We start from the raw sequence: 144,179 nt of genomic DNA on the forward strand, positions 1-144,179 counted from the left end.
TCACATAATTCTACGATTTAATTACCTAAATGAACATTATCTTAAAGTAATACAATTAATAATTTAATGCGTATGAAGTCTCCAATTTACTGATATCATCTACAACAAACACAGTGACTCATTATGTAAAAGAACGTTACATACAACATTTTGGATTCCCTTACGGTCACTTAATGGAGATACTGCATTATTCTCATTACCAGTCTTTGATCCAGCTGTGCCTCGAGTTGGACACAAAAAATATCACCAAGAACTCCTGAAACCTCGACTAAACTGTTAGAACTGAAGAAAACAATGTAATTATGATATGAGATTGTGGAGAAATTGAAGGAGAAGAGCAGGTAGACGAAGATTACGATGAATAATATGATGATGATGATGTAGAAGATGAAGAAGTGGCTGAATACAGTGAGAAAGATATTGCTGGTCATGAAGAAAAAGAATGGGATTATTACTATGCGCAAGATGATGTTCATGATTGGAAGATACTCTGCAATGAATCGCTGGCTGATTGTGACTTCATCCACTGGCATTATTCTTACGAATTAGTACAATGATAAATTTTCTTGGTTGCTTTAAAAGTGGTAGACAATAATTCACATGATAGTAACGTAACGCATATTGAAGAGGATATCTAAGAGGCATCAGTTACTTAGTGAAATATACAATGGCTACAGAAAATAAAGTGAAATACTAAATTTCAGAGGGTGGCAACCATTTATGAAGATTAAGTCTTTCCTAGAGAAATGTTGCGTTTAGATGATTCAATTGTACCAAATCCTTGCTAAGTTACCAACTGAACCAAGACTCTTTCAGCAGTCTCACCTTTCCAGATGTTTCTGTTAGATCAGGGCTTCCCAACCTTTTCAACTGGCGGACCAATTCTTCAGTCGAAAATCCATGGTGGACCCCTACTCAGTCAAGAGCACAGTAACTTTAAATTTCAGAGCGAAACCCATGGGAACTGAAAGCTTCTTAATGCAACTGCCATGTTCCCAATGACCCCCCCCCTCCCCCCACCCTGCACCTAAGTATCAATAGTCTTTGGTTTAGAGATGTATGAAAACAACTTCAAATTAACGATCGAAATTTAATTCCCACTGTATCAGACACTTGCTAGTGGATTTACTCCCTTTGTTCAACACACTGTAGCCTGATTAAAATTACTTGGTAATTGAAATTTCACACGATGGAGCTGTCTTCTTCCAAGAGCAATCAACGTCACATCCAAAGTGTTCGCTATTGACAAGCTGCCCCTTATGGTTTGTTCACTTCCAATGTTTGGCTACTGTTGTGTAAGGAGCATGCATATTTCGTAACAGTCGTGTGTGTGTGTGTGTGTGTGTGTGTGTGTGTGTGTGGTTTTTCGTGAAATCCGAAGAATAATGTTCAAATGTATGTAAAGTCTTCCTTTGTTCGTCCTCCCTCCTCATTCATTTCAACTAGAAACTTCCCTTGTTGTGAAGGCGATGGGGAAACTGCACTCTTCTTTAATGATCCTGGCTTCAGCCACCGATCCATGTTAGAAGTAATAAACTGGTCAAAAATCGACTTATGAAATATGTAGTGCACTGAAAAAGTAAGTTTAACATTTAATGATGCCTGGGGCCGCATACGTACCAGCGAGCGTTGTGATTGGTCGACAAAGCTCGCTCCGCACATGCGTAAAACGTTTCAGCGCATCTAGCGCCGTGAGCCGGCGCGCAAACGAACCCCGTATTGTTGCGAAACAGGCGATCAGAGAAGCCGCATTCTCCGGCACTAAACTGTGTATGCGTTCTCACTTAGGCTGCTTGGGGATACGACCTGAAGTAAAAGTACACGTTTTTCACACGAAAAAAAATTGTAATGAATTTGATTTTCACATTTTCATTCAATAATTTTACTCATTATTTTACACGATTTGGTGAAAGGTGGCCGCGGAACCCCTACAAAGAGCCGGCGGACCCCTAAGGGGTCCGCAGACCACACGTTGGGAAGCCCTGTGTTAGATAATCGAAATTTGATACGTCATCAAAAGGATTTGCTTCTAGTAGGTATTCTCTTCATATTGCAATGGTAAATGCATTCCAAGCATGGAAGATGTGTGTATGTTTGCTGAACTTACTGAAATTGCTTCATGCAAGCATAAGATTTTGGCAATGCCAACATTTTGGCAATAACATTGTTTTCTTTGCTAAATGTGCCCAACACGTGGTTTTTAACATGTAAGTTAGATCAACAGTAGTGTCCATGTCTGTTTTTCAATATTGTAAAACAAATTTATGTCTTCAGTTGAATTTAATGCATGGTGTAGAAATTTAACAACACTCATCTACTAACCTACCATTTATTTAGGTAGTGCTAATAAGCGTGCTTTGTGGGTTTTAATATGTAGTATAGACAGTCTAAATGTGGAAATATTTATTTTGAATGTCCATTGTGCTTGAAAAGTCTGGTACAACAATCGAACATTGATTTTGAAGTAGTGTTGCTTAACCTACAAATTTTATCTGTAGTACAAATGGGCAAGCCATGTGTATTTTTATTAATGCTATAGAATAATTAAATTACAACAATAACAGCACATATGTTTCGTGCTGGAACTCTTCCATGAATTTTGCTACAAAGTTTGAATTACTGTTTACGATCAGAGGTGCAAATGTTTAATTTGCAGGTGCACTGTATCTTTCACGAAGTGTAGGCATAAGTCATAGATTTAATTACCTTCTTTCAGTAGCTGACAGTAATTCAGACTGCGTATTGCTTGTTGCACACAGTGTAGTATTATAACCAATACGTGTTTAGTGGAGTCAGAAGCTCAAGCTTGTTTCATCACCTGATTAAGCTCCAACTTGAAATGTCAGCTATCTGTTTAGTGTGTTATTTTAGTCACATGTGTATACGCATGAAAAAAGCATTGAGGTGCTTAATTTGACAGTCCACAAAGATGTTTCTACATCAATTAAACTGATAGGTATGTGTGTGCATGTACATGTGCGTGTGCTTTTGTGTGTGTGTGTGTGTGTGTGTGTGTGTGTGTGTCTGTGTGTGTGTGTGTGTGCGCGCGCGTGCGTGTGTGTGTTTGTGTGTATGAGTGTTGGTGACCAATATTAGATGTGGAAATACTGAAAAATACATCAAAAATACATGGTGTAAAAATTCGGATCGTTCAAATACTTTTGAGAGGAGCCGAGAGTCCTGCTCAGGGTCTACGTTTATATTTCATTTTGACGCACGCAAGAATTCTGTGATGTGATTGACTGTTTCACTTTTAAACTACACTGATTTTGGCTGAGTGTGGAGGGGGATCGGGAAGCAGAGAGGTGAGGGGATAGAATACTAAAAAGTCAGCTCGACTACGGAGAAGAGCGCCTTCTACTGATGTACCTCGTGCCGCATCGTGTGCTTCTAGCTAGTCTACATTAGTCCATCTTCAATGAACATTCTAGTGGGACGAGAACTGTTTGCTATACAGCTTTAGCTTCTGGAATAGTAGTTGAACTTCAGGAAGTGTTGCCTGAGCTGATTCTTACCATGTTGAGTATTCATCAATACACGTGTGCGTTCTTGTCACTAATTATTATCAGTGTTTCAGTGTTATCCTCGTTCTCCTGTCATAGTGTTTCCCTCAGTGTACTATAAAAAGTAGAGTGTGGTAACGAGCAAAATCTCCTTCTGCGGTTGTATCAAAAGTGCGAGACAACAGCTGGCGCCGAGGAGTGGAAGGGTCTTCGCAAAGCACAGGATTAATTTTTGTTTGGCCCATCCACACACACTTGTTACTTGTTATTTATTTCTTGCTATTTCTTTTTATATGTCTAGTACTTTATTGTGTGGACTTTTGACTCGGGACAGACATACTACTAAGAGAAGTGTACTATTTTGTGTGCGGCACCCAACCCAAACTCCTTACAGGCATGGCTTCTGCATCACGTGACGTTTCTCTAATGTTTGTTATTCAGCTACAGAGCATGCAGATCCAGCAGTTACTGCAAAGCCATGACTCAGCTAACACAACAACAACAGCAGAATCTACAATGAGCACAGCAGCCGCAGGCGGAGCCTCTATCAGTAATTCCACCGTTCCTCAGTTTCAAAAAACAGCGTGAGGACCGGGCGGAATACTTAGCTCAGTTGATGAATCTTACGGAGGTACACCAATTGCAAGTTACGAAGACCAAAGCATTTTTTCTCCACTGTAGGTACGGAAGTTTACAGGCTCGTAGTGAAATTGTTTCCTGACAAACAACCAGAACGGTTATACTTTGAGACCTTAGTTAGCAATTTATCCATTTACTTTAATAAACAAAGACTGGCGGCTGCTTTAAGGTTCACATTTTCCATGAGGGCAGCAGGTGGGACTTACAAACAGTGGATCACTGAATTACAGGGTTTAACTAGGCACTGCACATTTTTGTGTCGTTGTGGACAATCGTACAGTGATGTCATGCTGCGTGACGCTATTACTCGAATTATTTGTTACGATAGAGTACGTGCTGCTATTTCTTTCTTTAGATACAATGTTACAGGGAGTGACGGACAGGACACTTACGATTTATCTAAATGTGAGTTGCAAATGCCAGATATCAACGAACTGTTTAGTGAAAGTGTTAGTAGTGCTGTAGAACGTAAACAGTCCCGTGCCGACCCGGCCCTTACCGCACAGAATATGCCATGCCGCACTGGCAGAACGCTGGTAGACAGAAAAACATAGCAAATTCTTTCTCAAAGTACTTCAGTCGCTATAAACGTACTCAGTCCCCCAGTCGCGACGCTATTCTTCATTTTGCAGCACAAAAGGTCAGGTTCAATTAGTGTGCATGAAAAAGCTGCGAGGACAGCATATTCCCAAGCAATATGCCACTAGACCAGTTCAAATAATTAATATTGTCACCGCACAGCCAGCCGCGGAACAGTGCTACCCGGTGGCTATAGTAAATGTTGCGAAAGTTAGCCCAAGTACAAAACTTAGCAAACACCAGTCAGGTGATTTTCATGTGCCAAACAAGTCACGCCGACGCAAATGCAGGTCCACTCCTAAATCTTTGCTCATTTCACCTGTCATGCATTGCAGTAGCTCATAGCAACAAACCAGAAGTGACAGTTTTATTTTAGATGTGGAACGTAGTTGATCAGGGTGTTTGTTACTTTGACAGTAGCTAAGAAAAGTGCAAATGGACACAGGTGCTTTAGTTATATTTTTGAACAAACTTCCTTGCTGAGTCCAGCTAAGCAAGTGTTGTCAAATTATAACAGACACGAAATTCCAATGCTTGGAACTTTCAGAATGCCAGCCACTCTTCAGAGTGTAACGAAGACCGTTGTATTCGCAGTGCTTTCTTCAAGTTTCCTCAGAATATTTTTCGCTTAAATTCCAATGATATTTCCGGATTGTCTGTTCACAAGTAAGTGTTGCAAATTTCAACAGATGTGCCCACAGACAAGGTTAAAGCTCTGTGTGACAAAATTAGTGAACTTTTTTGCTGACAGTCGCGGTTGTGCGAATGATATTTTAGTCGCGTGTTACTTAAAGATAATGCACAAGCAAAGTTTTGTCGAACCAGGCGAGCGCCCATTGCCATTACGGAACAGGTCACTGAACAATTACGGCAAGGGCAAGCTGATGGGGTCATTAAGCAGATCAGTGCAAGTCAGTGATCTTCCCCATCAGTCAGCCATCGCAAACCCTCAAGACGTCTTCGACCGTGAGTTAAAAGTCGACTGTGAACTGTGGCGTGAATGGTTTGATTGCGTGTTGTACAATTTCAGCAAGATTACAATAAATCTAGTTACTTATTATTAATGTAACATGAGAGTTTATTTAATCACCTCTTTGTCCGGATAATGATCGTTATTTTGTTAAAGAAATCTCCACCTGGGAACGTGTAGCAATGTTGTCTGTCAAGTAGTGTAAATGTCACTAAGTTCATTCACAAAAGTAGTCGTATATAACCCGCAAACAAGCTGAAACTATGATAGATAATCTGAACTAAACAAGAGTAACAATTTTTAGTAATTTTCAGTCCTGTTCTATAATAGTCTCTTTACTAGTTGCAAATAGTTCATCGAATTTGACGCTACTGTTATTCGAGATGGTAACACATTTCTTTAAACAAAATGAACAGTTTTGTCACACAATAACATACACACACAAAACTAAAGTATTTTTCCCTGTCAAAATATTTCATAAAAGTTGTAATGAAATAACCAGGCTTCATAACCAGCAGATAAGAATTTACATCATGTAAGATGCTGTTTGCACTCATACAAGTTCACTATATTCACAGTCTAAGTGGAATTTATGAACACAGAATGGGATCTGGGCCACCAATACACAATTATTATCGCAATTATGATCGACAACATTTATGTCTGTATAGAAAAACAGTTTAAAATTGTCGCTGCAATATTTCACTAAGATGGCGGCTGACATAAGAGAATCACTTATCGATTCTGCTTCAGGCCCTGTTTTACTACCAACAAATAATATATATTAAATCTTTTGGCACATTCACTACATGCATTAATATTTGAAAATATTTCTCAATGTTAATCGCTTATTATTCAACATTTACGAATAAACCGCATTGTAGATCAATAGTGTTAAAGGCTGCCCTCTTTTGTAGCTGAGCAGAAAACTTAACATTTATTAGGACGAGAATTAGAATGAAATAAATCTCCAAAGAAAGAAGATTCATTTCAATGACACATAACTCTATTCTTCAAATATTAAATTAGCAACATAATACAGTTTTTTTACAGTCATCTGTATTACGAAACACCTATCACATCCTATCAGTACAACAGTTCGAACGACAGAAAGAAATTTTCTAGAAGAATCATAGATAACAAAAGACTGAGACTTTCATGGGTATTGTCTGAGATATAATTTTTTACAAAATGCTAAATTATGTCATTGACATTAACTATTTATTATTTTATTATCGGTGAAGTCCTTACATTCCACACACAACGCTGTCGTGAATATTATTCTGAATAAAATATTGGCGTAGGTATTACAGACTCTCAGACAGTGATAAACATGTACTCCTTGCCCCTCCCAGAGGAACTGATGGCTAGATTAGATGAGACTCGTTATTTGTGCAAGAAAGACATGGCGGATGCTTGCCTGCAATTGCCTCTTGATGACTACTCAAAGAAATTTTTTGTTATTAACAATCATCTCGGGTTACTGGAATTCCAACGCCTGCCTTTCGATAGTTCTATTTAGTGCAAGTTATTGCCAATGTGCCCTCTTTCCCAAATTACCTGGATGACACTGTCGTGTCTGGACGTTCCGCAGAAGAACGTTTAGCCAATCTCGACTGCCTTTTTCAAGTACTGTTGTCGTCATGCCTCAAGTGTCTCAAAGACGAATGCTCTTTTTTCCACACGAAAACAGAATATCTGGTACACGCTATTAATGTGCAGGGTATTGATCCCAACCAGACTCATTTGCGAGCCATCATAGATTTGCCGACTACGAAAATTCTAAAGGAACTGCAAGCAATATTACGCAGGCTGAATTACTACTTCAAATTCTTTCCTCACACCTCTCAGATTGCAGCTCCGCTTCACAAGTTATAGTGTAAGGAAGTTCCGTTTGCATGGACCAAGGAATTTCATTTGGTTTTTGATCAGTTGAAATGGGAGCTACTTAGCAATACGTGCCTCATACACTTCGATCTGCTAAACCAGTGGTGCTAGCGGTTGATGTATCTTCTATTAGCCTGTTCTGTTGCATCGTGTCGGATAAACGGTTCGTTCAGTGGAATTTGCCTCCAAACGTCTGACTAGGACTCAGGCAAGTTACAGTCACATTAAAATGAAGCATTGACGATCATTTATGGTGTAACCAAATTTCATCACTAGCTCTATGGAAGGAAGTTGAACTTGGTCACGGATCATAAGTCACTCATTTCACTCTCGCACCCGACCAAGCCTGTTCGTCACATACGGAACAGAAATTGCAACGATGGGATTTACTGCTGTCGGACTACAACTCTGAAATCTTGTACCACCCTAAGGCTCAACATTCCAACACCGATGTGTTGTCAAAGAAGATCAGTTCAAAACTCCTCTGAAGCATCGTGTTGTCAGATCGATGCTCTGGACGCTTCTGCATCTCAGCCTTCCCACAGATTTTCGTCGCACAGCACAGGAGACTGTTATGGATGCAAATTCATGTATTGTGCTGAATTACATGTGCACCGTATGCCGAAGGAGATGAAAGACATTGTTCGGCTGTAACTACGTCTATACTCCGCTCACTGTCAAGACATGTCGGTACAGAGTGAATTTTGCTCTCACACAGCGAGAATGATAACACCCAGGTCATCATTCTACGTACTCTTCAGCGGGATATTTAAGGTTGTTTCACCATGCACACTGGAGTATTGTGAGGACAAAGCGACTTGGCCAGGGAAGGACGCCCAAATTGAAGACAAGACGTGAAGCTGCGCCGCTTGCGTGGAGCAACAGGAAGCTCAACCTCAACGATTTTCTGACTGACCATACACGACTACTCCGTGAAAACTTATCCACCTTGATTTGGCTAAGCTTATTGTAGTGAATGGCCGGCCAGTGTGGCCGTGCGATTCTAGACGCTTGAGTCTGTAACCGCGTGACCGCTACAGTCGCAGGTTCGAATCCTGCCTCGGGCATGGATGTGTGTGATGTCCTTAGGTTCGTTAGGTTTAAGTAGTTCTAAGTTCTATGGGACTGATGACCACAGATATTAAGTTCCATAGTGCTCAGAGCCATTTGAACCATTTTTGTAGTGAATGTGTTCACTCGTTCTCCATTTGTGGTTCCAGTGAACTCTACGACGTCAGCCAATACTATCAGAACACTTACCTCAGTTTTATGTATTAAGGACTTGCGGGAAGTGTTATGGTCTGATAGTGGACTGCAGTTCACCTCACAGGAATTTGAACAATGTTGCATGGGCAACGGTACTGAACATGTGACCACAGAACTGTTTCACCCGCAATCAGCTGGTGAAGCTGAACCTTTGGTGAGAACACTTAATGTACAGACGAGTAAATTCCGTGGAACTCACACATGGGAACAGGCTTTGCAACTGTTCCTGTCCACCTACCACGCGATGCGCCGAAATGGATCTTTCCTGGCCAAACTCCAGCACGGCGCTGTCATCGCACACTGTTTCATCTGTTACACGTACCAATGAGAAGTAATGGACAATACAAATATTCTTTTTTTGAGATCCAGGACGCAGAATTCTTCAGTAACTTCCAGCCCAGACAGCGATGACAACAGGAAAGCGTTTCACATATTATGGGACACAATGTGTTCTTTATTCCTTCCCCTACAGGGTCGCTGCTCAGCGACACAGAACCAGCTTCGCCCTCTGAGACTCCATGATATTGCCTCTGCGTTTGAAAAAAATTGATCTAAGTACTATGGCACTTAACATCTGAGGTCATCAGTCAGCTAGACTTAGAACTACTTAAACCTAACTAACCTAAGGACTTCATACACATCCATGCCCGAGGCAGGATTCGAACCTGCGACAGTAGTAGCAGCACGGTTGCGGACTGAAGCGCCTAGAACCTCTCGGTCACAATGGGCGGCCACCGCGTTTCGTTTTACAGATTCAGTACACAGCTAGGAGCCAGGTTCGCGGTAGTGTACCGGTGACCAGATGGCATCTCAGCCCTAGGCGCTTGCCATGGAGGTGGACGCGTCCTCATCCCTGATGCCAGCATCACAACAGCCCATAGCGCCGTGTGCGACCCCTTGCGCCCTGCCACCTTCCTCTCCGAGGTGAGTCTTCCAGCGTTCGAGACTCCAGCCGTGGATGTAGGCCTGCGCCCTCCCTGCAGTTTGCCAGGCGTTCCCGTGGCGGCTGAGGGTGAATGGCGGGACGCAGATGGAAGCCGTTCGTGGGCTTCAGTGCCGGTTCCCGTGCCATCTGTTGCGCCAGCACCCTGATCTCCCCCTCGTTGTCGGCTTCCATCGCAACCACATGCGACCACGGCCAGGAGATTTGTGGGGAGGAGTGTGGTGTAAGCACAGCACGCACCACCAGGCAGCACCACAGGCCGACAACCCACTCCAGAGACGGCGTATAGCCCAGCGATTGCTGCACCATCAAGTCGCGGCGGTGGCACTGCGGTCTCTTCCTAGTCAGCTCCACTGGTATACTTCGCGCCACAGCATCTGCTTCTAGCGAGTCCACACCACCCCGTCTCCCGCTAACAAGAACTGTTTACTATCCAGCCTTAGCTTCTAGAATAGTAGTTGAACTCCAGAATCTGCTGCCTCAACCGATTAGCACCAAGCTGGGTATTTGTCAATAAATGTGAGTTCTTGTCGCTAATCATTAACAGTGTATCAGTGTTGTTCTAGTTCTCCTCTCATAGTGATTGCCTCAGCGTACTACAAATAGGTGAGGATGGTGACGAGTAAAGTTTTCTTCTGTGGTTGTATCAAAAGTACCATACCAGTAACATTCAGTACACTCTCAACCCGTGAAGTTTCATTTCGCTTACTCCTTGTTTAATGGGCTTTCACTTTTTTATCAAGAAGTATAAGTGATGAATTTTGTTACTTGAGAATCAAGGAGCGGAAAGGAGAGGTGATGTAGTTACATTTAAATATTAGAAAGTCGCTTCTGAAGTTATTAGGCTATAGTGTAGCCTTGAACAGAAGGGAAACACCAACGATAGGGATGTCAGCTAAGACGAGAACAAAAGCTTTCGAAGTGTAGTACAATACAAGTGTTGAACATTATGTGGGTATTTCGACTAATTGATACTGAAGTACTGAATCGAACTGGGGAAAAAAGAAATTTTCAGTGTAGAGAGCTGTATCAAATCAGTCTCGGACTCAAGACAAACACATTGAACCCCCTAAAGTGTAACGTATGCCTTTATGAACATTGTCCACTCGGAATGTAGGCTCCCTAACATTCCAGTCTATTGGAACCCTTATCAACCGACACTAATCTACAAGTGAACTCAACCTGCTACATTAACAGACCTTTTGCGGTTTATGTATATCTAGACGTGAGAGACTCATACTACCACCGATGGAAAGTAACACTGTTTCCATTCCTTTGCTCCATATAAGCATAAGGCAGCCTGCCTAGTTTTGATAGATGTGTATTTTGTGTCCCTTTTATTGTATTTCAAATGTTTGTTTCAGCGCTATGGTTCGTTGGCCTTTTGATACGTTATAGGAAACAATTACTGGTGATTTTAGTAACTTAAACTATGAGACTGGATTTTAATGGCACCAGTAAACATGTTCCCAATGAGTTTTTTAAAATAATTCATTTTGGCTTCCCTCACGTCCCTATGTTATTCAAAAATCAATGAAAAATCGGGAGACAGTAATAAAACATTGAAATATTAGTCTTCGTCGGTAGGCCAATTATCTCCTCTCTGAATAGTTTAGACCTGAGAAGGTCCGCCTCATTAGCTGAGCGATCAATGCGTCTGACTGCCATGCGAGGGGCCTAGGTTCGATTCCCGGCCAGGCTGGAGATTCTCTCCAATCAGGTAATGCGTATCGTATTGCCATCATAATTTCAGCATCGTCGACACACAAGTCGCCCAATTTGTAGTCACCTGAAAAGACTTGCAACTTCGCGGTCGCGCTTCTGCAGACGGGAACGCCCGGCCATCAATACCGTACAATCATTTCATTTCATATGAGACCTGAAAAATCTGCTTTACCTATGAATGAAGATAATGACCTTTCTTATTCAAATTTAATACGAATATCGTAATCGCATCGTTATGCAGTGTAACAGAATAATGTTTACATAAGAGTGATGGTTCAGAATTATTAACACTTTTGTTAACTATGAAGAGGCACCAGACAGTACAGAGAACCACCTTTAATGTTAGTATATTTTGTGTGATTTGCGTTCCTGTCTCATAATTTCTATTAAACTCCTTGTCTGTTATCGGATGGCATCGTCAACTAGCATACATAGTAATTATAGTGATGTGTAAACAACGCCATACTCTAACAGTATCATGTTTCTGACTAATTAAATTGTTTTCATTTACTCAGTGATTTTTCACGTTTGTTTTGTCACAAAGTAAAGATATCTTGTATCATTCCAAAACTTTATTGTGATACCATCATTCTGTACCTCCAGTTGGATCGCGACACAGTTCAAAGTCACCGAAAGTTATGACTATAAATTATACGAGTTTGATAGAGTGAATTCATAGCGGTCCCCTAATTTCTGTATTTCCGTTTCCCCTAGTCTAGCATCGGAAACTATCTAAAAGGCTCTGCCTGTAAGTAAATTCTCAGTCAATGCCAAGTCACAAAATTTTCAGTAGAAACACTGTTTCATAGATGAGCAGTAGTGTAAATCTCTACAAACATCTTTATAAAAACTAAAAATAAAGTTTTATGCCATATCTTCATTGAAAGACTTGCAATTTTATTGAGTACTAAGCAGGAGGTTTTAATATACAAAACATTGACTTTAGAAATACAGATTTGCGAGACTCTTCCGAAACTGTCACAAAACTAAAAATGATGTTCATTATTTTCAATAACAACTCCACTGCGTCATTAAGCTGCTTCCTGGATATGCACAACGTCAGCAACGTACTGTCCCCAACATAGTTCACTGTTACATTTTTGTTCAAACTCAGTGTGTTCCATTGCGGGTTGCAAATACCGTCATGAAGCACCAATCTTAACGCAATGAACAGGTTAGAAACACTAGTGAGAAATAATTTAGATAATCACTATTCGTTCCTTCAGTTATCATTTTTCGGCTTCACCGTTAAAAAACAAAACGTGTCGAAGCTCAGCAACCAAAAACACAAATCTTGTCCTTCGACGGCACAGCCTAGGAATTAGCGGATTGCGACCTCCACAAGCTGCTTTCGTTTCAATAATCTGGCCCTGGATTTCTATCCTCCATTACTTCCAGTATGTATTTTTCTTTTCTTAGCGCTGGCCTTCTTCTGCGCGGGTCACAGTATCAAATCTTCCTTTACCATCGATGATTGGGCATTGTCTGTGCTTGCAAGTGTAATTGAAGCATTCTGTTCTCCAAAGTTTTCGTTGTAGAGCATATTATCACTATTCACCTCCATACCTCCTCCAACGTTTTCGTTATGGAGTAATTTATCACCATTCACCTCCATACCTCTTCCAAAGTTTTTGTTGTGGAGCGCATTATCAATATTCACCTCCATACCTCCTCCAAAGTTTTCGTTATGGAGCACGTTTTCAGCATTCACCTCCATCCCACCTCCAAAGTTTTCTTTATGGAGCATATTATCACCATTGACCTCCACACCTCCTCCAAAGTTTTTACTATGGAGTACATCACCATTCACCTCCATACCTTCTCCAAAGTTTTCGTTATGGAGCACGTTATCATCATTCACCTCCAAACCTCCTCCAAAGTTCTTGTTATGGAGCACTTTATCACCATTCACCTCCATACCTCCTCCAAAGTATTCTTTATGGAGTACTTTATCACCATTCACCTCAAGACGTCCTCTACAGCTTTCAATTATGGAGCACGTTACCAGCATTCACCTCCATCCCTCCTCCAAAGTTTTCGTTATGGAGCACATTATCACCATTGACCTCCATACCTCCTCCAAAGTTTTTGCTATGGAGTACATCACCATTCACGTCCATACCTTCTGCAAAGTTTTCGTTATGGAGCATGTTATTATCATTCACCTCCAAACCTCCTCCAAAGTTCTTGTTATGGAGCACTTTATCACCATTCACCTCCATACCTCCTCCAAAGTATTCTTTATGGAGTACTTTATCACCATTCACCTCAAGACATCCTCTACAGTTTTCGTTATGGAGCACGTTATCAGCATTCACCTCCATCCCTCCTCCAAAGTTTTCGTTATGGAGCACATTATCACCATTCACCTCCATACCTCCTCAAAACTTTTCGTTATGGAGCACATTATCACCATTCACCTCCATACCACCTCCAAAGTTTTCGTTATGGAGTACATCACCATTCACGTCCATACCTTCTCCAAAGTTTTCGTTATGGAGCACGTTATCATCATTCACCTCTAAATCTCCTCCAAAGTTCTTGTTATGGAGCACTTTATTACCATTCACCTCCATACCTCCTCCAAAGTATTCTTTATGGAGTACTTTATCACCATTCCCCTTCAGACGTCCTTCAATGTTTTCGTTATGGAGAACATTATCACCATTCACCTCCATACCTCCTCCGAAGTTTTCGTTATGGAGGACGTTATCACCATTCACCTCTATACCTCGTTATTTCACATCTTGACTCGTTAGCCGCAGACGTCTTCCCATATACTTGATTCCACTGTTTAATTTTTCTCCCTACGTTTTCTTATTTGAGGTCACATCTCAACTCCGAAAAGAATTATGTTCTCCAGCACACCGTGAAATTTTCTTTGCTTTGTGTCCTGCCGAGTATTATTGTTTCGTATTGTCCCTGGGAAAGCTTCAGCAGCTCTCTTTCCAGTGCTAGTCTGGTAATGTATTCTCGTGAATGCAACAATTTTTTCTATTACTGCTCCCAGGTATTTGTATCTTCTGCAAGAATTTTATTTCCTCTTCCTCACTAGAAAGTTTCACTCCCTACTGAGGCGGTAGCCCCGCCGACCACGGGGCCTCAGTATCACTTTGTCGGCCAGCCGCTCAGACCAGCAACGGCGGCAGCGGCGTCTGCGGCGAGCTGTGGGCGGCGCCTCGTCCTCACTGGAAACGCCAACGTCTGCGGCGGCGACCGTCGAGGTAACAGTCGCGCCATCCATCTGCACAGACAACAAGAAGTGCACACATTAAAACGCCTGCAGCTTCACTGTCCCTGGACATGATTTTTTATTGAAGTGTAACTTAGAAAGTAGTCTGGACAAAGGGAATGTTTTATCGATACTGCCTGAATATCTGGGCACTTTGGAAAGTCTACATCAGGTAAGCAGTGAGCATATCTGCAAGGGCGGGACCGTTTGATCGATACATCTTACAAAAATGGGTATATGTGAATGTAAGACTGTTCCATATCTCCTCCTAAACAACTGGATCGATTTCAGGCTTCGTACACACATCGCTTACCGTCCGGAAGCAATCACAATGGGGTAAAAGCAGCCTAACTATCATAGGAAATCAGTCTCTGTATAATTGTATCACTACTGAAGAAAAATCTCTAGGGCAGTGCATACATTTGAGTACATTGTTAAATAAGTGTAAGTGGAAATATTTCCTTTGTGGATCCTTGAAGGAATCACTCACGTAGTTAATTACTCCGTGTCATTGACTAGAAAATTTGGCGTGGGAGTAGATGCGCAGGAATGATATAGTTAACATTCAGAGACGCTTGAACAACCGCGTGAACGAAGTTATGAACTGCCGGCATAGATCGTTTTGATTGCCCTTTAACTACAAGAAACTACAGGAAGGAAAAATACGTATTAGCGTCAATGGCAGACTAGGCTACTGCACATATCAAAAGCTTGGTCGCAGTACAGTTTCCAACAAAAGATATGGGTATCAGTAATGTTTGGCTCGGTATCATGCACGAAAGATGGGCGCCTCTAATCACTATCGAGACAAATATTTTGGTTCAAATGGCTCTGAGCACTATGGGACTCAACTGCTGTGGTCATAAGTCCCCTAGAACTTAGAACTACTTAAACCTAACTAACCTAAAGACAGCACACAACACCCAGCCATCACGAGGCAGAGAAAATCCCTGACCCCGCCGGGAATCGAACCCGGGAACCCGGGCGCGGGAAGCGAGAACGCTACCGCACGACCACGAGATGCGGGCACAAATATTTTGGCAGTGCACTATCGGGAGGGGATCCTGAAACGTATTGTCGAGTTTGACAGTCCAGTAAATTGGCCACGAATTACTCTTTCAAGACTGTAGCGTGTAACTGACTAATTTCATGGCCGAGAGAAGGCAAACCTACATTTACATCATTAGTAAAGTTAGACGCACCCTTTGATCTTTTTCGCTGGAACACAATCTTTCACACTCTTAAGGTACCAGCAATAAAACACATGGGGTGGTAACATATTTATAGCTTGCACAACAAGAATGAGCAAGCAGTAGTAGACACGAATAGGAAATCTGGAGAGTGACTGAAGGGAGGAAAAATGCAAACTTTGAGATTTAGAAATGACGTTGCGATTCTGCCATAGAAAGCCAAGGAGTTTCAGAATTAGTCGAATGTAATGTACAGTCCTTTCAAAGAAACTGCAACATAAACATAAAAAAAACAAGACATAGTACATAATGTAATTTTTCAGGTGATGCCGAGAGAATTACGTTAAGAATTAGTAGAAGAGGAGTAAATTAACTGACTATGGCTAGTGTAGTAAAAATATAAATCCAAATTTGCGTAAGTAAGAAAAGTATTTCTTAAAAAGAGAAACAGTGTCACAGGAGGTAGGGGTTTGGGTGGGAAAGGGGGTGAGGACCAAAAAGGTGAGTTATGTTTCAAGCTCCAATGACATACGTGCGTCAGACGCCTGTCATAGCAACTGAGGCTAATTTGAGGACAATGTTTTATCTGGACAGGAAATTTCAACCTATTGTCTAGCCACACAGTGAAAAATTTGGTGATATGCTCGAGACGTTAATGCAGAAACATACGCCGCCCACACCATGAGCACCTTACCACAAGAGGCAGGGGTCAGTCTGATGGAACAGGCTCCAGATAAACGCGACTTCTAGAAAAAATACCTTCCACTCTATTCCGAAGATAGCAAAGACAGGTAAGTGAACGAAGTATCGCACAATCGGCTTAACAACTCATGTATCCAAGCTGCTGACAAAACTAATATAAGGAAAAATGGGAAAGAAAACTGAGAATTTATTTGATGACCATTATTTTGGCTTTAGGAAAGGTAAAGGTACCAGAGAAACAATTTGTCGAGGGGCTTGATAACGGAAGCAAGGACGAAGAAAAATTAAGACACGCTCATTGGATTTGTCGACCAAGATAAACTGTTCGAGAATGTAAAATGGTGCAAGATGTTAGAGATTCTGAGCAAAAAAAGGGGTAGCTGCAGGGACAGACGAATAATATGCAATAAGATTGGAAGACCGCGAGCTAAGCGCTCAGATTAACAAAGGTCGTAAGGCAGGGACGAAGTACTTCGGCACAACTGTCCATACTATATATATCGAGGAAGCATTAAAGGAAATTAAAAAAAGTTTCAAGAACGGACTTAAATATTATGGTGAAAGGGGATCCATATTGAGATTCACTGATGATATTGCTATCCTCATTGAAGATGAAGTATAATTACAGGATCTGTTGAATGGAATGAGGAGACTAATGAATAAATAATATCTGTTGAGAGTAAACCGGAAACAGACGAAAGTACTGATAAGTAGCACAAATGAAAATAGCGAGAAACTTAACATGCAATCGGTGATCACGGAGTACACGATGTTAGGGAATTCTGCTTCCTTAAACCAAGGTAACCCGTGACCGAAGAAGCACAGAGGACGTAAAAAGCAGACTTATAACAGGCAAAGAGGGCATTTGTGGCCGAGAGAAATCTACTGGTATCAAACATAGGTTTCATTTTCAGGAGGAAATTTCTGAGAACGTACATTTGGATCAAAGTAATGTAGTGAATCATGGATTGTTGAAAACCAGAAGAGAAGAGAGTAGAAGCGTTTGAGATGTGGTGTTACTGAAGAATGTTAAAAATTACAAGAACTGATAAGAAATGAGGATCTATACAGTATCGGCAAAGAAAGGAACATATTGAAAACGTTGATAAGATGAAGGGACAAGATGCTACAACATGTTTTAAGACATCAGAAAATAACCTTCAGCGAGCTGAAGGGAACTGCCGATCGTAAATGTGTAGAGAAAGACTTGCTGCAAAAAAACTGAGGACATAGGATCCAAGTTCTACTCTAAGATGAAGAGGTTGTCGCAAGAGAGGAATTCCTGGCGGGCTGCAATAAACCACTCAGGAGACTCAAAATAAAAATAATAATGAACGTGACTGAACACTCTTTGGATGTGTTGACAATTGCAGCCACCTGTTGTAGGTACAATACACGCACACTGTTATGATCCTTGGACGCCTACTGTCGAAGATCGGCGCAGGTTTGAGCAACCACATCACGACCACTTTCTCGATGGCATACCCAGGAGGCTCCTAGTAAATTACAGTACACAAGGCGGAGCTACACAATGGTCCCAAGTGAGAGGCGCTCCCAGTAAATACCAGACAGAAGAAAGGTTGAGTCCACAATGTGCACCATCTTAGAACTGGACTTTGGCTGCTCTAACTATTCATGTAATTTCGTCCTTCTTGCCGTCCCTGGTTATCATAACGTGGCCTTACCTTCCCAATGATGGCCTCGTCCCGCTGCGAGTCCTGTGGCCAAGGACGCTCCTCAAGAGTGACGTCCGCAGCATCAGCTGACATCAGCGTCTTCTGCGGCTCGGCGGCCCCCGAAGCAACACCTCCCTCTTGACCTGGGCCCGAACGGAACTGCAGTCGCACCACGTTGAGATCCTGTGGGAGTTTGTTCTCATCGTCAGCTTTTCAGTTATGCTTCTTATTTAATTTCTTTCCTAATATTTACCAATAATCTAATAAATTCAAATTTTAGAATAATAGCTCCTCTGAGTTTATAATTACCATATTACCATGACTATCAAGAAGTCATGTATAGGCAGTATATTACCGTGTGCGTTGAGCTAAGCTACAATTGAAATTGTTATAATGAGCAAAGTGTTTCAAGTGAGCCCGTGTGTAAGTTATATACCACATCAATACGCCGGGATGGCAGCTTTTATGGCAATGCGGGCTAGAGTACCCGCTTATTGAATCCGTGAAGTGGCTAAAGGACACCCTAGCCAACACGAAGGTGTAAATGCCGTGTCCATTGACCTGCAAATATTAAGTATGGACTCAGTGTTGGTGTCACTCCGTAGTTAGTCTCATTCATGTCCATTTACATCTCGTTGCATAGCGAGGAACCAAAAACACCAAGCGACCGGTTGATGATTTTAATTGTAGGTCGGATATGAATGCCAACGGTATGACGACGTCATGTGTCTGGTGTCCAAAAGCCAGTAATAACCCAAAGGCCGATGCAGTCACTTGTCCATGAAACAACGGAAACCGAGTCCCAGCCTATTGTCTTTATCGCCTTGTTCAGTGTTTTCTACACATGATTGATATGTATTCCTTCCACAAAGCAAAATTATTACAAAAATTGTAATTTGTGTTAGTCAGTCTAACGTGTTCGAATCCCCAACTCGAGCAGAACAGTGTAGGTTGTCCGTTTATCCAACAGAAAATTCTGACCACGCTTCAGGAAGTGGGGTATAATTACTACCTGATGCATCAGAATTAAGACGAAACTGTAACAGAGAATTAACAGTCACCGTGAAATAGATTGCGGTTAAGTGCCTAAAAGCAAGGTCACCATACCATAGTCCATCTGTATTTAATGACATCAGACAGAAATATGGCTGAAGCGTGACAGTATGTGAGAACGGTAAAATCGAAGACAGTAGAGCAGTATTGATGCCAGAATTGAAATATGATTTTATGAAGGAAAAAAATATAGTGGTCGAACATGTTCGTAGGGTGACGAAAGGCACCTACATCACGTCAGACAGCCGTCCGAGCCGAAGAAGTGGCAAGACAGTAACTAAATAAAAATTCGCTCTATCCTGGTAGAGTACAGATGCCTACAGCTGTCAGTCAGTCATGGCTTCCTTATATCTACCAGTAACTGTGAGAACTACAAAAACTACAGCAGTTCTCAAGGTATTCTGCAATCTGACATGATAGTTAGCGAGTACTACACGCAGAATCTGGCTGCACCAAAGCGTGAATGCTATGTTCCCTATACTCCTCGACGTGGCTCACCTGTGGGCTGAAAAATACAGGGTCAGCGTCTTCATCGCAGACCGCGATGACACGAAGATCTTCGCTATCTGTCTCCCGGCGACAAGGGAGACAGAAAAAGGCGAGGGCTCTGCGGAACATCTGCGAAGATAAAAAAATAACATCAGGTGTTGTTCTCAACTCTAGCGTTAGTCTACCAGAATGGCAGAGGCACCGATCTGCACTGCCAGGCAATCGAAAAGTTTGGAATGGGTACTGGAACTGTACCCCATCAACACGCCAAATAAAGCTCTGGGGACCAAAATTTCTGGTATTGCAGGATTTTCGCGAACTTAAAGTATTAGTACACAAAAACCACGTTGTGAGCTTATACCAAAGCCACAGCGTTTGTTTACTAGCAAAATTATACATGTTTACTGTAAACAATTTAAGACTGAAATCAATACTACAGGCAGAAGGGCAAAACAAACGATTTTCAGCTGATTGTTTTAATAACTTGCATAAAGATATTTTGGTTCCATTGTTAGTTTAGAAATGCTGAACAAATGATATATATAACGTGAAACACAGTGGAGCGTAGAAGGCTATCTCTATGCTATTGTCTTCACATAGTATGTATTCTTCACGCTAACCATAAAGCGGCTGGGACACGCACGTTTTATTAAGTCGGTGTTACACTATGTGATCAAAAGTATCCGGACAACTGGCTGAGAATGACTTACAAGTTCATGGCGCCCTCCATCGGTAATGCTGGAATTCAGTATGGTTTCAGCACACCCTTAGCCTTGATGACAGCTTCCACTCTCGCATGCATACGTTCAATCAGGTGTTGGAAGGTTTCTTGGGCAATGGCAGTCCATTCTTCACGAAGTGCTGCACTGAGAAGAAGTATCGATGTCGGTAGGTGAGGCCTGGCACGAAGTCGGCGTTCCAAAACATCCCAGAGGTGTTCCATAGGATTCAGCTCATATCTCTGTGCACGCCACTCCATTACAGGGATGTTATTGTCGTGTAACCACTCCACCACAGGCCGTGCATTATGAACAGGTGCTCGATCGTATTGAAAGATGCAATCGCCATCCCCGAATTGCTCTTCACCAGTGGGAAGCACGAAGGTGTTTAAAGCATCAATGTAGGCCTGTGTTGTGATAGCGCCACGTAAAACAAAACCACACCATAACACAATCGCCTCCGAATTTTACTGTTGGCGCTACACACGCTGGCAGACGACGTTCACCGGGCATTCACCATACCTACACCCTGCCACCGAATACTGCACTTTTATATTTGTACATTTTGCATAATTTTTGTACGACTATTTCATAATTTCAAAGGTGTTTTCATGAATATACGGAAATAAATTTTTTTCCATATTCATAACACAATTTAATTTTTTTATTCGATTGTAACAGAAAATTGATGAAACGAATACCCGGGATATGGTGGGTTCGTCAGCTAGTTTAGAATAAAATATTAAAATCTCATATTATTACTCTCAGTTGATAACATACTACTACTGTTTCCAGGTGTTTACAACTGTCACGTAGTTTCCGCAGGTAGTGTGCATTGCCATGTACATAATTTCCCTCAAAGAGTACTGCCGTTTAGTTCCTCTCATGAAATAGTGGCGAAATCTTTCTGTATTTCCGTGCAACCATTCAGAGAGACTGCTTCGCAGTGAAGAACAGTCTCCCTACCGGACATATGCTGCCGACACTGTTTGATTGATCAGTTATGCATATCGAGATTGTTAACGGTCTGTCACACTTTTTTGTTACGGTCTTTATGTTACTTTCAATTTTATTGAACTTTCTCCTCAATCTAGTATTTAGGAAATCAGTCTCTGTATGATTGTATAGCTAATGAAAAAAATCTTTAGGTCAGAGAATACATTTCTGTACATTGTTAAATAAGTCTAAGTGGAAATATTTCCTTTGTTGTTCGCTGAGTGAATCACTCATTTAGTGAGTTACTCCGTGTTATTAACTACAAATTTGGTGCATAAGATATGCAAGACTGATATAGTTAGCATTCAGAGAAGCTTGAACAACCGCCTGCACGAAGTTATGAACTGCCCTTTCCTGAGCTAAAATGTTCTCTATAAACTGATTCAGTTTATCAAATTAGAGACTATAACTACATGAAATTACACGAAGAATATACACTTTTTAGTGTCAAAGGCAGTGTAGGCCATCGCTCATATCTATGACTTTTTATCGATATCTTGATCTCAGTACTGTTTCGAGCAAAAGACTGTGTAGCAGTCGTGTTTTGGGCCGGTATCACGTACGAAAGATGGCCACGCCTCATCACAGGCTTATCTGTCGGCGTTGCACTATCGGGATAGGATCTCGCAACGTATTGTCAAGTTGAACAGTCCAGTATAATTGGCAATGAGTTACCCTTCAAGGCTATAACGTGTAAGTGACTAATGACACTGCCGCGAAAGGGCAAGCCTACCTTCACATAGTTTACATCGTTTGTGTACCTTGATTCGTCACTTCACACAACGTTTTTCCACTGTTCAATCGTCCAACATTTACGCTCATTACACCAAGCGAGGCGTCGTTTGGCATTTACCGTTGTGATGTGTGGCAGATGAGCAGCCGCTCGACCATGAAGTCCACGTTTTCTCACCTCCCGCCTCCAATTCAATAATGAATTTTATTTACAAGAAGATGGATTACCAAAGGGGTCCCCAGTTCCAGGAGCCTTAGCAAATATTCTTGTAAGCCTCACTGAAAAGATCATTTTCACAAAAAAGTAACAAAAGAATACAACATATTATATTAGTTCAGGTATATGGATGACATCCATTGTCTAATAGAAGAACCACAAAAATATTGAAAAACTACATACTGTCATCAACAAGATACATAAGAATATAAAATTCACAAATGAAAGATAACAGAATAACCAAATTAACTTTCTGGATATAACAATCAAAAAACAAAACAATAAGCATATGTTTGAAATTTACCATAAACCCACAGCAATGGACATTATCGTTCCCCAACCTTTGAACCATGCACAATAACAAAAGCAAACAGCACTTCGACGCGTGCTCCATAGACTCAACACAGTACCACTCACCAAAGAAAACTACTAAAAAGAACTGGACATAGCAATGCAGAATGTACACAATAATGTTTACAATAGTAATATAGTCACAAAGCTAAACAACAAAATTAAAAGTAAAATAAAAGCAGAACGCAGCAAACACAAGAACACAGTAGAACCAAACACAAACTCCCATAAGAACTACACAGGATAATCAGAAAAAGGTAAAAGAAAACACAAGATGGTTCACAATGACATACAAACACCAACTCACCCGTAAAATCACCAACATTTTCAAAAGACAGGCAAAAAACATAGCATACACAAAGACAGTTCTATACAAAAATATACCCAAAAACTGACAAAAAACAGAGACATATACCAGAAATCAGGTATGTATCAACTACAGTGTAACACTTGTCAAGGCAGATACATAGGACAAACAGGCAGATCATTTGATGTCAGATACAAAGAACACATGAGAGCCTGGAAATACGGGACAAACCATTCCACATTTGCAGAGCACCTAAGACAACATGAGTTCAAACGAACCACTAGAGAAGAAAACATGAAAATAATTAGAATCAATAATAAAAAACACCTAAACCTCCAAGAAAATTACCACATACAGAAAACCATAGGAGAAAGGAAAACCCTGTTGAACGATCAAGTACACATGCAAAGCAATTCATTGTTTACACTAATAGATAAAGTAATGGAATAATGCTCCTGGACAGTATTAATATAATAATACCATCCAATATAATAATAATACCACTCAACATCTTTACACTCACTTATCCATAACATGTCCGCAGAACATTGAAATGAAAAGTCAAATCAGCTGTCACAAAGCTTTCAACCACTCGCTAACAGCTAGTACATTCACATTCAACACCATATAGTTCACACCACCAACTCCCCCCCAAACACACACACACACACGCACACACAAAGAAGGACTCTCTTCAGCTCTCTCTCTCTCTCTCTTTCTCATACACAAACAGGATATAAATATCACGAACAGAAGTTGGTTTTGAACATATACTTCGTTAGGTTTGCAACAAGTAGGTAAACAACCCAAACACGTAATGGAGTTGCGATATTCACGTTGTTAAAGGCAGTGTCCGAAGAAATAGTTATACCGAGTGGCAAAAGAACAATAGAGCGCCACAAAAAAGAAGAAGAAACATGGTGAGCAGTGTGAAAAAGGTCAGAACTCAAAGCTGCGCTTGTGTGGCGGTAATAAAGTGGTAGTGCTACCTCCAGGCCACATGAGAGGAAACGTAGATCAGCAAATCGTAAGTAATTACTTTTTTACATAAAAAACTGAACTGTTTGATAATCTAAAAATAACAAAACTGTATCGTTGTAGATCCCACTGATGATGCCTCAGAACAAGAAAAAGGCGAAACCCGTCTGGGAAAAATAAATTAAGTAGCAGTAGGAAAAGGCGGTTTTCTTTACAAAACAAATATTTTTATGCTTGCTGCATAGGATAGCCTCGCAAACAAACTTGTTCTGCAAGTATATTTCATCGGAAATGTAGACACGGAAATTGATCAACGGTGCATAAATATCAGAGGATTGAGACGAGCAGTAGTCCGAGATATACAGAGGATCTCAGCTGAACAAATGAGAGACTTATTGGCCATAATTCTAACAACATGTAACCCATCGAAGCCAAAACAGCTACGTTGTTCCTTCAAGGAGAGTATGAGTGATGAAATACCATACCAGATCCAACAAAACTCATCCGGAACTGACCATCGAATTCAGCGGCTACATCGTCAAAGAAACACATTCGAATTGAAGATAAATGTTCAGCAACAAACAACCAGAACTTAGTACAACTTGGGATGCAAGCACCATGCTATCGGTGTGCTAAACTTCGAAATTACAAAGGGAAAAAGATACAGCACCAACGAACGACTTCAGTACATTGCTCACAACAAACCACTCCTCAATGACAATGAAAAGAAAATTTACAACGCTATCATGGACCGGATCGACAACAACACTGGCGGAATTATTTTCTTGGAGACACCAGGTAGTACCGGGAAAACGTTTCTAATAAATATTTTGCTGGCAAAAGCACGTGCTAAACAACACATCGCACTTGCACTAGCATCATTCAGTATATGGTATTGTAGTCACACTTATGGAAGAAGGACAAACTACCCATTCCGCCCTACATCTACCGTTGAATATAGCTGAAGAACAATTCCCAGTATGTAAATTATTAAGAGCATCTGGAATGGGGTGAACTTCTAAAGCAAGCTAAAAGTATCGTCTGGGGTGAATGCACGATGACACATAAAAAAATCACTCTAAACCATTGACAGAACACTACAAGAGTGATCTCTACTGAAGTGCCATTCTAATTTAAAACGACTGTAATTTTCAGTCACATCAGTCTACTATTTTACAATTAACAAAGCGCAAGGACAAACTTTAAAGAATTGCGATATCAACCTCAAAGACTCCTGCTTCTCTCACGATCAACTGTACGTAGCTTCTCTAGAGTAGGAAATTCGAAAAAATTGTCCATATATGCCCCGAATAACAAAACGAAAATTGTTGTTTACAAACAAGTATAGTGAATAGTTGGAATATGTTTTCGGTAAACATTTTTTACCTCTTATACTTTTACAAGTAGTTATATATGTTTCTAATAAAATTATTTTACCTTTTATACTTTAAAGTTTATCCTTTTATTCAAACTACCACACGATCTCATATCAACTCTATGAGTGAAACCGGGTACCCCAGCTAGTATATTTATATGTATTACATGTGACCCTCTAGTAGGTATATAAAGACACGCGTGCATTCCAATGCAAGGTTGTGCCAAAATTTCAAAGCAATCGGTGAAGAACTTTCGGAGATTTGCGACGTTGAACAAACGAATATTTACATTTTTATTTACGTAGGAGTAAATATTCGTTTGCTCAGAAAGTAAAATCTTCGAAAGCTCTTCGCCCATTCCTTTGCAATTTTCAAATAACGTTACATTCGAGTGGGTGCGTGTTATCGTATTCCTACGGGAGCGCCCTATGATATTTACAGGGTGTTTCAAAAATGACCGGTATATTTGAAACGGCAATAAAAACTAAACGAGCAGCGATAGAAATACAGCGTTTGTTGCAATATGCTTGGGACAACAGTACATTTTCAGGCGGACAATCTTTAGAAATTACAGTAGTTACAATTTTCAACAACAGATGGCGCTGCAAGTGATGTGAAAGATATAGAAGACAACGCAGTCTGTGGGTGCGCCATTCTGTACGTCGTCTTTCTGCTGTAAGCGTGTGCTGTTCACAACGTGCAAGTGTGCTGTGGACAACATGGTTTATTCCTTAGAACAGAGGATTTTTCTGGTGTCGTAATTCCACCACCTAGAACACAGTGTTGTTGCAACAAGACGAAGTTTTCAACGGAGGTTTAATGTAACCAAAGGACCGAAAAGCGATACAATAAAGGATCTGTTTGAAAAATTTCAACGGACTGGGGACGTGACGGATGAACGTGCTGGAAAGGTAGGGCGACCGCGTACGGCAACCACAGAGGGCAACGCGCAGCTAGTGCAGCAGGTGATCCAACAGCGGCCTTGGGTTTCCGTTCGCCGTGTTGCAGCTGTGGTCCAAATGACGCCAACTTCCACGTATCGTCTCATGCGCCAGAGTTTACACCTCTATCCATACAAAATTCAAACGTGGCAACCCCTCAGCGCTGCTACCATTGCTGCACGAGAGACATTCGCTAACGATATAGTGCACAGGATTGATGACGGCGATATGCATGTGGGCAGCATTTGGTTTACTGACGAAGCTTATTTTTACCTGGACGGCTTCGTCAATAAACAGAACTGGCGCATATGGGGAACCGAAAAGCCCCATGTTGCAGTCCCATCGTCCCTGCATCCTCAAAAAGTACTGGTCTGGGCCGCCATTTCTTCCAAAGGAATCATTGGCCCATTTTTCAGATCCGAAACGATTACTGCATCACGCTATCTGGACATTCTTCGTGAATTTGTGGCGGTACAAACTACCTTAGACGACACTGCGAACACCTCGTGGTTTATGCAAGATGGTGCCCGGTCACATCGCACGGCCGACGTCTTTAATTTCCTGAATGAATATTTCGATGATCGTGTGATTGCTTTGGGCTATCCGAAACATACAGGAGGCGGCGTGGATTGGCCTCCCTATTCGCCAGACATGAACCCCCGTGACTTCTTTCTGTGGGGACACTTGAAAGACCAGGTGTACCGCCAGAATCCAGAAACAATTGAACAGCTGAAGCAGTACATCTCATCTGCATGTGAAGCCATTCCGCTAGACACGTTGTCAAAGATTTCGGGTAATTTCATTCAGAGACTACGCCATATTATTGCTACGCATGGTGGATATGTGGAAAATATCGTACTATAGAGTTTCCCAGACCGCCATCTGTTGTTGACAATTGTAACTACTGTAATTTCGAAAGTTTGTCTGCCTGAAAATGTACTGTTGTCCCAAGCATATTGCAACATACGGTGTATTTCTATCGCTGCTCGTTTAGTTTGTATTGCCGTTTCAAATATACCGGTCATTTTTGAAACACCCTGTAAATACAATGACGGAAAAAATTGCAACACCAAAAAGTAATTAATGTAGATTAATGAAATTTAGGAAATACGTTTGTCTAGGTGACATATTTAAGTGAATAATAGTGCAAGACCACAGGTTAATGTAAGCGCAAGATAAGGTATTGCAAATGTGAAATTCCGGTAAATTAATAACCGGTGTAACCGCTAGAATGTTGAATGCAGGCTTGCTAATGTGCATGCACTACGTTGTACAGGTGCGGGATGTTATTTTTTAGAATGTAGTTTCAGGCCTGTTGCACTTGGTACGTTAATACAGGGACGGTTAATGTAGTTTGTGGATTGCACTGGAGTTTTCGTCCGATAATGTCATATACTGTATATGTTCGACTGGAGACAGATCTGGTGATATGGCCCTCCAAATCAACATGTCGACACTCTACAGATCAAGCTGTGTTACAACAGTGGCATCTTGGCGAACGTTTTGCTGTTGTAACACCCCCTCCTCCCCCGTCCTCCCCACGCCTTGCGACGTTATTCATGAATGGCAGCACAAGAGGTAAAATCACCAGACTGACGTACAGTTTTTGCAGTCAGGGTGCGCGGAATAGCCACGATAATGCTCCTGAAGTCATACGAAACGGCACCCCAGACCATAACTCCAGGTGTAGGTCCAGTGTGTCTAGCACCCAGACAGGTTGGTTGCAACCCCTCAATTGCTGGACTCATCCTAATCAACACTCGGCCAAAACTGGCACCGAGGCAGAATAAGCTTTCATCACAAAACGCAACAAACCTCCACCCTATCCTCCAATGAGAACTCGCTTCACATCACTGAAGTCGCAACTGGTGGTGGTGTGGGCTCAGTGGAATAACCGATTTGAAACAGTTCGTTGTGTCACTGTGGAGCAAAGTGCTTCTCATATTGTTGACTCGTGTAGGACGCGCCAGAGCCATATGCTGAATATGATGGTCTTTCCTTTCGGTAGTGTCACGTGGCCGTCGGGAGCCCTGTCTTCCAGCGACCGTACATTCTCATTACCACCGCTGCCTGCGACCATGTGCAGTAGTACACCTCTGCCGAGTCTTTCTGCAGTATCGTAGAAGGAACATCCAAGTTTTCGTAGCCCTTTTACACGACCTGGTTCAAACCCATTGACGTGCTGATAATGGCGGCTTTGTCGTCTTACAGGCATTCTCGACTAACGTCATCTCACCACATCCAGTCTCAAAGGTAAGAAAGGCTCACGACCGTTACAGCGTGTATTTAAAGCAAACCAGATTTGCATACTCACAGTGGTACTACTAGCGCCATTCTTTTGCGACTGGCTCAAAATTTGATCAAATATCATCTTTCAGATGTGAAACAACTCTTCCAACTTTCGTTTATGACGCACCACTCCATGGTGTTCCGATTTTTTTTTCATCAGCTTGTACAAAAGGATATGTTATTAGCAAAAGTCTCGTATTCTTTTGCTCAATATCTCAAATATCCCAAAACTCTTTACTGATTCTTTTAAAATTTTGACACAACGTTGTATTCCACTACACTCGTGTTTTTATTTATTTATGATGTATTCGAGGGTGCTTTGAAAAGTTCTCGGAACGGAACAGAAAGAAGTACTTACATCACTGAAACTTTGTTTTATTTTTCAATGTAGTGTCCCTGTAGATTAATGCACTTGGTCCAACTATGTTCCAGTGACTTGATCCCATCTCGAAAATAAATTTCCTCCAGGCCTGCAAAATAGTTGTCAAGCCCGGCTATCAGTTCTTCGTTTGAAGTGAATCTTCGGCCACCAAGAAAAATTTTCACTTTTGGGAAGAGATGGAAGTCTGACGGAGCCATATCAGGTGAATAAGATGGGAGTGGCAACAATTCAAACCTTAGTTCGTGTAATTTTGCCACGGCGACGGCACATGTGTGCGAGTGGGTATTGTCTTGATGGAAGATGATTTTATTCCCTGTTAAACCTGGCTTTTTTTCGCGTATCTTTTGTGGCAATTTGTCCAGGAGGTTAGCATAGTATTCTCCAATAACTGTTTGCCCAGTGGGGAGATAATCTACAAACAAAATCCCCTTCGCATCCCAGATCTCTGATGCTATGACCTTTCCCGCCGAAGGAATTGTCTTTGCTTTCTTGGTGATTCACGTGTTCAGTTAAGTGACGCCCATGTACAAAAGAAAGCAACACATACTATTATTGTCTGGCGTATGAAAACTGTATATGCGATATTCCAAACCATATCTTTGCCTTTTGTTTACGACGGCGAGTAAAAATCTTCTTGGTAAAAAGCAGGGAACTAAAAATTTAATTTTCTTTCTGAGTCAAATTGTTGGAGCGAGGAAGAGTTAAACTGAAGTATTTAGTTCAGCCAGGAGGCATACTCGGACACCTCAACTGGAAACGGCGTCGCAAGCGGAAGAAACAGCTCTGGTTTCGGGTCAATGCTTTGCACACGGTTTCGGCTTCACTACGAAATGTATTAAAGAAAAAAACATTGCTGCAAGGTGATAAATTAATTCTTGTAAGAGAATCGGGAGATTACGAACTGTTGACAGTCTGTAGCACGAAGTACCCTAATTTCTGCTTATAGCACATGCAACGATGTGTTAAATTATAGTTACACAGACAATTACCATTTATTCAAATTATGCACATATTACTACAACCGGTAAATCAAGTAGCACAAAATGAAAACTTACATTTCTATAGAACGAGTGATAATCGTTATACTATACGGGCAGTGGCGGATTTAAATATAGGCCCACTAGGCACGGGCCTAGGGGCAGCAACGTAAGGGGGGCTTCATTTTTTGCTCTGTACTATTTTAACCTTTTACGTTTTAAAATAAATGCCCTTACAAACGACATAAAAATTTAATATTGTTAAATAACTTGCTAGTTTAAATAAGCCTTAAGAACGTCTTCGGCAATACAAGCTTGGAAATATACGAGTACATAGTTTACTTGGTGACTGAATGGAAATTTAACATTGATACGAAGACAGTAACTAGTTCTCGAAAGAACAGTTACTGTTGATGACCGTGCAGCTTTTCCCTGGAATAAATGATGACTAACTGACAACCTCAGCTGCCGATAGGTGTTGTTGTTATACCTCGATGTGGACAGCTGAAAATGTGTGCCCCGACCGGGACTCGAACCCGCGATCTCCTGCTTACATGGCAGACGCTCTATCCATCTGAGCCACCGAGGACACAGATGAATAGCGCGACTGCAGGGACTTATCCCTTACACGCTTCCCGTGAGACTCAAATTCCCAACTGTCTACAATTCTACATATGCATTGTACCTTATAGACATTTGCCCACCCACTCGTTACTCGCGCACGCTTTGGCGATTCCCGTAAGAATGCGCAAAGGTTGCCCAAACTCTTACGGGAATGGCCAAAGCGTGCGCGAGTAACGAGTGGGTGGGCAAATGTCTATAAGCTACAATGTATATGTAGAATTGTGGACAGTTTGTAATGTGAGTCTCACGGGAAGCGTGCAACGGATAAGTCCCTGCAGTCGCGCTATTAATCTGTGTCCTCGGTTGCTCAGATGGATAGAGCGTCTGCCATATAAGCAGGAGATCCCGGGTTCGAGTCCCGGTCGGGGCACACATTTTCAGCTGTCCACATCGAGGTATAACAACAACACCTGTCGGCAGCTGAGGTTGTCAGTCAGTCATCATTTAACATTGACTTTCTGTCTGGTATCATCTTCATGATTGTTCAAAATATCTAGAAGTAACCTGTCAGGACGACAGTCTACAATACTAAGTTTGAAACCTTATTATTCCGAGTATGATGTCGGCTTCTACTTAACCCTACCATATTTTCCCCGTGAAAATTCCGGGACCCCTGAAAAGGTGTGATAAACTAATCAGCAGTTTCTAAAATACTGTAACCTGTGTGGGCCTCAGTATGTAAAACCTGCCCTACTTAAATTTCTTGTAGAAATTACGGGGAAGTATCAAGCAAACCTTCCGTTACTGTAATTAATGTGAAAGCTTTGTGGTCCTCAATATCTGAGCTTTGATTTAATGACACCCGTTTAACAAAGCATGTTGATACTGGAAATGTTTTACTTTTTAAACACATGTTTATACGAAACGAACATGAGAAGAATATCTAATAATGTGTGAGAAACAATCTAAAATTTTATATTTATTTAATTAGTTACTTTTTTTGGCGAAAATAGAAGAAGAAACCAACTTTCGTTTGTCTCATTTGTGCTGAAGCCTGCACGATATCAAAGCTCCCACTCTGTGCTATCGTATAGTATGTGGCATTGCAAATTTTATATTAAACTTCTTAACTGAGTTTTTTTCTTCGAAAAAAGGTTAGTTTTATTTTATGTGGGAACAAAAGGTGCATTTGCGGGTAGACATAACAGCAGTGTTCACACAAATGACAACTCACCACACCACATCAACTGCCAACAAGACTACTTAAACTACAAAGTTTGTCTTCTCTGCCCACAGAAACCACTAAAATGTTATAAGAATAAGTGGGATAAGAATCGATCCAGCACACCTCACTGAAAGAAACTGCAAAAATTATTTGCTTTTTAAATTAGAAACACAGTGCCAAGAATATTTAGAAGATATTTCGGTCCCAGCTAAGATTCCGGCGACGCGGGAAACAGAAGCCAAGAAAGGGACTGTCCCGTTTTCTTTACGAGAGGAATTCCGGCCGGCAGGTGTGCATCTACTGTTCACTGACAGCAGAGAAACAGGCGACAATGAAATTAAATTATTCTGCCTTATCGTTCTTTCATAAGACAGTTATGTCGAGTAGTCCGAGTTGGTCAGTTCATCGCTTCATGTTCAAAGGAAAAATCTTTGTGCTCTTTTGCCGTGTTCAAAGTAGAAAGCTTTGTGCTCATGTGCGGTGTAGTACGATTGGATCTTTCTTTCTTTCCTTTTACAAATCCTTTTCTTTTGTTTTGACAATTGGTTAACAATTTTTAAGTGCCTTAACATGAATACCAGTGAAAAATGCGAACGTGAAAAATTAAGTGAGGCGCATTTCGGAAATTATCTAAGGAAAGGCGAGAACGAGAAGCCAATGTTCTAAAAACGCTTGGCAGAGTAGATAAATTTTTTGCATAAAATATTGCTGGTTCGACTTCAAGTAATACGTATGATACGTCTGGCGGTGCAGCTGTTGCAAAAGAAGTAAATACCGACGAAACAAAAGTTAGAAATGTAGAAAAGCAAAAATGTTCATGATTTCGAGTTTCACGAAAAACTCAATGTCGAGTCAGACAATACAAAAAGAAATAACATCGTTAGTGATGATCCTGCGGAATGGTGTGTCACTGAATCAGCAATCGACATTCTCTTACAACGTAGCATTAATCAAAGTTGCAACGGTGATTTTTCTAATGCAAGATGATAAATAGGCGATGAAATCAGATATTTGACCACAAATATATTTTACCGTAAACTTTTAAATCTTGAATCAATTGTGCATGATTTTTTAGTATACTTCTGTAGCACCGGTGCTGTTTTTTGTGCACCATGTAAATTGCTCGGAGGAAGACCGGGTTTGCTGCTAATGGTATTGCAGACTGGGAAAAAATTTCTAATATTTTATCTCATCATGAGAACACACTTGAACACAAAAATTCTGAGTTATCACTCTTAACAATAAAAAGGTCATCTGGAACAATAGATAACCATTTCGAGTCATTTGCTGAGAGCAAAAAAAATGCACTGGCGCATTGTGCTGAAAAGGGTGTTTCCAGTAGTGAAGAAGAAAACAAGTCATGTACTTCCCCTACGTGGACACGTTGAAAGATTCCATTCATTACATAATGGTCAATTTATGATGTCTCTTGAACTTATAGCCGAGTTTGATCCTTTTCTCGCAGAGCACATTGAGCGATGTGGAAATCCAGGGCAGGGAGGGAAATACAAGTTATCTTTCTTCATCAATCTGTGATGAAATAATAGAGCTTCTTTCTGAACGAATAAAAAGAATTATCATAAGTGAAAAAAACAGGCGAGATATTTCTCTATAATATTAGAGTCTGTTGTGGACACTTCACATATTGATCACGTATCTTTCACATTAAGATATGTGAACGAGAATGGTGAACCTTTTGAACATTTCCTTCTGTTTTTACCAAACCCGGGACACAAGTCCGAAAATGGAGCTGCGGCCGTACTAAATGTCCTATCTACAAATTCCATTAATATTACTGACCGTAGACGCCGATCATATGATATCGCAAGCAATATGCGAGGAACCTACACTGGTTTGCAGGCACGCATCAAAGAACGAAATCCGAAAGCGCATTATGTGCCTTGTGCAGCACATTCTTTGAATTTAGTCGGCACTAGTGCTGCAAGCTGTTGTCAGGGAGCATGTTCATTTTTCAATGGGGTGCAAAACGTTTATAATTTTTCTCTACTGCTACACAGTGCTGGAATAAACTTGTTTCTTTCATGAAACCAGGAAGCAAAACGGAAAAAAGATTATCAAAAACACGTTGATCAGCAAGAGAGAAAGCGTGTGCAAGTCTGTATAAAAACTGGTAGGACGTTATCAATGCCCTCACACATATTGCCAATAAAACGTTTGAAAACCACTTGTACAATGTGAGGCTTCAGCTTTATTGTACCAACTCAGCAGACTAGAAACAATAACCATGATGAGAGTTTGGAGCGACATACTCCAGAGATCTAATAGTGTAAATCTGATGTTGCTAAGTGTAGATATTGATACTAAAATAGTGCATGAATTATATGAATCACTTGTAGGATTTATTACATATATTCGTTGCATGTTCGACTATTGTGAAAATAAACCCATGGAGATTTTGACTGATATAGACTATCAGTACACCTATAAAAGACGCGTGGTGTAGCCACGAGGTCTGTGGCGCCTTGCCACGGTTCGCGCGGCTCTCACCGTCGGAGGTTCGTGTCCTCCCTCGGGAATGGGTGTGTGTTGTCCTTAGCGCAAGTTAGTTTAAATAGTAAATAAGCCTAGGGACCGATGACCTCAGTAGTTTGGTCCCATAGGAACTTACCACAAATTTCCAGATTTACTCCTACAAAAGATCACAAAAACGTAAACTTAATGATGACGAAGAAGTGGACTCTAAAGAAGTTTTTCTGACTGGAAGGGAAAAATCTGGAGTCGAAACGTTTATCTCAGTACTCGACAACTTGTACGCCTAATTAGTGATGAGGAAAGAAAGCTATAGAACACTATTAGACTCCTTCACAGTTTTCAGTAACCTTAAGACCAGTTCAGCTGACGATACTGCTGAACGTGCAGCAAAACTGCAAGCGTCATATGACACAGATCTAGAGCGTTCGTTCCCTAGTGAACGTGTACATTTCGCGGACATTTTGAAATCTTCTGAGATTAGTGATATACCAGCTGAAATCTATGGTCATCAGTCCCCTAGGACTTAGAACTACTTAAACCTAACTAACCTAAGGACAGCACACAACACCCAGCCGTCACGAGGCAGAGAAAATCCCTGACCCCGCCGGGAATCGAACCCGGGAACCCGGGCGTGGGAAGCGAGAACGCTACCGCACGACCACGAGATGCGGGCTTGCTCTTAGAATATTTCTATGTATGGCACGTACAAATTGTTTAGTAGAACGCTCGTTTTCGGCTCTTAAAAGACTGAAATCATACCTACGTTCTACATTGTCTGAGGAGGGATTGTCTATTCTTCACATCGAAGCCGACTTGCTAACAGCTAACTGATAACCGTCCGAACTATGAAGATATGATCAACGAGTTTTGCTGCCGTCAAACCAGACGCAAACTTTGCAAACTGGTGAGTGTGTTTATTTATTCATATTAGTTTTAAAAATTTAAGATTATAATGTGATTTTTATTATAACTTATAGCACATTCATTGGATTTACAAACAACGTATTACCTGTTTACTTTACAATTGCCGATGGCAGAATGCGGAACTAAACATCGTTTACGTGCACACGTAACTGAAGGCGCCCGAAAATATTAAACAGTTCCTGAATGACCCAGGCCGCTCGGTGCTGTACAGTCAAGTCATACTGATACTGTAGTACATTACAACTGATGCGTATTCTTGTTGTCTGCTGAAATGTATAGTTGTAGTGGGAATATGCGCTATCGAAGTGTACTCTCAGATGAAAAAGCGTTAATAAACAACGTAGTTCAGTTCTGTCGATAAATACGTAAATGCTTTGCTAATACCGTTAGAAAGAGCTATGGTGGGAGCAGTAGCTACAGTACAAAATTGTTCAGTCCCTTAGATGGCTTAAAGGTATTGTGTAAACTTATTATGCAGTTACCAGCTACACAGACTCTAATGCTACACACCTTAACTATTGGAATATAAAACAAATTTGATTTTTCCACACAGGTCTGTAAAATTATGTAATAGCAAATCTGTTCATCTGTAATTAGTTATTAGATCGTGCACCGAAATCTCTATTTCATTTTCATTTCTTATGCTTTCCTATAGATTAACGTATTAATACCGAACATGTCTTTTTTTTTTAATCTGCTACACATTCAAGTTATTAGATCGTAAAGTGACAGTTTAATTTTAATTTCGAACGCATCTCTGTAAAAGTGTATTTTAATTTCTAATGTATGACACTTTCGCTTCAATTTCTAGGTCGTAACACGACTTTTTAATTTTCATTTTCAACGGTTTACAGTAAATGAAGATATTAAAAGTGAATGTATAAAAATATTTGTATTCTCCTACCCGCTCTGCTAAATATTTAGGCCATAAAAGAAGTTATTTTCCTTGTGTTCGTTTCCGTTATCTTTCAACAGAAGAATGTGTCGACACAATGCAGTTTTAAGTTTATTTTATCCGCTGCATGCGAAGTCTGTAAAAGATGATAATTGCTCACTTACTTGTTCCTCAGCAGAATGCCTTCTGATACTGGCTTTCTTTCTTCTTCTTAGCTCTTGAGAAAGTTCAGAAGCAAGTATCTCTGTAAGGTGTTAGTTAAATAGGGCGCAACACTTAATACAGCACAACTAGCCACTCAGAACGAGTTCGCTCGTCGCGAATAAGTATCGCAATGTTGCCAAGCAACTGCTCGTGACGTATCGCGCGTTATTTTATTGTTGAGAGCGTCATCCAGGGCCTATTATAAGAACAACAATGACTTTGACTACACCACTGCTTTTTATCGATCATATGCAGTAAGTTACCAGTTTACAATGATCGTGAGTCTTTAGAATATTAATAATAAACGATCATCAAGCCACTGACATACAAATTTATCACTTCAAGGTCTGAACAACCCACTACTGAACATAAACTTTTCTCTAAATTCTGTTACATTCTTTCCCATAGCAATTAAACTTTTCAGTTTGCAAGTTTATTGATTTATGTAACATTCAGCCATAAGAAGCTACGTATGTCAGGAATTAAAGGCGGATGCCTGCAGAACTGAATAACAACAGCGCTCTCTTTCTGGGGGACGCTGGTGGGAGGCGTACTCCTATGCTTTTCTGTCCATAAAGAAACTTCTCTGCGATCTTGGAGCCGTCAAAAGTTTGCCAACGATTTATTTCACGGGTGTAAATCGGATTTATTTCATTTTCTCGTGTTGGTAATCGCAACACAAACAATGCCAGTGTAGTCTGTTTGTGGGAAAGGCGATACATTAAACTGTTTCAAAGTCTTACATCTGCATCTACATCTACATCTGCATCTACATGGATACTCTGCAAATCGCTTTTAAGTGCCTGGAAGAGGGTTCATCGAACCATCTTCACAATACTCTATTATTCCAATCTCGTATAGGGCGATGAAAGAGTGAACATCTGTATCTTTCCGTACGAGCTCTGATTTCCCTTATTTTATCGTGGTGATCGTTCCTCCCTAAGTAGGTCGGTGTCGAGAAAATATTTTCGCATTCGGAGGAGACAGTTGGTGATTAGAATTTCGTGAGAATACTCCTTCGCAACGAAAAACGCCTTCTTTTAATGATGTCCAGCCCAAATCCTCTATCATTTCTGTGAAACTCTGTCCCATATTTCGCGATAATACAAAAAGTGCTGTCTTTCTTTGAACATTTTCGATGTACTTCGTCAGTCCTATCTGGAAAGGATCCCACACCGTGCAGCACTATTCTAAAAGAGGACGGACAAGAGTAGCGTAGGCAGTCTCCTTACTAGGTCTGTTACATTTTATAAGTTCCCTGCCAATAAAACGCAGTTTTCTATGTGTCCCTTCCAATTTAAGTTGTTCGTAATTATAATACCTAGGTATTTAGTTGAATTTACGTCTTTTAGATTAGACTGATTTATCGCGTAACTGAAGTTAGAGTTACTTTTAGCACTTATGTGGATGACCCCACAATTTTCGTTGTTTAGGGTCAACTGCCACTTTTCTCACCATTCAGATATCTTTTCTAAATCGTTATGCAATTTGTTTTGATATTCTGATGACTTTATTAGTCGATAAACGACAGCGTCATTTGCATACAACCTAAGACGGCTGCTCAGATTGTCTTCCAAATCATTTATATAAATAAGGAACAGTAAAGGGGCTATAACACTACCTTGGGGAACGCCAGAAGTTACTTCTGTTTTACTCGATGACTTTCAGTCAATTACTACGAACTGTGACCTCTCTGACAGCAAATCACAAATCCAGTCACATAACTGATACGATATTCCATAAGCACGCTATTTCACTACAAGCCGCTTGTGTGGTACTGTGTCTTAAGCCTTCCGGATATCCAGAAATACGGAATCGATCTGAAATCCCTTGGCAATAGCACACAACAGTTTGTGTGGATAAAGAGATACTTGTGTTTCACAGGAACGATGTTTTCTACACCCATGTTGACTGTGTGTCAATAGACAGTTTTCTTCAAGGTAATTCATAGTGTTCGAACACAATATATGTTCTAAAATCCTGCAACATATCGACGTTAACGATATGGGCCTGTAGTTTAGTGGATTACTCCTGCTACCTTTCTTGAGTATTGGTGTGACCTGTGCAACTTTCCGGTCTTTGGGTACGGATCTTTCGTCGAGCGAACGGTTGTATATGATTTTTGAGTATGGAGCTAATGCATCAACACACTCCAGAAAGGAGCCTAATTGGTGTACAGTCTGGACCAGAAGACTTGCATTTATCAAGTGATTTAAGCTTCTTCACTACTCCGAGGATATTTACTTCTACGTTACTCATGTTGGCAGCTGTTTTCGATTCGAATTCCGGAATATTTACTTCATCTTCTTTTGTGAAGGCATTTCGGAAGGCTGTGTTTAGCAACTCTTCTTTGGAAGCACTGTCTTCGATAGTATCGCGCAGAGAAGACATTGATTGTTTCTTGGCGCTAACATACTTCACATACGACCAGAATCTCTTTGGATTTTCTGCCAAGTTTCGCTGGGGAAACTGTTATAAGCATAGCGCATTGAAGTCCGCACTAAATTTCAAGCTTGTGTAAAAGATCGCACATTTTGGGGATTTTGCGTCTGTTTAAATTTTGGCATGTTTGTTTCTTTGTTTCTGCAACAGTGTTCTACCCGTTTTGTGTACCAAGGACGAGCAGCTCCGTCGTTAGTTAATTTATTTGGTATAAATCTCTCAATTGCTGCAAATATTACTTCTTTGAATTTAAGCCACAGTTGGTCTACACTTATATTATTAATTTGGAATGAGTGGAGATCGTCTCTCAGGAAGGCGTCAAGTGAATTTTTATCTGCTTTTTTGAATAGGTATATTTTTCTAGTATTTGAGCATTACAGTACTCAGTCTCGCTACGACAACCCTGTGTTCAGTAATCCCTTACACAACCTATCTCGACAGCTGAATGAATAGCTGGCAGACAGTGAGACAGGCGCCTAGAGCCAGCAGCAGGCAGAAGTTATGGGCGCACTGGACTACCGAAGGCACCGATAGATGTCTCCGTTGTCAAGGCACCGTGGTTCTAAGCTGTAGTATCCATTTCAGCACACGAATTAAAGCAACAGCCACTATACTTCCAGCTGGTACGAAGTGATAGCCTGCCAAATTCGTATTCTTTATTTATCTATATATTACAAAACTCACAATAAGTTCACACAATGCCTGTAAATCAGTGTCTCTTGATGTATACATGCATGCTGTGTCCTGGCATCGTGTTTCAGTTGGTAAAAGCCATTCGCAAGCGAACGCCTATGCCTGTGCTTCTACACCCACATCCTGCATAACCAGTCTGAAATACATAGTAGGGGTATTTATCACTTTACCACGTAGGTGATTCTTCCCACTTCATTTACTTATGGAGTGCGGGAAGAATGATGGCATAACCCCTCATGTTCTCTGAATTAGTCTTATCTTGTCTTTTCATTTTCTACAAAGCTACACGTAGGCAGTTGAAGAATATTTCGAAATCCTTCACTTAATGTTGGTTGTCAGGGATTTTCTCTGCCTCGAGATGACTGGGTGTTGTGTGGCTTTCATCATCATTGACTCTCAAGTCGCCGAAGTGGCGTCTGCTAAAAAGGACTTGCAATTTCGGCTACCGAACACCCCGCATGGGGTCTCCCGGCCAATAATGCCTTACGATCATTTCATTTCATGACCAAAAATAAGACGAAACTGCATAAACGTAATTATGTTGCATTAAACTCAAACAACACTTAGCAAAACATGAAATGATTTCTGTGCACTTAAATAACAATCTTGTTACGATCACATAGCACAATGATTTTGTACCCAACACGTTGTCGATACAACGCAAAACAGCTGTTGACATTCGCCACTTCTCGTTAACCTCACAATGTCAAATTATTGCTGTTGTTATGCCTTTGTATCTGGGTGTTTCCACAAATGATACTTTTATTTTGGTGCCAAAGGTTATATTTTCGAGTTATCGACCTGCTATCTCTGCCTTTTGTACCACCACCTTTGGCTACGTTTCATCTCTTTGTTGATCCACTTACGTCTTTGATAGTGTACGTTGAATGTAACATAGGAGCAGTTCTCCTTGCTTACACTGAAGTGACAAAAGTCGTGAGATACTTCCTGATAACGTGTGGCAGCAAATCGACGTGGCATGGGTCAAGCTGTCTCTACAGCTGTCCGTAATGGCGGAAGTGCCGCCAATACAGTATTTTGTAAGCGAACTGACTTCTTCATTATATCCCATAAATGTTCGATAGGATTCATGTCGTGCTATCTGAGTGGCTATACTGTTCGCTCAAACTGTCCACAATGTTCTTGAAACAAATCCTGAACAATTGCGGCCTAGTGACATAGCGCAATGTCATCCACAAAAATTTCATTGTTTTTTGGGAAGATGACGTCCATGAATGGCTGCAAATAGTCTCGAAGCTGCCAAACATCCAGAGGACCCAGTCCATTCCATGTAAACACAGCCCACAGCATTAGCGCACTACCATCAGCTTGAACAGTGCCTTTTTGGCAACTTGAGGCCATGGCTTTGTTGTGTCTGCATCACACTCGAAACCTGGTATCAGCTCTTACCAACTGACATCGGTACTCATCTGACCAGACCACTTTTTTCAAATCGGATAGTGTCCAACTGATATGGTCATGAGGGCGCGTGAGGCACTGCAAGCGATATCGTGCTGTTGGCGTGGTATCATTTATCGATACCACCTCACGTGTGTCGAAGTTGGAAACGGAATTGCAAGACAGGCTGGACAGTGAAGGGGGAGGCGTGTTTATAGCGATAAGAAGTGCAATAGTATCGAAGGAAATTGACGGAGATCCGAAATGTGAAATGATTTGGGTGAAGGTCACGGTTAAAGCAGGCTCAGACATGGTAATTGGATGTCTCTATAGGCCCCCTGGCTCAGCAGCTGTTGTGGTTGAGCACCTGAAGGATAATTTGGAAAATATTTCAAGTAGATATCCCCACCATGTTATAGTTCTGGGTGGAGATTTTAATTTGTCGGATATAGACTGGGAGACTCAAACGTTCATAACGGGTGGCAGGGACAAAGAATCCAGTGAAATTTTTTTAAGTGTTTTATCTGAAAACTACCTTGAGCAGTTAAACAGAGAACCGACTCGTGGCGATAACATATTAGACCTTCTGGTGACAAACAGACCCGAACTATTTGAAAAAGTTAACGCAGAACAGGGAATCAGCGATCATAAAGCGGTTACGGCATCGATGATTTCAGCCGTAAATAGGAATATTAAAAAGGGTAGGAAGATTTTTCTGTTTAGCAAAAGTGACAAAAAGCAGATTTCAGAGTACCTGTTGGCTCAACAGAAAAGTTTTGTCCCAAGTACAGATAGTGTTGAGGATCAGTGGACGAAGTTCAAAACCGTCGTACATTATGCGTTAGATGAGTATGTGCCAAGCAAGATCGTAAGAGATGGAAAAGAGCCACCGTGGTACAACAACCGAGTTAGAAAACTGCTGCGGAAGCAAAGGGAACTTCACAGCAAACATAAACATAGCCAAAGCCTTGCAGACAAACAAAAATTACGCGAAGCGAAATGTAGTGTGAGGAGGGCTATGCGAGAGGCGTTCAATGAATTCGAAAGTAAAGTTCTATGTACTGACTTGTCAGAAAATCCTAAGAAATTTTGGTCTTATGTCAAAGCGATAGGTGGATCAAAACAAAATGTCCAGACACTCTGTGACCAAAATGGTACTGAAACAGAGGATGACAGACTAAAGGCCGAAATACTAAATGTCTTTTTCCAAAGTTGTTTCACAAAGGAAGATTGCACTGTAGTTCCTTCTCTAGATTGTCGCACAGATGACAAAATGGTAGATATCGAAATAGACGACAGAGGGATAGAGAGACAATTAAAATCGCTCAAAAGATGAAAGGCCTCTGGACATGATGGGATACCAGTTCAATTTTACACAGAGCACGCGAATGAACTTGCTCCCCTTCTTGCAGCGGTGTACCGTAGGTCTCTAGAAGAGCGTAGCGTTCCAAAGGATTGGAAAAAGGCACAGGTCACCCCCGTTTTCAAGAAGGGACGTCGAACAGATGTTAGAGATATCTCTAACGTCGATCAGTTGTAGAATTTTGGAACACGTATTGTGTTCGAGTATAATGACTTTTCTGGAGACTAGAAATCTACTCTGTAGGAATCAGCATGGGTTTCGAAAAAGACGGTCATGTGAAACCCAGCTCGCGCTATTCGTCCATGAGACTCAGAGGGCTATAGACACGGGTTCCCAGGTAGATGCCGTGTTTCTTGACTTCCGCAAGGCGTTCGATACAGTTCCCCACAGTCGTTTAATGAACAAAGTAAGAGCATATGGACTATCAGACCAATTGTGTGATTGGATTGAGGAGTTCCTAGATAACAGGACGCAGCATGTCATTCTCAATGGAGAGAAGTCTTCCGAAGTAAGAGTGATTTCAGGTGTGCCGCAGGGGAGTGTCATAGGACCGTTGCTATTCACAATATACATAAATGACCTGGTGGATGACATCGGAAGTTCACTGAGGCTTTTTGCAGATGATGCTGTGGTGTATCGAGAGGTTGTACCTATGGAAAATTGTACTGAAATGCAGGAGGATCTGCAGCGAATTGACGCATGGTGCAGGGAATGGCAATTGAATCTCAATGTAGACAAGTGTAATGTGCTGCGAATACACAGAAAGATAGATCCTTTATCATTTAGCTACAAAATAGCAGGTCAGCAACTGGAAGCAGTTAATACCATAAATTATCTGGGAGTACGCATTAGGAGTGATTTAAAATGGAATGATCATATAATGTTGATCGTCGGTAAAGCAGATGCCAGACTGAGATTCATTGGAAGAATCCTAAGGAAATGCAATCCGAAAACAAAGGAAGTAGGTTACAGTACGCTTGTTCGCCCACTGCTTGAATACTGCTCAGCAGTGTGGGATCCGTACTAGATAGGGTTGATAGAAGATATAGAGAAGATCCAACGGAGAGCAGCGCGCTTCGTTACAGGATCATTTAGTAATCGCGAAAGCGTTACGGAGATGATAGATAAACTCCAGTGGAAGACTCTGCAGGAGAGACGCTCAGTAGCTCGGTACGGGCTTTTGTCAAAGTTTCGAGAACATACCTTCACCGAAGAGTCAAGCAGTATATTGCTCCCTCCTACGTATATCTCGCGAAGAGACCATGAGGATAAAATCAGAGAGATTAGAGCCCACACAGAGGCATACCGACAATCCTTCTTTCCACGAACAATACGAGACTGGAATAGAAGGGAGAACCGATAGAGGTACTCAAGGTACCCTCCGCCACACACCGTCAGGTGGCTTGCGGAGTATGGATGTAGATGTAGATGTAGATGTAGATGTAGATGTTTCGGTCAGACGCCGATAGCGGTCGTTCGGGACTGGAACACAGTAGAGCATGTCTGCTGAGCCATTCCTCCAGCAACTCTGGACTACGAGTGCCCTCTGCTGCTGTGATAAAAGGCAGCCGGCGGCAGCCACAGAGCCACTCACCCTGGGAGCCCCTTCACTATGTTTTGCTATGCACACGCTGCCTAGACGCGGCTCCAATACCATCGTTCATGCTGTAGTGCAGAAATTCTCGTCCTTGTTACTATTGTATGAATTGATTTCTTGCTGCATTATTTGTAATAATTCTTCATATTCGTGGACAAATGCAAGTTAAGTAAATCCTCACTTTGTTATGTTAACTTGTTCGGTAGTCATTTCTGCTCCTCTCCAGTTTTTCCTACGACGACGGTTCCTGCACCGCTCTGCAGCCCACCTCTCCTTACTGTTGTGTACGAAGTTGTACACAACAGTTACCAAAGGCACTCGGGTCGGTCGTCTACTGCCGTAGCCTGTTAACGCCAAATTTCGCCGTACAGTTGTAAGGGATACGTTCGTCCTACGTCCGACATTTGTCTGTTAGCACTGACACCTCTACGCAAACGCAGCTGCTCTCGGTTGTTAAGTGAAGGCCGTCAGCCACTGCGTTGTCCATGGTGAGAGGTAGTGCCTGAAATGTGGTACTCTCGGCACAATCTGGAGACAAAAGAATGGTTCAAATGGCTCTGAGCACTATGGGACTTAACATCTATGGTCATCAGTCCCCTAGAGCTTAGAATTACTTAAACCTAACTAACCCAAGGACAGCACACAACACCCAGTCACCACGAGGCAGAGAAAATCCCTGACCCCGCCGGGAATCGAACACGGGAACCCGGGCGTGTTAAACGAGAACGCTACCGCACGACCACGAGCTGCGGACAATCTGGACACAATGCAGCTCGGAATATTGATTTCCCTTACTATTTCCGAAATAGATTTTCCCATGAATCTAACTCCAACTACCATTCCGCGTTCAAAATCTGTTAATTCCCATCGTGCGGCCATAATAACACCGGAAACCTTTTCACATGAATCGCATGACTCCCTTTAACCTAATAAAATATATACCGCAAGTCACACGAAAATAAATATTAAAAAACACAAACAATTATAAGTCTTCTGCTACTTCCTTCTCAAGGGTCTTTACAGAGTCCAAAAATTAACTTTAACATTAGAGAAACAAGCAAAGACAGCACTACATTCAAGAGGTGTGTAACAGGTTGGATGTAGCAGGCGTAGCGGGTGAGCTGGTGCAAGAGAAGTGTTCCCCCTTTTGTTAACATCATCGGTGGTGTTAGCGGTGTCGGGGGCAGGACCTGTCTCCAGTCTATGGCAGCAAGAGGTAGGCATTTGGCCTATTGACATACCGGAGATGGGGCAACAGATGACAAACGATTGCTCTTGTTAAAGACAGTCCTCCAGCAGCTGTTGTCAATGTTGTGACAAGTGTCCGGCTCTCTTCAGTCCCTTCTCTCTGGTCGCCAGTGGCGTTATCCTGGTCGGGTCTCTCGAGACTCTTGTGTCGAACAGTGGTGGTCCCAGGTGGCACGTGACGTCCGGGGCTAACCCCCATTACCTACTACTTGTTCTCAAAGAACGATGGTTTTTTTTATTTATGATAATGCACCGTGTTACGGGGCCATAATTACTCGCCACTGGTCAGAAGAACTTTCAGCACAATTCTAGCGGATGATTTGGTCACCTAGATCGCCCGACTTCAATCACATGGAACAATTATGATCCATGATCGATAGGTTTGTTCATGCACAAAATCCTACACCGGCAACACTTTCGCAATTATGGACGGCTGTAGAGGCAGTATGGTTCAGTATTTCTCCAGGGGCTTCCAACGACTTGTTTATGCCATGCCTCGTGGAGTTGCTGCGCTACGCAGGGGATAGGATGACCGACACGGTATTAGGTGGTATCTCATGACTTTCGCCACCTCAGTGTGTGTCTGAATTGCACAATAATGCACATAAAAATATGATAATACGATCAGATAAACCACAGGCTATAATGCGAATATTATTTTTGCAGTTTTTGAGGAGTATGAGACACACGTAGAAAATATTTTCAGTTCGATTCGAAGTAGATCTCAATGGAGCGTTACGTAGGCGTGCTAAATTCTGCCCTCAGGCCAGTGTCTTTTAGCCCAGAAGGACAGACAGACAGCTGGTTCGGCTTCTTACAGCACAACGAGGGCAAGATACTCAGGAAATTCTTCCTACTGCTAGAGCAGCTCGAACTGACAACATCGCAGAATATGTTTAGCAACTCTGTGATCGACGACCTTCTGATAGCCTAGAGGCGTAAGTAGTGGGAATAAGCCAGGAACTAAAATATGAACAAAATGTGTAAACTGCGAGGAGCTACACCGAAATTCTGTACCACGTCCACTTTGTTTAACCTCTTCCTATTTCGTTGGTTTCCTTCTATGTTAAGCAAAAACATAAGCGCTCGTCATTCTGACGCTTTTCTCTTTTATTGACAAAGTAGCACCAGCAGCTATATTATAAGCATGAGGAGTATATGACACTTTTCATTTTTTTTTTTTTTGTATATACTGAATGAACAGACTGAATGTCATATTTTCTTAAGGACGGTATATTACAGACTTTACTGCCAATTTCTTGTGTTCCTTGTTACACATTCTTATCACAACTACTACTCCTTCCACATTACCAGCTACTGGAATCGAACTTATACTACATTCATTCACTTGGTTTGTTTTCTTCACCCTCACTGAGTCCGGATTTTCGATCACTGCACAAGATTATCTTGTAAAGTTTGCTTTTGTGATTCAAGTTTTATGTATTATATTATTTGTGGTTGTCCCTATTATTTCATTTGTGTTTGTTGTGTGCTAATTTTTTTAACTATGTGTAAGAGATGATGCCAATGAAAACATTCTTAAGGAAGACGGTTTTTATGTGTATAATGTTTCAAAATGTTATTTAATCATACAAATAATAGTGTCTAGTGATGAAAAAAGTGAATCGCTTCCACTGAATGAGGTTTAGTTTGTAGCAATGTGAAGACAGAAAAATCAGTAATAGGTACGACGGCTACTGAGGAAGTGAACCATCTAAATAATCCCACATTTTCGTTGTTTATGATTTTGGGGTTGCAGTGAGTGCCTCTTGATATTATTTGTACCCAGGCTCTATGCAGAAATCACAGTTACAGAAATGTAAATAAGACTTGTTGGAGTGTACTTTAAGTATTTCAACTCGAAAATGCTGCTCTTTCCTGGCATTCGTTTTACTGACAGCCGTTATTTCTTTCTTATTCCTCCGCATAGTACTTTCTACTGTGAATCGATGATTTGTGTACAATTCGTTAGCGACTGATATAGGTGAAAGATAGTTGTTTATTGTCACCTTTTTCTCTGTGTTATAAATGGATTGATACCGTCGAAATGCCACATTCGTTGTGTTACTGGGTACTTGATATGGACCAGCAATCTGTTTGCCTACATATAGTCACATATTTAGGGCGTAAACAGTTGTAGCATGAAAGAGTGGAAATATTTTTATACTTTATTTTCCGGCTTGTCTGAAATGTACCGACTGATTTTGCAGTGTCCACAGATTCCTTCCAGCATCTCGTTTGTTCATACCACTGATACTACACTGTAACTTTTCATTCACGAGTTCACAAATTCATCGAAAGTTTCTCTAACTGACGTCAAATTATCAATTTCCTTCCTCTGCACCTCTTATACTTGTCATCTAATCGCACAGGTTCGAGAAGATTTTGGAATCTCTGTCTGCTCATCGACACAACAAGAAAATCTGGTACAGTGGCATCACTGGTCCATAGCTCATCGGTATTGAAATTCTGCAACCTTTTCACTCCTGGGAGTTATAGACCACCGTCTCCATTGTTAAGTTGCTGTCATTGTATCTACTACTTGGTCCTTGTGTTTTACAATGATGTAATGCGGGCAATTCACTGTTTGGAAGAAAAATTTCCTGAAAACCGGAACCGTTTTGAACCATAAAGTTTTATTGGCGAAAAAAATCGCGATTAAGACCATAGTATGGTCATGTTATAAGCATTGCCGTAGCCGTTGCCGGGTATTCGCTTTGTCAGTTAAAGCTACTTTTACGCGTTAGCCTGGAGATTAACCACATATTTTACGTGAATGAGAACGGTAACTATAAACCTCTGGATGTTGACGACGGATAATAATATCAAAAAAGTTTCGAAATCCCCCGAGAACAATTTCTTAAGAAACTATGATCAAAATTTCGAAATTAACAATGAACACTTCTTAAAGAAGTGACAGGCCCCGCAAATGGCTTTTCCGAATTTTCTCAGGAACCAAGAACCAAACGATTTGCTCAATATGCCTGGACTGGAGGAAGTGTGCAATATTTACATTTTGATCCAGTACTGCAGGAGAGCTACAATATACCCGTTCATTTGACTAGTATACAAACGGTCGCTGGGCCAAGGGCTGTTCAAAACACTTGACCTCTCATCTCTGTGATCAATGCAATCCGATGTATGTGCGCGTTTTTTCGCGCGCGGCTAGTTGGAACATGTTAGTATAGTGTACCGTCGCCCTCTCAACGCCGGATATATGTACTTTCGTGGAGATCTAGAAATGCTTCTTGGATATAACTGAATTTCCCACAGACGTAGCCCATATCGAGGTCAAGAATTTTGATTTTTATTTTTTATTTCATTAATTCGCGAAGTTTTAGCCAAGCTCTTGCTACTGATACTTCTTGTTTCACTCAGCAGAATTCCTTTGTAAGTTCATATTCCTAAGATGTAATTGATTTGTATTAGAACAACACATATTCTTACAGAGTTTCTCGTTGGCTTCTTAAATACAACAGAAAGACTTACGAGATAAATTCTGTTGCTTGTATCTTCGATCTGACAAGTACTCTTCATTGATACATGAGCAGATATAGCAAATTTATTGCTAATGTTTATAAGTGAAAGGGATTTAATACTAGCACTGAAGATAATCACACAGTGATTGAAATCAATTTGCAACAGAAATAAAGACTTCTTCTTCAACGACCACTGATGACCTTCTTTTTGTTATTAATAATGTGTTGGTGATCGTGGAGCACGCAACCCCTGAGAGAGTCCCTATTAAAAAGATTTTTATCAACAATGTAGTCCCGCATATTTTGTACGGTACAACAGTCTGACCACGCTCAGATCGTTCTTCAATTCCACACCCCTAGAAACCTACTGGTTTGGAGGTAACTACACTCATGGTCATAAATTAAGGATAATACTGATACATGGTGAAAGAACGCTCTATTAGGCGGTTTGCGGTTTTAAATCACCTCGGGGTATAACCATGTTGTACATGTGACCTGCGGTCGTCGCATGGTGGCGCTGGGAACAGTCCACATACGCAGAGGTGTTTTTGTGCATGTCAGTGTACGGTGCAGCGAGTAAGTATGCAGACGTTTTCAGACGTGTTAATCGTGACTGTGTGTTGAAAATAGCTCAGAGAACACATATTGATGACGTCGTGAGGGGCAGAATACTAGGGCGACTGGAGGCTGGTGAGACACAGCAGGTCGTAGCACGGGCCCTCCGTGTGCCACATGTGATCTCAAGATTATGGCAACGATTCCAACAGACAGGAGACGTGTCCAGGCGCTACAATACGTGACGTTCACAGTGTACAGCACCACAAGAAGACCGATGTCTTACCATCAGTGCCCGCAGACGGCCACGGAGTACTGCAGGTAGCCTTGCTCGGGACCTTACTGCAGCCACTGGAACAGTTGTCTCCAGACACACAGTTTACAGAGATTGAAGATACTTGATGTATTCGCCTGGAGACCGGCAAGGTGCATTCCACTGACCCCTGGTCACAGGAGAGCCCTAAAGCCTGGTGTCAAGAGCACAGTACATGGCCACTGGAAGAGTAGTCCCATGTTATGTTCACAGATGTGTCCAGGTATAGTCTGAACAGTAATTCTCGCCGGGTTTTCATCTGTCGTGAGCCAGGAAACAGATAATAACCCCTTAATGTCCTTGAAAGGGACCCGTATGGAGGTCATGGTTTGATGTTGTGAGGTGGGATTTTGATTGGTGCACATACACGCCTGTATGTCTTTGAGAGAGGAACTGTAACAGATCAGGTGAATCGGGACGTCATTTTGCACAAGTATGTCCGCTTTCTCAGGGGTGAAGTGGGTCCCACCTTCCTCCTGATGGATGATAACGCACGCTCCCACCGAGCTGCCATCGTGGAGGATAAAACAGAAGATATCAGGAGAATGGAGTGGCCTGCCTATTGTCCAGACCTAAACCCCATCGAGCACGTCTGGGATGCTCTTGGTCGACGTATCGCTGCAAGTCTTCAATCCCCTAGGACATTTCAGGAGCTCCGACAGGAACTGGTGCAATAATGGGAGGCTATACCCCAGCAGCTGCTCGACCACCTGATCCAGAGTATGCCAATCCCCTCATGCGGCCTGTGTACGTGTGCATGGTGATCATATCCCATATTGATGTCGGGGTACATGCGCAGGAAGTAGTGGCGTTTTGTAGCACATGGGTTTCGGGACGGTTTTCTCAACTTATCACCAATATCGTGGACTTACCGATCTGTGTCGTGTGTGTTCCCTATGTTCCTATGCTATTAGCGCCAGTTTTGTGTAGTGCCACGTTGTGTGGCACCACATTCTACAATTATCCTTAATTAATGAGCATGAGTGTATTTTAGCAATACAAGCTGAAGCATATTTACGTCCTCAAATGAATTTTCTTTGATGTCATTCCAGGAAGAGGAAAAACGTAAATTTTTTAGATCCAATATTACGAAAAGAAGTACGACAAGGTAATCGAGCTGCTGGAAATACATTGTATTCCATATTAGCAGTGCAACACGTGATGATTTCTTCATCATCGTTTATCTTATCGAAAGCTGTATCAGATGCTGGCAAGAAAAGCCATCGGCGATGGACGCATTATGGGGAGCAGTTCGTACTACTCAACAAGGTGTTTGTACCAACAGATGCCTAAGAGCGTATTATCGCTTGTGTTCGCTCACTACCCGTTGCTTGGAGAGGTGTTATACATTGGGGCTCGTCCATTAACGATTTTTTGTGTAGCGGGCATATAGGTACCATATCTCATCGACTAAATTGGATGGGTGTGATCGGTGACTGACTGATAACATTCAGGAAAAATATCTACCTGTCCACCCTTTCATTTCTGTTGGTCTGAATTATGGCATCTAGTACACATCCATCCAAATTTCGAATCGTGCTGATTGAATGAAAATATTCGGAGTTCAACAACATCCAAGGGCGAATATGTCGTTTAAAGATCAGAGAATGAGAACAGAACGTATCTGCAGGGCAAACAGTGTGCTGGCGTACGCTGGCGCCAGCAAACCATGCGGCATAGAGGTTATGAGAGTAACGATAGAGGCCAACGACAAGACTCACCAGAGGGCCAGTCCTAGCAAGTTAGTTCCAGCCCTTCGACCATAAATATAATAGACTGGCCCTGACGTCATTTTCGTGGCTCCAACATCTCTGGGCTAAAGTCACGTGAATGTTGGCAAAACATGGTTGTTTCGTGTTGCGCTTATAGCTGTACTCAGCGTTTTGTCCGGGGAAATGGCATTACATTTCACTTGTAAGTATTTCTATGATAGTGGAGATGCGTTTATTGAAATCTGCTGAAGTGACTTTTATATGTTTTTTACACTTGAAATAGAGTATCATGTAAATTAAAGTGTTGAAAGTGATGCCTTTGAAGTCAGACTCAAATTACATTTTGGAAAGTATCTGTGATAATTCGGTTACAGAAGTAAGTATAACTGTTTCTCGTTTCCACTCATAGGTTCCCTAAGGATGAAACCCGAAGGCAGCTTTGGATACAGGCCCTGAAACGGAAAAACTTTAAGCCCTCTGCACATACACGCCTTTTTGTATAGCAAGTGAGATTATAATAAGGTAAGAACACCTATGTCCTCCCTCGAGGTCTCGCGGTAGCGTTCTCGCTTCCCGAGCACGGGGTCCCGGGTTCGATTCCCGGCGGGGTCAGGGATTTTTCCTGCCTCGAGATGACTGGTTGTTGTTGTGTCGTTTTCATCATCATCATTCATCCCCATTACGGTCAGAGGAAGGCAACGGCAAACCACCTCCATTAGGACCTTGCCTAGTAAGGCGGTGCGGGCCTCCCGCATCGTTCCCCTATGCTCTGTAAAGAAGCATGGGACTTCTTTTTTTTTTTTTCAAGAGCACCTATAGTCGACACATGAAGAGAATTTTTTTTTCTACCTTCTAATACTATTAAACAAATGTGGGCTCGAAAATTATTTTCTGAAACTTCAAAGTCTCACCTTTCATCTAAAATATCTTTTTTTTTTTCAAAATGATAGTTTAAACTTTTGTAAAAGTAGTGGGAACTGAACCTTTGAAGTACACCTAAAATTGATACTCTAAAATGGACCTGCTCCTAAAGTCGACAATTTTGGCACCTATAGTTGACATAATTCCCATATCCAATTTTCTTTTATAAGGGACTAGAGCTCAAAACGCTGCGAACCCAATGTTTAAAGTTTTGACACGAGCCCACTCTTACTGTTTAAAAGAATTTTAACAACATTTTACTTTAATTGATAGTTTATAGTAATTTCGCCCCGCTGCCCACCAGAGGGGCGTTCGATGTATTTGTTAGATTTTATAAATGATACCGTGAACAAATCCAGGTCAAATGTAGTTCTGACACATTTTTTCGCAAATAAAAAAGTAATTTTTGTTAGAAGCGTCAATTGAGAAATGTGAGTAAAATACGATACAAACATAGGATGGCAGACGGCTGATTTGAAATCCCGCCCCATTTTGCCAACAGTCACGTGGTTTATGTTGGAGCCACACTAGCTCTATAGCTTCTGCACAGCAAGGCCAGTCTACTAGTATCTATGGTCGAAGTTCCAGCCTGTTACGCCTTCGAGCCTCTACACTCTGGAGTTCCAACGTGTCACCGAGATGGAGCACAGATTTGCCTCTAGCACAGAGACAGGCAGCACATTACAGTGAACATAGCGGACTTCTACTTGAGCAGCATTGAGGCTACGTGGACTATAGAGAAGAGAGCTTGTACTAAAGTTCTCTTTGTTTATGAATAAAGAACCCGGTTATTAAATGCGTGCTGTTTGTGTTATATAAAGAGGATACCGGCCACCAACCAACATGCTCTCCTTGTTTGCCGTGGTACAGCTCTACAGAGACAACGAGACCACATAAAATCGGCTAAAGAGAATACAACAAACAGTGTGCTGCAACAGTGTAAGGGAAAAGTAAACAGCATCGAAAATATTGCGACAGACAGAAGAGTTTTTTGACCATGTAAGGTCACAAGGCAGTTGTTTGTTATTGTATTTGAACTTAATATGTTGAAAATATTGATGCTGAACTAGGTTTTGAACTCAGATCTCCCAATCTTGGGATCTGAATCCCTTCAGGACGATACAGGTCCCTCATTCCCTGTGTGCCCAAGATTCGAAACTCGTCAAGGTCTCTTCGAAAAACGCGTGTCTAGTTTAGACTCTTGGTCCGGTACAAACATTTTCACCATGTCATTTCAAGCTGTAGCATTTGCACACCAAACTAGTGATGAAAAATGATTATAATTTTATAGCTCCTCCATACTTTGTCAACGATGACGATTGGCGCCAGTTTATATCTCCAGTCAGATTCACACTTTTCACCACACACATCGTGGTTGCTGGTGAAAAAGAATTCAATATTACCGTCTCTTCGTGAATAGTCAACAATGATGACATGTGCAGTTTCGACTAAGAGTCAGCACAGAACTTACCGTAACGTAATAAGTTCAATCAAACACATGCACATTCGCTACTGCTTAAATAAACCGATATTTAACGTTTATCCACGGCTACAAAACAACGGCGGTACGCGCTGCTGGTTTGAAATATCGGTAAGGCAAACATTCTTTGCCTCGCCATTTCAATTTCAGTCTTGTCGGCACTAGCGAAAAATTTCGATATGCGACGTTTGATTGTGCTTAGTTAATAATCTATTAGGTTCTGGGCTCGAATCACCGACCAACACAAAAGTTTACGACATGTCATTTCAAGTTTAAACATGCGCACACTTTTGTACTTGTGAATGAAACCATATGTAAAATCTTTCGTGGTTAGTTAACAGGAGATCCACATCCGAGTCCTGTATAAAACTTTTCGCCGTTTAATTTAAGGTTCAAACTGGCTTTTTAAATATAATTTATTGCATTAAATTTTATTTTCCAAACTTTAAACGCTACATCATCTCTAAAAAAACTGTTTAATATGATAACTGTCTAATTGTTGTGCTCTCATAAATAATTAATAAAAATTTTGTCTTGTCTCAAAAATCGTTTCATTTGTTTTGTGCAGTATGATTAATGATGTTACTACAGGCGTTTTCAGATTGTAAACGTGGCCCACGTCAACTTCATTATGTTCTTGTAAGTCAATTTCGGTCTCAGAATCATTGAAAGGTTGATTCTGTTTCTCCATTCTAAAAGGAGTGCGAAATATATTTGTTGTCACCTCCTGTAATTTTGAAACGGCCTAGTTCAAGTCTTCTCTTTATCTCAGACTAGTGTTTGGGAAGCAGCAGTTTGTTTGATGAGCGGAGATTAATTTATGTTTAAATTTTTTTCACACATAAACGATCTCTTTTTTCTGGAATTGCTTGAAGATGACACAGATACGGTAGCTCAAGCCTGTGCAGTGTTCATGCCTTATATTTCTTTCTACACCCAAATTTCCTACTTCTTTGCAAACTTTGCAACCAAGTTTATTGTCGTACACAATTAATCAATCATTTTTAAGACTGGATTTCTTACGCAGGTCTGAGAAGTATTGAAAGAGTTTCACAAGTTTTCAATGACGCAAATACTGAAGCGTCATAGTTTTTTGCTGTATTAGAAGGACAACACCCCCGAAAGAATTAAACTGTGTCCAATTTGCAGACAGAAATTTGAGAAAAGAAAATACTCCATAACATTTCTAGTAACACTTGATTATTACAGACCAGAAACTGTTATATTACAGTTGCTGAAATAGAAGGCTCCAATCACAAACGAAACTAAATACGTATTTGTAAAACAGCGTGCTCCGAAAGCTATTAAAGAAGACGTCTACAGAAACAGACTGCCTACAAATAAAACAACTGTGCTTCCAGTTTTTTAATATTGCCAAAATGTAAGGAACAAACAGTAAGTATTACTAACGGAGGATACCGAAAGCATAATCGCCACAGATTCGCTCGATTTGCGGAACAGCATATTGGAAAACATGAACTGGCAAGATTCTTGAAGAGAGCCGCCAATTATCCAGCGAATGCAAACTTGTTAATTCTCAACAGAAGGCCAATTTTGGGCCTGCAGCCAACCTGTCTGTGTACTAGACACACTGGACCTACACCTGGAATTATGATCTGGACTGCAGTTTCCTATGACAGAAGGACCACTCTCGTGGCTATAACACGCACTCTGACTGCATATTGTACACCAGTCTGGTGATTCGACCTGTCGTACTTCCATTCATGAACAGCATTCCTGGAAGTAATTTCCAACGGGATAACGCTCGCACACATACAGCTGTTGTAACCCAACATACTGTACACAGTGTCGAAATGTTGCCTTGGCCTGCTTGATCATCAGATCTGTCTCCAATGGAGCACATATGGTACATCATCGGACGATAAGTCTAGCGTCATCCAAAACAGCATTATCCGTCCCTTTATTGACCGACCAAGTGTAACCGGCAGGGAAGTCCATCCCACAAACTGACATCTGGCACCTGTAAGACATACATTATGCACGTTTGCATGCTTGCATTCAACATGTCGGTGGTTATACCTATTATCAATGTACTAGCATTTCACATTTGCAATGGATTATCATGCATTAGCCTTAACTTCTGATCTTGTATGTTAATCACTTAAATATGTTCCCTAGACAAATGTATTCCTGAAATTTCATTACTCTACATTAAGTATTTTTGGGTGTTGCAATTTTTTTCCACCAGAGTATTTTATAAGTCCACTAGCACCGATGTTTAGTGAAGACCACAATGGGAGTGTCCGCCTCTGTAGCTGAGTGGTCAGTGCGGCTGATTACCATGCGAGTGAGCCAGGTTCGATTCCCGGTACTGCCAGACTCATTTCCCTAGGTGGGAGGACTAGTATGAGGAGCACCTAACCTCCTGACGCCAACTGAGGAGCTACTCGACGTATTGGTAGCGGTTCCAAGGTAAGAAAACTCCACAACGATTGAGAGAGCGATATGTTGACCACATGCCCCTCCATACCACATCAAGTGACACCACTTGCAGAAGATGACGTGGAGATCGGCGACGCCCGAGTGCCCTGTGTAGGGCCACAATGCCAAATTGACTTACATTCAGAGCGCACGGCGTTCAGAAAATCGTATATTGAGAAGTAAGGTTGATAGGAATGTGTGTTTGTGCGTGACAGTGACAGGTGGTAATGTGCAAGCCCTGATATTATACAACAAGTAAGTTCAATTGGCCTTGAAAAGATTACCAACGCAATCTCACTCGTAATAAAAACTCAAAAGTAGTTACACAGCACACACTTTCATATAATTAAATGCAGCGGATATTAAAGAACTTGCATATCTGAATATAGAGTAGTTACTAAAGTAAAAAGATTAATGAAAGCAACAGGTGCTACAGACTTTTGCTATCTTCACACTTGTAGCGATCCACAATGCAATCGAGCTGTTTGCTGAGTATGTATTCATATATACACAGAGCTTAGCATCTTAAAAAGAACCATTCAGTAGCACACCCACATTTCGTGTACGTAAAATAAATACGATGCCGTGATGGAATGTTACCACACGTGAGAGTCTTGAGGTCCAGCAACACACTTCATACCTTATTTCGTGGTTGAAAATAACTAAGTGTCAAGCAGATATAATGTGAAAATATCTGTCTTTTAACTCCAACCTAGCTTAGTGTTACGTAACTTAAACAGAGTAACTTTCTTTTCAGCCTTATTACCCTAATCTTAGAGCAACAAGATGGTGGCGTCCTATGTTCAATGCATTTAACCTAAACATAAGTAAAGGACATGATCTTCCTGGAAACGTCTCTGCAACATGTATTATTAAAAAGAATATATTGCTCTTCAGAAACCTAGACACAAATCAATAGTTTACTATGAGGGTCATGGGCATCCTCAACCTTAGGAAACAAGAACATATCACTGGAAGCACAATGCTATATCACTTAAAAAGTTGACCTTCTCTCTCGCACAAAACTTAGTATGAAGGCACTGAACATAAATCAAAATGAAATGACATTAGAAATGCTGCCGTAACCAACTTCTCGGTAGTTGATAAATTCACAACCTCTCCCTCAGTCTATATAACTGCGTGTGAATATGCGTAAGTCAAAACTGGGGCATAGAGGAATACTGAGTCACCAACTAAACCACCTCAAGCGTTAGAACAGGATTCAGCACTGTAGAATAACTTGGATTTGTCATAATGGTAATCTTGGCCATAATACAAATTATTGAACATCACAGCTCTCCGCCAAGCAAAAGACGTTTCATCAGAATAGAATACTCCATCAAATATAGCTCCAAAACCACACACATCTTCACACTATAAGCATTGTACATGAGAGGTAATGGCCGACCACCTTCGAACAAGGAAGACATGTGATTGGCTGAGGGCCAACGGCTCACCAAAGACAATCTTTCGGTGCACTGGTTGTGCAAAGAGTTTGCAAACACATCAGAATCGATATGTATTGAAGCTTTCCGGCTTTCATAGAGAGTTGGAAAAATAAATATTGTAAATCCTGAAAAAGGTGAAATAAGTGCTGCGAAAACGACAGAGCCAATAACAGGAACGTTCAACGATATGTGCACCCACATTATATGGATACCAATACTTTTTGCCTAATTTATCCTCAAGGTATGTCTTTACGGTGATATGTTGCAGCAGCAAGTTGTGCTGTTGAGGCAGTTTCATCGTTCTTTTGGCTACTTGTCTTAGACTGGCATGGCTCGGATACAATGATGAGCCAAAACGTTAATAGCATTTTGGTTCAATTCTTCAATGCAGTGCCGCAGCGATTTTGCGTGATATGGATATGAGAAGTACTTGGTAGGTTTTATGATGTGTGTGGCATCACATGTCTGCGCACAGATCACACAGTTCTCATAAATGGGGGAGGAGCTGGCAACTGTTAGTGTCCCACATATCTTCCATCTGGTTGACATAAGGCGGTTTTGGTGGTCATAACACCAACGCGAGTTCACCATCATGCTCCTCAAACCACTGTAGCGCGATTACGGCCCTTTGGCACAGTGGTCACCCGGGAAGATGCTATCGGTGTGGACGAAGACAAAAGGCATGAAGGGATGCAGGTAGCCCTCAGTAACGTTCACTTAGACAACAGCTGACGAGGTGTCCTCGATTCCTGCCACAAACCTCAGGCAAGCCTAAGTGCAAGTTCCTCATAGCAAAATACTGGCTCCACCGCTTGCGTTCGTGGCCTGGAGTATGTTTCCGTCAGCCGTTCGCCTGGACGACGTCGACGTATCCAGACACGACGATCGACTTGAAGTAACAAGAAACGTTTTCCATCTGACCATATGACACGTTTCCACTGATACACGGTCCATTCTAGATGGTCTTTGGCCTACTGCTGCAATAACTGGCGATGTCGTTGGCTCATCACGGGGACACATAGAAGTCGTCTGCGGTGGAACCCCTTGCTCACCAATATATTCTGAGCGAAGTGTTCCGAAAACCTAGTACCTGCACGATTATTATAGCCTGTTGTCAGATATTTCACAGACCGTCGCTTGTCCTGCTTTACAGGCATCTGCGCTCCACAATATATGACAAGGCGTGGATAGCCAAATGCTTGTCGCCTTCTCGTAGTTTCACCGTATTTCAACCACTTTACACTGTTACTCTCGACAGTATAACACGGATAGCCGGCCAGTCTCGGCATTTCCTTGTTGGTCGTTTCCAGGCACTAGGCCGTAACAGGCTATGGTTTACCAAAAGCGCTTATGTCACTGAATTTTCCATTTTATACCCCGTATCGTCACTGGAATGATTCTCCATTCGTCTCTCTTCCACTTACATAGTTTGTACTGCCATGTCACGATCCTGCAACACCACCAGACGGTATGCGATCTTACGGTGGACAATCGTCGTTATTTAGAGAAACTTCCAGGAAACTGAAGAACGAGTGGACTAATTCGCACGACCTATTCAGATACGCGACAAGGTGCTCCTACAGGCTGCTCTCCTAAATAATACGTTAGCACCGCGCCTTGTGAATGATTGGCAACACCGTGAGCAGTCTCGCGCTGGGTGAGTTTATTTTCCACACTGTGCGTTAACACTAGGTGACATACTGAAACTGTTAACTAATATAGCCGCACCGAGTGGCCGCGCAGTTTGAGGCACTATGTCACGGATTGCGCGGCCCCTACCGATTGTGTTTCGAGTCCTCCCTCGGGCATGGGTGTGTATTGTTCTTAGCTTAAGTTAGTTTGATTTAGTTTAAGTAGTGTATCTAAGTCTAGGGACGGATGACCTCAGAAGTTTGGTCACTTAGGAATTCACACACAGCGGCCGTTGTGGCCGAGCGGTTCTAGGCGCTTCAGTCTGGAACCGCACGACCGCCACGGTCGCAGGTTCGAATCCTGCCTCGGGCATGGATGTGTGTGACGTCCTTAGGTTAGTTAGGTTTAAGTAGTTCTAAGTTCTAGGGAACTGATGACCTCAGATGTTAAGTCCCATAGTGCTCAGAGCCATTTGAACCAATTCACACACATTTGAACATTTTAATTAATAAAGCTGACTGAAGAAACACAAAAATGGTTCAAATGGCTCTAAGCACTATGGGACTCAACATCTGCGGTCATCAGTCACCTACACTTAGAACTACTTAAACCTAACTAACCTAAGGACATCACACGCATCCATGCTCGAGGCAGGATTCGAAACTGCGAAAGCAGCTGCCGCGCGGTTCCGGACTGAAGCACCGAAACCGCTCGGTCACAGCGGCCGGCGAAGAAACACACACTAACAAAATGCTACGAATGTTACCGCACACTGCACTGTACAGAAACACGACAAACTGATTCTTAGTCATCCTGTGCGGTGTATAATAGGTATTGCCATTCGCCCACCGGAAGTTCTGTTTGTCTTTCAGGTCACAAACAGACTACAGAAGCCGACCTCGAGGAACATCATTTTCGGTTGAGTCAATAATCACCCTCCAACTTAAAGGTTAAAGAAAAGTAAATCGACGTTTACGTTTTGGTAATGTTGACTGTCGTATATAATTTGACATATTATAGGTAACGGGGATAAAATACAGGGACAGAAAGGTTATTTACAGCTCCGAGAGAAGTAAGACACCAGCTAAAAGTGCCAGAAGACATGAAACGTAACATTTAGTTGAGAATGGAATGTGACAGGGTTGTAACCTATCTCTGATATTATTCAATCTGTTCACTGAACGATCGGTAAAGGAGACCAAGGAGAAATTTGGAAAATGAATTAATGGGTGATAAAAAATGAAAACTTTGAGAGTTACCGATGACATTGCAGTTCTGGCAGCGACGACAAAGGACTTGGAAGAGCAATTGAACCGCGCGGGATTAGCCGAGCGGTCTCAGGCGCTGCAGTCATGGACTGGTCCCGGTGGAGGTTCGAGTCCTCCCTTGGGCACGGGTATGTGTGAGTTTGTCCTTGGGATAATTTAGGTTAAGTAGTGTGTAAGCTTAGGGACTGATGACCTTAGCAGTTAAGTCCCATAATATTTCACACAGAGCAATTGAATTGAATTGAATGGATAGTGTCTTGAAGAGGTAGTATAATATGAACATCAACAAAATTAAAACAAGAATAATGGAATCTAGACATATTTAGATGTGATACTGAGGGATCAGATTCTTAAATGAGACGCCAAAACTACAGTGACTAACAGAAGAAGGGAAGCGCACAGAAAAAATGGCCGGATATTAATGCAGCATCACACACGTAAACCGATAGGCAAAAACATTATGACCACCTGATTAATAGAGCTTTGTTTCACTTCTGAAACACATTGCAACAGAGATTCTGCTTGGCATGGATTCTACAAGTCCTTTACGGGATTCCAGAAGTACGTGGCACCAGATGTCTACACACAGGCCAAGCAATTCCCGAAATTACGCGATGGAAGTTTACGGGCACGAAGCTGGGGACTGTTATGTATTCCAATGCGTACAAATCAGGCACATTTGCTGGCCAAGACATCAATGTGGGTTCACTATAATCCCCCTCAATCCACTATAGCACGATTCTGTTCTTGCAACAGGGACAGATATCCTGCTGAAAGATGTCATGCCCCATAGCGTAATTCTGACCTCTCCAGCCTATATCCGTGGCGCGGAGCATGTTTCGTGCACCCAATCGCCTGGATGATGGCGTGTAAGGAACCAGCCATCGATCTGGTGTCATTCGAAAGGCGACATGTTTCTATTGACCCTTGGTGAAAATTAAGTGATGCTGTGCCCACCGCAATCATAACTCATGATGTCGTTGGATCAACACAGGAACACGTGGGGTTCGTCTGATGTGGAGCTCCACATCCAGCAACGGCCTTTGAACGGTGTACTCCGAAACACTTGTGGCTACACCAGCATTATACCATGTCGTCAGACGTGCACTAGATCGCTGCCTATCTTGGGTTATACAGTGGACGATCCTCCGACCTCTACGGTGTGTCAGAGACTTGGTCGTCCAGTACCATACGGCCTATTCTTCATTTCACCGTCCTTCAACCGCTTTCGATGGGTGCTCACGACAGCAGTACACCAACAGGCGACAAGCTTCGCCGTTTCAGAGTTTCTCGTTTCCCGCTATAGCATCACATCAATGTGCCCTTTGCAAAAATCGTTCATATCAATGGATTTCCGAATTTGCGGTCCGCGTTTTTGCTATAATGACTGCCCATTCTTCCCTCTTCTGCTTACATTCTCTCCTTACTGTGACTCGTGCCCGTAATATCACCAGCAGGCATTCAATGTCGCGGTGGGCAGTGGTCATAACGTTTTGGCTCGTCAGTGTGCACAACAGTGGCGGGTTCCAGTATCCTGTTAAAGGTAGAAAGGCAACTAGGGTGCGGTACTGAGGCTCGTGTTTAATGTTGTTATTCAGACCATTAACTGTCACGACTAAATCATATTAGCTGTATTTAAGTTGCACGTCATTGATAACACAATGTGCTGTGCTTAAATAACCGGTGAAATTCAGTTAATGAGCCTGATTCGTTGACATATTTTCATTAGTCCCTTGTTATTCTAGAATATGAAAACTCTTGTACCACGTGCGCTCTTTTTTTCTATTTTCTCTCTTTGAAGTCTGACATGTATCAAGCAGCTCCGATTATTTCTGATTGTCACTTATATACTTTGCAGGGCTGAAGCGAATATACGCTCAGAAGGCGTTAGGAACTCGTTGAACGGCAATGACTGTATTGATGCTTACACAGAATTCAAGAATTTGTTAAAAGATAATTAACCGATTTTCGAACTATTCATCGGTAGTTAGCGTACGTATGCTGCTATTAATCGTTACATACTTCTGTCCAAGTTAATCCTTTGCAAGCAAGGTTCCGACATCATTTCCCGTGTGATGTAATCTAAGTAAGTAACTGCAAAAGATAAATATTGGAAATGGTAACCAGCTACAATGTTACTTCTCTGCAGGCTGCGTTGTTGCAAGTATTGTATACAAATATGTACGTGCCTCACTAATCATGATCACCCATACTATTTGCTGTAACGCAGGATTATCCGTTCTGAATCAATCTCATTGCATATCTGCATATTTTCAAAAGAAAAAAAATATTTTGTGATGTATTACATCAGCTATAAACAGTTGTACTGTCAAAGTCGTAGATTTTCTGCTATCAAAGAGAATCCACACTGGAGACCGACCACAATTAAGCATGAGCTAAACCTTATATATCAAGTTATGTAGAATCAAACCTGTTGCCACTTAGCGAACTGCAGCAAACACGCCGCAAAAGCCGTCAGACTAGATAGGTAGCAGTGGAGCAATGTAGGGTTTGGGCACCACTCCATTACTTGCCAATGCGATAATGGAAGAAAACTAGATTAAACCACATCCTGCAGCAAACTGTGTAATGGTGTTCAGGTTCAATTTACATGTGAGCTCAAACGCCATGATCTGCAGCACGAGCAGCATCTGACTAATGATCTGCCTGATGTCATACAAGGGACGTTAAATGAATTTAACTATCTACACAACAAACAGCGAACTGAGTTAGGAAACTTATTAGAGTTGTATTCCAGAGTTTTTAGTGAACATTGCGGAATAACCTGTGGATACGAGCAAAAATTAGGATTTTACTCACATAAGGCGTATCGCCATGCAACTTAAAATGTTTCTCGGCAGAATCTCCCAGTAGCAGCCCAAGAAATTCGTAAAATGTTAGACTGTGGTGTCACTGAACCATCTATGAGTCCTTTCGGTCCTCCTTTGCTAGCAAGAGCCTAACCTGGATGTAATATATGTCTTGTGCTTGACGCATGACCTATAAATCAGGTACTGTTTCCAGTGAGCACCAGACCAGAAAATCATAAGGAAAAACTCCAAGCCATTCGTATAGTCAAATACTTGTCCTGTAGAGATCTTAGGTCCTTCAACTGGCAGATATCTCCAGCAGAAACTCCTGTAGATATGCCTATTTTTTATGGACTGTGTGCTGCCAAGTGGCAAATGACAATTACTAGTAAGTACCAAGTGACTGTTGTGTCACCTGTTGAGTGCTATCCATCTCAGGGTGGTTGCCTCATACAACACAATTTCTTGTCCAGGAGCCCTGGACCATCACTGAAATAAACAGTGTGCACCGCATAAGGCATGGACAGCATGTATGGTTAACACTGACTAAATAATATTGTCAGGAGTTTGAACTCTACACGGCCACAACACCAGTAAAAATTACTCAAATGCCAATGATAGACATTTTCAGTGAACGCTGCAACTTAAATCGAGACAACAGCGCTACGTCATTGCACGGACGGTACGTAATTTACCTTTATTTGCCATCCAAAGTCTTTTAAGTTGTCATCCAACATGCAGTGCGTAACGGAAAAGTACTACTGATGCCTGCATTAACGATCAATTTGGTGTGACGTTCATATATATATATATATATATATATATACAAACATTCCTGATGTCCTGAGCCTATTACTGCAGCATAGTGACCAACTGTAAATGAGTTAATAATTATTGTATTTGACATTAATTTTAATGAGAGCTTACTGCACTCACTTCAAGTTATAAAATCATGTGTAAGTTTTGTCGCTAATTTCGATTGCTTTCTGCGTGCATCTGTTTGATAAACATGTTTGTTAACAAACCCATTCTTTTTAAGGGAGAGCAGTACCTTTTATTGTACTAATGCATTTCGAATATCTTCATAAGTTTCATGAATCATCTGTTGCTGTACTCCTGTTCCTCTATCGAGCTTTCTACAAACGTACCCTCTAGCTGAACGACGCCTGGCCCAATCTACTGCCCTGGTATGTTTTATCTCATTGGATTAGAGCAAGACTGATATAACGATGCCATTAGTTAGTGACAGATTGGAACGTCTTTTCCATAGTTTTCCGAGTTGCTTTCCTCTGGAACTAGAGCAAATGCCTGGACTTGGTTACATCATATCATCAACAGATGCTGCTTAGGGTTTATAAGTGGTCTGACTAGTGGTAGATGTTGATTTATCGCTGTGTAGCACGGCTGCTATTTTGGAGGTGAATCTGAAGTTGGTAGCTGCCAAGCATGAGGTGTTGGATTCCAGTTACAGTAACAGGGCTGTTTTTTCACTGCGTGATTGACCAGTCTCAGCTATGTTAAAACTGCCATCAGAGCAGTAGGATACCCCTCTTGCAGTAGAGGTAAGAGGTTTCCCTGTCAGCAGACTTCAGTAGTGTTGCCAAGAACGTGACTAGATGCAGCGCAGTGGCATAACAGATTGAATATTATCTTGTATAAATAGCTCCCATTTTGTAGGAGAATCATTCACAGCCCAGCAGTACTACTAGGACAAGGACACTATACCTGACAAAGGCACAATATGAAGCCAACCAGTAGTTACTAGTTCAGGCTTACATTGCTCTACCTGCCTCCTGCATTAAGTCTACCCACCTTTCAGTCTTACAGCATTACTCATAAGGATGCAACTGTCCACTGGGGAGCTGACAACAACCGCAAGAATTCCGAGCATCACTGATGCCGTATGCTTGTGGTGTAGCTCATGAACCTGGATCAAGGGCTGCATAGTGGGCACTGGCTACAGCTATCCTGGGCAAGTTGTTTCAGTCAGCCAGCTTGACAACAGCTGTCACCTCATTAGCCATCTGGCACTTGCCACATGTTTCACTGGGTAGCTACTGGACTGCAACTTAATCACAATCTTCCACCACCAGTCATACTGCACTGAAGCCACCCCTTCACCTCCAGGATCAACTTCAGCTGTGAAGGACCCACAATAGAGGATCACAGTACTATACAGCAGGAACAAAGTAACCTCTCTTTACATTTGTACCAACATTCCAAAAACAAGGAAAGGAGTGCCTACCACATTCTGTGTCATACCACACCTTTGGTCGGTGGCTAATATGTGCCTGGCTGGGACATTACTGCTCCATTCATAAGCTCCTGCAAACACTATAACACAAATGGCTGCATCTGGAGTAGTGCCACGAATAGGAAAGGTGGATGGAAGAGGACTAGTGCTGCATTGTATTCAGTGATGAATCATGATTCTGAACCAGCTTGGATTATCATCGTCAGTGAGTATGGCAGATACCTGTGGAGAGGTCTCATTCATGAAATTATTTGCAGAGACGTGAAATTGTATTACCTTGCCCGAAACTGTAGCAATTTTCCTTAAAATGGCACTTGCATGCTCATGTTATAGTTGCAGAGTTAGATGATGTAATTTTGGGGGCATGTTGTTACAGCTGGGGTTCGTGTTGTTATAGTTGCAGGGTAAGCTGCTACCGTTTTGGTGGTAAGTTGCTATAGTTACAACGCAAGTTGTTGCAATTTCTGGAGGGAAGTTGTTATAGTTGTGAGACAAACTTGTGGTGAAAGCTGTTCCAATTTTGGAGGGGCAAGTTTTTTCAAGTGCTTGGAGCAAGTTGTTACAGTTTCACTGCAACATGGGGTAGGTGTTGAAACAAGTCATTGACAGAACAAGACTCAGTTTGGTTGGATAATTTCATGATTAGACTTGCTGATGTCTGTTTGTGTGCATTGAACAATGTTTTATGGACAGTGACATTCCTGAAATGTACTGTTCTGCACAGACTCTCAACCTGAACCCAATCAAACACTTTTGCACTTACTAACAACATTTATTTCGCTCTAAACCCCAGCACGCACATCACTATCTTCTTCGGTTTCTGCTGTGAAAGAAGATTGGGCTGCCATTCCTCTACAGACATCAAAACATCGCACTGAAAGCATTCTAAGAAAAGTTCAAGCCATCATAAAAATGTAAAGTGAACACAACTCTTACTAATTATGCAACCCAACAAATTTTCCTATGGCGACTGATTGTAGTTTTGCCATGACATGGGATCAGTGGCAACATACGAGCAACAATTATTTAGAAGTGAACATAAAATGAGGCATGTAGGCCACTTGTTAAGTTGGTTGCTATTTGTTGTAGTGTAACAACCTTGCTTTCCTTGTGAAGGCAACATGGTAACTACAAAAAGAAGAGAAACAGAGGCACAGAACCAACAGAAACATATCCTGAGGTGGCAAAAGAAGTAATAACGGGTTTTCCAATGAAGAAGACTGTGAATAAACATGGCATAAATTTCATGATGCTACAGTGATTCTGTCAATAGGTAAAAACTAATTCTGTTGGTAATAACAGCTATAGTTTCACATAATTCTACAATTTAATTACCTAATTCTATTGTACCAAATCCTTGCTAAGTTACCAACTGAACCAAGACTGTTTCAGCAGTCTCAACTTTCCAGAGGTTTTTGTTGGATAATCTAAATTTGATATGTCAGCAAAAGGTTTTCGGTTTTGGTAGGTATTCTGTTCATATTGCAATGGTAAATGCATTCCAGGCATGGAAGATGTGTATATGATAGCTTAACTTACTGAAATTTACTTCATGCAAGCATAAGATGTTGTCAACGCCAACATTTTGGCAATAACATTGTTTTCTTTGCTAATTGTGGCAACAGGCGGCTTTTAACATGTACGTTAGATCAACATTAGTGACCATGTCTGTTTTTCAATATTGTAAAACAAATTTTATGTATTTAGATGAATTTAATGCATGGTGTAGAAATCGAACTACACTCATCTACTAACCTACCATTTATTTCAGTAGTGCTAATAAGCGAGCTTACAGACAGTCTAAATGTGGAAATATTTGTTTTGAAGGTCCATTGTTCTTGAAAAGCCTGGTACAACAATCGGACATTGGTTTTGAACAAGTGCTTCTTAACCAACAAGTTTTATCTGTAGTACAAATGTGCAAGCCATGTGCATTTTTCTCAATGTTATAGAATAATTAAATTACAACCGTAACACTACATGTGTTTCATCCTGGAACTCTTCCATGTTGCAGGAACAAACATAATTGAATTTTGCTGCATAGTTTCAATTTCTGTTTATGATCAGAGGTCTTGTAGTTGCATGTTACAATAAGCAACGTATGTCTCTGTGTGGTTGTGTGTGTGTGTTTTCTTGTTTGTACTCTGTAAATGATAGGCCTAAATAAATTTGTGTTGGTGGAAATGTTATATTTTTAGAGTTATCAACCATCTATCTCTCTCCTGTTGTACCATCATTTTTGGTTGGTTTTCTTCTCTATCTTGGTCATATTCTCTTGAATGCAAACATAATACTTACATTGTGTATTTTGATGAGATTTTGGTGTTATTTAGTTGCCGATTATTGGAAATACATTTTCAGACACCTTTGGCATCCTTGTTTAATCTTCTAAGCATTGCAGCTTTCTTCTAACTTGTTATTGTACATAACTTCGACTAGGACCAATCATTTGTATTAAAAGATAATAATTACCAATAACCATAATCAACTATGTGTCTCCTAAAGGGCGTGATACATTACCTTAGTCCCCTCCTAAAAAGGTTGGCTTAGCTGAAATGTTATCGAAAATCTTTTAGAAACGACTGATGATGACAGTTCTTTCTACGAACTTCAGATTGAAATGAGAACACTCTCTACTCATTTTAGACATGCAGATACCATTGCAACACTTTACATGCATCATAAAACAAATTAGATGTGGAAATATTTTATTTGTAGGTGCACTGTATCTTTCACCAAGTGTAGGCGTAAGTCATACATTTAATTACCTTCTTTCAGTAGCTGACAGTAATTCAGACTGCCTATTGCTTGTTACACGCAGTGTAGTATTTTACCCAATTTCTGTTTAGTGGACTCAGATGCTCAGTTTTGTTACATCACCAGATTCAGGTCCTACTTGAAATGTCAACCAGTGTCTTATTTTAGTCACATGTATGTAGGCATGAAATAAGGATTGAGATGCTTAATTTGACAGTCAACAGTGATGTTTCGACATCAAGAGTCCTGTTCTGGGTCCTCGTTTATATTTCGTTTTAACGCACGCTAGAATTCTATGCTATGATTGACTGTCTCATTTTTAAACTGCATGGTTTTGGCTAGTTGTGGAGGGGGGTCGGAAAGCAGAGGGGAGGGGATGGAACATCAAAAAGTCAGCTCGACTACCGAGGAGAGCGGCTTCTACTGGCGTACCTCGTGCCGCATCGTGTGTCTCTAGCGCGTCCACATCAGCCCGCGTTCAATGAACAGTCTAGTGGGACAAGAAATGCTCGCCGTACAGCCTTGGCTTCTGGAATAGTAGTTGAACTTCAGGAAGTGCTGCCTGAGCCGATTTGTACCATGTTGTGTATTCATACACACATGTGTGCGTTCTTGTCACTAATAATTATCAGTGTTTCAGCGTTCTCCTCTCACAGTATTTCCCTCAGTGCACTATAAAACGTTGAGGGTAATAAAATCTCCTTCCGCGGTTGTCTCAAAAATACGATACAACAGCCGGCGCCGAGGAGGGAAAGGGTCTTCGCAAAGCACAGGATAAATTTTTGTTTTGCCCATCCACCCACACTTGTAACTTGTTATTTATATCTTGCTATTTCTTTTTATATGTCTAGTACTTTAGTCTGTGGACTGTTGACTCGGGACAGACATACTGCTGAGAGAAGTGTGCTGTTTTGTGTGCGGCATCCAACCCAAACTCCTTACAGGCATGGCTTCTGCGTCACGAGACGGTTCTCTAATGCTTGTTATTCAGTTACAGAGCGAGCAAATCCAGCAGTTGTTGCAAAGTCGGTCTCAGCTAACGCAACGACAACAGCAGAATCTACAACGAGCATAGAGCCTCAGGCGCAGCCTCTATCAGCAGTTCCACCATTCCTCAATTTCAAAAAACAGCGTGAGGACTGGGCGGAATACTTAGCTCAAGTGATGAATCTTATGGAGTTACACCAATTGCAAGGTACGAAGAGCAAAGAGTTTTTTCTTCCCATAGTGGGCACGGAAGTTCACAGGCTCATAGTGAAATTGTTTCCTAACAAACAACCAGAACGGTTAGACTTTGAGACCTTAGTTAGCAAGTTAACCATTTACTCTGATGAACAGTCACTGGCGGTTGCCGCAAGGTTCAAGTTTTTCCGCCTTCAGAGGGCAGCAGGACAGACTTATAAATAGTTGATCACTGAATTACAAGGTTTAACTAGCAATATTCTAACAGAGGACGAACGAATGTATTGTAAGCTGTCTCTTTAGTGGACTTGTTGCATCTTCTAAGTCTCCTGCCAATGAAACGCAGCCTTTGGTTCGCCTTCCCCACAATGTTATCTATGCGGTCTTTCCAACTGAAGTTGTTCGTAATTTTAACACCCAGGTACTTAGTTGAATTGACAGCCTTGAGAATTGTACTATTTATCGAGTAATCGAATTCCAACGGATTTCTTTTGGAACTCATGTGGATCACCTCACACTTTTCGTTATTTAGCGTCAACTGCCACCTGCCACACCATACAGCAATCTTTTCTAAATCGCTTTGCAACTATACTGGTCTTGGGATGACCTTACTAGACGGTAAATTACAGCATCATCTGCGAACAACCTAAGAGAACTGCTCAGATTGTCACCCAGCTCATTTATATAGATCAGGAACAGCAGAGGTCCCAGGACGCTTCCCTGGGGAACACCTGATATCACTTCAGTTTTACTCGATGATTTGCCGTCTATTACATGTAAATGAGAGTTAGGACACTTATGGTTTATTTAAGTGTGAACTGCAAATGTCAGATATTAACGAACTGCATAGTGACAGTGTTAGTAGTGCTTTAGAAAGTAAACAGTCACGTGCCGACCCGGCCCGTGTGGCACAGGATGTGACGCCACGTACAGAGAGAAACTGTGCCATGTTGCACTGGCAGAAGGCCGGTAGGCAGAAAAACATATCAAATTCTTGCTCAAGTGATTTAGCCGCTATAATCGTGCTCAGTGCCCCAGTCGCATTGCTATTCGTTATTTTTGCAACACAAAAGGTCACATTCGATCAGTGTGTTTGAAAAAGCTGCTTGGATAGCGAATTCCCAAGCAATATGCCACTAATACTGTCAAGGCACAGCCAGCCGAGGAACAGTGTTACAAGATAGCTTTAGTAAATGGCTCTGAGTACTATGGGACTTAACTGCTGAGGTCATCAGTCCCCTAGAACTTAGAACTACTTAAATCTAACTAACCTAAGGACATCACAAACATCCATGCCCGAGGCAGGATTCGAACCTGCGATCGTAGCGGTCGCGCGGTTCCAAACTGTAGCGCCTAGAACCGCTCGGCCATTCCGGCCGGCGCTGTAGTAAATGTTGCGGAAGTTAGCCCAAGTATAAAACTTTGCAAACACCAGTCAGATGATTTTCATGTGCCAAACATGCAAATGTTTATATATAACACTGAGCAACTCATGACACCATTTGTGTTTATGTGATTGTGTAAATCACTTCAGTAACTGTAAAATCTTGGAAAATGCTTCGGATACTTCCCGGATTAACTTATTCCCCCCACCCCCCTCACGACTGGGCTAACTGAATCCGAGAAAACCGAGAACAAAACCGTCCAAGCGGCTTCAAAAAAATAGAGTTACCTATTCTTACGCGTCAGGCTTGAAATGATTATAACAGATGTTTTGAACACGGGCATTTATGTTTGTGTTTAGTTGTATCAGGAATCAATAGATTCTTTCACCGAGGTTTAACCGAAAATTATGAGTTCATGTATTTCAAAATAACAAAAGTCCATATATCGATTCCCGACGAAGTCGCTTAGCCGCCTCCGCGTCGAGCCGCTGGATCGAAGGCAGGTGGAAATCGCTGCTGGAACGCCCCCGAGCGCGTGGATGGAGCGTCGGCTGCCGTCGGCCACACTCTGGTCTGGATCTGTTGCTGCCTGGAAGTATTACTGCGGCAGGACATGCTTCTCTCTTTCCACGTCCCTCTCGTACAAGGTGGGTACATGAAATGTCGAAAAGGATTATCAGTAACAGGGTAATTATTACATTCATCCTACGGAAAAAGTGTTAGTTTCAGGTTCACTTTCATTCACACGGATTCATACAGTTTGTTTTCGGACGATGTCCTGCATCTTAACACTGTTCATATGAATGTAGTGATTCACTGTCAACTTTAATTAGCTATGCACATGTACGACACTGCACCCATTTTTCATTCTGGTGTCCATCGTGTGCTTTGCTTATTTTCTGCGGTAAGCTGCGTAGACAGCGTTGCATTATGCTGTTACCGCGCGGCTGGCTGTACAGTTGTCTCAATACATTTGGCACGCAAAGATGACACGTAACAGCTTTATTTGACGTCTGAAATTTTATTTTTCTATACTGCTAACAGTTTTTCAACGCTCATCTCGTTGCTGCTAACATTAACACTCTATGCGCGTTTATATGTTCAATGATCACAGCTATAATCATTGTTTGTCGCTGTCTTTAAAATAAAACAAAGTTTTTCATGCGTCCTCTGGACTTTCATAGTTCTTGGGAGACACGCTTCACTGTCCTGATTGCTGCTAGTCTTTCATAAACCACGCAACGGACAATATTCTACACAGCTGGCACTTTACAAAGTAATGATTTTTGTTCATGTTCACAATGTTCCATATTGAAATAACATGATAACAAAGATCATATACCGCCAAAAAAAATATATGACTGTTAGAATCGTCTACACTGTTCTGACGATAGGATCATAGGATCATCATTGAACTGTGTACATACCATTACTTTTCCATATTTGATGACATACATTTTATTTAAGTTTATTTATACTCATTCATTCATTCATTCATGACCAGATTATGAGACAGCTGTTCGTGTTCGGTTCACCTAACAAGAGAAAATCTCAAGAGAGCAATTGGTAAAGATAACCGCGTAAGGAAAAAGTACCCAAAACGGTACACAACAGGAAAATGCTCCATAAAGAGCGAATGCGGATACAGACATTCGCTCGAACTCACACGCAATTAACATCCATCACTTGTGTGCATTTACATACATGCATACATATATATATATATATATATATATATTTTGTCACGAGGTAAAGATATCTTGCATCATTCCACAATTTTCTTGTGATACCATCATTCTGTACATCCATGTGGGTCGCGACACATTTCGAAACCACCGAAAATTATGACTATAAATCACACGATTTTCATATAGTGAATTCATAGTGGTCCACTAATTTGTGTATTTCCGTTTTCCGGAGTCTAGCATAGGCAACTACCTAAAAGGTTCTGTCTGTAAATGAATTCTCAGCCAGTGCCAAGCCATAAAATTTTCAGTAGAAATACTGTTTCATAAAGGAGCAGTAGTGTAAGTCTCTACAAACAGCTTTATAAAACTAAAAATAAAGTTTTATTAGATATCTTCATTGAAAAACTTGCAATTTTATTGAGTAATAAACAGGAGGTTTATTAATATACAAAACATTGACTTTAGAAAAATCGATTTACGTGACTCTTCCGAAACTGTCTCAGAACTGAAAGTGATTTTCAATCTTTTCAATAACAACTCCACTGAGTCATTAAGCTGCTTGCTGGATATGCACAAGGTCACCAACGTACTATCCCAAACACAGTCACTGTTAGATTGTTGTTCAAACTCATTGTGTTCCATTATGGGTTGCAAATATTAACCCAGTGAACTAGTTAGAAGTACTAGTGAGAAATAATTTAGATAAACACCATTCGTTCCCTCAGTTATCGTTCTTTACACTTCACCGTTAAAAAAGAAAGCGTGTCGAAGCTGGACGACCAAGAAGTACTACTCTTGTTCTCCGGCGGCTCAGCCTAGGAGTTAGCCGTCTTTGATCTCCACAAGCTGCTTCCGTTTCAATAATCTGGCCCTGGATTTCTTTCTTCCATTGCTTCCAGTATGTATTTTTCCTTTCTTCTCGCTGGCCGTCTACTTCAGGGCGGATCCCAGTTTCAAATCTTCCTTTACCACCGATGGTTGTGCATTCTGTGTGCATGCAAGTAACATTGAAGCATTATGTCCTCCGAAGTTTCGTTATGGAGCACTTTATCACCATTCACCTCCAAACCTCCTCCAAAGTTTTCGTTATGGAGCAAGTTATCACCATTCACCTCCATACCTCCTCCAAAGTTTTCGTTATGGAGCACATTATAACAGTTCACCTCCATAGCTACTCCAAGGATGTCGTTATGGAGTACTTTATCACCATTCACACCCATACCTCTTCCAAAGTTTTCATTATGGAGCACATGATCACAGTTCACCTCCATACCTACTCCAAAGTTTTCGTTATGGAGTACTTTAGCACCATTCACCACCATACCTCCTCCAAACTTATCGTTATGGAGCACATTATTACCATTCACCTCCATACCTCCTCCAAAGTTTTCGTTATGGAGTACATCACCATTCACCTCCATACCTCCTCCAAAGTTTTCGTTATGGAGCACGTAATAACCATTCACCTCCACACCTCCTCCAAAGTTTTCGTTATGGAGCACATTATCACCATTCACCTCCATACCTCCTTCAAAGTTGTCGTTATGGAGTACTTTATCACCATTCACATCCATATCTCCTCCAAAGTTTTCATTATGGAGCACATTATCACAATTCACCTCCATACCTACTACAAAGTTTTTGTTATAGAGTACTTTATCACCATTCACATCCATACCTCCTCCAAAGTTTTCATTATGGAGCACATTATCACCATTCATCTCCATACCTCCTCCAAAGTTTTCGTTACGGAGCACGTTATCAACATTCACCCCCATACTTCATCCAAAGTTTCGTTATGGAGCACATTATCACCGATCATCTCCTTACTTCCTCCAAAGTTATCTTTATGGAGCATGTTATCACCATTCACCTTCATACATCCTCATTTTGTATCTTAACTCGTTAGCCGCAGACGTCTCCTCATATAGAACATTTCCGCTGTTTAATTTCTCTCCCTGCCTTTTCTTATTTGAGGTCACATCTCAACTCCGCAAAGAACCATGTTCTCCAGCACACTGTGAAATTTTCTTTTCTTTGTGTCTTGCCGAATATTATTGTTTAGCAGCGCTCTTTCCCGTGATAGACTGGAAATGTATCCTCGTGACATGCATCAAATTTGTCTATTACTGCTCCCAGGTATTTGTAGCTTCTGCAAGAATTTTATTTCCCCTTCCTCACTAGAAAGTTTTACTCCCTACTGAGGCGGTAGCCCCGGCGACCACGCGGCCGCAGTATCACTTTGCCGGCCAGCCGCTCAGCCCAGCAACGGCGGCAGCGGCGTCTGCGGCGAGCTGTAGGCGGCGCCTCCTCCTCACTGGAAACACCAACGTCTGCGGTGGCGACCGTCGAGGTAACAGTCGCACCATCCATCTGCACAGAAAACAAGAAGTACACACATTAAAATGCCTGCTGCTTCACTGTCACTGGACATGAAATTTTATGGAGGTGCAACTTAGAAAGTAGTCTGCAGAAAGAGAATGTTTTATCGCCACTGACTGTATACCTCGGACATTTTTGAAATTCTACATCAGGTAAGCAGTGAGCATATCTGCAAGGCCTGAGCGAAGTTATGAACTGCCGACATAGATAGTTTTGATCGCCCTGTTCTCTAAAAACTGATTCAATTCATTATATCAGAAGCTTTAACTACATGTAATTACACGAAAAAATGAGTATTAGTGTCAAAGGCAGTCTAGGCTACTGCACAAATCGAAATCTTGATCTCAGTACTGTTTCCAACTAAAGATATGTGTGACAGTAACGTTTTGGGACGGTATCATGCACGAAAGACGGACGCCTCTAATCACTATCGAGACAAATTTGTTGGCGGTGCACCATCGGGACAGGATCCTGCAACGTATTGTCGAGTTTTACAGCCCAGTAAATTGGCCGCGAATTACTCTTTCAAGACTAGAATGCGTAACTGACTAATGTCATGGGCGAGAGAAGACAAACCCACATTTACATCATTTGTAAAGTTAGAGGCATCCTTTTTGATCTTTTTCGTTGGAACACAATCTTTCACACTCTTAAGGTACCAGGAATAAAACACATGGAGTGGAAACTTATATACAGCTTGCACGAAAAGAATGAGCAAGCAGTAATAGACACGAAAACGAAATGCGGAGAGAGACTGAAGGGAGGAAAAATTGAAACCATGAGATTTGGCAGTTACATTGCGATTCTGTCAGAAAAAGCCAAGGAGTTTCAGAATTAGTCGAATGTAATGCACAGTGCTTTCAAAAGAAGTTACAGCATAAACATCAACAAAAGTAAAAACAAGACATAGTACAAGATGGAATTTATTCAGGTGATTCTGAGAGAATTATGTTAAGAATTAGTAGAAGAGAGTAAATTAAATGACGATGGCAAGAGTAGGGAAGATATAAATCCAAATTTGCATAAGGAAGAAAATTATTTCTCAAAAAGAGAAACTGTCGCACAGGAGATAGGGGTTTGGGTTGCAGAGGAAGTGAGGACTAAAAGGTGAGTTTATTTCAAGCTCCAATCACATGCGTGTGTCGGACACCTCTCATAGCAACTGAGGTTAATATGAGGGCAATGTTTTATCTGGACGGGAAATTTCAACCTATTGTCTAGCCAAACAGTCAAAAATTTGGTGATATTCTCGAGAGGGTACTGCAGAAACATACGCCGCCCACAACATGAGCACCTTACCATAAGAGGCAGGAGTCAGTCTGATGGAACAGTCTCCAGATAAACGCGACTTTTAGAAAAATACCGTCCACAGTATTCCGAAAATAGCAAAGGCAGGTAAGTGAACGAAGTATCGCACAATCAGCTTAACAACTCATGTATCCAAGCTGCTGACAAAACTAATATAAAGAAAAATGGGAAAGAAAACCGAGTATTTATTTGATGACGATTATTTTGTCTTTAGGAAAGTTAACGGTACCAGAGAAACAATTCTGTCGAGACGCTTGATAATGGAAGCAAGGATGAAGAAAAATTAAGACACGCTTATTGGATTTGTCGACCAAGATAAACTATTTGAGAATATAAGATGGTGCAGCTGTAGGGACAGACAGATAATGTACAATAAGATTGGAAGACCGCGAGCTAAGTGCTCAGATTAAAAAGGCCGTAAGGCAGGGATGCAGTGTTTCGGCACTATTGTCCATACTATATAACGAGGAAGCATTAAAGGAAATTAAGAAAAGGTCCAAGAATGGATTAAATATCGGGGTGAAAGGGGATCCATAATGACATTCGCTGATGGCATTGCTATCCTCATTGAAGGTGAAGTATAATTACAGGATCTGTCGAATGGAATGACTAGACTAATGACTGAAGAATACCTGTTGGGAGTAAACCGAAAACAGACGAAAGTAATGAGACGTAGCACAAATGAAAATAGCGAGAAACTTAACATGCAATCGTTGATCACGGAGTACACGAAATTAGCGAATTCTACTTCCTTAAACCAAGGTAACAAGTGACCAAACAAGGAAAGAGGACGTAAAAAGCAGACTTATAACAAAGAGGAAACTTCTGACCAAGAGAAGTCTACTGGTATCAAACATAGGTTTCATTTTCAGGAGGAAATTTCTGAGAATGTACGTTTGGATCAAAGTATTTTAAGGAATCACGGATTATAGAAAACAAGAAGAGAAGAAAGTAGAAGCGTTTGAGATGTGATGTTACTGAAGAATGTTAAAAATTACATGGACTGATAAGATAAAAAATGTGGATCTATGCAGAATCGGCAAAGAAAGCAACACATTGGAAACGTTGATAAGACGAAGGGACGAGATGCTAGGACATGTTTTAAGACATCAGAAAATAACCTCAGCGAGCTGGAGGGAACTGCCGATCGTAAAAAATGTAGAGGAAGACTTCTTGCAAAAAAACTGAGAACGTAGGATCAAATTTCTATTCTAAGATGAAGAGGTTGGAGCAAGAGAGGAATTCCTGGCGGGCTGCAACAAACCACTCAGGAGACTCAAAATAATAATAATAATGAACGTGATGAACACTCGTTGGATGTGTTGACAATTGCAGCAACTCGTTGTAGCCACAATACTCACACACTGTTATGATCCCTGGACGCCTACTGCCGAAGATCGGCGCAGGTTTGAGCAGACACATCACGACCATTCTCTCGATGGCATACCCAGGAGGCTCCTGGTAAATTACAGTACACAAGGCGGAGCTACACAATGGTCCAAAGCGAGACGCGCTCCCAGTAAGTGCCAGACAGAAGAAAGGTTGACTCCACAATGTGCACAATCTTAGAACTGGACTTCGGCTGCTCTAACTATTCGTGTAATTTCGTCCTTCTTGCCGTCCCTGGTTATTATAACGTGGCGTTACCTTCCCAATGATGTCCTCTTCCCGCTGCGAGTCCTGTGGCCAAGGACGCTCCCCAAGACTGACGTCCGCAGCATCAACTGACGTCAGCGTCTTCTGCGGCTCGACGGCCCTCGAAGGGACACCTCCTTCTTGACCTGGGCCCAAACGGAACTGCAGTCGCACCACGTTGAGATCCTGTGGGAGTTTGTTCTCGTCGTCAGGTTTTCATTTATTGTTCTTATTTAATTTCTTTCCTAATATTTACCAATAATCTAACACATTCAAATTTGGCAATAAAAGCTCCTCTGAGTTTATAATTACCATGACTATCAAGAAGTGATATATAGGCAGTATATTACCGTGTGCGTTGAACTAAGCTGCAACTGAAAATGTCATAATGAGCAAAGTGTTTCAAGCGAGCCCGTGTGTAAGGTATATATCACATTAATACGCCGGGGTGGCAGCATTTATGGCAATGTGGGCCAGAGTACCCGCTCACTGAATCCGTGAAGTAGCTAAAGGAAACCCTAGCCAACATGAAGGTGTAATGGCCTGACTATTGACCTGCTAATATTAAATATGGACTCAGTATTGGTGTCACTCTGTAGTTAGGTTCATTTATGTCCATTTACATCTCGATGCTTAGCGAGGAACCAGAAACACGAAATGACCGTTTTTGAATTTCATTGTAGGTCGGATATGGAGGGTAACGGCATGACGACGTCATGCATCTGCTGTCCAAAAGCCACTAACAACGCAAAGGCCGATCCAGTCACTTGTCCATGAAACAACGAAAACCGAGTCCCAGCTCGTTCAGTGTTTTCTACACATGATTGATATGTATTCCTTCCACAAAGCAAAATGATTACAAAAATTGTAATTTGTGTTAGTCAGTCTAACATGTTCGAATCCCCAACTCGAGCAGAACAGTGTGGGTTGTTGGTATATTCAACACAAAATTCTGACCACATTTCAAGAAGTGGTTTACAATTACTACCCAATGCATCAGAATTAAGACGAATCTATAACAGACAATAAACAGTCACCGTGAAGAAAAAGATGACGATGAAGTGCCTAAAAGCAAGGTCATCATACCATAGTCCATCTGTGTTTAATGACATCAGACAGAAATCTGGCTGAAGCGCGACAGTATGTGGGAACGGTAAAATCGAAGACAGTACAGCAGTATTGATGTCAGAATTGAGAAATGATTTTATGGGCGAATAAAACCTAGTGGTCGAACATGTTCGTCGACCAGACAGTAGACGAGGGTTCCCTAGGTTCGTCTGTGCCGAAAGGCACCTCCATCACGTCAGACACCCGTCCGAGCCAAAGCAGTGGCAAGATAGTAACTAGATAAAAATTCGTTCTATCCTGGTAGCATACAGATTCCTACAGCAGTCAGTCAGTCATGGCTTCCTTATATCTACCAGTAACTGTGAGAACTACAAAAACTACAGCAGTTCTCAAGGTATTCTGCTATCTGACATGATGGTTAGCGAGTACTGCTCACAGAATCTGGCTGCACCTAAGCGTGAATGTTATGTTCTCCATACTCCTCGACGTGGCTCACCTGTGGGCTGAAAAATACAGGGTCAGCGTCTTCATCGCAGACCGCGATGACACGAAGATCTTCGCTATCTGTCTCCCGGCCACAAGGGAGACAGAAAAAGGCGAGGACTCTGCGGAACATCTGCGAAGATAAAAAAGTAACATCAAGTGTTGTTCTCAAATGGCTCAAATGGCTCTGAGCACTCTGGGACTTAACATCTGAGGTCATCAGTCCCCTAGAGTTAGAACTACTCAAACCTAAGGACATCACACACAGCCATGCCAGGACAGGATTCGAACCTGCGACCGTAGCAGCAACGAGGTTCCGGACTCATGCACCTAGAACCACTAGGCCACAATGGCCGGCTGTTGTTCTCAACTCACGAGTTAGTCTACCATTATGGCAGAGGCTCCGATCTCCACTACCAGGGAATCAGAAAGTTTGGAATGGTTACTGGGACTGTATCTCGTCAACACACTAAAGAAAACTCTGGAGACCTTTAAGTATTAGCCCACAAAAATCACATTACCGGCTGGTGTGCCTGAGAGGTACCTCTATCTGACCCCTCCAACCCCGTTCCACTCGCGAATAGTGCGTGGGAAGAATGATTGTCGGTAAGCCTCTGTATTGGCTCTAATTTCTACCATTTTCTCCTCCTGGTCAATACGCGAAACGCATGCGGCGGAAGTAATATGTCGTCCGACTCCTCCTGAAACGTGCTGTCCCGAAATTTCGATAGTAAATATCTTCGTAATGCATCATTCATCTATTCTCTGCAGGTCGTTCTTAAAATTCTTACTATCTTCTAGTGTTGCTACTTTGGTATATACAAGTACATCATCTCCGAATAGCCTTAAACAACATCCGATGTTTTCTACTAGATCATTTATATATATATTGTAAACAGAAACGGTCCTATCACTCTCCCCTGTGGTATTCCGGATATTAGCTTTAGCATTACATCTGTCGATTTTGCTCCGTTCAGAGCGATGTGTTGAATTCTGTCTGCAAGAAATTCTTGAATCCAATCGCAGATCTGCTCCGATACTCCGTAAACGTGTATTTTTTCATTAAACAGCGGCCGCCTCCGGAATCTATGTTGATTTTTATTGAGGAGATGTTCATTTTCCAAAAACGTCATAATTCTTGAGCATAAAACAGGTTCCATAATTCTACAATAGATTGACTTCAACTGTATAAGTCTATAATTGTGAGGATCGGTCTTACGGCCTTTCTTAAAAACAGAAAGGACTTGCGCTTTTTTCGGGTCGTTAGGTACCTTCCGTTTGTCAAGCGACCTACGATAAATTGTTGCTAGAAAGGCAGCAAGATGTTTCTCATAATCTCTATAGAATCTTAGAGTTATCTCATTCGGTCCTGAAGCCTTTCCACTACTAAGCCATTGTAGCTGTTTTTCAGTTCTGCGATCGGTTATCTCCTTATCTACCATTCGGTTGAAGGGAGGGACAGTGTTAGGATCTTCCGCGCTGAAACAACTTCGGAAGACCGAATTCAGTATTTCAGCATTCTCTCTGTTGTCCTCCGTTTCGGTGTCGGTATGGTCGCTGAGAGAATGAATAGATGATTTTGACCCACTTACTGATTTTACATACGACCAAAATAAGTAAGCGTTTTTTCTCGCGTCGGTTGGCAACGTCTTACTTTCAAAAACATTGAACGCTTCTGTCATTGCTCTCCTTACATTCATTTTCACTTCGTTCAGCTTTTGTTTGTCTGCTAGGTTTTTACTTCTCTTGAATCTGAGATGAAGTGCTCTTTGTTTACGTAGCGCTTTTCTAACAGGGCTATTAAACCATGGTGGATCTTTTCCATCACTTGAAACCTTACTCTGAACATACTTATCTAGGGCATATTAAACTATACCTTGAGTTACCTTAATAGGTCAGGCTTTCACTACAAGCAGGAAGCAGCTACTAGAGTAGCCGAGTATGTGTAGCGTGCACATGGGGGATAACTCCTCCCTTGGGAGCAAAGACGATTTACCTATTAAATCAGCCACAACGACCTCAGAGAATCTTGGTCCTAGCAGATCAGAGATAGAAAAGTTTAATATGATTTTGGTAAACTGCAGGGGCATCCAAGGCAAAGTCCCAGAATTAGTATCTAGGGCATATTGAACGATACCTTCGAAATTTTTACATTTGCTCTTCGTCCTCATCAACGAATATTTTATGCTGACTGCTGAGATATTCCAAAATTTGTATCCTGTCACCCTTGCTGAGCAAATACATCCTCCTACCTTTCTTAACATTCCTTGTAGGACCGGTCGTCATAGATACTGTCACAGCCTTATGATCACTGATACATTCCTCTACGTTAACTGATTCGAAAAGTTCAGGTCTGTTTGTTCCCAGGAGGTCTAAGACGTTTCCCTCTCGAGTTGGTTCTCTAACTATCTGCTCAAGGTAATTTTCAGACAAGACATCCCGAACAATGACACACGATTCCCTGCAGCCGGCACCAGTTTTGAATGCATAACACTCCCATTCTATATCTGGCAAGTTCAAGTCACCCCCTATTACATCGGCATGATCAGGAAAATAGCTAATGATATTCTGCAAGTCCTGTCTGAAGCTCTCTACAGCTACAGATCCTGATCCAGATGGTCTATAAAAGCATCCGATCACCATCTTTTGTCGTTCTTTGACACTCACTTTCATCCACATTAATTCACATTCGGATCCTTGATAACCTCGCTAGATTTTATCGAATTTTTTACTGCAATAAACACCCCGCCACCTTGGCGACCAGTCTATCCTTACGATAAACATTCCAATCTGAACTTAGAATTTCGTTGACATTGACATCTGGTTTCAGTCAGCTTTCTGTTCCCAATACTATATGTTCATTATAGCCTTCAGTAAGTGATACTAATTCTGGGACTTTGCCTTAGATGCCCCTGCAGTTTACCAAAATCATATTAAACTTTTCTATCTCTGATCTGCTAGGACCAAGATTCTCTGAGGTCGCTGTGGCTGATTTAATAGGCAAATCGTCTTTGCTCCCAAGGGAGGAGTTATCTAACCTATAAAAGCCCCATGTGCACCCCACACGTACTCGGCTACTCTAGTAGCTGCTTCCTGCTTGTAGTGAAAGCCTGACCTATTAAGGGCAACCCTACAATTCTGTACCTGACAGTGGAAGTTGTGATATTATTGGATTTCAGACGTTTTGCATATGAGAAAAGGACAGCCATCGAGCTGTAGTTTGTAATGATACTAAGCATGACAACGCGAGAGTAAAGAAACGAAATCTGTTTATAACGTGCGCCTATACCAAGACGCGCGGCCAGCGTTTAAAAGGTACTTTTAAACACTGTGACTCGCTGGGCGCAGATATTTAAAATCATTGCGGCAGCGCTTGATAGCAAGAAGCTGCGAAACAGAAGAAAGAACAATTTATCATTTGTTAGGAAAATTCTAGAGTCTTTATAGTTAGTTGCACTTCTGTTCGCCGATATGTTAACATGTACTTCATTACCTTTGACGTTTGGTCGCCGACTTGTTAAGACGTGTTGTGTAGCACCGCTACAAGTTATATTTCATTTAGTGTGAAAAACCACGTTATCACCAAGAAAAAAAAACGCTTTTGTAAACCTTGTGACCATAAAAAATACTTACGCGCACGCCAGGACATTTAATTTTTACAAAATATCACACATACAACAGCACCGATTGTTGGACTGCTCCATGTATGAGAAAAACATCAAAACGTAAGTTTTGTGTTCATTGTAAATTTGTTAATGTTTATAGTTTAACGCCTTTGTTCTTTGAGAATATATTGATGCTTCACTGTACAGAAAATCTGTGCTTATTCTTTTCTTTAAATTAACCACAAGTAATGTTTATGTTTAAATGAACTTTGTTACAGGTTCGCTCTTTATCGCGGTGTCTCGATTGTATTTGGGAGACCATTAAGGTGTTCAATTTCCGATCTGACAACTTTTTTTACAAAATTTCACTGTTTTGCATTTATTTCCAATTTTTTTTATTATTCAAATAGGTCCCGTAGGTAATTTCATTGAAGAGTCTGATTGCGTGAAAGGAACCCGGGTTAAGAGGTCATTTGAGAAACTATTTTCGCGCAATCAATCTGTACGTCTCCTGAACACAATCGAGAACCGGCGCATCGGCGATCATTCATTAATTTTTCTCTCTTTCCAAGTCGTACCAAAAAACGGCCAAGGAGAACTGCCGTGAGTACGCAATCTAGTGTTAAAGGTTGTATTCTTTATCTTGTCGGCAAACATTGCCATAAATTATGATCATCAATGTTATATTTGGTTAAATGTGAAAAGCAAAAAACCTTTTAACGCTAGAAAGTCGAGAAATTCGCATCCAATACCGTCCCGGAATAGTCTAAGCCTCTGGTTCCTGGCAACTGAAACACTAGGAAGCCGTCCTACACAAGGATATTGACAAGACTTACGCAACAACGAAACTACGATTAATTTTCTAACCACTAGTGTACACTGTAAAATACACGTTCAGTTCACTTTTTTGCAGAAGCACGCGTACAAAAAACAAAGACTAAATTAATATACAGTTTATCAGACAAGTGCTGCTGCTGCTCTGCTGCGCGTCCTGTCGGCTCGGCGGCTGCCGCTTCAGAAGAGGCATGGCCGGTTTGCTGTCGCTTCCTTCTCCAATCCGACCGTGGGTGTGACGCTCAACCCAGTTTCCCCTGATACTGTCATGTGCTTTGGCGGTTTGGCTAAATGTCCAACAAAGCGCTAGAAAATCTTAAGTGCCAGGGGAAAATGTTTGAGCTTGTAATCAAGGTTGTTCGAATTGGATTCCTTCCTAAAACTTCCAAATTGCACATTCTTCTTCTTTTCCTAGGACTTACATCGAGTCTTTACAATGCCGGTATATTAATCTTAATACGGCAGTAACAGTGATAGATGATGGCTGGATGCTCTTCTGTCATCCCCCCCTCACCACCATCTCCCCCCCTCCTCCCCTGGAAAGGAAGTTATGTAACCTCTCACTCCACCCAATCCACTCACCGTCTGCGGCTCTAAGTGTTATCTCAAGAGAAAGAGTCAGAATGTTTACGAAGTGTTTCCAAACCTGTAACTGAGGCGGGACGGCGGTAGAAGCCCAGTATTCACCTACTCGGGTGTGGGAAAAGTTTCCAAATTCGCCTGATTACCTAGTTTGGAAAATAAATTGTAGTAATGCCTCACTGAGTTAGTGTTCCACGTTTAGGATTCATCTCCACCCTACTGTACTGAATTCCCATTCTCTTCCTAAAATAATGGAACTCATTGTCGTACCAAGAGCACCTAAACATACTCGTTTACTACACAAATGATAAAGGATCAGTAAATATGCCCGTGACGCCATTATCTTGGAAAGACAACATATAATGCACTGCTAGTGAATTTGGCTAACAATCACTGTTAAGTCAGAACACACAGTACTGGGCTCGTTAACTGGTAGCCCTACAACTTATTTTGACTGATTAATTTTTTTGTCACTGTAAGTAGTTAAAAGTTGTGCTGACAGTAAAATGAAAAAAAAATTAGAATGTTCTTTGTGTACCCGTTTCTAGCACCTATGCTAAAAGTACTACGTAAGGAAGCGAGATTCATAGCCCCATCAATGACGAAATCATTAGACAGTTGGTGAGATCTCTGAATGGACGAGGAAGATGTCCTAATGGCTGTCCAGTTCCCAAAAAAATAGTCTCTGGCGAAAATGTTTTAGTGACCTTACAAAACTATAAAATTTCTTAAATACGCCAAGTAAATGGTATCACATATGCAATCTCACACTTCCTGCGGCTAATAGTAAACATAGTATGAATTTAAATATTCCGCATTGTGGCACAGTCTGGTTAAATGGAAAGGGAGAACGAGAGAAAGCACACGTTTTTGATACATATGGGAGCTGATTATACGTCGTAATTTCCTCCTGTCTCTGTCATTACCCTCCTCCCTCTTTCTTTGTCCGTCTCCTCATTCTTCGCCCTCTCTCTGTCCATCACTTTCTCCCTCCTTTCGCTATCCATCTTCTCCTCCCTCCTCTCCATCTCCTCCCACTTCCTCTCTCCGTCCATTTCCTCCTTTCTGCTTTCTACGTCCATTTCCTCCAACCCCTGTCCGTCTCCTATTCCCCACCCCATTGTCTGACTTTGAGCCTTGTCTACTGTTATTGCATTTTCAGATACTGTAACAGTATTCTAATCAGAAGCCGACAAGCCATAAATACAACTTCCCTGCTTGCTACAGACTGTGAGGTAACAGGCGAGTTGTGGCGCCCTGAAAATTCTAAGTTTGGAGTTGGCATAACCGCACGGGCTGCTCGACAAGCCGGGGATCATCAGCAACCGCGTGGTGCTGAACATTAGCCAGAGCAAGAGGGGTAACCGCAGTGCGTGGTCCGGGCCTACCACGTGGCTGGGAATTCCATGTTGACACTGTGTCGAGGACTTTGCTTTGTGTTGATGAAGGAGATTTTTATGCTGGTAGTGTGAAAGATGGCTCACTTTGTGAAACCATAATGTCAGACATTCCACAGTTCTTGTAGAAATTGATAATAGCCAGAGGAATCATGATACATTAAAAAGAAACATGTACATTACCATTATTTTCACAACGATTTTGAACGTGTAATAAGATTTTCAATATCTTTATTAGTTTTAAGTTTAGTATCTGACTTTAAATTATACAAGTAACACCTAGCAACGAATTTCCAAAATCTAAACGGTTCATCCGATTTTGTCGATCGATGTGTCTTTAGAAAGCTATTAGTGGAAACCTAAATTGGTATGAATTACAGTCATGTAACTTGAATAGTACATGAGTTATTGGAGGTCAAAGTGGCCAATTCCTATTGATCACATCAGGCCATGAGAAAGCTATTAGTGTAAACGTAAATTGGTATGAATTACAGGCATGTAACTTGAATAATATATGAGTTATTGGAGGTGAAAGTGGCCAATTCATATTGATCACGTGAGGCCATAAGAACTCCACAGTTACACGAAAAAACCGTAGCAGCATGCTTATAGATATATTTGTTCGTCTATGTTTTTGTTTATATCCTGTATATACTATTCATGAATAAATTGGTCAGATATTTACTGTGTTTTATAAAGCACAAAGACATTAGGATACTGACTTACTTTTGTTTCTGTTTCTTTGATATTTGTTTATTGGCTTTGTTCATGTATTTAATAATGTGTGGCCGGCCGGTGTGGCCGTGCGGTTCTAAGCGCTTCATTTTGGAACCGCGTGACTGCTACGGTCGCAGGTTCGAATCCTGCCTCGGGCATGGATGTGTGTGATATCCTTAGGTTAGTTAGGTTTAAGTAGTTCTAAGTTCTAGGACTGATGACAGTTAAGTCCCATAGTGCTCAGAGCCATTTGAATCATTTTTTTTAATAATGTGTGTTAGAGCATGTTTATGGTCAAGCCGTAGGAATATTTATTTAATTTCAAGTTATTTAAATGTAAATCCAGTAATTTATGTGTGTTTTAATATGTTTGTGAGTGTGCGTTGGCTTGGAGACGGCGGGAGCGCTCTAGCCAATCACAGCACTCGTTACTATGGTAGACGACTACCGAAGTCAATCGAGAGACTGTATGGAAGTGGGGGAGGAGCATCGAGTCACACAGGACGGGGACTGCTGGACGGGAAGGCACGATGGAAGGTCGCAGGAAATACTTGGAGAGTGTTGAGCAGTTTGAGTGTGGTCGCAGGAGGTAGAAATATTTCGTAGCGCCGACTTGTGCACTTATGAGATTTCCGTGGCTTCTGCAGTAACGACGTAGTATGCGTATTGGAAGTGAATATCTCGCTAGCTATGTTGTTGCTCATAACTAATTACGTGAAGTTGGAATCTATTGTTTGCCTTTTATTCAACTTATACTTTATTTAATTGCTGGACCATCGATATCAATAATTGTTTTGCAGTAATAAATGACATTCTTAAAAGTACTTCTACTATCGTTCCCTTCTTTTTAAGAACGTTAAAATAGTACCTGCAGACTTTATTTAATTGCAATCTTTCATTTATAAATTTCTGTCTTACATTCAAAATTCGCAATTGCCGAGTGATAGGAACCTTCGACCATTCGATTCATGTGTGTATTCATATTGTATACTGTAGACTCAGCAGTATTTGGCATGTAATGCGGCAACCATGTATCCCAGCCCCTAGACAACGAAACCAGCCAAAACGTCTAATATTCCAACTCTGATTCTGAGGGTACATAGTTGAGGGTCGCATTTTTTTTTTAAGCCGGCAAGACGCTTCACTTTTCTATATCTATATTTATGTATTATTTGTATTAAACATGTATAGCCTATGTCCGTGTGAATTTTCATTGAAGTATTGGGTACAAATTTAAATTAAATTGGCCAAGAAATTTTAGAAGGTTTTTGGTCATAACATATCCCCTTCCCATACTATACATTTTTATATATTATAAATACTTAAAAAATAAGTGTGAAAACACGCTATTATTCAAATGTAGCGTTGAGTCACAATTTCAAAGTAATCAGTACAGCATTTTCGGAGAGTTACGGTTTTGCATAAACGAACATTTACATTTTTAGTAATTTCCACTATAACTATAACAAGAAATATATATTATAAAAGTGCACAATGTACGTGACTCTAAAACTCAGAAACGAGTCCAGGTACGATTAAGGTAGTTATATGGTGTGTTAGCTCTCTGTCCCCCATCCATGAAGAAGGTTTCCGTTTTTATCTGAAGGGCGTGCTTTTGAAGATATAAGGGTTTGGAAGTTTCACCCTGTAGAAATTTCTAGAAAATTCCAGGACATTCTATAGTATTCGAGAACATTCGAGAGTGTTCAGGAGCACTTCACAACATTTCATATTGTTCTGGAATGTTCCACAATTATCTGGGATGCTTTGGAACGTTCGGGAATAGTCTGCATCATTTGGGAAGATTCCAGAATGTTCGGGAACATTCCGAAGCATCCCAGATCATTCTGAAACCTACCAGAACACTCTCGAATGTTGTGGTATACTCTGGAACATTGCGGACCATTCGAAGCGTTTTTGGTATATTCTGGAATTCACCACTGGTGAGGCTATCCTTTGGTAAGAGTATATAAAGCAAGACCAGTCGTGGGTTAGAACGTCAGTTTCTTATCATTGGTGAAGGGAGGAGCCGAAAAGTAGTGCAGCCAGTAAATAAACAGAAACAGTGAACTGTGATTAGCCAAAGTGAAACAGTGACTGACTATAAATCGAAAATAAAGTGTGAGATGTGTGAAGTGTACAAAGTGTATTTGTTAATAAAAAGTTGATTTGATTTGATTTGTATTTTACACAAAACCCAAATGTAAAAAAGGATGAGATCTTGCCAGCTCTGAAGCGAAACGGTGAAAACAAAAAGAACAGCGAAAAAACGAAACGGAGGAAGACCGCCAAGCACGTTTAAGTTCCAAAGAAACGAGAATGAGAACCATAAGAAGCAGAGAAACCAAGGAACGGCGTAATTATAGACTGAAGAATCAAGAATTGCGACACTATCTTATAATAAAAAACTCACGCCAGCCACGAAAATATCTCCCTACGAGAAGAGCTAAGAAGGACAAGTAAACAGTACAACCTAACGAACGAAGCATTCCACTACGACCCTACAAAAGAACATAACAAACACAAACATGTCGCAGACTGAAAAATGGATAACATCTGACAATTTTACAACGCGAAACAAAAAGACACGCCAGGATTCTGTTGCATGAATGGAAAAAATCCATTACCACCACTGGAAGCACCTTCGCAGAAATATTTACATTGCATGACGGGGGAAACTCCAGAATCAAAACACTTTCTTCGACATATAAAAGCTACAACGCCTGCTTCCAGCTGACTTCTTTTGGTGTCACTTCTATCAACACTAACAGAGATGAAATCGATTATGTTTTCTCCATCGAAGGACATATCTACCACAACATGGGATCATTATTACCACTACCGAAAGAAGACCATAAATTTCTGCAAGTATATTTCATTAGAAATGAAGAAACAGGAATTGATCAACGATGCACAAATATCAGTGGAGTGAGACGAGCAGTAGTCCGAGATGTGCAGAGAATCTTACGTGAATACAAGCCACAGCTTCACACATTCGAAACAGCATAGGCCAAATGATAAATAATAAGTTAAAATTTGAGCCGATAAAATACCGGATGGAGAACATGAACTTTGATTTAATGCACTTCAGATAGACGAAGACGCCATCGTAACTGTGGGCAATGAAAACACAAGTCGTGACATAATTGTACAACAAGAGAACGACTACAGCGCGTCGCAGAGACACACCATACATCTGATGGTCTTCAACATCAATTAACATTTCTGCACGGAGGGGACGGATATCATTTTAATATAGAACAAATCCAACCTGAAATAGGTGTAGACACAAACAAAAAAGACGCTTCCAAGGAGCTTAATGATGAGAGACAATGAAACAAACACTCACATTCTCAACACTCACCGTTTATTCCAACAATTCCTGGCACATATGTATGCAAAAATAGAAGCGGAACGGATGCTTCATACAAGACTGAATCATGAGAAACGGAAGAATACATCCACCTTCGAGGCGCTATCATCAATGACGGAAAATTTGACGACATTGTAACAACAGTAATCTTACCCTCATCATACACACTAGTCAGAGACATATGCACGAATACACTCAAAATTCCATGACCTACAAACGAAAATACGGACGACCTGGCCTCTTCATAACATTCACATGCAACCCATCGTGGCCAGAAATACAAGAACAACAAAGATACGTACAAGCCCCGACGCATCGACAAGATATAACAGCCCGAGTTTTCCGGCAAAAACAATTGAGATTTATTGAAGTCATCACAAAACACAACATCTTTGGAACCTTTAGACGATTGATATATATATATCGAGATATATCGATAGTTAGATGGCAAAAACCGAGGGCTGGCCCACTCGCTCTATCTCATTTGTCATTTGTCTACACGACATAATTCATCCAAGCTGAATTTTCCAATCCACAAGAAGATACGGAACTGTGAGACATAGTAGTGATAAACATGGTTCACGGACCATGCGGGCTATTAAATCCCAATTCGCCATAAGTAATGGAAAATGTACAAAGAAATACCAAAACCATACTTCGACAGCACACAAACCGGAGTTGATGGCTATCCCAAATACAGAAGAAGATCAGTCAAAAACGGCGGCTTCAGAGCCAAAAATGCGAATACTAGGCAGCGACGAACTGGAAATAGATAATCAGTGGGTAGTACCATACAACACACTACTTTCCAAAAATGTTCCAAGCACACATAAACGTAGAATACTTTAATTCAGTGAAATCCATCAAATATATCTGTAAGTATGTGAAAAAAGGCAGTGACATAGCAGTATTTCAAACAGCTGAACACGGCGAACAGCAAAGCATAAACGACGAGATCCTCGTGTACCAAATTGGAAGATACATCAACAGTAACGAGACAGAGTGGCTATTTTCGGTTTTCCCATACACGACTATGCAATATCTAGCAGTACATTTGGAGAATGGACAGAGAGTTTACTTCACAAAAGACACGACGAGAAAAATTGCAAGCGAACCACTTCAGAACATACCATTATCAACTGTGCCAAACGGATCCATTCACGAAAACATTACCATATGTCGACGTCCCTACCTATTATACGTGAAACACAACAAGAACAAATTTCAACGACGAAAACGAGGGATTTCAGTAGAAGGTCATCCAGGAATCATGAAATCTGTCGCACTACGCAGCATACATCCGAACAACGAGGAGTGTTTCTATGTCCGGATGTTGCTATACGAAATACGGAGACCAACAAGTTTGACATGTCTCAAGACTGTTGACCGTTACTGTGCCAGAAGAAGAGAACAGCATGCCAACGCTTAGGACCACGGGAAAACGACAACCACTGTCAATTAACACTACAAGAAGTCTCTCTCAGAGTCTCAGCTGAGCAAATGAGAGACTTATTCGCCATAATTCTAAAACCATGTTACCCATCGAACCCTAAACAGCTGTGGGGGTCCTTCAAAGAGAGTATGAGTGATGAAATACTCTACCACATCCGACAAAACTCTTCCTGAACTGACCATCGAATTCAGCGGCGACATCGTCAAAGAAACACTTATTCGCCTAGAAGACAAATGTTTAGCAACAAACAACCAGACCTTAGTACAACTTGGAATGCAAGCACCATACTATCAGTGTGCTAAACTTCGAAATTACGAAGTAAAAAAGATATAACATCAACAAACTACTTCAGTACATTGCTCACAACAAACCACTACTTAATGAGAATCAAAAGAAACTTTACAACGTTATCACGGACCGGAATTATTTACTTGGAGGCATCAGGCGGTACCGGGAAAACGTTTCTAATAAATATTTTGCTGGCAGACATATGTGCTAAACAACACATAGCCCTTGCACTAGCATCATTCGGTATACGGTATTGCAGCCACACTTATAGAAATGGAAATGAGCGTTTGGCTTCATTGGCCGGGAGGCCCCTTGCGCGGCAGGTACCGCCGCCTTGGTGCAGGTCTTATTAAATTCGACGCCACATTGGGCGACCTGCGCGGCGGATTGGGAAGAAATGATGATGAACACCCAAGTCCCTGAGCGGAGAAAGTCCCCGACCCAGCCGGGAATTGAACCCGGGCCGTAGGACGGCAATCCGTCACGCTCACCACTCAATTTCGGGGCGACAGCCACAATTATGAAAGAAGGACGATCTGCCCATTCCGCGCTACAGCTACCGTTGAATATAGCCAAAGAAGAATTCCCAGTATGTAACATCTTAAGAGCATATGGAACGGGATGAACTTCTAAAGCAAGCTAAAATTTTCGTCTGGGATGAATGCACGATGACACACGAAAAGAATCGCTCGAAACCATTGACAGAACACTGTAAGACTTGCGGGGCACTCTGAAGTGATGTGAGAAACTCTACTCATACTCTCAGGAGATTTTCGACAAACACCTCCAATTAGCCCCATGTCCACACCAGCCGACGAAATCAATGCATGCTTTAAAAAATCACATGATTGTAATTGTCAGTAATTAGGACTGTAATTGTTAGCCTACAGTTTTACAGTTAACAAAGCCCAAGGACAAACTTTTAAAAATTGATACATCAACCTCAAAGACTCCTGCTTCTCAACTTTACGTAGCATTCTCTCGAGTAGTAAATTCGAAAAATTTGTCCATATATGCCCCCAATAACAAAATGACAAATGTTTTTTATAAACAAATATTGTGAATAGTTAGAATATGTATTCGATACACTTTTTTTACCTCTTATACTTTAACAAGTATTGTATAAAGTAAAGTAAAAAAATTATTTTACCTTTTATACTTTAAAGTTTATCCTTTTATTTAGACTACCACACAATCTCATATCAACTCCATGAGTGATGCCGGGTACCCCAGCAAGTATAATTATATATTATATATGGCCCTCTAGTAGGTATATAAAAACACGTGTGCATTCCAATGAAAGGTTGTGTCAAAATTTCAAAGCAATCGGTAAAGAACTTTCAGAGATTTTCAACTTTGAACAAACGAACATTTACATTTTTATTTACGTAGGAGTAAATATACGTTTGTTCAGAACGTAAAACCTTGGATAGTTCTTCATCGATTGCTTCGCGATTTTCAAATAACATTGCATTCGAATGGGTGCGTGTTACTGTATTCCTACGGGAGCGCTTTATGATATTTAAATACAATGACGGAAAAAATTGCAACATCAAAAAGTAATTAATGTAGAGTAATGAAATTTAGGAAATACGTTGTCTAGGTGACATATTTAAGTGAATAACATTGCAAGACCACAGGTTAATGTAAGCGCAAGATAAGGTATTGCAAAGGTGAAATTCTGGTAAATTAACAACCGGTGTAACCGCCAGAATGTTGAATGCAAGCATGCTAACGTGCATGTATTGCGTTGTACAGGTGCGGGATGTTACTTTGTAGAATGTGGTTTCAGGGCTGTTGCACTTGGTACGTAAATACAGGGACGGCTAATGCAGTTTGTGGATTACACTAGAGTCTTCGTCCGATAATGTCATGTACATGTTCGACTGGAGACAGATCTGGTGACATGTCGACACTCTATAGATCACGCTGGGTTACAACAGTGGCACGTAGGCGAGCGTTTTCCTGTTGGAAAAACCTCTCTGCAGAGCTGTTAATGAATGACAGCAGAACAGGTGGAACCACCAGACCGACGTAGAGTTTTTGCACTCAGGGTGCGTGGAATAGCCACGGGAGTTCTCCTAAAGTCATACGAAATTGCACCCCAGACCATAACTCCAAATGTAGGTCCAGTGTGTCTAGCACCCAGACATGTTGGTTGCAGGCCCTCAACTGGACTCTAATCAAAACACGGCCATATCTGGCACCGAGGCAGAACAAACTTTCATCATAAAACGCAACAGAACTCCACCCTGTCCTCCAATGAGCTCTCGCTTCATGCCACTGAAGTTTCAAATGGTGGTGGTGTGGGTTCAGTGGAAAGGACGGTACAGGGCGTCTGGCTCGGAGCCGTCCTTGAAATAACCGATTACTTGTAACTGTTCGTTGTGTCACTGTGAAGCAAAATGCTGCTCATATTGTTGATACAGATGGAGTAGGATGCGCCGGAGCCATACGCTGAATACGATGGTCTTTCCTTTCGGTAGTGTCACGTGGCCGTCCGGAGCCCTGTCTTCCTGCGACCGTACATTCTCGTGATCATTGTTGCCTGCAATCGTGTGCAGTGGCTGCACCTCTGCCAAGTCTTTCTGCAGTATCGTAGAAGGAACATCCAAATTTTCGTAGCCCTATAACACGACCTCGTTCAAACTCAGTGAGGTGTTGATAATGGCGTCTTTGTCGTCACAGGCATTCTTGACTAACATATACTCACCATGTCCAGTCTCAAAGCTAAGAAAGGCTTACGACCCTTACAGTGTGTATTTAAACCAAACCCGATCGGCATACTCACAACGCCACTGGCGCGAAATTTCATATCATATTTCAGATGTGAAACAACCCTACCAACTTCCGTTTATGACGCACCACTCCTTCTTGGTGTCCGATTTGTTTTTCATCAGTTTGAATAAAGGGGTACGTTGCTAGCAGAAATCTGATATTCGTTTGTTCAAAATGTTAGCCTTCCCAAATGTCTTTAGTGATTCTTTTCAAATTTTGAAACAACGTTGTATTACAATACACGCGTGTTTTTATGTAACTACAGGACCGTCATATGGTGGATATATATTTGCACTTTCATTTATTTTATGGTGCTCCGATGGGTATATAGAAACACGAGCGTATTCGAACGCAATATTGTGTCATAATTTCAAAGGGATCGGTGAATAACTTACGGACATTTAAGGTATTGAACAAACGACCTTAAGGTTTTTCAAATAGTGTATCACTTTGCACGAATGCTATTCAGAAAGTGAAGTCCGATAGGTCGGGAAATGGAAACGAGAGTGAAAATCCAAAGAAGCTTTGCACAGACATGTTGGGCAGTGTCTCTAGTGTGCCTGTGTATCGCGTCAAGTTGCTCTTTTCAGTTCTGGGTACACAGGTAACACCTAACGATGCCTAGAACAAAGTGTCTCCCATCAAGTATGGGTGTCCCCTTCGAGGTTTCGCCTGATTTCATGCAACCCCACATAACGTACTTGTCACGCATTTCCTTCTTCCTGAGAGTTCTCGGCCGGCCACTGCAGGGAAATGAGTATGCCCCTGCAGCGTTTTCGGTGAGAAGTGTTTGATCACCCACCATACAGCCTGGGCTTGGCTCCCCCTGATGTTCATCGCCACTCACATGAACCGCTGGCTATTAAGACAACATTTTGGCACAGACAATCAACTGCAGACCAGCGGAGAGACATCGCGGAAAGTACAGCCAGATGCCTTCTATGACGAAGGTATTGGAAAGTTGGGAGTACGCTACGTCAAATGTCCTAAGTCGGAGCGGAGACCATATGGAGAAGCAGCTGGAAGGTGTTGCAAACAAAACTTTTTAGCTCTCCCATTTCGCGACCGGTCAGATCTTACTTTCCAAATAGCCCCCCCCCTCCCCACAACCACCACACAAATATAAGTATATGGGAGCATTCCAACCTACTGGAACAAAGGAAACATAATCTTATTACAAAATTAGGGAAGTGCTCACGATCTGAAGAACTACCACCCCATCAGCTTACTTTCTGTTACATATAAAGTGTTCACTAAAGTCCTGGTAAATTTCATTAAAATGATAGTGGAGACTGCACAGCCCATAGAACAATCTGGATTCCGCAACGATTTCAGTACAATTGACCATATAAACACACTGCGTGAGGTAAGTAGTCAAGCCAATGAGTATAGAATGCCACTATGCATAGCCTTCATTGACTTCGAAAAAGCCTTTGATTCTGTCAGACACACTGCAGTCATACAATCACTGGCCAAGAAAGGAGTGGAAACAAAATATATAAACATATTGTGCAACATTTATGACACGTCTGCTTCATCTATCAACATAGGAAGAAACAAGTGCGAATTTCCCATTGGAAAAGGAGTACAGCAGGGCGATCCTAAATCCCCGAAGTTATTTATAGCAGTTCTCGAGATGACTAAGTCTAAAATTGTTTGGAACAACAGAGGAATAAGGATAAATGGTAAAGGGGTCACCAACCTGAGATTTGCTGACTATGTAGTGGTCCTAACTAACAGTAAGATGGAAATGCAGTCGTCTATAAAAGATCGTTGTCAGGCAGTTGGACATAAAATAAATCATTCTAAAATTAAGGCTATGCGTAACAAGTGGGTAGCTGCAGGGCAAGTATCACTGAATGGCAACATCCTGAACAATGTTACAGAATACGTTTATCTGGGGAAATTAATTGACACAAAAGGAGATTTGAAACCTGAAATTTTTCGTTCAATTAAACTGGGTTGGAAGGCTTATGGAATGAATGAAACAGTTTTCAAATCTAACATGCCAGTCTACTTAAAGAAGTCAGTTTTTTATCAGAGTGCACTACCGGTTTTAACGTACAGATGTGAAACTTGAACTTTAAATGAATTTTTCAAAAGGAAACTTAGAACTGCTCAGAGAGCTGTGGAAAGGTCAATGTTAGGTCTCACTGAGAAAGATCGACAGAAAAGTCAAGCCATACGAGCAATAACAGGAGTAAAAGATATTATAGAACGGGTTAAGACTGTAAAATGGCAGTGAATAGGACATATTGCACGAACGAAGGATGGAAAATGGACAAAATCAGTTTTAGAATGGAGTCCCAGAGAAAAACGAAGACCGTCAGGGAGACCACCTGATCGCTGGGATAAGGAGCAAAGGAAAGTTGCAGGTTTCAACTGGTAGAAGGCAGCAGCGGACAGAGATGCATGGAAACACCTCTTAAAAATGTATTTAATAACTTAAAGTGGCTACATCTCGTATAGACTGAATTAGCTGAGTAATAAATATACACGTTCGTATTCGAATACGGTGTTGTGTCAAAATTTCAAACCGTTCGATGAAGAACTTTCAAAGATATACGATTTTCAAAAAACAACATTTTTATTCATGTCGATCTGTATTCTGTCGCATGCATTTGAAAACCACCTGTCCATACAGCTCGCCTTCCTGATGGGTTAGATACAAATGGGTTATGACAAACTGAGAACACACTCGTTATTTATTTAGGAAGCTACTTTCACTGAGTAGTTGCACTGTTACGTTAGACATGCATAGAGAAATTTAATTGTGAATGATAGTATTTCTAACATTGGGTAAAGGCTCATCTATCAGTGTAGCACATGAGGAAGATTATGTCTAGACTGAAAGAGAATTTCGGATGGTCAGATAAATAGGTAATTTTTTTATTGGCTGAAAATTAAAGGTAGTAGGAGAACCATCTACACATCTGATACAGAACGTAAATGTAAAAGTTAGCAGCGTTTCTGACTTGATAACTTCATCTACAGTATCTGTTTGTAAAATTAATTTTACTTAATTTAGCTCACATCACGTGTCAGGTGGAATGCAAAATGCTCTTGTTGGGACTACTTTAACGTGTCTTTCCATTATAAAGAGATTTTCTGGGCGTAGGGTAATTGATCAGTGGTGTACTTCTGGTTCTACAGTTGTACATCCGAATTGTTATGCATGAAAAGGAAACAACTCAGATGAACACCCAGAAATATACTCTTAATAGAAGACTCTGTGTATTGCTACTCCTGTTAAATAATAAGTGAGGCGCAACTGAAACAAGAAAGTGTTTCTCAAACAGTAAGGGAATGACGTTTCTTGGATTTGCTCAAATTTACGAGCATTCGTATCTGGTGGTGTGTTAGTCTCATATAAACTAATGTTTAGACCTGAACAGATGAGAAAACGAAGAGATTTAGTCAGGAACCACATTAAATAATTGTCTATTTCCCGCAGAAATACACGTATGCATCTTCATTGAAAAAAATACTCCCAGTTTGACAGTATATGGTGTGAAAAGGCTTTGGATTAGCCCTATATTGTCTAGTGTTTCACGCGGCACTACGTAGCAGGAAAGTGGATGAAGATACAACTTCTCTTCACGTTTAAAGGAAATCACTTCGTTGAAATCCCTGCGATGATACATGACTCTGTCGTCAGGCAACGTCAACAGAGAAAAAGCTGGCAGTATATCTGGGGACATGACTTTACAGCACTGAATTCAGAACAAGTTTAATATTCACGTGTTCAGAAAGTGACGCACTTGTATAAAAGAAAGCAACAGATACTATTATTGCCAGGCATAAATATCTTCGCGGAAAAAAGCATGGAATTAAAAGTAAAATTTTCTTTCTGAGACAAAATGTTGGAGCGAGGAAGGGTGAAACAGAAGTATTAAGTTTAGCCAGGATACATACTCGGGCAGCTCAACAGGAAAAATCGTCGCCTGAGGAAGAAACAGCTCTGGTTTCGGGTCAATGTTTTGCACACGGTTTCAGCTTCATTGTGAATTCTATTACAGAAACAACATTGCTGCGGAGTGATAAAATCATTCTTGGAAGAGAATCGGGAACTTTACGAACTGTTGAGTTATCACAATTTCTGCTTATTGTAATTACATAAAACATACAACGATGTGTTAAAATATAGGTACACAGACAATAACCATTTATGCAAATTATGCACGTATTAATACAACTGATAAATGAAGTAGCACAAAATAAAAACTTACATTTCTATAGAAAAAATGATAATCGTAGTACTATGTGGGACGTAACCTGACACAGTTTTATAACACCACGACGGCCGCCAAATATAACTGACAGTAAAAAAAAGCCATCTGAAGGTAATGAACTCTAAAAAAACTTGGTACATGCTAATGCTAAAATGATAACACAGGACATACCGTAACCGTTAATGAAGTACGAAGTCAGACAATTTTGTAAAACTATTCTCGTTGTTTGTACTTTAACATGGACTGGTATGAATCGTCGGGTGAATCGGAAAGGGTAAAAAAAGTGTTTATACTTCTGATTGAAGAAAAGACATCACAGCTTTCAGCGCTAGTTGAGTATAGTGCATGTTCACATCAAAACACCGTTGTCTGGATACGCGAAGTCTGTAAAGGATGGTAACTGCTCACTTACTTGCTCCTCAGCAGAATGCCTTCTGATGCTGGCTTTCTTGCTTCTTGTTAGAACTCGAGAAGGTTCACACAGCAAGTATCTCTGTAAGGTGTCAGTTAAATAGCGCGCAACACTTAATACAGCACAACTAGCCACTCAGAACGAGTTCGCTCGTCGCGAATAAGTATCGCAATGTTGCCAGGAAACTGCTCGTGACGTATCGCGCGTTATTTTATTGTTGACTACACCACTTATTTTTATCGACCATACCAGTTTGCCACGATCGTGAGTCTTCAGAATATTAATAAAAGACGATCATGAAAGCCATTATAACGAAAATTACCACTTCAAGGTCTGAACAACACGGTACTGAACGTAAACTTTATTCTAAATTCTGTTACTTTCCTTTCTACAACAATGGAACTGTTCAGTTTGCAAGTTTATTGATCAGTGTAACGTTTAGCCGGAAGAGGCTACGTGTGTCAGGAATTAAAAGCAGGTGCCTGCAGAACTGAATAATTAATAAGCAGTGCGCTTTCTCAGGGGTAACGCTGGAAGGGGTGGGGTGGCAGAGGTGAACCCCTAAGCTTCACTGTCCATAAAGTAACTTCCCTGTGATGTGGGAGCACTAGCACATAAAATTTTGCTAACAATTTATTTCACCGACGTAAATGAGATTTATTTTATTTTCACGTGTTGGTAATTGCAACACGAACAATGCCAGTGTAGTTTGTGGTGGGAAAAGCGATACATTTAACTGTTTCGAAGTCGTATACAACTTGTCTCGAGAACTGAATATCTGTTAGCCGGTGGGACAGGCGTGTAGAGCCAGCAGCAGGCAGAAGCTATGAGGGGCACATTGGACTACCGAAGACACCGGTAGATTTCTCCGATCTCAAGGCATGGTGGTTTTAAGATGCAGTATCCATTGCAGCACACGAAATGAAGTAACAGCCACTATACTTTCAATTAGTACAGAGTGAGATCGTGTCAAATTCACACTCATTATTTATCTATATACAGGGTGATTCAAAAAGAATACCACAACTTTAGGAATTTAAAACTCTGCAACGACAAAAGGCAGCTAAGCACTATCTGTCGGCGAATTAAAGGAACTATAAAGTTTCATTTAGTTGTACATTTGTTCGCTTGAGGCGCTGTTGACTAGGCGTCAGCGTCAGTTGATGCTAAGATGGCGACCGCTCAACAGAAAGCTTTTTGTGTTATTGAGTACGGCAGAAGTGAATCGACGACAGTTGTTCCGCGTGCATTTCGAACGAAGTATGGTGTTAAACCTCCTGATAGGTGGTGTATTAAACGTTAGTATAAACAGTTTACAGAGAATGGGTGTTTGTGCAAAGGGAAAAGTTCTGGACGGCCGAGAACGAGTGATGAAAATGTAGCACGCATCCAACAAGCATTTGTTCGCAGCCCAGGAAAATCGACTCGCAGAACTAGCAGAGAGCTGCAAATTCCACAATCAACTGTATGGAGAGTCCTACGAAAAAGGTTAGTTATGAAACCTTATCGTCTGAAATTGGTTCAAGCACTGTCTGCAGCTAATAAGATTAAAAGAATAGATTTCTGTGATTTTATCCTTGCTCAAATGGAAACAGATGAATCTTTCATTTCAAAGATTGTGTTTAGTGATGAAGCAACTTTCCACACTAACGGGAAAGTCAGCCCTCACAATGTCTGTATATGGGGCACTGAGAATCCGCGGGAAACAACTCAGTATGAACGTGACTCGCCTAAGGTGAACGTTTTCTGTGCCATTTCAGCCAATAAAGTTTATGGTCCCTTTTTCTTCGAAGGTGCTACTGTAACTGGACTACAGTATCTGGAGATGTTAGAGAATTGGCTGTTCCCTCAGCTCGAACAAGAAGCACAACAATTCATATTTCAGCAGGATGGAGCGCCACCACATTGGCACTTATCTGTCCGTAACTACCTGAACGTCAACTACCCGAGGCGATGGATCGGCCGCCAGGCAGCCCGTGACAGAGCACTTCACCACTGGCCTCCAAGAAGCCCTGATCTTACCCCCTGCGATTTTTTCTTATGGGGGTATGTTAAGGATATGGTGTTTCGGCCACCTCTCCCAGCCACCATTGATGATTTGAAACGAGAAATAACAGCAGCTATCCAAACTGTTACGCCTGATATGCTACAGAGAGTGTGGAACGAGTTGGAGTATCGGGTTGATATTGCTCGAGTGTCTGGAGGGGGCCATATTGAACATCTCTGAACTTGTTTTTGAGTGAAAAAAACCTTTTTAAATACTCTTTGTAATGATGTATAACAGAAGGTTATATTATGTTTCTTTCATTAAATACACATTTTTAAAGTTGTGGTATTCTTTTTGAATCACGAAAAAATGCGATAAGCTCACAGAATGACTGTAAATCAGTGTCTCTTTATGTCATACAGGCATGCTGCATCTGGCATTGTGTTTCAGTCGGTAAAAGCTATTCGTAGGAGGACGCCTATGCCTATACTTGTACACCTATGTACTCCAAAACCAATCTGAAATACATGGCAGGGGGTACTTCCCACTTAACCACGTAAGTTATTCTTACCACTTCATTTACGTAAGGAGCGTGGGAAGAATGATTGCCTAAACCTCTCCATGCTCTCTGTGATTAATCCAACCTTGTCTTCGCATTCTCTACGAAGCTAAACACAGGGATTTGAAGGATATCTCGAGATCTTTCATTTAATGTTGGTTGATGAGACTTAACAAGTGGGCTTTCGTCCGATAATTGGTGTCTCTCTTCAAGGATCTGCCAGTTCATTTATTTCAAAGATGCTCTATTGAAAATCGAGCGAATCTGTGGCGATTATGCATTCAGTATCCTCAGGTAGTAGTGCTTACTATGGGTTCCTCACATTTTAGCAGTATTCAAAAATGCGACGCACAAGTCTTGTGTTTGTAAGCTGTCTCTTTTCATAGACGTCCTCTTTAATAGCTTTCGGAGCATGTTGCTTTACAAATACATAATTAGTTTCGTTTGCGATTTGAGCCTTCCCTTTTTCGAACTTAGCGTATTCTAATATAACAGTCTCTAGTCCGTAATGATCAAGTGTTATTAGAAATGTTATGAAGTATTTTTGTTCTCAAATTTCTGTCTGCAAATTGGGCACAATTTAATTCTTTCGGAGGAGTTGTCCTTCTAAATACATCGAAAGACTATGGCGCTTCAGTGTTCGCGTTCTTGAAAGCTTGTGAAACTCTTTCATTATTTCTCAGACCTGCGTAAGGAATTCAGTCTGGTAAAATGACTGGTTAATCGTTTAAGATAAAAAAAACTTGGTTGCAAAGTTTGCAAAGAAGTAGGAAATTTGGGTGTAGAAAGAAGTAAACGGCATGAACATTGCACAGCCTTGGGCTACCGTACCTGTGTCATCTTCAAGCGGTTCCAGAAAAGAAGAGATCGTTTCTATGCGAAAAAAAAATATTTAAACAGAAAGTAGTTTCCGCTCATTAAGCAGGCTGGTGCTGCCCAAATATTGCTCTGTGAGAAGACTCTGGAAAATGCTTGCACTAGGGCTTTTCAAAATGAACAGCAGGCGACAACAAATATATTTCGCGCTGCTTTTAAAGTAGCGGAACAGGATCAACCTTTCAATGACTGTGAGACCGAAGTTAACCTACAAGAACTTAATGAAGTTGATGTGGGTCGCATTGTACATTCTGGATACGCAGGTACTAACATCATTAATCACACTGCACAAAAGATGAAACGATTATTCAGACAAGACAAAAATATTATTCATTATTGATGAGAGCACAACAGTTAACCAGTTATAAAAAAAATGGTTCAAATGGCTCTAAGCGCTATGGGACTTAACATCTGAGGTCATCAGTCCCCTAGGACTTAAAACTACTTAAACCTAACTAACCTAAGGACATCACACACATCCATGCCCGAGGCAGCAACGCGGTTCCGGACTGAAGCGCCTAGAACCGCTCGGCCACAGCGGCCGGCTAACCAGTTATCATATTCAATAATTTATTAAAGATGATGTAGACTTTGAACTTTGTAAAATCAAATTTAATACAATAAATGATATTTCAAAAAGCCATTTTCAACCTTAAATTAAGTGACGTAAAGTTTTGTACACGACTAGAACACAGGACTCCTCTCCCGGAGCTATTGTCCCTGTTAACTAACCACGAAAGATTTTAAATATGGTTTCATTCACAAGTAGCAAAGTGTGCGCATATTTAAACTTGAAACAACATGACGTAAGATTTTGTGTTGTCGGTGATTCGAGCCCACAACCTAATCGATTGTTAACTAAGCACAGTCAAACGCTGCACATCGAAATTTTTCACCAGTGCTGACATGAGTGAAACTGAAATGACTGGACAAAACAGTTTTGCCTGACCGATATTTTAATCCGTTACCTTCTGCCGTTTTTTGTAGCGATGAATAAACGTTAAATATCGGTTTATTGAAGCAGTAGCGAATGTGCATATGTTTGAACCTATTACGTTACAATAAGTTCTGTGCTGACTTTAAGTCGTACCTGCACATGTCATCATTATTGACTTTACACGAATGGTCGGTAATTATTGAATACTTTCCACCAACAACCACGAGTGGCATGTTTGAACCTGAAATTCTGTGAAAGTTTAAAATTATAGTTATTTTTCATCACTAGTTTGACGTGAGCATGCTACAGGTTGAAGTGACATGGTGAACATGTTTTTGCCGGATCAGGATTCTAACCAAACACGTGTCTTTCGAGGAGACCTTGAGGTGTTTGGAATCTCGGGGGAACAACGGAATGATGGAACTGTTTCGTCCTGAAGCGATTCAGATCCCTTGAATGGGATGTCTGAGTTCGAATCCTTGTCCAGCATCTATATTTTTAACATCTCAGGTTAAAATAAAATAAGATATAACTGCCTTGTAACCTTAGGTAGTCAGAAAAAACTCGCTTCTATTTTGTCAGTAACTTCTTCAGCACAACCCCCGGTCAGTCGTAATGTTTTCGATGCTATTCACTTTTTCGTTTAACAGTTCCTTTATCCCCTTACTGCCTGCTGTTGTCCATTGTTGCAGCACAGTTTTTGCTCTGCAGATTCATTCCGTTCACATTACCTGCGCTTTAATTAACACATTCGCCCTTCGATGTAGTTGAACTGCAAATGTTTTCATTCAGTGAGCGAGGTTCGAAATTTGGTGAAGGTGTTCTACATACCCTAATTCAAACCAACAGAAATGAAAGGGTGGACAGGTACCTAGACATTTTTGCCCGAGTGTTATCAGTCAGTCACCGATCACTCCCATCCAGCTTAGCTAATTAGACATGGTACCTATATGTCCACTACATAAAAAATCATTAATGTATGAGCCCCAATGTATAACATCTCTCCAAGCAGGGGGCAGTGTGCGAAATCAAGCGATAATGCAGTATCTTGCATCTGTTGATACAAAAACGTTGTTCTGTAGTACGAATTGCTCTCCATAATGCGTCCATCGTCGATGTTTTTTCTTGCCAGCATCTGATACGCCTTTCGATAAGAAAGACGACGAAGAAGAAAGCATCGCATGTTGCACTGCTGATTTGGTAAACAATATATGTCCAACAGTTTGATTAGTTTGTCATACTTCTTTTCCTAATATTGAATCTAAAAAACTTACAATTTTCACTCTCCCTGGGATGACATCCAAGAAAATTCACTTCTGGTCGTAACTATGCTTCAGCCTGTATTGCCAAAATAGTTACCTCCAAACCAGTAGGTTTCTAGAGGCATGGAATTGAAGAACGATCCGAACTTTGTAACCTCCCCCTCTCTTATCGACCTTAATGACAGTGAAAAATTAAACCGTGTGCACCTAATGGAAATTTGGGAATAGCAATCGTCACCGAAGTTAATTTGTCGGTAAAGAGGAAGGAAAGGGTTACATCTAAATGAAAGGAAAAATGCAAATGAAATTGGTGGAAATTAATTTTAAGAAAAGGGTAAAATTAATAAAGAAAGTAAATACGCGGTCGTTACGTTAACAATTAATTGGCGTTAATTAGATATTTGAGGTTTGGGGAAAATTGCGGTCGCCAGTCCTATGGACAACTACTATAATAACTGAAAATGAAAGATTAATGCACATATAATTAGCACTAAAAGCGTGGCAACTGAAGGTTGACACGTGTTGTGTGAAAACTGAATGAGTGTCAGAAGTAATAAATTTCGCTACACTCTGACTTAATTTAGCACAGGAATTAATAAAACCGGAAAATTGAAAGTTAATTTAGTGACTGAAATTAATAGTGAACTTTGTTTCTGAAGCACTACGAAATTCAATAAAATAAGGTTAGTCTTGGGCTACCTCAACAATCATTTCAAAAGCTACTTGAATCTACGCAATTTATAAGTAAGAGATTTAACTTTGAACTTGAATTAAATGATTGTGAACAGTTAACAATAGTAAAATTTAGTATGTACCAAGCTGAGCTGCAGTCACAGGTAAGCTAAAATATGGTAACAAAACTCACACTCTAAATTTGTGCTTGTGTAATATTGTAGCCAGCTATGAATACCTTAACTGAACTTTGAAATTAAAGCAGTGAAGTCGAATAATATTACTTTAATGCTGGCGTATGAATTTCAACGACACTCCAGTTCATTTTGGAAAAGGGAGGGACGCTGCTTGGTAATGCAATTGGAAAAATGAGCAACAAAGGTTCATGCTAAGTTGCTGTAATTTTGCGAGGCAAATAGGACAATTTTAAAAGCTGAGGTCTGCAATACAGTTCTAAAACTTCACGTGCTTCCAGTCTTCCTTGTTGGTTGATTGAAGGTTTGAAGTCGTCGATCGAGGAGATGGCGACAGTCACTCATTGCCGGCCGTCGCTGTTGCAGAAGATGGATGTTGTCGCGCCTTGTTCTCGACACTGTCACCAGGCTAAACGGGCTCTTGATGTGCACCAGCTAATGCTTCCCGTCCGCGACACCGTGTCAGAAACTATCATAGCAAGTCGATCGCAATTACATGCTGCCAAACCCCGAAAGCTCGGCAACTCGCGGGAGCGTCACTCAACACACCTGCTCCACCGCCCTACTCCAGCCAGCCTCTCCTCCGCCGGCGCTCCACGCGGCAGAGTTAACACTACCAAAGATCCTAAACACTTTGGATCTCCACACGACCTATCGATGTAATCGTTCGATAGCATAGTAAAAATACAAATAATATTTACAAAACAAACCAATTATACATCGACATAAATGCATATATATATATATATATATATATATATATATATATATATATATATATATATATATATATGCAAATAGTAAGACAATTACAATATATAAATACACAGAAATGTCATATCTTCAGGTAACAAAATAAGGAAAAACTTTATAGTGCAATAGATGGAAATAGGAGGATATGCATTTCCGGCGTTACAACCTTTGGTCAAACTGTTGTACAGTACAAAGTATGGAGGACTGCATTGCTGTCAATAATTTTTTTAATGGTGACCCCATCAGGATCTGCATGCTCCACGACCACCACACCTGTATTAATAACATCAGTGGTCGTTGAAGAAGAAATCTTTACTTCTGTTGCAAACTGATTTCGATCACTGTATGACCATCTTCTGTGCTAGTATTAAACCCCTTTCACTTACAAAAATATGCAATAAAATTGCCATATCTGCACATGTGTCAATGAAGAGTACTTGTCAGATCGAAGGTACTAATGCAACAAAATTTATCTCATAAGTCTTTCTGTTATATTTAATAAGCCGAGGAGAAACTTCGCAAAAATATGTATTATTCTAATACAAATCCATTACAGCTTAGCATTATAAACTTACAAAGAAATTCTACTGAGTGAAACAAGAAGTATCTGCCCAAAAATTCGCGAATTAATGAAATAAAAAACAAATATCAAAACTCTTGACCTCGATATGGCCTAGTCTACGTGAAGCGCAAAAATATGATTTTTCTGGCTGTCATACATCGAGTTGCATTGATCACAGAAATGAGAAGTTAGATATTTTGGATATACCATGGCCTAGCGACCGTTTGTATTCCTGTCGCATGAAGGGATATATTGTAGCTATCGTTCAGGGTCAAAATTTAAATACCGCACACTTCCTCCAGACCAGGCATATTGAACAAATCGTTTGGTTCTTTTTTACATTAGGCGTGGTTTAGAGTTGACCTTCTGTTCATGGGCGATTCCTGAGAAAATTCAGAAAAGCAATTTGCGGGGGCTGTCACTTCTTTAAGATGTGTTCATTGAAAAACGCCTAAATTTTTATATTTTCTTAAGAAACTGTTCTCGGGGAATTTCGAAACTTTTTCTGATATTATTATCCTTTACCAATATCCAGAGGTTCAACGTTACCATTCTCATTCAGTTAGAATATGCACTTAATATCCAGTCTGGGGCGTTAATGTAGCTTTAACTGATGTAGTGAACATTCGGCAAGGGTTATGGGATCATCGCAAGGGTTATGAGCTGACCAAACTAGGTTCTTAGTCGGGATTTTTTTCACCAGTAAAACTTTATGATTCAGAACGGTTCCGGATATCCGGAATCGTTTCTTCCAGACAGTGAATTGACGCCATTACGTAATTGTAAAACATAAAAACCAAGTAGTAGATAGAATGGCAATAGCTTAATCGTGGGATGCTCGGGACGGCCCATAGACAAATTTTGAAGAATTATCTGCTTTTCTCGATGGTCTGTTTCTCCCAGCATTGATAAAGTTGCAGCGTTTCAATACCAATGAGCTATGGACCACTGACGACACTGCATCAGATTTTCTTATTGCGTCGATGAGCAGATGGAGATGCCATAACCGTCTTCAACCTGTACGATTAGATGACAAGTCTACGAGGCACAGAGGAAGGAAACTGATAATCTGACATCAGTTAGAGAAATATTCGTTGAATTTGTGAACGAATGAATGAAGAATTATAGTGTTGTAACAGTGGCAAGAACAAACGAGATGCTGGAGGCAATCCGTGGACATTGCAAAATCAGGCAATACATTTCAAACAAGCCGGAAAAGTAAAGTATAAAAATGTTTCCACTCTTTGATGCTACAACTGTTTTCCCCCTTAATGTGTCAGTATATGTAGGCAAACAGTTTGCCAATCCATATCAAGTACCCAGAAATGCAAGGTATGTGGTGTTTCGATTATTTGAGGCTATTTACAACACAGACGAAAAGGTGACAATAAACAACTCTCTTTCATCTGTACCAGTCACTAACGAACTGTACACAACTCATCGACTGACTCATCGAATAATAGAGAAATAACAGCTGTCAGTAAAGCGAAAGCCAGTAAAGAGCAGCATTTTCGAGTTTGGAGAGAAATCAGGTAGTAATTGCTTCATCTTCTCGCTTGTTAAAAGCAAGAAACAGGAAAATGATATACTAACAGTGTCTATTATAGTCGATGAACATAGTATAGATGCTGACAATGGCTAAGCGAATGAACCTGAGGCGATTACATTCTACAGTATAACAAAAGAAGGCGTAGATGTTGTCGATCGTCTGAAATCAGAGCACTCGTTTCAAGAACAAGCAGCCGCTTGCCCTTCGTACTTTTTTTCAGCTAGCTGAATCTCAGGAACATGCTTAAATAATATACGAAACGAAGACAAATTACTTAATGCCTAGCAGGTGATACTTTACAGAACTACGATGCTTCCAAAAGCACATATGATCAAACACATATCAGTTCCTAACACAGTACACCACTCGAACGAGGGAATAAGAGGTGTCGTAGGTGTTCATAACGTACATACAACAAAAAAAGCAAGTGAAAAATGAGAAAATCAAGATGTCATTGGTGTCATGAAAACACCGCTGCCATACTTCTTCCGGTCCTATTTGTAAAGAAAATACAGCAATGAGCGTTCTTAATCGTCATACATCGACGTAACAAGAACGCTAATCTGATTCAGATTAGTAAAATAGGAGTGAAGTTAACATAGTTGTTCGCTTACTATAGTTATTTCGAAGTACCGTTAGAAGAGAAATTGTGAATTTATGGATAGATTATGTGTAACCAAAGCATATTTAAATATTTTTAGGCTGAGGATATGTCTCACTTAACTCTGCCACCTCAAATATCTCTGGTACAACAATAGATATTCAAAAACGGTTTTCACCAGCCTGAACGTACGGCAAGGGCTTAGGAAACCAAATAATATGCGAAATTTTAAAACGTAAACAAATACTATTTACAACGCAAACTTGTGTATTTTTAATGGGTACCCCCTATTATTTCATATGCAATCAATAGCATGAAAAATCACAAAAATAATGGCGTTGGTAGCATCGAAATATGTCAATTATGTACCGAGAAATTGCGAAGCGAAGTTGACGCATGATATACTGATTGCATACGAGATCGTAGACCCTTCATAGCCTTTTTTAACTGACCGACGGCGTGATAATCGCATGGACCGACACCAGGGCTATATGCTGGCTGCTGGAGTGCCTCCCACTTGAGTTGTCGTAGAGTTCGCATTACGACATTTGTGATATGGGGACGTCCATCATCATGAAGCAGCAGCACTCCTTGAAGCAGTTTCTCCGGACGTTTCGCCATAACGCCTCATACAAATTTTCCTTTTTCGGGTGGATGTTAACCGATATTTGTCCCACGGGCGCCAGCACGTAACAGGGGCTCGCTCCTCACTTAACACGACCACCTATGATCACCACTGTCTGACGCAAGAGTCTCGAGGGACCCATCCCGAAGGCAACGCCACTGACGACCAGAAAGGACTGAAGAGCGCCGGACACTTGCCACAACACTGACAGCCGCTGCTGCAGAACCGAGCAATGCTTTGTCATCTGTTGCCCCATCTCTGATCTGTCAATAGTCCAGTTGCCTACCTGTTGCTGCCATAGAATGGAGACAGGTCCTTCACTCGATAACGCTGCCACCACTGATGATATTAACGAAAGGGGTAACCCTTCTCTTCCACCACGTCACCCGCTACACCTCCTACATCCAACCTGGTACACACCTCTTGAGTGTAGTGCTCTCTTTGTTTGTCTGTCTAATGTTACAGTTAAGTTTTTGACTCCCTAAAGACCCTTGAGAAGGAAGTAGTAGAAGACTTCAAGTACGTTTGTGTTTTAATTTTTATTTTCATATGCCTTGCTCTATTTATTTTATTAGGTTAAAGGAAATCTTTTACTTATGCAGGTGATTCATGTGAAAAGGTTTCCGACGTTTTTACGGCCACACGATGGGAATTAACAGACTTTGAATGCATGGGAAAATCCATTTTGGAAATAGTAAGGGAATTCAGTATTCCGAGCTCCACAATGTCAAGAGTGTGCTGAGAGCACCAAATTTCAGGCATTACTTCTCACCACTGACGGCGCAGTGGAGGACGGCCTTCATTTAACAGCCGAGAGCAGCGGCGTTCCTGTAGAGGTGTCAGTGCTAACAGACAAGCAACATTGCCCGAAATAACCGGAGAAGACAATGTCAGACGTACGACGAACGTATCCGTTAGGACAGTGCGGCGAAATTTGGCGTTAATGGGCTACGGCAGTGGGCGACCTAACCGAGTGCCTTTGCTAACTGTTGTGTACGACTTCGTACACCTCAGTAAGGAGAGAATGGTTAAAGAGCCGTTGCAGCAACTGTCTTCGTAGGAAAAACTGCATAGGATCAGAAACTACTAGCGAGCAAGTTAACACAACAAACAGAAGATTTACCTAGCTTTTATTTCTACAAGTATACGAAGAATCGTTACAAATAATGCAGCAAGAAATAAGTCCAGTTCATACAGTAACAACAAGGATGAAAATCTCTGCACAACAGCACGAACAGTGGTATTGGAGCCGCGACTAGGCGGCGTCTGCTTAGCATCACATAGCGAAGAGGATCCCAGGGTGACTGCCGCCAGCCGCCTTTTATTGCAGCAGCAGACAGCACTCTTAGTCCAGAGCTGCTGGAGGAATGGCTCAGCAGACATGCTCTACTGAGTCCACCAGATCCCGCACGACGGCTATAAGCGTCTGACTGAAATTGCAATCCCGTTGCCAACTCTGATGCATTTAGCGTGATATCGATTCACGATACCACAGTAACAGCACGACATCGCTTGCAATGCCTCTAGACTCTAGACGACTGAAAAATCGTAGTCTGGTCAGATGAGTCCCTATTTCAGTTGGTAAAGCCATGAACCCAAGTTGTCAAAAAGGCACTGCGCAAGCTGATGGTGGTTCCACAATGGTGCGGGCTTTGTTTAAATGGAATGGACTGGGTCCTCTGGATGTTCGACTACTTGGGGACCATTTGCAGCCATTTATTGACGTCATGTTCCCAAACAACAATGGAATTTTTATGGATGATAGTGCGCCATGTCACCAGGTCACAATTGTCCAGGGTTGGTTTGAAGAACATTCATGGCAATTCGAGCGAATGGTATGTCCACTCAGATCGCATGACGTGAGTCTCATTGAACATTTATGGCATATGATCAAGAGGTCAGTTCGTGTAAAAAAAAAACCTGCACTGGCAGCAATTTCGCACTTACGGATAACTACAGAGACAGCGTCGCTTTGCTGCACTACACAGGGCAAAATGAGGTCCCACACGTAATCATGAAGTACCTCATGACTTTTGTCACCTCAGTGTAAGCAAGGAGAACTTCTCCTATGTTATAGTCATCGAACACTATCAAAGACGGAAGTGGAACAAGACAGAGCTGAAACATAGCCAAAGGTGATGGTACAAAAGGCAGAGATGGCTGGTCGATAACTCGAAAATGTATCCTTTGGCCCCAATATAAAAATATCATTAATCGAATGCAAATAGTAACAATAACAAGGCCGAACAACAGAGAGAATTTGAACTTGTGAGGTCAGCGAGAAGCGGCGAATGTCAACAACTATTTTATGTTGTATCGACAACATGTTGGGTACGCAAATTTCGTTGTGCTATTGATCGTAACAAGATTGTTATGTAAGTGCACAGAAATCATTCAGTGTGATGCTAAGTGTTGTTTGAGTTTAATGCAATTTAATATACGTTTATGCAGTTTCATCTTCATTGCGGTCATGAATGTTGCTTCCCAGTAGGTAATGGAAATTACACACCAAGAAAAAAGGTTCATGTGTTCAGGTTTCCTATAAACGATTTAATGACACAGAAATGGCTCGATTCGGTTTGAAAGCAGGATTTCGCAGTTAATAGTTATTCAGTGGTAAGTTCTGTTTTGAATGTAATGCAGGCTCAAATTGCGATACATTATTGTTTGTCGAATCACTTGGTTTGAATATTTTACGGTTAATCACCTTCATCTCACATTTTTCAGGTTAGTCACAGGCATTCCAAAGCTGGCGACATCATCTGAGAAGTATCTGCCTCAGACAGAACAACCACTTTTCAAAACCTCGGCTTGATTCAAATGCCGTGCCATGCATTTTTCCGATGTGTCAGACCTACCTATCTAAGGCAGCAGGACCGTACAGAGAGGGACCAGATGAGAAAGGAACACGCTAGAAGCATCTGTACCCCCGAAAAGCATCAAGATTAGTTTAGTGAGCCACAATGAGTATTCACAAAGAATTTGGTATAACAGCCTTCAGGAAATGAAAGATAAAATTCATGTAATACCTTTCCAGACGAACTGGGTGAAAATAATGAAAGAAGAATGTGTTATTTTTATTTATAACGATTTATCTCTGCAGTCCCATTACTTACTCTATATTCTGATTGATAGTCATTTGAAAGTGGGCTTATATTCAAATAGAATAAAGAGCTAGCTGTGTTTCACAGGAACAATGTTTTCTAAACCCATGTTGACTGTGTGTCAATAGGCCGTTTTCTTCGAGGCAATTCATTATGTTCGAACACGATATATGTTCTAAAATCCTGTAACATATCGACGTTAACGATATGGGTCTGTAGTTTACTAGATTACTCATACTATCTTTCTTGAATATTGGTGTAACCTGTGCAATTTTCCAGTCTTTCGGTACGGATCTTTCGTCGAGCGAACGGTTCTATATGATTGTTAAGTATGGAGCTAATGCATCAGCATACTCTGAAAGGAACCTAAATAGTATACAGTCTGGACCAGAAGACTTGCTTTTATTAAGTGATTGTTGCTTCACTACTCCAAGGATATTTACTTCTACGTTACTCATGTTGGCACCTGTTCTGGATTCGAATCCTGGAATATTTACTTCGTCTTCTTTTGTGAAGACATTTACGAAGACTGTGTTTAGTAACTCCGCTTTGGCAGCACTGTCTACGATAGTATCTCCAATGCTATCGCGCAAAGAAGGCATTGATTGTTTCTTGCCACTAACATACTTCACATACGACCAGAATCTCTTTGGATTTTCTGCTAGATTTCGAGACAATGTTTCGTTGTGAAAACTGTTATAGGCATCTCGCACTGAAGTTCGCGCTAAATTTAGAGCTTCTGTAAAAGATCGCCAATATTGGGGATTTTGCGTCTGTTTAAATTTTTGCGTGTTTGTTCTGTTGTTTCTGCAACAGTGTTATAACCCGTTTTGTTTACCAAGGAGGATCAGCTCCGTCGTTTGTTAATTTATTTGGTATAAATCTTTCAATTGCGGCCGATACTATTTCTTTGAATTTAAGTCACATCTGGTCTACACTTATATTATTAATTTGGAATCAGTGGATATTCTAGTCACTGTATTTGTTCTTCAACTTGTAGTGGTAGTAGAATATTAAGTGAATTCACAACCAACTGTGATGAACATGCCTCAGTATTTTTGCACAAAAGTATTATTTGTAAATGTGGGAATTTTTTACCAAACAACTACTGTACATTCAAAAGTGCCCCTATATGAACCTGACAGTTCATAAGCACTAAAATAGCTCATTTTCTCAAAGACGTCAGCAACTTTCTTAATTGTTTCTGCCTCATTTCCACATAAACAACTACACATGTTTTTTCTGTTAACTAACCTCACTCAAGTAACAATTAAAAATTCGCTAATTTTTCCGAGCCACACAATTCTTTTGGTGTCGGCTGCCTTATATTACGATGGCCGCTTTGCTGTGACATCACGATACAGTTTTTGACCTTGCCTCTACGTGCTATTGGTGAAAACAAACAAACAAGAATACACACACACACACACACACACACACACACACACACACACACACACACACACTTGCACACAGACATAGGTTCCATATCATAATACGCACTGCTGCATGTGTACCTCAACCAATTTCCAGGCGAAAATTCCTAAGGGAACTGCATGCAGGAGACATTTGGAGCAGGATACCTCGTAAAACACCATTACTCACAACAGCGCCCAAAGCTGCACATCTTCAAAGTGCCAAACAACAGAAATAGGGCAAGAGCTGCTTGGAGCCGCTGCACATTAATTCTGTGAGTCGGGATTTCTCCTCTTTTCAAATAATGTAGGCCGTTTTATGCACCGAAGGGCCAATGAGGTGTTTAATCCACAGTGTGTGGAGAGTTTAGTTCAGACTGGAGGAGTGTGTTTGATGTTTTGAGGGTGTTTCTCGTACTGTGACGTTAGTGACCGGAGAGCTAGGAATGGTAAGGTGCCAGCCACAAAGAAGTAAAAAAAAATGTAAAAGATAAACTGATTTTATTTAATAAGCTGTACAAACTGTCACTAGGTTTTTTACACACGAAATTTGAGAATCTCATATGAATATAGTTATTTATATTTATCAAAGAAAATCAGAAATAAACTTTACGTATTACAAATTTGATCAGTTTCATTTCGAGATTTCAAATCATGGCATTACGCCCAGCTTCACCTCACTCAAGTGGGTGTGCTTCAAAACAGACTGAATGAAGCATAGAATCAATTCAGGTAGTACAAGAGCAGACAGGTATAGTTTCAGTTTACAAATGTTCCAGAAAAATACAGTAAGCCTCAATAAAAATTTAGTTAACGCATCAGTTAACAACCATAGCGCACCAGGACACAAAAGACACTGAGCAACTACAAAAACAACGCGAAATGTAGCCTTTTCGCAAATCAGAGGAACGTTATTTGAACCCTAACAAATAGGTAGCAGTTGTCTCATTAAAGAGCCAGAGATTAGAAACAAATAGCCAAACAAGGAATTAGGTTAAAACTAAATCTCAAAAAGGATACAGTATACCGAGTTGGTTTTTTGTTATGATAGGCTAGTTCCATCAAAAATTATGTAGTTAAAATTCAGACAACGCCCACGTGGCTTGAATTAATGCAGCGAGAAATAAAACTGAACTTACATTCACCATGAGAATAAAATAAATTACAAATGACCAGCACATACAATATTCATAAATCACCAACAGTGCTCAAACCCATTAAAAATGAGCTACAAAATCAGTGACAAATAACTGTAACATAAAGAAATTTAGCGAAGTGAGTTACCCAAGTTGGAACCCGTGAAGTCTTTAAATAAAATCGGGGTTAACTTAAGCCTAAAACAATGTGACACACATACAGGGGTTAGAGAAAAATGAGGCAGCGCCATGAGAAATACTTGCTTGAACATAAATGCAGATGCTAGCCAAACCTGCAGCGTCCTCAATGCTTTGTGTCAGTCATGGTCAGAACAGTGATCTATGAAGTTGTCAATGCATTATGACGGACCTAAGTGAATTCTAGTGTGGGAGAATTGTCGCTGCTAATATGGTTGGTGCTTCTGTAAGAAAGGAAGCCGAAGTGTTTGGTGTTTCAAGAGGCTCCGTATCGAAAAATTTTATCACATACTGGGAAAGCTGAAAAACAGTATCGGCTAAGGACGAAATAGTGTGTTTTGTGGTCGTGACGGACCATCATAGAAGTGGACTGTGACCGAAAATAAGAAAACGATAATTGGAAAAGTCACTGCAGGAATGACACACTCGCGAACTCTGTCAGCAACAAAACAGCACGACGGGAGCTTCAGTAAAATGGAACTGTAGGGCGAGCTGGAGTTTCAAAACCACTGATCAGCGATGCAGATAGTCATAAAAGGAAATCGTGGGGCCGAAACCATAAAATTTGGAATATGGAGCGGCGGAAGATTATCATTTGCTCGGATGTCTCTTGTTTCACACTGTTTCCAATGTATGGTGCAGTTTACGTCCCAAGAGTGAAACATGGCACGACTTCGGTGATGATTTTGGCAGCCATATCGTGATATTCCACAGGCTCTGTGGTTACTCTGCAAGGTCGTATTACTGCGTAGTATTATGTGGCCATTTTGGCTCATCAGGTCCATCTCGTGGTACAATGTTTGTTCTCCAGTCGTGATGCTGTGTTCCAAGACGGCACTTCTCCTATTCACACAGCTTTCATAGTCCAGGACTGGTTTTGTGAGCCTGAAGATGAATTGTCGCATTTCTCCTGGCCACCCCAGGCACGAGATAACAATTGAGACTTCGTGGTCTACTTTGGAAGCGGTTTTGAATGTAAACAGTTTTCTGCCCCTTATTAGACAAGCTAATGTGTTATGTTTGTGGTGAAATGGTGTGAATGTGTTTCAAATGTCTGTGAGTCGTGTAACTGAGGCGGGACGTGGGGACCAGCCCGGTATTCACGTGGTAGGATGTGGAAAACCGCCTAAAAACCACATCCAGGCTGGCTGGCAAACCGGCCGTCGTCGTTAAGACGCCGGGCGGATTCGATCCGGGCCTGGCGCTCCTACCCGAGTCCAGGAAGCAGCGAGTTAGCGCTCTCGGCTATCCTGGCGGGTCTGACAGTACCTGGACTTGAATCGGTGGTAAATCACTTAGTGTGAACTCATGTGCAACGCCGTTAAGTCGAAGCAGTGGAGAGCGCGCATGCTCCATGCATTGGATTCTACGGCGGCAGTTGCTTAGCTACGCAAACAAAATGATTGTGCCATGCTTTGTAGCTCATATGGAAGCACCGCACGGGTCAGCGTGGATCCACTCACTCAGGTTGCCGTGAACATGCACAAAGACTTATTCTCGATGAGCAGGTTTAACCTTTCTTCTACAGGGCTGCACGCATACGTTCCTGGTTTGATGAACGCACAGGTACCCCATCGCCCCTCCACTCGGCTTCTAAATCATTCGATCTTAATCCCCTTTTTGCAACGACTGGTGAAATACCGGTATCAAGATTCCCACAAATGAGTGGCTTTAGCTCGATATTGCTTACCTGAAGAAACGAGAACTGAGTCCATCAACAAAGCAAGAAGCTGAATTACACAGTATTAGCGTGAAGGCCTCTGAACTCACTGACTTCTTAAGCAGTGGGCTTACTTGACACTGACATTTGACATTGGTAACTGAATTTGTGCGGTATCCACATTGAATTATTTAGAACAACAATCAGAAATCACAGCCTGCAGGCCTGTGGGCAAGGCCAGCTGCACAGAGTATTCAGAGAAGCGTGGGAAGAGGACCGTACAAAGAGAGGAGCGTTCCGAAATTTATCAGTAATGAATTCCATGTGTGGAAGTCCCAGTTTGAGGAAAGTGTTATAAAACTAGAAGTAGTACTAAATGCAAAAGAAATGGTTTTTGAGGGAATCCACAGTCTCCAGATGCTTAATAAAAGAAAACGTGGTTCCCAGTAGGCTCTAATGTAGAAAATCTTTATTTACAACGTTCTAAATTGTACCATGTTTCCTTTTGCTAAAATACAACATATACTCAAAGACAAAAAAAAAGACGCGCCACGAAGAAACTGTCCGAATGGGACGAAAATCGGTAGACTCGATGTACATTACAGGCAAAAAAATGATTACAGTTTCATAAAAGTTGGATGATTTTTTTCAAGAGAAAGAACTTCGAAAATTTAACAAGTCAGTAACGCATTGGTTTACCTCTGGCCCTTTAAAGCAGTTATTCGGCTTGGCATTTTGATTGACAAAGTTTTTTATGTCCTCCTGCGAGATACCGTGTCAAACTCTGTCCATTTGGCGAATTACATTATGTAAACCCCGAAATGGTTGGAGGATCCTACTCATAATGCTGACCAAGGTAAGTTTTGGCAAGCGTGAAGAAAAGTTGAAATTTAAGCCCAGGATGACTTGCCTGCAAGGGCAACAAAACGGAGCGTAGAACATCGTCGTCGCACCACTGTGTTGTAAGAGTACCGTGGGTGACGACCAAAGAGGTCTTGCTACGAACTGAAATGGCGCCCCAGACCATCACTCCTGGTTCTCGGGGTCGTATGGCGGGCGGCGGTCAGTTTGGTATCGCACTGCTGTCTGGGCGTCTCCAGACACGTCATCTGAGCTCAGTTCGAAGTGGGGCTCACTCTGAAGACAGTTCTCCGCCAGTCAATGAGATTCCTGGCCGAAGACGTATTTGGGACACCATTTCTTTTGATATCAGGACCCCTCTGATTGTCATACGCGGCAGCCTTACAACATAGCGGTATGTCAACGATATTCTACATCCCGTTTTGTTGCCCTTGATGGCAAGCAATCCTGGGCTTACATTTCATTCAGTAAGATAATGCCCGTCCGCACGAGGAAGGAGTTTCTACTGCTTGTCTTCGTGCTTGTACTACTCTCCGTTGGCCAGCAAGGTCGTCTAATGTGTCTCCAATTGACAACGTTTGGAATATTATGGGCATGGCCCTCCAACCATCTCGGTAATTCGACATCAGACGTACCACTTGGACTAAATTGGGCATGAAATCTCTCAGGATGATATCCAACAACACTATTCCAAGATGCTACTCCAGGCGGGTGTGCGCAACGGAAAATAATAAACGCTAAAATGAAGATTTGGCCCAATCTGACAACCCCCTGAAGCATATCTTAGGATCTCTTAATGGACTTTAGCATATAAATTACAACCTAAACATAAATTAATGATTAAGGCAACTAATACAACTAAATGCTAAATGTTGTTCCTGCCTATATATTTAATGCAGATTAAGAAAAAACCTTTATATTACAAAGTTTACATTTCCTAAGTAAAACTACTAATCAGTTGCCCAACTCTGCCCCTTATTATGACTGCGCGATCTAATTGCAATAATGCGAAATGATTGACATCATCTACGCACCAAACACTAGAAGACACTACTTTCAAAGAAGATCTACGGTGGTGTGGAACCGCAGTAGAAATAAACTAACATGATCACAGCCGTTTAGCTTTTATAACCCTAATAAGCTGAAGCAATTTGCGATATCACCGCATGTACTGCGTCCGGTGAGTCGAAGTGATGGTTCTCGTACTTGTCTGCGACGATGGAAGAACTCTAGCCACAAATAAACTCTTTCAAACACTAAGACGGTAGAAGGCGGTCCTCTGACTAATATATACTAATACTGTCTTCTCCTCTTTGTGTTCTACAGACGAGAAACGCGATCTCCCAACCACAAGAACGGAGTTCAGATAAAGTCCCAACTTAAGTATAGGCAGAAGAAGTTCTCTCAATTACTGAACGGTGCATACTCAACGACAACTTCCAACCCGGAGATGAAGTCTGGAATCGTATAGGTTCGCAACAGTACAGTGCCTAACTGTTCTAACTACAAACTCTCCTGAGGGCAAAGACAGCAAGTCGGCCTGTACCAACAAAGCTGTTATCGAGCGTCCGTCAACAGGGGAGCTCACAACGGAAGCCCTCGTCTCTCCACTGCTGGCCTCCCAGCAAGGCTCGGCTCCCCACCCTCGTAATTCCGAGAACGAATCACATTCCCGAATCCACGGAATATTGTCCCTCTCTACAGATTCTTCCGAACGCCGCCCAACCATATTTTAGTCTTTTGTCGTCCAGTGCGGAAAGTTTGAGAAGGAAAAGCCTATACTCACACAATGGTACGCTTCTGAGCAAAAATCCTTGGAAAAAACCCAGCCTGCGTGGTTTCAGAGGTGACGCTTCCTCGTTCCTCTCTGCTGCATCCAAGCTTTTCGTAATTTCCGAAGTTTAATCCTTCCCATCCGGCTACAACACCGGGGCGGTTGCGACTCTATTGTGCGCCAGCACTCAGGTGTTCCGACGTCCGTCTTGCTACTTCCTGTGTTTAAGCAGCACCAACACACCTGTGTGGGCCGTCCACCCAGGGCTTGAGTTCTGCCTGCCGTTTCATTTCCACTGTTGCTCCAACCTCTATTAGTATGATAATAAAGACACTCCGTCACCTTTCATGCTACAAGCGTTAACAATTATTTACAAGGCGTACGTGACAACATCAGTCTCCTTTATATATTCATATACACGATGTATAACCTATCACATGATACCTAATTGTCTTTGTAGCTCAGGGCAAAGTATACGAATGGGTGCTTGTAAGGTGAGAAATTATGGCCACCTTACACTATTGATCAATGCGAAGTCGAATAATTACTTGCATAATGACCAACGCATTACTGATTTGCTCAGTTGTAAACCTGTCTCTCTTTTTCTGAAATTACCTATTTTCGTCCCATTCGGATAACATCCCTTTTTTTTTATTGTACTGTTCACAGTACGAATATGAAAGTCGACGAAACTAAAATACGTAACACACACGGAAATAACGTTTCATATAGATGCAACAGTGCCTGAGTATGTGAATATATTCCTGATAAGTGTAGTGCTTCGCACAAAAATTACTAGGAACTTCTTCAGCAAGTTACGTGCTTGCAGTATCGCCTAATCAGGGCGGCTACCCGCAGTGCAAAGCGTTTCAGCTGGACCGCCGCATTGTGCGCCCAATCCATCCTTAGCGCTCTTGCACAGCCGGCGTTTAACATGGGAAAAGGCTCAACGCCGACAACGGTAAGTAGCTTTAGCTGTCGCCTGCAATCGAATCCACTTCCGGCGCGACAAGCAATTCCCCGCTAGCGACTCGCCGCGGATCGCTCCTCCCTTTGTACGGTCTCCACTCTTTCCTCTGTATTCCACGCTGCTGGCCCTGCCAACAGGCTTGCGGAGTGTGGTTCAATTTCTTATCCGTGTTCTAAATAATACGATGAGCATCTAATGCACGGATTCAGTTACCAATCACTACAACAAAAAAATTTCAGCTTGCACTTTTTTCTTTAATCACTGAATTCCTGAGACTTCATTTTCTGAATTAGAATCCAAATGCACAACGCCCTTCTGCTTGAGAACAGCCACAAAATTACTACAAGACAGAAGAGAGAATTCCGTAGGGGAAGCAGTCAGACGCACACACCGAGAAACAAATATCTACAGTCATTGATAAAGCTTTATTTTACGGAATACTGTAATTAAAACGGCCAGTTAAAAAATTAAAAACAACAATAAAGGTTATTGGGGGAAACAATTATTTTCCATTAAGACATGTACAATGTAAACATTTCTTTGTGGAATCCAACTGCTCATATCAGCTTCGAATAACCGCCAGAGCCGGCGTCCCAGAATGCAGTGGGCTGTCACGAACAGGTTAATCACGATACGTAGAGCATCTAGTAATCTAAAACACACGTAAGAAACGATTATAACACATGTCTTAAAATGAAACAAGCAAGTACGTGCTTTACACTCTCAAGGAAGGAGAATCTACATCAACATCTACATCAACATCTACGTAATTACTCTGCTATTCACAATAAAGATGCCTGGCAGAGGGTTCAATGAACCACCTTCAAGCTGTCTCTTTACCGTTCCACTCTCGAACGGCACGCGAGAAAAACGAGCACTTAAATTTTTCTGTGCGAGCCCTGATTTCTCTTATTTTATTGTGATGATCATTTCTCCCTATGTAGGTGAGTGCCAACAGATTGTTTTCGCAATCGGAGGAGAAAACTGGTGATTGAAATTTCGTGGGAAGGTCTCGTCGCAACGAAAAACGCCTTTGTTTTAATGATTGCCTCTCCAGTTGACGTATCATGTCTGTGGCACTACCTCTCCTATTACGCGATAATACAAAATGAGCTGCCCTTCTTTGTACTTTCGCAATGTCATCCGTCAGTCCCACCTGATACCGATCCCACACCTCACAGCAGTACTCCAGAATATGGCTGACAAGCGTGGTGTAAGCAGTCGCTTTAGTAGACCTGTTGCACCTTCTAAGTGTTCTGCCAATGAATCGCAGTCTTTGGTTTGCTCTACCCACAATATTATCTATGTGATCGTTCCAATTTAGGTTATTTGTAAGTGTAATCCCTAAGTATTTAGTTGAATGTACAGCCTTCAGATTTGTGTGACTTTTTGCGTAATCGAAATTTAGGTGATTTCTTTTAATACTCATGTGTATAACTTTACACTTTTCCTTATTCATGGTCAATTGTCACTTTTCGCACCGTACAGATATCTTATCTAAATCATTTTGCAAGTCATTTTGATCATCTGATGACTTCATAAGACGATAAATGACAGCATCATCTGCAAACAATCTAAGACGGCTACTCAGATTGTGTCCTATATCGTTAATATAGATCAGGAACAATAGAGGGCCTATAACACTTCACTGGGGAACGCCGGATATTACTTCTGTTTTACTCGATGATTTTCCGTCTGTTAATACGAACTGCGACCTTTCTGACAGGAAATCTCGAATACAGTTGACATCTGAGGCGATACTCAGTAGGCACGCAGTTTGGTAAGAAGACGCTTGTGAGAAACGGTGTGGAAAGCCTTCTGGAAATCTAAAACTATGGAATCGATTTGAAATCCCCTGTCGATAGCACTTATTACTTCATGAGTATAAAGAGGTAGTTTTGTTTCACAAGAACGATATTTTCTGAAACCGTGCTGAGTATGTGTCAATAAATTGTTTACATCGGGGTACTTCACAATGTTCGAATACAGTATATGTTCTAAAAGCCTACTACAAATCGACGTTAGTGATCTAGACTTGTAATTCAGCGGATTACTCCTACTTCCCTTTTGGGGATTGGTGTGTCTTGAGCAATTTTCCAGTCCTTAGGTACGGATCTTTCTGTGAGCGAGTTGTTGTACATAATTGCTAAATATGGAGCTATTTTATCAGCATACTCTGAGAGGAACCTGACTGGTATACAACCTGGACCGAAGGCCTTGCCTTTATTAAGTGATTTAAACTGCTTCATTACTCCGAGGATATCTCCTTTATGTTTCTCATCTTGGCAGTTGTTATTGATTGGAATTCAAGAATATTTACTTCGTCTTCTTTGGTGATGGAATTTCGGAAAACCGTATTTAATAACACTGCTTTAGTGGCACTGTCATCAGTGACTTCACCGTTGTTATCGCACAGTGAAGGTATTGATTGCGTCTTGCCAGTGGTGTGCTTTACGCATGACCAGAATCTCTTTGGGCTTTCTGCCAGATTTCGAGACTGAATTTCGTTGTGAAAATTATTAAAAGCATCTCGCAATGAAGTAAGCGCCCTGACTATTAGATTTACATCTCCATTTATGTACTGAATTATCCGTTCAGTATTCCCATATATAATTCAACATATTTCAAAGGATATCTAATCAAATCTTCATAGCATTCACACACGAGCTTCATATTCTACACAGATTCATCTTCGAAACGTACACTGAAGAAACAGTGCGATTTCGTATAAAATGGAATAGTTACTGGACCCCTAAAATAAGTTGTCACAATAATTAAATATTACTCATCTATTCATGCTTATTAGTTTTCTTACTCCTTTATCCACAAAAAGAATTATAATGTGAAGTTCATTCTATCGGTTAAACAATGAATCCTTTAACAACCAATGTTCTTGATCAGAGAGCTGGGATTCGTAGGGGACCCAAGTCAGGCGAATGTTCACTTTTCGCGCGTAATAAGTCAGTCAAAATATTCGTTCCGGAACGTAAAAGATTATTAGTGGAAAGACATTATATTTTTTTCTCTTACTTTCTTTTATTTCCCGAATAAGCAGTCGACGAAGATTCGACCAAAGATATCGTATAAAAACCATACAAATGTGAGTAGGACTCGCCCTCTGGGGTTTCCGTACACACTTGATCACATATTCAGACACTAATAATAATTTCGTGTGGCACAGTGCCCTGGTGCAAGTCTTCCTATTGGACGCCAGCCACATCGGCGAATTTCGTGTCCCTAACTACCCTAGTAATCCGACCGGCAAAGGGGGACTGTTTAACGTGCTGTCCGAATCATGTGTTGTTTCCAGCGACTGCTCACATCGTTGAGAGGTGAAGCCTAAATTAAAAAGAAGACTGAAAAATCGGTGCGGCCGGGAGTCAAACCCGAAACTTCACGTCTTCCAAGCACGCATTTTACCGCTAAACTGCCAGGCCCCACAATTATATGCGAACTGCACTTGGCTGTTGCTTGCAACGGGTGACTAGCTACTAAGTACCATACGTTTAGTACATATAGTGTTTTCAATGTGAAGGAACTTATACGTTCCTTTGTAAAATTATGTATAATCGAAAAGTGCAAGGCAGTGCCAATCAATAAACAGTGTGAATACGACAGTGTGAAAATTTTGGACGTTATTTTAAATGCAAATTAAGCACTATTTGCTGCTGCTACGAGCACGATGTTATATTGTGTTATATATGACATCCCTTGACGGTTGTCACCTGATGGAAAATCTCTTTAAGCCCTAAAACACCTGTGGTTCATCACGCTTTTAACTTCGCCTCTTGTTGTCAACTGTTGAAACTGCCTTAGCGTCTTTTTAAATAACTGTCATTTTGTGAAACAGATTCTCCTCCGATCTTTCAGCTGCGGCGACAGTTTGGTGAGTGCTTATCAGGACGTCTCGTTGGTCAGCATAGGTTTCAACATGTTGACGGTCACATCCTGCCACCGTGAGGCATTTCACTGATTGTCAGTGGCTCCAGCTTGCATATGAGATGGCATATACCCACCAGAGGATAGGACCTCCGGTATTCACACTGGATAATAATAATAATTTTCACTTCTGTGAATCTGATTTCAGTAAAGTTTGTAGATTAGCGAGGGAAAAGCAAGATCTGAAGCGCTCCCACTCAGAATGCAAATTCTGCTAATCTGGAGGCGTATCATAGTCGCTATTTATTTCACTGTCACGGAGAGTGGAGTTTTTGGTGGCGTGATTACCGCACTGTGTTATTACGAACAGAGAATTTCGCGGTATCACATACGCATGCATAACGTTCTATTTCCAAAGTTAACAAGCTTCCTGGAAGGGGCGATTATTGTGCCTTTGTGTGTATAGCGTATATAGGTGCATGTAAACAGTAACAGAACGTTGTTAATTCATAAGTTTCTGTTGCTTGTATGTGCAGAGCACACTGTTTCTCGACCTTCTCTCATATGATGACATATTTCGCCTTAACTTTACTACAAAACAGAGTCATACGCTTAAAAATAAAGTAAAACCTTTTGTAACTTAATTTTCTGTTCGAGTTTGCTGCATAAGGTTAAGTAAGGATATATTTTATTTTACAACGTACAGACGTTGAGCGCAAGTCCGAAACGCGTACTGATCAATCTGTATTAGCTATAAAAACGTTGCTGTTGTTGTGGTCTTCAGTCCAGAGACTGCTCTCCATGCTACTTCATCCTGTGCAAGCTTCTTCATCTCCCAGTACCTATTGCAACCTACATCCTTCTGAATCTGCTTAGTGTATTCAACCTTTCGTCTCCCTCTACGATTTTTACCCTCCGCGCTGCCCTCCAATACTAAATTAGTGATCCCTTGATGCCTCGGAATATGTCCTACCAATCGATCCCTTCTTCTAGTCTTCTCCCCATTTCTATTCAGTACCTCCTCATTAGTTATGTGATCTACCCATCTAATCTTCAGCATCCTTCTGTAGTACCACATTTCGAAACCTTCTATTCTCTTTTTGTCTAAACTATTTATCGTCCACGTTTCACTTCCATATATGGCTGCACTTCATACAAATACTTTCAGAAAAGACTTCCTGACACTTAAATCTATACCCAATGTTAACAAATTTTTCTTCTTCAGAAACACTTTCCTTGCCGTCACCAGTCTTGAATTAATAATGTAATGTGAATGTTTACGCTCATAAATATGTAGCTCCATTTCTGCTACAGTTACGGACAATCAAGGTTCAACAATGTCACAGTGTGCCCTTGTTTGTACCATTATTGTCGCAACACGGATTCACAGTCTTTATGCGCAATCTTCGAATATCTTTGCACGAATCTGGATGAAATTCATCATAAATAATCCAGAACTGTTTGAGAGGAATATTTATGTGCACAGCTACAACAGTTCAAAAAAAACATTCAGTGCATAACTCAGGAGACCTTTAAACAATAACATAAAATTTTAAACATTTTTGGGAGGTGGCTGCCAACAGCCGTTACGTACTGTAAAAAATTCATATTTGAACCATCAGCTGTTTCTATTTTAAACCCAAATTCTACCTGTTTCGGTCTTTGACCATCTTCGCGGATGTAAGGTTAAAATGGTTTAAGCCACCATATCACATAAGTCATTGCTTAAAATGTGTAGGCCATGCCATGAATATAAATCTGTGACATAGGACTGTAAAAGCAAACATCCGAATACTACATGTATACAGAGCATTACTGAAAATAAGATCAGGACTCCTGATGAAAACAGCTGATGGTTCAAATAAGCATTTTTTAATACTTAAAATTTCTGACAGGTAGGAAAACTAATTTTAAATATTGCCTAAAATTCTTTCTTCTCAGCTACTCCCTCCATTCTGTGGACAAATTTTTAATTGAAAATTTGTTTTGCATGTGAAGATAGAATAAAAACAAATTTTAGTAAATCATTAGCTATACTAAAGACAAATATGTTCAGTTTTATTACAATTAGGCCTATGAGGTATATAGTAACCCATAAATGGCCAGCACACAAAGTAGATCTGTATATTTAGCCTGTAAAGATACTCGTCCACGTAATTTTGATAAAAATGTGAAAATGATATACAGAAAACACTATAACTAACAAATATAGTTCAGATGAAGTGAAGAGCTGGTGTGATCCAAAGCGAAATGTACGCCGAGGAGAGTTTATATTTATGTTTTCTCTTATTAGTGAATAATCGTCATGTTACATTCATATTAGTTCCACAAAATTATTTAATTCCATTCATAAATGCGTAGGTAACAATTAAAATATCATAAGTAATAAAATAATCCATTTTTCGGGTTTTTTTGTTGGCTGCTTTCATCAGGGTGACTACTTGTGATAGTGCTTTCTGTTATGTTTCAAAGTGTTTGCATCAAACGGCTAGTGGTGATGAATCACTTTTTTTGGTTAAAGAAAAAATAATGATGTAGAAGATGAAGAAGTGGGTGAATGCAATGAAAAAGATGTTGCTGGTCCTGAAGAAAAAGAATGGAATTATTACTACGCGCAAGATGATGTTCATGATTGGAAGGTGCTCTACAAAGAATCACTGACTGATTGTGACTTCATCCACTGGTATTATTCTTACGAATTATATTTTAACAACTGCTAATAGTGCCAAAAATAAATAAATTATTATTATTATTGTAATAATAAATGTTGGTCACAGTGATAAATTTTCTTGGTTGCTTCAAAAGTGGTAGACAATAATTCACATGATAGTAACATAATACATATTGAAGAAGATCTTTGAGAGGCATCAGGTACTTAGTGAAATATACAATGGCTACAGAAAATAAAATGAAATACTCAATTTCAAAGGGTAGGAACCATTTACGAACATTAAGTTTTTCCTAGAGAAACGTTGTATTTAGACGATTCCATTGTACCAAATCCTTGCTAAGTTACCAACTGAACCAAGACTGTTTCAGCAGTCTGAGCTTTCCAGAGGTTTCTGTTGGATAATCGAAATTTGATATGTCAGCAAAAGGATTTGCTTTTAGTAGGTATTCTGTTCATATTGCAACGCTAAATGCATTCCAAGCATGGAAGATGTGTGTATGTTTGCTGAACTTACTGAAAATGCTTCATGCAAGCATAAGATTTTGGCAATAACAATGTTTTCTTTGCTAATTGTGGTGAACAGGTGGCTTTTAACATGTAAGTTAGATCAACAGTAGTGCCCATGTCTGTTTTTCAATATTGAAAAAGAAATTTTATGTATTTAGATGAATTTAATGCATAGTGTAGAAATCTAACTACACTCATCTACTAACCTACAATTTATTTCAGTAGTGCTAATAAGTGAGCATTGTGAGTAGTAATATGTAGTATAGACAGTCTAAATGTGGAAATATTTATTTTGAAGGTCTATTGTGCTTGAAAAGTCTGGTACAACAATCGAACATTGATTTTGAAGTAGTGTTGCTTAACCCACAAGTTTTTATCTGAAGTACAAATGGGAAGGCCATGTGTCTCTTTATTAATGTTATAGAATAATTAAATTACAACAATAACAGCATATGTGTTTCGTGCTGGATCTCTTCCATGTTGTAGGAAGAAACATAACATAATTACGATCAGAGGTGTTATATTTGCATATTACGATTAGAAACGTACGTCTCTGTGTGGTTGTGTGTGTGTTTACTTGTTTGTACTCTAAAAATGATAAATAAATTTGTATTGGTGAAAAATGTTTTATTTTTAGAGTTATCGACCATCTACATCTCTTTTGTTGTACCACCATTTTTGGCTGGTTTTCTTCTCTGTCTTTTGCACTTTTAGCTTTGATCATTCCCGTGAATAGAAACATAACACTTACATTGTGTATTTTGATTAGATTTTGGTGTTATTTAGTCACTGATTATGGGAAATACATTTTTAGACACCTTTGACAACCTAATTTAATCTTCTAAGCATTGCAGCTTTTTTCAAAACTTGTTGTTGCACATAACTTCGACTAGGATCAATCATTTGAGGTAAAAGGTAATAATTACCAATAACCATAATCAACTATATGTTCTCCTAAAGAGCATAATATATTACCTTAGTTCCACTCATAAAAATTTTTGCTTAGCTGAAATATTATCGGAATTCTTTTAACAACGATCGGTGAAGACGGTTATATCTACGAACCTCAGACTGAAATGAGAAGACGCTCTACGCATTTTAGACACGCAGATACCGTTACAGCACTTTAGAAGCAACGTAGAACAAAGTAGACGTGTAAATATTTAATTTTCAGGTGCACTGTATCTTTCACCAAGTGTAGGCATAAGTCATACAATTAATTACCTTCTTTCAGTAGCTGATAGTAATTCAGACTGCCTATTGCTTGTTCCTCACAATGTAGTATTTTACCCAATATGTGCTCAGTGGAGTCAGAAGCTCAGTTTTCTTACATCACCTGATTTATGTCCAACTTGAAATGACGAGTTTCTGTTTAGTGTGTTATTTTAGTCACATGTGTTTAGGCATGAAAAAAAGCATTGAGGTGCTTAATTTGAGAGTCCACAGAGATGTTTCGACATCAGTTTAACTGATAGGTGGAGGTGCATGTGTGTGTGTGTGTGTGTGTGTGTGTGTGTGTGTGTGTGTGCATGTGTGCGTGTGTGTGTGTGTGTGTACGTGCGTGTGTGTGTCTGTGTGTGATTTGTTGCTGACCAAGATTAGATGTGGAAATATATGGTGAAAAAATTTGGATCGTTCAATTACTTTCGAGTTGAGCATTCTAGTGGGACAAGAACTGCTTTCCATACAGCCTTACCTTCTGGAACAGTAGTTGAACTTCAGGAAGTGCTTCCTGAGCCACTTTGTACCAAGTTGAGTATTCATCAATACTTGTGTGCGTTCTTGTCACTAATCATTATCAGTGTTTCAGTGTTCTCCTCCTTCTCCTCTCATAGTGTTTCCCTCAGTGCACTAGAAAAAGTTGAGGGTGGCGACGAGTAAAATCTCCTTCTACGGTTGTATCAAAAGTACGATACAATAGCTGGAGCCGAAGAGGGAAAGGGTCTTCGCAAAACACCGGATTAATTATTTTTCTTTTTTTTTTTGCCTATGCACGTCCTCTTGTTACTTGTTATTTATCTCTTGCTATTTCTTTTTATATGTATAGTACTTTACTGTGTGGGCTTTTGACTCGGGACAGAAATACTACTGAGAGAAGTGTGCTATTTTATGTGCGGCATCTAACCCAAATGCCTTACAGGCATGGCTACTGCGTCACGAGACGGTTCTCTAATGCCTGTTATTCAGCTACTAAGCGAGCAAATCCAGGCGGAGACTCCGTCAGCAATTCCACCGTTCCTCAGTTCCAAAAAACAGCGTGAGGACTTACCTCAGTTGACGAATCTTACGGAGGTACACCAACTGCAAGTTGCGAAGAGCAAAGCATTTTTTCTTCCCATTGAAGGCACGGAAGTTTACAGGCTCATAGTGAAGTTGTTTGCTGACAGACAACCAGAACGGTTAGACTTTGATACATTAGTTAACAAGTTAACTTTGATAAACACTGGCGGCTGCTGAAAGGTTCAAGTTTTTCCGCCTTCAGCAGGTCGGACTTACAAACAGTGGATCACTGAATTACAAGGTTTAACTAGGCACTGTACATTTTTGTGTCGTTGTGGACAATCATATAGTGATGTCATGCTGCGTGACGCTATAACTCAAATTATTTGTGACGATAGAATTCTTGCTGCTATTTCCTTCTTTAGATACAGTGTTAGAGGTAACTGAGGGTCAGGACGCTAATTATTTATCTAAGTGTGAGTTGGGAATGCCAGATGTTAACGAATTGCATAGTGACAGTGTTAGTAGTGCTGTAGAACGTACATAGTCCCGTGCCGAATAGGCCCGTGTGACACAGGATGTGACGCCACGTACAGAGAGAAACTGTGCCATGCCGCACTGGCAGAGCGCCGTTAGACGGAAAAACAGCAAATTCTTGCTCAAAGTGCTTGAGTCCCTATAAGCGTGCTCAGTGCCCCAGTCGCGACGCTACTCGTTATTAATTTTGTCAGGGCACAGCAAGCCGCGGAACAGTGCTACCCGGTGGCTATAGTAAATGTTGCGGAAGTTAGCCCAAGTAGAAAACTTAGCAAACACCAGTCAGGTGATTTTCATGTACCAAACAAGTCACGCCGACGCAGATGTAGGTCTACACCTAAATCTTTGCTCATTTCACCTGTCATGCATTGCAGTAGCTCACAGCAACAAAGAGGAGGTGATAGTTCTCTTTTAGATGTGGAACGTAGTCGGAACAAGGTCTTTGTTACTTTGACTGTAGCTATGAAAGATGTCAAAGTGCAACTGGACGCCGTTGCTTTAGTTACACATTTGAACAAACTTGCTTATGAACCATCGCCAACACTGAGTCCACTTAAGTGTGTGTTGTGAGCTTATAACAGACAGGAAATTCCAGTGATTGGAACTTTCAGAATGCCAGCCACATTTCAGGGTGTAACGAAGACAGTTGTATTCGCAGTGCTTTCTTCAAATTTTCTCAGAACATTTTTGTCTTAAACTCTTTTGATATTTTCAGATTGTCAGTCCACAAGTAAGTGTTGCACATTTCAACAGATGTGCCCACAGACAAGCTTAAAGCTCTTCAGCAATTTCGGTTGTGCGATCGATTTTTTAGTGTCGTGTCACTTGAAGATAAAGCACATCCAAAATTTTGTCGAGCTCCGCGATAGCCCATTGGCATTAGAGGACAGGCCACTGAAAAATTACGGCAAAGCCAATCTGAGGGGGTCATTAAGCATATCAGTGCAAGTCAATGGTCTTCCCCATCAGTCAGCCTTCGCAAACCCCCAGGACGTCTTCGACCGTTTGTTGAGAGTCGACTACGAACTCTCAGACAGTGATAAACATGTACTCTTTGCCCCATCCAGAGGAACTGATGGATAGATTAGAGGAGAGTCGCTATTTTCCCAAGAAAGACATAGCGGATGCTTACCTAAAATTGTCTCTGGATGACTACTCAAAGAAATTTTTGGCTATTAGCAATCATCTCGGGTTATTTGAATTCCAACGCCTGCCTTTCAGCAGTTCCTTAGCAACAGCGGTCTGTCAACGCCATTTAGAACAAGTTACTGCCAATGTGCCGTCTTGCTCAAATTACCTGGATGACACTGTCGTGTCTGGACGTTCTGCAGAAGAACGTTTAGCCAATCTCGACTGCCTTTTTCAAGTGCTGCTGTGTGTAGGCCTCAAGTCTCTCAAAGACAAGTGCTCTTTTTTCCAGACGAAAACAGAATATCTGTGACACGTTATTAATGTGCACGGTATTGACACCAACCAGACTCAAAAATGCTTCAGATGGCTTTAACCACTATGGGACTTAACATCAGAGGTAATCAGTCCCCTAGACTTAGAACTACTTAAACCTAACTAACCTAAGGACATCACACACATCCATGCCCGAGGCAGGAGTCGAACCTGAGACCGCAGCAGCCACGTGGTTCCGGACTGAGGCGCCCAGAACAGCTCTGCCACAGGGGTCGGCCACCTAGACTCATTTGCGAGCCATCAAAGATTTGCCGGCTTCGAAAAATCTGAAGGAACTGCAAGGAATAAGGCAAACTGAATTATTTCTTCAAATTCTTTCCTCTTACCTCTCAGATTGCAGCTCCGCTTCACAAGTTATAGTGTAAGAAAGTTCCGTTTGTATGGACCAAGGAATGTCATTTGGTTTTTGATGAGTTGAGATGGGCGCTACTTAGTAATCCGTGCCTCATACATTTCGATGCGCTGAACCAGTGGTGCTAGCAGTTGATGCATCTTCTGTTGGCCTACCGCTGTTCTGTTACATCGTGTCGGATAAACGATTGGTCCAGTAGCATTTGCCTTCAAACCGCTGACTAGGACTCAGGCAAGTTACAGTAAGATTGAAAAAGAAGCGTTGACGATCATTTATCGTGTAATCAAATTTTATCAAGAGCTCTATGGAAGGAAGTTGAACTTGGTCACGGATCATAAGTCACTTCACTCTCGCACCCCACCAAGCCTTAACCGTCACACACGGAACAGAAATTGCAACGATGGGCTTTATTGCTATCGAACTAAAACTATGAAATCTTGGGATAAATTCTAGTGTCCCATACCACCCGTCGTCTTTGACCAATGACGTCATATGTAAGGCAAAAATGCTGCAATGGACAATCTATGAATGGCACGGGTCATACTCTTAAACAAACGAATGTAGCATGCCATAAAATAATACATTTAACGCGACTATTATTTACGCGCGAATTTCATTTAAACGAGTTGAAGATGACTGAAATAAATAAGAAAACGAGAGCAATTACGAGTGCACATATTATACTGTATTTTCCACACGTACTGCAGAAACGATCTAAATTATGAACCGTCGAATAGTTGGAATCGGTAACTAGAAGCTACCTATGTAGGAGGTCATTTTTAGTTACCGATTCCAATATTACTGTTTGTTGCGCAAAAATTTTATAACACATCATATACGTGCTTAAAAAATGATCTTGTTAGTGGACTACACAAAACGACTAGACTTTAAAAAAATGAAAATCCTTACACACGTTACTGCACGCGCAAAAAAATAAAACGCAAAAATCACCAAACCTTGCAACAGATAACTATAGTACACGAAAATCACACCAGCTATCATAGCTCTAAGTAGCACTCAGGAGTGAAAGTAAAAATAAGAGAAGTGTAGCAGAAACATCGAAAAGGAAAACATAAAAGTGGCTACATAAAAAAAAAACTTCCAAAGGAGTCAAAGATCGAGGCTGACAAGAAAGAAATAAGGACATAACAAGAAATAATAATTATAGAAGGTCAAACTGTAACGAAAGAAGCAAAATCCAGAATAACTAATGGAAAAAATAATAAGAAACACAAACTGCCAGGTAGAATGAGGTACCGCCCAAATCAGTTCTTCCCTACCACCCGCCCTCATTCAAACGCAAAATTTTAAAAAAGTTAAAAAAAATGAAAGCACGAGTCAATAACATAAACCTTCCGGCAAAGACACAGCAATAACCTCGGCCCACCATTGGGACGAGAAAATGTTAAAACAACAGAAAAACCTCCCTCCAGACAAACCAAAAAAGTAGCACTGGCACAATACAGTAACATAAAAAAACGCAACGTAAAACAAGATACAATTATCAGACGCACCAACACTTAACTAACAAAACGAAGCTTGTCCATTTTGGTGGCTACTTTCATAAATGCAATAAATAAACAATAACCTTTAGGAATACCCTTCCTCCAAAAATATTCATCTAAATGGCCTTTGTAGTGTAACGACGTAAGTTTTTTATAAATGATTTTCTTTTGACATATGACCATGTGTAGACTTCGTCACCTACGTCAGTTACAACCCACTTCAAAATTATTTATGTTCTTTTTAAATTGTATCAGAATGGTTCTTGAACGAAACTGTAAAACATCATTTGAGTCGTATGCGCATAATTACGTCACTCAGTCCAATTGGTTTGCGCAAACTTTTTTAATTTAGATGTCGTTTGTTTCTCCACAGACATTATATTGATGCACGTTATCTGATTTAATAAATATTAGAACCACATTGAATAAACTTTCGAGATTCAAACTCGCGATGAACGTTATCAAAAATTAATAATCTTGTCAAATATATTATTAATTCATTCACATAATTGTTCATAAATAAATTCTTGGAACACGTATTTAAACTTTCGTAGCATCCACTAGTTTATTATCTTACTACATATAGACGTGAACCTGAGCCTTGACAAGACAGGACTGAACATTTACAACATGATTAAACTTTCTATGACGTCATTGTTGTACAAACATTACAAATTCTCAATTATTTAATTTTTAGAAGCACGACGCAACAACTCGGTTTCAGGATCTTCTGTTGCTCTTTGGCTGTCGACCCGCGACGTATAGTGGCCAGCAATTTTCTCTCTGGTCCCGGCAGCAAAGATGCTGTCTCCGTTCGTTGCGCCGCCCTCTCCGTACATGAAACACAAAAAATTAATACAAAACTTTAGATAATTCACAGCTATTACAAATATTACAAAATACATAAACAAAACAATAAATTAAACTTATATTCACCTGCAAACTGGGCTGACACTGGTGGATGGGTGACGCTTCAATTTCGCGTCCCACTACACCTTGCAACACAGAAATCCTTCTCTTTCCGCTACCGACAACAGATTTTACAGCCCCCCAATATCCCTCGATAGTATTAGTACATGCCCCCGTTTATAATCTTTAAACTGAATATTGTGATTCACGACCAAATGATGATAACCCCTTTCACCCAATCCCTTGTACGAAGCAAACCCATCCGACATGACTACAGAACCTTCTTCCACATATTCTTTTATTAAAAATGTCAAGACTTCCTTTGTCCGATTGGGTACAGCCCTAAATACAACATCAGCACAATCTCCTCCAGAAACTACTACTTCAAAAACCCAAAGCCCAACATCCTCGTGCCCCGTTTCGTACTTTCTCTTTCCAAGATGTGACTCGCCTACATCAACTATAACCCCTGCCTCTCCCCCCCCCCCCACCAGTGACCCCCTATACTTGATAAATTCCCCCCAGACTCCTCCACAAAACGATAATCAGTCGACTATAGTGCCACACAAAACGCCTGCTTCGTGCATGACAGATTTGCAAGAATATTCATAGCAAAAATAGTAGGTTAGCATGACAATTACTTTTAAATTCAGCCTCGATCTTTCGAACCACGTCCCCTGCATATGGATTTCCATATGTTATTTTTCTGCACCTCCACATGAACTCGTCGGAAGTTCGTAATGACGCAACCTTAGTCAAAATCATATAATTTCTACAGGCGCTACACTTGTAAAATTCGCAATGACGCCCAGTGATTGCAAAAATTTTATAGTTGAATAACGATCACTCATTTTCTGAAGCAGAATTTTCGCACTAAAAACAAATGACTCATCCATAACGAACAGCGTCAGAAATCAAGACGCTGTAAATCACGACTGCTTATAAATCACAACTACTTTCATTGAGAAAAGATGCCGAAAACAAATTACGATATGAAAACAAAACAATCTACATCGAATCATTTAACGTTCATCGACAGCAATCTGGGGCACAAACAAAATAACATCACACATTACGTCATTGGTCACAGCGGACGGGTGGTATCGGACACTAGAATTGACCCAAATCTTGTACCAACGTCAGGCTTAACATTCCATCGTCAATGTGTTGTCAAAGACGATCAATTCAAAACTCCTCTGAAGCACCGTGTTGTCAGATCGATGCTCTGGACGCTCCTGCAGCTCAGTTTTCTCATGGATTTTCGTAGCGCAGCAGAGGAGACTGTTGTGGATGCAAATTCAAGCATTGTGCTGAATTATATGCGCACAGTGTGGCGAAGGAGAGTGAAAGACACTATTCGGCTGTAACTACGTCGATACATCGCTCACCGCCAAGACATGTCGGTACAGCGCGTGTATTGCTGTCACACAGCGAGAATGACAAGGCGCAGGGTCATCATTCCACGTACCCTTCAGCGGGACGTTTAAGGTTGTTTCACCATGCACACTGGAGTATTGTGAGGACAAAGCGGTTGGCCAGGGAAGGACGCCCAGATTGAAGACATGACGTCAAGCTGCGCCTCTTGCGTGGAGCATCAGGAAGCTCAACCTCAAAGATTTTCTGACTGACGATATCCGAGTGCTCCTTGAAAACTTATCAGTCTTGATTTTTCTAGCATTATTGTAGTGAATGTGCTCAGTTGTTTTCCATCTGTACGACGTCGGCCAGTACTATCAGAAAACTTACCTCAGTTTTATGTATCAAGGGCTTGCGGGAAGTGTTATTGTCTGATAATGGACCGCAGTTCACCTCATAGGAATTTGAACAATTTTGTATGGGCAACGGTATTGAACATGTAACCACAGCGCCGTTTCACCCACAATCGATTGGTGAAGCTGAACCTCTCATGCGAACATCTAAAGTGTAGACGAGTTAATTCCGTGGAACTCACACATGGGAGCAGGCTTTACAACTGTTCCTGCCCACCTACCACGCGATGCCTCGAAATGGATCTTTTCTAGTCAAACTCCTGCACGGCCGCTGGCATCGCACCCTGTTTCATCTGCTGCATGGACCAACGAGGAGTACTGGTCACTACGAAGAGTCTCATTTTGAGATCAAGGACGCAGTGCTCTTCAGCACCTTCCGGCCCAGACAGAGATGGCAACAGGAAACCGTTTCACGTATTACTTGACGCAACGTGTACTTGATTTCTCCCCCTAGAGGGTCGCTGTTCAGCGACACAGAACCAGCTTCGCCCCCTGAGACTCCGTGATATTGCCTCTGCGTTTGAAAAAAAAATGGATCTAAGCAATATGGGACTTAACATCTGAGGTCATCAGTCCCCTAGACTTAGAACTACTTAAACCTAACTAACCAAAGGACTTCATACACATCCATGCCCGGGGCAGAATTCGAACCTGAGACTGTAGTAGCAGCGCGGTTCCAGACTGAAGAGCCTCGAACCTCTCGGTCACAACGCGCGGCCACCTCGTTTCATTTTACAGATTCAGTACACAGCTAGGAGCCAGGTTGGTGGCGGTGTGCCGTGGACCAGAAGGCATCTCAGCCTTAGGCGCTCCCCATGGAGGTGGGCGCGTCCTCATCCCTGATGCCAGCATCACAACAGCCCATAGCGGCGTGTGCGACCCCTTGCGCCCTGCCACCTTCCTCTCCGAGGTGAGTCTTCCAGCGTTCGAGACTCCAGCCGTGGATGTAGGCCTGCGCCCTCCCTGCAGTTTGCCAGGCGTTCCCGTGGCGGCTGAGGGTGAATGGCGGGACGCAGATGGAAGCCGTTCGTGGTGGGCTCCAGTTCCAGTTCCCGTGCCATCTGCTGCGCCTGCACCCAGACCTCCCCCTCACCGTCGGCTTCCAACAAAATCACATGAGACCATGGCCAGGAGAGTTTATGGGAGAGGAGTGTGGTGTAAGCACAGCACGCACCACCAGGCAGCACCACAGGCGTCGATAGCTCGGAGACCCACTCGAGAGACTGCGTATAGCCCAGCGATTGCTGCACCAAGAAGTCACGGCGGTGGCACTACAGCACTGCTGTCTTCCAAGTCAGCTGGACTGGTGTACTTCGCGCCACAACATCTGCTTCTAGCGAGTCCACGCTAGACCGCCTCCAGCGAAAGTTGTAGTGGGACAAAACTGTTTGCTATCCATCCCTAGCTTCTGGAATAATAGTTGAACTTCAGGATCTGCTGCCTGGACCGATTAGAACCAAGTTGAGTATTTGTGAATAGATGTGTGTTCTTGTCGCTAATCATTAACAGTGTATTAGTGTTCTCCTCGTTCTCCTCTCAAGGTGTTTTCCTGAGCGCACTATAAATAGTTGCGGGTGGCGACGAGTAAAGTTTCCTTCTATGGTTGTTTCATAAAATGGCTCTGAGCACTATGGGACTCAAGTGCTGTGGTCATCAGTCCCCTAGAACTTAGAACTACTTAAACCTAACTAACCTAAGGACATCACACACACCCATGCCCGAGGCAGGATTCGAACCTGCGACCGTAGCAGCATCGCGGCTCCGGACTGGAGCGCCTAGAAACGCACGGTCACCGCGGCCGGCTATGGTTGTATCAAAAGTACCATACAACATCAGTCAATGAAATAACATTCAGTACACTCTCAACCCGTGAAGTTTCATTTCGCTTACTCCTTCTTTTATGGGCTTTCACTGTTTTATCAAGCAGTATAATTGATGAATTTTGTTACTTGAGCATCAAGGAACGAGAAGGAGAGGATATGTAGATACATTTAAATATTAGGAAGTTTCTTCTGAAGGTCGGCGTATTAGACTATGTGTAGAAGGGAAACGTCGACAATAGGGATGTCACCTAAGAAGAGAAGAAAAGCTTTCGAAGTGTAGTGCAACAGAAGTTCTGAAAATTAGGTTGGGTAGCTCGAACAATTGATACTTATGTACTGAATCGAACTGGGGAAAAAAGAAATTTTTAGTGTAGAGATCTCTATCAAATCAGTCTCGGACTGAACACAAACACATCAAACCCCCTAAAGTGTGACGGAACATTCTCCACTCGGATTGTAGGCTCCCTAACATTCCAGTCTATTGGAACTCTCATCAAACGACACTAATCTGAAAGTGAATTCTATCTGCCACGATAACAGACGTTTTGCGGTTTATGTAAATCGTTTATGTAAATCTAGACGTGAGAGACTCATATAACCACCGATGGAAAGTAACACTATTTCCATTTCTTTGATCCGTATGAGCATCAGGCAGCCTGCAAGATTGCCTTTAGATCATGCTTTCTTAGTTTTGTTAGATGTGTATTTTGGGCTTTCATTGTTTTTCAAAATGTTGTTTTAGCGCTATGGTTCGTAAGCTTTTTGATACATTATAGGAAACAATTATTGGTGATTTTAGTAGTTTATACTATGAAACTGGATTTTAACGGCACCAATAAATATGTTACCGAATGAGGTTTTTAAAATAAATCATACTGGCTTCCCTCACGTCCTTATGTTATTTAAAAAATCAATGAAAAACCGGGAGTCAGTAAAAAAACTTTGAAATATTAGTCTTTGTCGGTAGGGCCATTATCTAAAAATGCTCCTATCTGAATAATATAGACCCGAAAAGGTCCGCCTCATTAGCTGAGCGGTCAGTGCGTTTGACTGCCATGCGAGGGGCCTAGGTTCGATTCCCGGCCGTTTTGGCGATTTTCTCCACTCAGGGATTTCGTGTCGTATTGTCATCATAATTTCATCATCATCGACACGCAAATCGCCCGATGTGGTTTCAGCTGAAAAGACTTGCAACTTGGCGGTCGCGCTTCCGCAGGCGGTGACTCCCGGCCATCAGTACCGTACAGAAATTTCATTCCATTTGAGACCTGAAAAATCTGTTCTACCTACGAATGAAGATAGTGACCTTTCTTAGTCAATTTTAATGCGAACATCGTAATCGCATCGTTATCCTGTGTAACAGAGTAAGGTTTACAGTATGGTAAACCTTACTTACTACAGTTAAGGTTCAGAATTATTAATAGTTTTTGTAAACTATGAAAAAGCACCAGGCAGTATAGATAACCACCTTTAATGTCAGTATACTTATTTTGTGTGATTTGTGTACCTGTCTCATAATTTATACTAAACAAACTCCTTGTCTCTTATCGGATGTTATCGTCAACTAGCTTACAAAGTAATTATACTGATGTGTAAACGACGCCATACTCCAACAGTATCATGCTTCTGACAAAACTTTTGGAAAATTAATTAAGTTGTTTTCATTTACTCGGTGATTTTTGACGTTTGTTTTGTCACGAAGTAAAGATATCTTGCAACATTCCCCAATTTTCTTGTGATACCATCATTCTTTTCCTCCATGCCCGTCCCAACACATTTCAAAGCCACCGAAAATTTTGGCTATTAATTATACGATTTTCATATAGTGAATTCATAGTGGTCCACTAATTTCTGTTATTTACGTTTTCCGGAGTCTAGCATCGGCAACTATCTAATAGGTTCTGTCTGTAAATAAATTCTCAGCCAATGCCAAGCCATAAAATTTTCAGTAGAAACACTGTTTCATAAACGAGCAGTAGTGTAAGTCTCTATAAACAGGTTTAAAAAACTAAAAATAAAGCTTTATGCGATATCTTCATTGAAAGACTTGCAATTTTATTGAGTGGGATTATTAATATACAAAACATTGACTTTAGAAATACACATTTACGTGACTCTTCTGAAACTGTCACAAAACTAGAAGTGATTTTCGTTCCTTTCAATAATAACTCCACTGCGTCATTAAGCTGCTTGCTGGATATGCACAAGGTCAGCAACGTACTGCCCCAAACAGAGTCACTGTTAGATTGTTGTTCAAACTCACTGAGTTCCATTATGGGTTGCAAATAACGCCATGAAGCACAAATCTTAACACAATGAACTGGTTAGAAATACTAGTGGGAAATAATTTAGATAATCACCATTCGTTCCGTCAGTTATTATTCTTTCCGCTTCACCGTTAAAAAACAAAACGTGCCGAAGGTGGACGGCCGAGAATTACTACGCTTGTTCTTCCGTTCCTCAGCCTAGGAGTTAGCCGTTTACGAACTCCACAAGCTGCTTCTGTTTCAATTATTCGGCCCTGGATTTCTGTCTTCCATTACTTCAGGACTGTATTTTTCCTTTCTTCTCGCTGGCCATCTTCTTCGGGGCAGATCCCAGTTACAAATCTTCCTTTACCACCGATGGTGGGGAATTCTGTGTATGAAAGTACCATTGAAGCATTATGTCCTCCAAAGATTCGTTATGGAGCACTTGATCACCATTCACCTCCATGCCATCTCCAAAGTTTTCGTTATGGAGCACATTATTACCATTCACCTCCATACATCATCCAAAGTTTTCGTTATGGAGTACTTCATCACTATTCACCACCATACCTCCTCCAAAGTTTTCGTTATGGAGCACATTATTAGCATTCACATCCACACCTCCTCCAAAGTTTTTATTATGGAGCATGTTGTCACCAGTAGTCTCCATACCTCCTCCAAAGTTTTCGTTATGGAGCACATTATTACCATTCACCTCCATACATCATCCAAAGTTTTCGTTATGGAGTACTTCATCACTATTCACCACCATACCTCCTCCAAAGTTTTCGTTATGGAGCACATTATTAGCATTCACATCCACACCTCCTCCAAAGTTTTTATTATGGAGCATGTTGTCACCAGTAGTCTCCATACCTCCTCCAAAGTTTTCGTTATGGAGCACATTATCACCATTCACGTCCAAACCTTCTCCAAAGTTTTCGTTATGGAGTAAATCACCATTCACCTCCATACCTCCTCCAAAGTTTTCGTTATGGAGCACATTATCACATTCACCTCCACACCTCCTCCAAAGTTTTCGTTATGGACTACATGACCATTCACCTTCATACTTCCTCCAAAGTTTTCGTTATGGAGCACATTATCACCAGTCACCTCCATACCTCCTCCAAAGTTTTCGTTATGGAGCACATTATCACCAATCACCTCCACACCTCCTCCAAAGATTTCGTTATGGAGCACATCACCATTCACCTCCAGACCTCCTCCAAAGTTTTCATTATGGAGCACGTTATTACCATTCACCTCCATACCTCCTCCAAAGATATTGTTATGGAGCAAGTTATCACCATTCACCTCCATACTCCCTCCAAAGTTTTCGTTATGGAGCACATTATCACATTCACCTCTATACCTCCTCCAAAGTTTTCGTTATGGAGCACGTTATTACCATTCACCTCCATACCTCCTCCAAAGATTTTGTTATGGAGCACGTTATCACCATTCACCTCCATACCTCCTCCAAAGTTTTCGTTTTGGAGCACATTATCACAATTCACCTCCATACCTACTCCAAAGTTTTCGTTATGGAATACGTTATCACCATTCACATCCATATCTCCTCAAAAGTTTTCGTTATGGAGAACATTATCACCATTTACCTCTATACCTTCTCCAAAATTTTCGTTATGGAGTAAATCACCATTCACCTCCATACCTCCTCCAAAGTTTTCGTTATGGAGCACATTATCACATTCACCTCCATACCTCCTCCAAAGTTTTCGTTATGGAGCACGTTATTACCATTCACCTCCATACCTCCTCCAAAGTTTTTGTTATGGAGCAAGTTATCACCATTCACCTCCATACTTCCTCCAACGTTTTCGTTATGGAGCACGTTATCACCATTCACCTCTATACCTCCTCCAAAGTTTTCGTTTTGGAGCACATTATCACAATTCACCTCCATACCTACTCCAAAGTTTTCGTTATGGAGTACCTTATCCTCCAAAGTTTTCGTTATGGAGCACATTATCACCATTGATCTCCACACTTCCTCCAAAATTTTCGTTATGGAGAACTTTATCATCATTCACCTCGATACCTCCTTATTTCGCATCTTAACTCGTTAGCCGCAGACATCTTCTCATATAGTACATATCCACTGTTTAATTTTTCTCCCTACCTTTTCTTATTTGAGGTCACATCTCAATTCCGCAAAGAACCATGTTCTCCAGAACACAGTGAAATTTTCTTTTCTTTGTGTCCTGCCGAATATTATTTTGTCCCAGGGATAGCTTTAGCAGCTCTCTTTCCCATGCTAGTCTGGAAATGTATCCTCGTGACATGCATCAAATTTTTCTATTACCACTCCCAGGTATTTGTAGTTTCTGCAAGAATTTTATTTCCCCTTCCTCACTAGAAAGTTTTAGTCCCTACTGAGGCGGTAGCCCCGGCGACCAGGGCGCCGCAGTATCACTTTGCCGGCCAGCCGCTCAGCCCAACAACGGCGGCAGCGGCGTCTGCGGCGAGCTGTAGGCGGCGCCTCCTCCTCACTGGAAACGCCAACGTCTGCGGCGGCGACCGTCGAGGTAACAGTCGCGCCATCCATCTGCACAGAAAACAAGAAGTACACACATTAAAATGTCTGCTGCTTCACTGTCCCTGGACATGAAATTTTTTGGAGGTGCAACTTAGAAAGTAGTTTGGAGAAGGGGAATATTTTATCGACACTGAATGTACATCTGGACGCTTCTGAACTTCAGGAAAGCAGTGAGCATATCTGAAATTGCCGAAACATTTGATCGATATATATTACAAAAATGGTCATATGTATATGCGTGAATATGCCATCTCCTCCTAAACAACTGGATCGATTTCAGACTTCGTACACACATCCCTTACTGTCCGGCAGCAATCGCAGTGGGGTAAAAACAGCCTACCTATCATAGTAAAACAGTCTCTGTATGATTGTATCGCTACTGAAAAGAAATCTCTAGGACAGTGCATACATTTCAGTACATTGTGAAATAAGTCTAATTGGAAATATTTCCTTTGTTGTTCCTTGAGGGAATCACTCATTTAGTGAATTACTCCATGTCATTAACTATAAATTTCGTGCGGGAGTAGATGTGCAGGAATGATACAGTTAACATTCAGAGACGCTTGAACAAACACCTGAACGAAGTTATAAACTATCGGTATAGATCGTTTTGATTGCCCTTTCCTGAGCTAACAATGATCTCTATAAACTGATTCAGTTGATCATATCAGAGGTTTTAATTACATAAAATTACATGAAGAAAAAATACCTATTAGTTTCAAAGGCAGTCTAGGATACTGCGCATATCGAAATCTTGATCTCAGTACTGTTTCCAACAAAAGATATGTGTGGCAGTAATTTATTTTCAGTCGGTATCATGCACGAAGGACGGACGCCTCTAATCACTATCGAGACTAATATTTTGGCGGTGCACTATCGAGACAGGATCCTGTAACATATTGTCGAGTTCTACAGTCCAGTAAATTGGCCACGAATTACTCTTGCAAGGCTATAATGTGTAACTGACTAATGTCATGGCCGAGAGAAGGCCAACCTAC

Source organism: Schistocerca cancellata, chromosome 8 (assembly GCF_023864275.1).
Source record: "Schistocerca cancellata isolate TAMUIC-IGC-003103 chromosome 8, iqSchCanc2.1, whole genome shotgun sequence".
NCBI lineage: Eukaryota > Metazoa > Arthropoda > Insecta > Orthoptera > Acrididae > Schistocerca > Schistocerca cancellata.